The sequence below is a fragment of the Myodes glareolus genome, chromosome 1 (genome assembly GCF_982192425.1).
Source record: "Myodes glareolus chromosome 1, mMyoGla1.1, whole genome shotgun sequence".
Lineage (NCBI taxonomy): Eukaryota > Metazoa > Chordata > Mammalia > Rodentia > Cricetidae > Myodes > Myodes glareolus.
This window is the reverse complement of record NC_142026.1, coordinates 72,965,903-73,081,398: the sequence shown is the minus strand read 5'-3', so window position 1 is coordinate 73,081,398 and position 115,496 is coordinate 72,965,903. Positions and strand designations below refer to the sequence as shown.

General features: G+C 38.4%; 1 protein-coding gene across 1 annotated transcript; it reads left to right on the top strand.

Annotated features, from left to right (window-relative positions):
• The first annotated feature begins 28,777 nt into the window (after positions 1-28,777).
• On the top strand, positions 28,778-97,201 carry LOC125395530 (killer cell immunoglobulin-like receptor 3DL1). The gene is made up of 10 exons (XM_087896288.1): positions 28,778-29,057; positions 30,222-30,515; positions 32,472-32,765; positions 33,926-33,976; positions 72,243-72,278; positions 76,384-76,668; positions 76,990-77,295; positions 79,860-80,153; positions 95,132-95,292; positions 95,813-97,201. The coding sequence occupies exons 1-9, from the start codon at positions 28,877-28,879 to the stop codon at positions 95,257-95,259; spliced, it is 1,869 nt and encodes a 622-aa protein (XP_087752414.1). The 5' UTR covers positions 28,778-28,876; the 3' UTR covers positions 95,260-95,292; positions 95,813-97,201.
• Positions 97,202-115,496: the final 18,295 nt, after the last annotated feature.

The window sequence follows — 115,496 nt, the reverse complement described above, 5'->3', positions numbered from 1 at the left end:
GAACAAGAACAAGAAGAACAAGAACAAGAACAAGAACAAGAAGAAAAAGAAGAACAAGAAGAACAAGAGAACAAGAAGACAGCCTTGTCGTGTTCCTGATTTTAGTGGAAAGGCTTTGAGTTTCTCTCCATTCAATTTGATGTTAGCTGTCGGCTTGCTGTATATTGCTTTTATTATATTTAGGTATGATCCTTGTTTCTCCAGTCTCTCCAACACCTTTATCATAAATGGATGTTGAATTTTGTCAAATGCTTTTTCAGCATCCAATGAAATGATCATATGGTTTTTTTTCTTTCCGTTTATTTATATGATGAATTACATTGATAGATTTGCGTATGTTGAACCAGCCCTGCATCTCTGGGATGAAGCCTGCTTGATCATACTGGATAATTTCTCTTATGTGTTCTTGGATTCGGTTTGCCAGTATTTTATTGAGAATTTTCACATCGATGTTCATGAGTGAGATTGGCCTGTAATTCTCTTTCTTGGTTGTGTCTTTGTGTGGTTTTGGTATCAGGGTAACTGTAGCTTCATAAAAGGAGTTTGGCAATGACTCTTCTGTTTCTATATTGTGGAATACATTAAGGAGCATAGGTATTAGCTCTTCCTGGAAGTTCTGGTAGAATTCTGCATTGAAACCATCTGGTCCTGGGCATTTTTTGGTAGGGAGATTTTTGATAACAGCTTCTAATTCTTCACGACTAACAGGTCTATTTAGATTGTTCACCTGGTCTTGGTTCAACTTTGGTATATGGTACTTATCTAAAAAATGTCCATTTCTTTTACATTTTCCAATTTTGTGGCATATAAACTTTCGTAGTAAGATCTGATGATTCTCTGAATTTCCTCTGTGTCTGTGGTTATGTCTCCCTTTTCATTTCTGATCTTATTAATTTGCATGTTCTCTCTCTGCCATTTGATTAGTTTGCATAGGGGTTTGTTGATCTTGTTGATTTTCTCGAAGAACCAGCTTTTTGTTTCATTGATTCTTTGGATTGTTTTCTGTATTTCTATTTTGTTGATTTCAGCCGTCAGTTTGATTATTTCCAGTCTTCTGGAAATTATTCACCTCCTGGGTGAATCAGCTTCTTTTTTTTCTAGAGCTTTCAAGTGTGCTGTTAAGTCTCCAATGTGTGCTTTCTCTGTTTTCTTTAATTGGGCACTTAGTGCTATGAACTTTCCTCTTAGCACTGCTTTCATTGTGTCCCATAAGTTTGAGTATGTTGTGTCTTTATTTTCATTAAATTCAAGGAAGACTTTAATTTCTTTTTTTATTTCTTCCTTGACCCAGGGGTGATTTAATAGTTGACAGTTCAACTTCCTTGAGTTTGTTGGCTTCCTGGGGGTAGCATTGTTTTTGAATTCTAACTTTAATCCATGGTGATCTGACAAGACACAGGTGGTTACTAATATTTTTTTGTATCTGTGGAAGTTTGCTTTGTTACCAAGTATGTGCTCAATTTTTGAGAAGGTTCCACGAGCTGTAGAGAAGAAGGTATATTCTTTCCTATTTGGGTGGAATGTTCTATAGATATCTGTTAAGTCCATTTGATTCAATACCTCCAATAATTCTCTTATTTCTCTATTGGGTTTCTGTCTGATTCATCTGTCCATTGGTGAGAGAGGTGTGTTGAAGTCTCCTACTATTAGTGTGTGTGGTTTGATGACTTCCTTGAGTTCTAGAAGTGTTTCTTTTACATAAGTGGGTGCCTTTATATTAGGGGCATAGATATTCAGAATTGAGACTTCCTCCTGATGAATTGTTCCAGTTATGAGTATGAAATGTCCTTCTCTATCTCTTCTGATAGATTTTAGTTTGAAGTCAATTTTGTTAGATATTAGAATGGCCACACCTGCTTGTTTCTTAGGTCCGTTTGCTTGGAAAACCTTTTCCCAGCCCTGTACTCTGAGCAGATGTCTGTCTTTGTGGTTGAGGTGTGCTTCTTGTGAACAGCAGAATGTTGGATCCTGTTTTTGTTTCCAATCTCTAAGTCTGTGTCTTTTTATAGGTGAATTGAGTTCATTGGTATTAAGTGATAATTTTTTGGGTTTTTTTTGTTTTTTTCAAAGTTTATTAAATTATGAAAGTTTCCATTTCCACCCCTCCTCCCAACACCCTCACACTACCCCCTTCCCCCTCCTCCTCCCTCTCCATCCCTAAGAGCAGTCAGGGCTTCCAGCCCTGTGGGAAGTTCAAGTTCCTCCCCCTCCCTCCAGGTCCAGGAAGGTGAGTATCCAAACAGACTGGATTCCAAAAATCCAGTATATGCAGAGGAAACAAGTCCCAGTGTTATTGTCAATGACTTTTCAGAAAGGCTCTGGGCCAGCCATATTCAGAGAATCTGGCCAAATTCAGAGAATCTGGTTAGATCACGTCCTCGTTCAGTCCCAGTCCAACTGGCCTTGGTAAACTCTCATTAGATCAGTCCCCTTGTATCAGTGGGTGATCGCACCCCTCGCGGTCCTGATTTCCTTTTTCATGTTCTTCCTCCTTCTGCTCCTCATTTGGACCATGGGGGGCTCAGTCCGGTGCTCCAATGTGGGTCTCCGTCTGTATTGCCATCCATCGTCGGATGAAGGATCTATGGTGATAAGCAAAGTCTTCATCAGTATGGTATAGGCCAAGGCCGGTTCAGGCACCCTCTACTCTGTCCAGAGAACAATCTGGGGATCTCTCCTTGGACCTGGGATCCCATTTATAATCAAGTCTCTTGTAAACTCTAAAATGACTCCCTTAGTTGAGATATATTCTTCCCTGATCCCATTTGCTTGAAAAACCTTTTCCCAGCACTTTACTCTGAGTAGATGTCTCTCTTTGTGGTTGAGGTGTGTTTCTTTCAAACAGCAGAATGTTGGATCCTGTTTTCGTATCTAATCTCTAAGTCTGTGCCTTTTTATAGGTGAATTGAGTCCATTGTTAGTAAGTGATATTAATGACCAGTGGTTGTTGACTCCGGTTATTTTTTTTTTGGGGGGGGGGGGTAGTGGAGTGTATGTTTTTCCCTTCTTTGAGTTCTGCTTGTGAAGGGTCGCTAGAAGCCTGAGTTATTGTAGGCAGTGTTAGGAATGTTGGATTCCTTGGGTTGTGATTTTCCTTCTAATACTTTCTGTAAGGCTGGATTTGTAGCTACATATTGTTTAAATTTGTTTTTATCCTGGAATATTTTGTTTTCTCCGTTGATAGTGAATGATAGCTTGGCTGGGTAAAGTAGTCTGGGCTTGCATCCATGGTCTCTTAGTTTCTGCAGTACTTCTATCCAGGACCTTCTGGCTTTCATGGTTTCCATAGAAAAGTCTGGTGTAAGTCTGATAGGTTTACCTTTTTAAGTTACTTGATCTTTTTCCTTTGCAGCTCTTAATATTCTCTCTTTCATCTGAATGTTTTGTGTTTTGATTATTATATGGTGAGGGGATTTTTTTTTTGATCCAGCCTATTCGGTGTTCTGTATGCTTTTTGAATCTTCATAGGAATATCGTTCTTTAGGTTGGGGAAGTTTTCTTCTATAATTTTGTTGAATATATTTTCTGGACCTTTGATCTGCAATTCTTCTCCTTCTTCTACCCCTATTATTCTTAGATTTGGGTTTTTTTTTATTTTGTCCCAGATTTCCTGAATGTTTTGTGATGAGAATTTGTTGGATTTGCTGTTTTCTTTGGCCAGAGCATTTAATTTCTCTATGGTGTCCTCAGAGTCTGAGATTCTTTCTTCTATCTCTTGTATTCTATTGGTTATGCTTGTCTCTGAAGTCTCTGTTAGTTTACCTAGATTTTCCATAGCCAGCCGGCCCTCGGCTTGTGATTTCTTCATTGACTCCATTTCAGTTTTCAAATCTTGAACTGTTTCCATTACCTGTTTGATTGTTTTTTCTTGGTTTCCCAGAATTTCATTTACGGATTTACTCATTTCTTCAACCCTTTTGGTATATTTCTCTTCCATTGCTTTACTCATTTCCTCAATCTTTTTGCTATACTTATCTTCCATTTCTTTGTGGCAGATTTTTACCTCCTGTTTAAGATCCTCTTTATTTTCATAAAGATCTGCTTAGAGTCAATTTCTTCTATTTCTTCTGGAGTAGGGTGTTCAATTCTTCTAGTTTCGTGATCCCTGGATTCTGGAGATGTCATGTTGCCTTTCAGGTTGTTGGAGGAATTCTTGCATTGGTGCCAGCCCATTTCCTCCTCTCTGGATGAAACTCCTCAGCACTCTCTGGATAGAACTTCTCAGCTCTCTCTGGATAGAACCCCTCAGCACTGCAGCAGGGATAGCTGGTGTTTCCAGGACCCAGGAGACAAAAGGGCAGCAGCAGTGGGGGAATGGAGGGTTCCCGTGGAACACCGAAGACCCTGCCACAGAAGCTGAGGGGGGAGGGGCTATGCTCTCTTCTGGGACAGAGCGCCCAGGCGAGCACCCACTCACCTCTCTGGATAGAACTTCTCAGTACTGCAGCAGGGCTAGCTGGTGTTTCCAGGACCCAGGAGACAAAAGGGCAGCAGCAGTGGGGGCAGGGAGGGGTCCCGTGGAATACCAAAGACCCTGCCACAGAAGCTGAGGGGGGTAGGGGCTGTGCTCTCTTCTGGGACAGAGTGCCCAGGCGAGCACCCACTTACCTCTCTGGATAGAACTTCTCAGCACTGCAGCAGGGCTCTCCCACATTAATCTTTATAATAATAGCAAGGACAGTATAAGTAGTATTTCCATCAAAAAGGTCTATCCCAAAGACAGTAGTTTATGAGACAAAAGGGTGTGACTAGAGGTGGAATTCAATTAGGACAGATATAGATACATCTAAATCACAAAAGCTAAGATACAAAAATTCTACTGAGAAGAATAGCAGGGAAAGCTCTATGCCTAGAATTGTGGGTAGATTCTATTTTGTGCCCTGCTACTCGTATATAATGCACATGTGTGATTCCTATGACATATTAAATTCTTTTTAAGAGCCCAGGAATAGACAGGTCTCCTCTGATACAAAAAAAATTACTCTTGTTGACTGATATTCACCAAATGAAGGCAGGGGTTATTTTCTAAACCATTGACAAAACATAACCTCAATCTAGGTACAGTATCAACTTTAGTAATCAATACAGCAGATGTTCCACTTTCATCTTTATACAACTATAATTTTCACTATCAGAACCCTCTAAAGAAAATGTAATTATGCTAAAGTCTGCATTGTAGCATTTGGATTGATCTGTTAGATTAGTTCAACAAAAATATCCCTCATTCATATAACTACATGTATTCATACCTTTTTTTTCAAGACAAGGTTTCTCAGTCTTCAACGTCCCTCAGTGTAACATCCCTAACTGTCTTGGAACTGGCTCTTGTAGACCAAGCTGGACTCAGACTCAGACCAGGCTGGACTGAGCCATGCCTGCCTCTGCCTCCCAAGTGCTGTGATTAAAGATGTGCACCACCACCACCCAGGTCATACCATCTTTTACCCGGTCAACTTGTACTAAAGGATGGAAACAACCCTTAGCATGGCAAAACAATATCATAAGTCTCATTTTATAGCTGTGACTTTTATCCTCCCTAACAAATTATATTTGAATTCTCATTGACAGGCTGAAAATTGACATATAATATAGTCCATATCATGACAGCATCATTTTTGTGTCAGTAGTGTTATATCCTTGCTGTTTGACCATACTTTCAGATTGATGAATTAAAACCTTTTTGTCTTACCAAGTCCTCAACATGTTCTCTTGGGATGTTTCCTTTTGGTGAATTTGTCCTCCACGTTCAGATGTTTGATTGGTCTGATTGTCTCCAAGATGCTCTCCTTGTCAAATGCATCAGGTCAGGACCCATCTGGTACTACATTTCAATTCTAGAAATATATAAACATCCTCACCCTAATTTTAATATCCAACTATTTTCCTAGATTAATTTTTACATCTTTTTATTTAAGATATACATTAAGTTGTGTCTCTTTAAAAGAAAAATGTTTTGGGGAAGCGGGAAAAAAACCTTAGTTGTTAAAAAATATAAAAATTAAACTTAGGAAAACTAAATGTTTCCTAGTATGTGAATATTTAGGTGGAAGAATATATTCTATTTTATTTTATTTTATTGACAATTAAGTATTTAGTGGGGTCATAACATAATAACTTGACCCTATATATAGTAAGGAATTTCTGTAACATAATTAATATTAAAATTACATGAAACATTTACAAGAAAAAGCAGAATCATCCTTACCAACAGTTGTAATGGGAGTTCTCAAAAGGAAATTTTAAAAAGCTATTTCACAAACTGACGTTCCAGGTACGGATAATGGTATCTCCCTGGAGTCAGCAGAGGCCCCATTTCTTGCCTGTTGCTGTGCTCTGTAGCTGAGTAGTTAGGGATAGGCACTGTACAAGTCTGTAGTGCACCTAAGCATAGTTATCTGCAAACATTACAGCTCAGAACGGTCCCAGACAAAGATAGCTATAGGTTTGGATATAAAACTGAAATTCCACTACAAATGATGCATTAGAAATTTGAAGTAATGAATAAAATTATTCCATTAGTAAAACAGAAATTGTTCATCTTGCCTCGGAGTAACAAATATAGAAATATGTAGACAGGAACTCAGACTTTACACATCCTGTGGGTCAATCTACTTTATCACAAATATCTGTTGTTGTGCAAAAACATGTACAGGAAGCTAACGTGGGCTGAGTCTTAACAGCATCATAACCACATAGGACATTACCTTCCTGTTCTAAGGATTATTAAAATGAAACTGAGCTACCAAGAAAGAAGGGTACCCACAAAAGTTCAACCAACTCTTTATACAAGACTACCTGATTTTAAGGGCAGGCAATGACAATTTAATCTCCTTAGCATTCTGCAGAGATGGCTATAACAAAGTCTCAAAGTGTGGGGCTTGGTTGCTTCTATTCCACCTACTACAAGCTGTCTGGGTTTCATGGTGATTATTGGTCTCTTGAAAAGGAGAGACTGAGGTACTGAAAATTTAACAGGGATCCCTAAAGACTGTGCTTAATTTGAATAAAATGCCTTATGAATTTATAGACATTCATATGATAGCTAGAGCTAAATGAAATTGTCTCAAATGAAATAAACAGAGTTTGAACAAAATATCTCTTGTCACGAAAAGAAACTTCCAGCACCAGGAATGATGAAGCAGAAAAATGCCAAATGGAGACACATAAATCAAATAATCCCACACTAGCTCCAAATAGGGTATACTAAAGTTTTTCTTTATTAAAAGGGAAACTAACGAATCACAAGAAAGAAATTAGAAAGAGAACGTGAGCACGGAAGGCAAGATCAGAGGGAACCTTCATCCGACGATGGATGGCGATACAGACGGAGACCCACATTGGAGCACCGGACTGAGCCCCCCAAGGTCCAAATGAGGAGCAGAAGGAGGAAGAACATGAAAAAGGAAATCAGGACTGCGAGGAATGCTCTCACCCACTGATACAAGGGGACTGATCTAATGAGAGTTTACCAAGGCCAGTTGGACTGGGACTGAACGAAGACGTGATCTAACCAGATTCTCGGAATTTGGCCGGATTCTCTGAATGTGGCTGGCCCGGAGTCTTTCTGAAAAGCCATTGACTATGACACTGGGACTTGTTTCCTCTGCATATACTGGATTTTGGGGATCCAGTCTGTTTGGATACTCACCTTCCTGGACCTGGAGGGAGGGGGGAGGAACTTGAACTTCCCACAGGGCAGGAAACCCTGACTGCCCTAAGGGATGAAGAGGGAGGAGGAGAGGGAGTGGGGGGAGTGGGAGGGTGTTGGGAAGAGGGGCGGAAATGGAAACTTTTATAACTTAAATAAAATTACTTTCAAAAAAAAACAAAGCACAGATGGAACATTATATAAGCTCGCTGTTAACTCTGGTTACTAGGGAGATACAAATATCCAGTGTGATTTCTCACATTTAAATAATAGTTATGCTGCAAAATAAAGTCTTGTATTATCTTTAAAAAAAAGAAAGAAAGAAATTAGAATGGGGTCTGACATCTAGATGTGGTACATGGGAAGAAGAGCAGAGAGTAGGCAGGATTACAACTTTTTGGTACCCAAACCCATGCCCCAACCTGATCCAACCTCTCAAAGATCAGTGGCTGAAGGAGATTCTCCATAATGTTCCCTTTAGTCTAAATAAAAGATTTCCAAGCCCACTGCAAAAGTATATACAATAAGAACAGATATCAACTATAAAAGTTAGAATTACAACTACCATAAACAATACTAAACAAGGAACATATGCTAAATTTTTCAAATATTATTTTATCCTAATGAGTCTAAGTCTTTTATGAGAAATGAGTTGGCTAAATCATAAGAAGAAAGTAACTATGATGATCTAATCTTCTATCCCATCGAAGGCCTGAGACAGGTGATAATAATACTTCAGTAGTCAAGAAATGCAATCAAGTAGCTTCCAAATTGTGCAGTAGATGACAGAGACAACTGTCTACCTGAGAAGTCACCCAAAGACTCTTGCATTGTTGAAGCAACCAACTTTGGCTAAGGCCTAGAATAACTGGCAGACTATTTTCAGAGGCAAGAAAATTCTTCAAAACTGTCTTACTCTATCTTGGCAAGGTTTGACTGTCTTTTTTCTTGTATCCTGCTTGTCCAGTATTGACACCATGTATTTTGTCAGTGATCGAGGCATGGGCAGTTCCTTACCCAAAGCCCAGTTTTCCCAAGAAGAAAACAAGCTCCAAGTAGAGTGTCTTCAGTGCTCAACATTCTCTCAGGAATAGATTAGTGCTGCCAGGAGCAGTGGTGTCTGATGTCAACAGATCCCTAAATTAATTAAATACTACGGTCTACAGTTCCTTGAAGCAATTGAAGACTACCTGTCTATGCAGAATACAGTCCCTATATATCTAAAGAACCTGATTAGTCTAACTATAATTATGACAAACAAGGATGACTATTTACTTGGTCAATACTTATGATATTTAGTACCTGTATAACTTAAAGACTAAAACTTCATATTAGAATATTAAACATCTTTAAACAACTGTGTAGCAAATGAAGACAATGACCTCAAAATGTGAACAATGTATAAGTATCGTGATCAGAGGTAAAATGTACAATGCAATATGATAAATATATCCTAAAATTATATCAATATGCAAAATGTATTAAACAGAGGTAGAAACATGAATGCATACAATCTGACAAAATACTTTTGCATAAGTGTATGAATATTGTGAACAGAAATAGAAGCATATTCAATATAACAAACATAATTTGAATTTGCATGAATATGCAAGAATCTGTAAATCTATACTAATGTAAACTGCCTATAAATAATAGCTTACAAGTATTCACTCTATTGCTCACTATTATTATTTATTAATGTGAGCAAGCTCACACAAACCTACCTATTATCACATTCAATTTTCTCTTTTTTTCAAAGATATCTCTGAATCTACATAGTTTCCACCCCAACCCCAAACTTATACCAGCAATAATTTATCCCTAAATGATGTCCCTAACCCTGAGGACAAACTTTGTTGGGAGAAGGGCTGTCGTCCTTTAAAATTACTTCCAGCTGTCATGGGGACAATGTTCTTTCTATGGGATCCTATAAAATTAAAATGATGCTTATGTTTCAAGATTACTGTCAGGTATAATTGAAAATTGTCTCTGTGTATTCAGCAAGGCTTTCCTTTCCTAAAGTTCTTATTTGGAGTTCTGGCCAGAATATTCTAAGAAGGTGCACCATTTCACCTAACCAAGTTGGAGTCATCTTGAGCAGCAGGTATCTAGTAGTAGGTCTTATTGTAGCACTATCAGCATCATGACTTCAAATCAGACAGGTGGAGTCCTAGTTGTGGTGCACCATCTTCTTCCTGGAAATTCGAAGATTACTGCAGAAAAGTGTACTGATCAATGTGGAAAACTTAAACATTATTCATACAGACATATATTCAATGAAAGATAAGATATAAACAAAAAATATGGAGAAAGGTAAATTTTTCCTAAAAAGCTTTTTTTCTTTCTGTCCCATACCAGATGGCTCCTGACATGAGAAAGAAACTCTGAATTTTTCTTTTAACAACATACTTGGACCTAGACAATGATAGAAATTGTCCAACTCCAAAAATAAAACTATTTTACCCTTAGATAACCTGTCCTCCTAACTCATATTCCTCTTTGTTTGGTGATCTTTCTGGATAGTTGTTTTTTCCTCTTTAGGTATCCAAATGTCAAGGGTCTCATGACTTTTTTAAGATACATATTTTCCAGCAAAGACAAGAACAGAACCTTGCCCTAACCCTTATGTGATTTTCTTACTACTTATATGATTGTCACCTCTGTGGATGAGCTGTCATCTCTCTTTCTCAAGAGGTTTCTCCTTCTCAAATCAAATATTTATTAATTTTGATGGTATCCATAGCTTTTTTCTCCTGTGGAAACAAGGGCAAGACCCTTTGCCCACTGTAACACATCTTCTGGTTTCCATTATGAGATCAGCACATCATTGAAATTCACCAACTGATACAAATCAGAAGATTTTCTATTATCTAGTGTCTCTGAGCTGCCCTTGTCTTTTCTCATTATCATTTAGGAAATTCAAGGTTAATAAAGTATAATGCAACCTATTTCTGGGAACATTTTCCACCCCTTTCTGTTAGTTTAACATATTCTTTATAGTTCAATTTGAAAATTATATAACTGCTTGTCATGTAGAATTGTTTGGTATATGCACTATGCTTTATATTAACAAAGAGTAAAGAAACTGTTCCATTTTCTTAGAGTCATATGCTAATCATTATTTGTCTTTGCTTGTACAGGCATACCCATGATAAACATAACTTCTAAAAAATGTGTGATTACTAAATCAGCTTTCTCTGTGCTCAAAGCATTTGCCCATTGAAAGTCTGAACAAGCATGAATATTCTGGTCTATATATTTTAATTTTACAAACTCTGTAAAGTAGAACACATTCACCTGCCAGATTTTCTTTCTTTGAGTACCTTCTGGGTTACTCCCTGTAGGTAACGGTATTTGGTTATAGAAAGAACAAGGAGGACATCTCTTTATAATTTCTTCAGCTTGTATCCATGTAATAAAAAACTGTTTCTTTAAATTTAGTATTGACATGATGTTTTTTATGAAATTCTGTGGCTTCAACATACTTCCAATCAACAATCAATCATTTCTGCTTTACCTTGTGCTAGAGGACCTGGTAGACCCATATAGGATGAGATGTGTGTTATGTATATGGTACAAAGCCTATTCCTGATTATATCTTGAATGTGAATTAACAATGAAGTCCATTCTGTATGATCTGGTATAAATTCCATGGTTTCAATATGTAAGACAACTCTTTCTGCATATTGTCAATCAGTAACTATATTGAAAGGTTCTTTAAAATCTCTTAGCACCGTGAAAATAGAATATATCTCCACATTTTGGACAGAATCATAAAGACTTTGTTCCCCTTACTTAAATCTTATTATTTGTAACCTGCCTTTCCTGATTTATCTGCAACAGATAAAATGTTCGGGCTACAGTTATTGGTGTGTCACATACACTTCGAGGAAGAACCAAGTAGTTTTCTTTATAAGGCTAATTCTATTGCTTTTAGGATAATTGCAATTAATTTGTCCTAAAAAAATAGCACAAGTTCTATGCCAAGCTACATTGTCTTCCCATATTTTTTTTAATTTCATCTGTAGTAAAAGGCACTAAAATCTCTGCTGGGTCAATACATGCTAGTTGATAAAGTCTCAATTTTCCTTTTATAATTAATTCAGAGACATTTTTTAATTTTTTACTTCATTTATGTGTTTAAAAGAGATTCATTCTAACATAATATCATCCCTCTGCATTAAAATTCCTATAGTGAAAATTCTGGAAAGCAGTATGCATAGAATACAATTAAGATTTTGAGGATCTCTCCTTGGACCTGGGATCCCATATATAATCAAGTCTCCTGTAAACCCTAAAATGACTCCCTTAGTTGAAATATATTCTTCCCTGATCCCATATTCATCCTTCCTCCCTCCCCCCATCCCAGTCCACTGAGCTTTCCCCATTCCTTCCCTACTCCCTTCTCTCTAACCCTCTCCCCTTCTAACAAACCTCCCACTCCCCCATGCACCCAAGGTTACCTGGGACTCTTGTCTATTTACTGTCTCCTGGTGGATAGCTAAAGAATCTTCATCAGGTCCAAGGAGAGATCCCCAGATTGTTCTCTGGACAGAGGAGAGGGTGCCTGAACCGGCCTTGGCCCAAAACCATACTGATGAATATTTTGCTTATCACCATAGATCCTTTATCTGGCGATGTATGAAGACAGAGACAGAGACCCACATTGGAACACTGGACTTAACTCCCCAGGACCAAACAAGAAGCAGAAGGAAAGAGAACGTGAGCAAAGTAGGCAAGACCAGAGGGAACCTTCATCCGACGGTGGATGGCGATACAGACGGAGACCCACATTGGAGCACCGGACTGAGCCCCCCCAAGGTCCAAATGAGTAGCAGAAGGAGGAAGAAAATGAAAAAGGAAATCAGGACTGCGAGGGATGCGATCACCCACTGATACAAGGGGACTGATCTAATGAGAGTTCACCAAGGCCAGTTGCACTGGGACTGAACGAGAACGTGATCCAACCAGATTCTCTGAATGTGGCCAGATTCTCTGAATGTGGTTGGCCCGGAGTCTTTCTGAAAAGTCATTGACAATAACACTGGGACTTGTTTCCTCTGCATATATTGGATTCTGGGGATCCAGTCTGTCTGGATACTCACCTTCCTGGACCTGGAGGGAGGGGGGAGGAACTTGAACTTCCCACAGGGCAGGAAACCCTGACTGCTCTTAGGGATGGAGAGGGAGAAGGAGCGGGAGTGGGGGGAGTGGGAGGGTGTTGGGGGGAGGGGCGGAAATGGAAACTTTTATAATTTAATAAAATTACTTTCTGAAGAAAAAGAAAAGATTTTAATTCACCCTACCCACGTGTTCCTCCTGTAATTTTTTTCAATAACAATCAATTTTATTCCTCCTTCAGCTGTTAATTCCCTGGGACTATTTAAAAGTCTTTGCCACCATTTAAGATTTTGTTCAAATGAATTATTAAATCAGGAGTTATCCCAACAGCTGGGCATAGACTGGAAATTTCTGCTTACAATCTTCGAAAGTCATTAAGAATACACAATTGGTCTCTCCTAATTTTTGCCTTTTATGTTCCTATTATATATAAAATAAATTTATTTTATAACCTACATAATTAACAGAATCTCCTATCTGTATTTTTTTCAGGAGCAATTTGTAATCTCCATTTATTCAAAACTTTCTTTACTTCTTAAAACATTCTTTCTAAAGAATCAGCATTTAAATCAGAGCAAAATGCCATCCATGTAAGGCTAAATTATACACTTACAAAATTGCTTACTTATTATTTTCAATGACTGACTTACAAAGTGCTGGCACAGAGTGTGGCTATCGAGCATTCCTTGTGAGAAGAAGGTCCACTGATATCTCCAAGTAGGCTGAGAATTATTATAAGTAGGCACTGTGAAGGCAAATTTTTCTCTGCCACTCTCTTGTAAATGTATAGTGAAGAAACAATCTTTTAAATCAATAACTCTGAGAGATCATCCTTTTGGTAATAGAGAAGGCAGAGGGATTCCTGAATGTAGAGGAACCATAGGTTAAATTACCTTGTTGACAGCTCTTAGATTTGTCACCAATCTCCATTTTCCAGATTTCTTTTTAACAACAAATACAGGATAATTCCAAAGACTAATTGATTCTTCAATATGGTGAGCATCTAGTTGCTCCTGTAACAGCTGTTCTAGAGTCTGCAGTTTTTCTTCTGTTAAAGCCAATTGTTTAAGCCAGACTGCTTTCTCAGTTAACCATTTTTAAAGAAGGGCTGTTAGTACCTCTGAAGTTTTGCAAGTGGCCTTGTGTTCTTAGACAGACTGAGAGGCTGGTGACCTTTGTTTATAATACCTTATAACATCCTTCCCAGAAACATGAGTCTTTGGGACTGCAGGAATGTTAATCTGAATATTCCATTGCTACAACAGGCCATGGCACCATAAATTCATTGAAATACTTACTACATATGACTTCTACCTTCCTCCCTCCTTCTGGCCATAGGCATTCAACTCATCCATCTCGTGCTTTGTTTCACTTGAGAAAGTGTTCCAGTTTCTAGGAATTGAATTGTCTCTTTAAGAGGTCAATTTGGATGACAAGATTCTGGAATAATAATATTCACATCTGTACCATATTTCGTAATCACTCAATTACAACATTATGTATATGTACTCTTAGTTTTGGTCTTTGATCATTTATAGATGTCTGCCAAAATATGCATTTCTTATTTCCTGCTGGAGTTTTTGATTCATTGTCCATATATATTTCATCACCAAGAATAGTATGGTTTTTGACAGTAAGCACTGGATTATTTTTTTAATTTCTTTGGTGAGACATGTTCTTCACAGTGACTGGAAATGACCAAAGAACATTTCACATTGGGGATTTTGATAGACCCCAAGGCGTTACCTAATGGTATCAGGTTTTCTTCTCTGTCTTTTGTTGGTCTACTTTCATTGGTTCAATGTCAGTCTTTGCCACATCTCCTACATATTCTATATGATTGAGACCGTCTAATCTTGTCATTCTCAGAGGAGACATTATGTCTAAGAATTATTTGCCTACAGTCCATTTTCAGATGTCCTATTCTACCAAAATTAAAACATTTGGCATTTTGGTGTCTCCCCTTACCACTGGAAATCACTTCTCCTACCCAAGCCTCAGTATTATCATCAAATGTCTTGACATTCTTTGTATGAATGATTCATTCATCTATTGGTGCTGATATGACCTTAAAAAGCCTAAGTATATTTTTGCATTCTAAGTTGGCATTTTTCAAAAGCCAGAGAATGAATAAGTACTCATCTAAGGTCTGGATCTGTTACTCTTATTTGTACAACCTTTGTTACTCTTTGTAAAAAGACACTAAAGGGTTCTCTCTGGCTCTGTTTAAGCCTGGTATACAATTCAATTCTATTTCCTTGTTCCTAAATCCTATCCCAAGCATTTAAAACTGCTGTGCTATATAGGGACACGGAGAGTTCATCATAGAAAATCTTTTACTGATTATAGGAGTAATATCCCCCACTAAGAACTTGATCTTGGGAAGTCTCAAGTCCTTTTACCTTTCTCTGTTGTTCTAAAATGTTTGCCTCTTTTCACCAATAGCATTTCCATAGCAGTTGGGATCCATCTTCTAGGTCCACTGAGATGAACTGAAGTCAATCATGTGGGGTAACCTCATTGCTTGAAGCCAATGTTTTCACCATTTCCTTAGCAAATGGTGAGTGCAAGCCTTAAGATATTATTGCTTTCTTAATTTACTCTAGATCGCTCATACATATAGCATGCCATTTACATTCTTTGACTACCTTAGGGTATTTGGTGCCAGATGGCTTCTCAGAGGACATTACTGGGTAGGCAGTAAATCTCTGGGAAAATCATCCCAGATTCTGGCACATACTGATGAGGCTGAAATCCGTCCTTGTACCTTCTCACCCTGCTGATCAGTTTTGATAATTTTCTCAATCTTTTTAAATCTCTTTACCACTGACTTTTATAAAGTCTGAATCTCCTATCCAATGTCCTGTTCTAATGCCCTCATTGATTCATTTAGCTTCTGGTACTTATTCTGCACATATGAAGTTTGTCCAGTAAAGATAGCATTTTATTCTTGGACATAATTTTGAAGGAATGCATATTGACTTCATGGAGAGATACCTTATCTGTTAACCTAGCATTTCCACAGATTTCCACAATTTCAACAGATTCCAATTGCTAAATTCAACAGCCTGAATTCTTTCAGATAATTTCTCAGCAATATTCAACATTGATTGGATTTTGTCTGTCAAATTAATATTATCCTTTTCAGCAGTATTTTTTTTCAGTTAGCTGTTCATTTTAAGTCCGCAAAGACGGTATCATTTCTAAAAGTGTCTCATTCTTGGCTCTGTTATCAAACCATGTTCTTAAAGACATAATATAAAAAACAAGACTAATTCCCAAAAATCAAATAAATAAGCAAAATTGTTACTAAATTCCAGAATGGTAATATTATCAGCCATCATATAACTCAAATCTTACCTGACTTAGGTAATTAGAGTGAACTGTAGTAGGTGTAATCATCTTTATTGGCCTGCAGGTGTCATGGTTGTAGCCACATAGTGGAGGAATGCAGAGGAGAGACACAAGCAGCATCTCTAATCTGGTCCCACTCTAGTTGATTGCACACACACTGTCACCTACTTAAATACTGACACACATGCTTTGTTTAAGAAATTAAGAGCAGTTATTAATGACAATCAGAGTGGTTCTCAGAGTTGGGGGCCAGAATAAAGGGAAGCCCAGAGCTTTCAGTCAGTCACAAACTGTGAACTGTTCACCACCAGGGAAAGTAATACAGCAGGGATTGCTGGTTGCAGAAGCAACAGCATGTGGCTTGTAAACTTTGGGCTTGGAAAGTCAGGTTCCTTAGCAGTGACAGTGGGCCACAGGTGGGTGAGAAACTTGCCTGGGATGGTCGGGAGCATGGTCCCTGTAAACATGGACTTGTTCCCACATTGGGGGTGCCAGATGAAGAAGAATGTATCAAATGGGAGGAATGTGAATCAAATAATCCCACACTAGCTCTAACTAAGGTATACTAAGTTTTTTATTAAAAGAGAAACTCGAAAATTATTACAAAGAAATAGGAACTGGGTCCAACATCCAGGTGTGGCATGAGGGAAGAAGAGTTGCCAGTTAGTGGGACCATGGCTTTTTGGTACCCAAAGGCATGAAATGACCTAGTCTAGACTTTCAAAGGTCATTGGCTGAATAAGGTTTCCCATTAGAATGGGTTACATATAATTGAGATGTTAGTCAAAGGGGTTCAGTGAAAATCACAACAATGCAGGCTGTAACCAAGACTATAGATTGTTCTCCACAAACTGACAGCAATGCTCTAGTGCTAAACATAACACAACTCATTGAACCTTGAAAAATTGATTTTGTGTCTACATAGACCATTCATTCCTACATTCTACCATCTTAGGTACATAAGGGTATTCGGCACACTACCAAGCAAAAACAAGAACCTAGCCTCAAACTCTTGAATGTACATTGGTGCCATGACCATAAGATATGTTAGGGATTTGTTCATACAAGTTTGTTAGAGTAACCAACCAATGTCCGGTTTGGCTTAAGGACCACTATACAAGATGGAACCTGTATCCAACACTGCTTGGGTAACGAGAACCAGAGACCAGTTATTCAGGGAGTTTGGTATAAGCAATAATATTGTCCTTCAAATGTAGCAATGAAATAACTGCTAATGGTATTCTCCTACACTAAGATGAGTATCTTAATACTCAGTCCTAAATAGATGCCTCCATAATCCCTGTTAGAGCTCCAGGAACCCAGAGGAAGAGGAGGAGTCAAAGAAGCTGAAAGACACCAAGTTATCAAGACGCTCTAAACTTATGACTCTCAACCTTCCTATTGCTGCAACATGTTCCTCATGTCGTGGTTGCCACAGAATATAAAATCATTTTCTTTCTTTTTTTTAGAAAGCAATTTTATTGAATTATAAAAGTTTCCATTTCCGCCCCTCCCCCCAACACCCTCCCACTCCCCCCACTCCCTCTCCTCCTCCCTCTCCATCCCTAAGAGCAGTCAGGGTTTCCTGCCCTGTGGGAAGTTCAAGTTCCTCCCCCCTCCCTCCAGGTCCAGGAAGGTGAGTGTCCAGACACACTGGATCCCCAGAATCCAATATATGCAGAGGACACAAGTCCCAGTGTCATTGTCAATGGCTTTTCAGAAAGACTCCGGGCCAGCCACATTCAGAGAATCTGGCCACATTCAGAGAATCTGGTTGGATCACGTCCTCGTTCTGTCCCAGTCCAGCTGGCCTTGGTAAACTCTCATTAGATCCGTTCCCTTGTATCAGTGGGTGATCGCATCCCTCGCAGTCCTGATTTCCTTTTTCATTTTCTTTCTCCTTCTGCTCCTCATTTGGACCTTGGGGGTCTCAGTCCGGTGCTCCAATGTGGGTCTCCATCTGTATTGCCATCCATCATCGGATGAAGGTTCCCTCTGGTCTTGCCTTCTCTGCAGCTCATGGAACCTTCTTGAAAATTGACCACATACTGGGTAACAAAGCAAACTTCCACAGATACAAAAAAATATTAGTAACCACCTGTGTCTTGTCAGACCACCATGGATTAAAGTTAGAATTCAAAAACAATGCTACCCCCAGGAAACCAACAAACTCATGGAAGTTGAACAGTCAACTACTAAATCACCCCTGGGTCAAGGAAGAAATAAAGAAAGAAATTAAAGTCTTCCTTGAATTTAATGAAAATAAAGACACAACATACTCAAACCTATGGGACACTACGAAAGCAGTGCTAAGAGGAAAGTTCATAGCACTAAGTGCCCAATTAAAGAAAACAGAGAAAGCACACATTGGAGACTTAACAGCACACTTGAAAGCTCTAGAAAAAAAAGAAGCTGATTCACCCAGGAGGTCTAGAAGACTGGAAATAATCAAACTGAGGGCTGAAATCAACAAAATAGAAACACAGAAAACAATCCAAAGAATCAATGAAACAAAAAGCTGGCTCTTAAAGAAAATCAACAAGATCAACAAACCCCTATCCAAACTAATCAAACTGCAGAGAGAGAACATGCAAATTAATAAGATCAGATATGAAAAGGGGGACATAACCACAGACACAGAGGAAATTCAGAGAATCATCAGATCTTACTACGAAAGTTTATATGCCACAAAGTTGGAAAATGTAAAAGAAATGGACATTTTTTAGATAAGTACCATATACCAAAGTTGAACCAAGACCAGGTGAACAATCTAAATAGACCTGTCAGTCGTGAAGAATTGGAAGCTGTTATCAAAAATCTCCCTACCAAAAAATGCCCAGGACCAGATGGTTTCAATGCAGAATTCTACCAGAACTTCCAGGAAGAGCTAATACCTATACTCCTTAATGTATTTCACAATATAGAAACAGAAGAATCATTGCCAAACTCTTTTTATGAAGCTACAGTTACCTGATACCAAAACCACACAAAGATACAACCAAGAAAGAGAATTACAGACCAATCTCACTCATGAACATTGACGCTAAAATACTCAATAAAATACTGGCAAACCAAATCCAAGAATACATTAGAAAAATTATCTATGATGATCAAGGGGGCTTCATCCCAGAGATGCAGGGCTGGTTCAACATACGCAAATCTATAAATGTAATCCATCATATAAATAAACTGAAAGAAAAAACCATATGATCATTTCATTGGATGCTGAAAAAACATTTGACAAAATTCAACACCCTTTTATGATAAAGGTGTTGGAGAGATTGGGTATACGAGGATCATACACAAATATAATAAAAGCAATATATAGTAAGCCGACAGCTAACATCAAATTGAATGGAGAGAAACTCAAAGCCATTCCCATAAAATCACTTTCATTACTACTATGTAACCAATTTTAGTACTGTTATGGATTGTAATATAAATATCTGATATGCAGAATATCCAATATGCAACTAAAGTGAAAGGGTCACTAGGTGTTCCCCCCACGAGGTTGAGAACCACTGCTTTAAACCTTCATGATCAAAGTTTGTTGTCTGAGGTTTCTGCCCTGCCAGGTTTCCACAATTATTAAGCCCCAAAGAAATCACACAGAGGTCTACATTAATCATTAACTGATTGACCCATTAGCTCAGGCTTCTTATTTACTCTTTTAACTTACATTAGCCCATTATTCTTATCTTTGTTATACACGTGGCTCAGTACCTTTTTCAGCAGCATAGTCACATCTTGCTTCTTTTGTGTCTAGATAGGACTTCAGAGGGAGTTTCCCTCTTCCCAGAATTCTCCTGTTCTCATTGACCCGCCTCTACTTCCTGTCTGGTTGTCCCACCTATACTTTCTGTCTAGCTAATGCTCAATCAGAGTTTATTTGAAATATAATTGACAGAATATTGACAATTGTCCCACACCAAAAGTTCATATGGACTCAGAGACTAGAGAGCAGCAAGCACAGGGCCTACAAGTATCCTCTTCGTTAATGTTATGGCTTCCAACTTGGAGTTTTCAGTGGGATTCGTGCATGTGCAAATGAGTGGCTCTCTGATTCTTATGCCTTCTTTTGGGATTTTCTTCACCTCTTTCTTTATCTTGTTAAATTCTGATGAGACATTTATTGTTTTTTCTTTCTCAATTTTATTTTGTCATATTATATTATTATCACTTAGAAGCTAGTCTCTGATCTAAGAAGAGAGTAAAAGGAATAGATCCAGGTCGGATTGGATATATGAAGGAACTTGAAGGAGTAGAACAAAGGAAAACCATAATCAAGATATACTATATAAGAAAAATTATTTTTAATAAAAATAAAATAAAACTAAAAATGCAAATATTATTGTCTTAAGGATAAGCACTCACCTCCCATTGACATCTTGAAACAACACTAGAGGTATTGGAGTATTATCATTTGTGTGATTGATAACTTATTTATTACTAATTGTGGGTACTGTGAAGGAAGAGTAGGGTAAGGATGAGGTGCTTTCTACAACAAATGCAGAAGGCAGTGGACCATTTTATGGAGTCAGTCCTTGTCCTACAGACTTAACTAGTCTCATGGAATGGATCCCATGTCACTAAAGTACATGGCAGGCATATCAATCCCTGAGCCTTCTCTCTAATACACAGCTAATTATTTTTAAAGTTAATCATTGTGAACACATTGAACCATTTATCATCAAGAAGCATTAGAAGGAAGGCTACTGCTGATGTTTCAGCATTTCTGAAAATGAAGTTTTGAAGCTTTATTTGTTCTCTTCAGGTCCAGAATGGCACTATAATCCTAACGGTCCAATATGTATGGGGAACATACATATTAGTTGTAGATAATAGCTATCTAATTGGATTTAAGGTCTTCCATACAAAAGGCATTGCCTAGTTCTAGAAATCTAACTATCCAGGGCTAGTGTCATATTTACTAAATAAACAGAATTCCTAATTGCAATTAAATATCTAAATATGTGTCCTTGTACTCACAGATGACTATAGCTCTTACAACTATTCAAAAAATTCTTATAGCCTTAGATAAACACTATTAAAAATAGAAACCAATACATATACAGATGACAGGTGATTGTTTGGTGTCCAATCATAACTGATCTGTCAATAACAGAACTCCTACAACTAAGGTTCAGGAAACATTATGTAAGACAGAGAAGAAAGATTGTAAGAACAAAGGGAACAGAGAGTTTGCTATTAGATTACAATTTTTAGAAATATAGTCAGCCCAATTATATAGAAATAAATAGTATTATACAGACTAATTATATCATATTTATATATTTAGAAGAACAAATATATGTGTGTCATTGTGTGTGTACATATATAAAGGTAATTAAAAATAAAAATTAATTTAAGAGAAGAAAAGAGGTATACAAGAGACATTTAGAACAGTAAGGGAAGGAGAAATGGTATTACACTTTATATAAAAAATATATTAATAAAATTGTAACTTTAGAAATATGGAGTATTATTTATGAAAAAAGTCTAACCATATGATAAAATATAGCAGATAATAAACACTATAAATGTATACTACACTCTCAGGTTTGTGAGACCACTAGTCAGTCAGGTTTCCAATCTATTCATTTCATTGCACTGTTTTGCAAATTCTTGAACTCTGACAGATTTTTCTAGAAATACATCATAAGAATATTGAAGTTTCTAATCTCGGTTCATTGCCATTTATTTAATAAACCTTACAGTAATAAAGAAAAAGTGCTATAGAGCCAGGAATGAGACTTGTAAATTAAAAATATCAGAAAATGTAAAACAAATTTCAAATTAAACATATTAAACATTCTCAAAGATTTTTTATGTTAACCATTAAAAAAATGAAGTGAAAAATACAGTACAGTATAATAAATATGCATCTGGGATTCTAGGTAAAGAATTGTAATGGTATAGGACTGGAGAGATCACTCAGAGGTTAAGAGTGTGTTGCGCACTTGCAGAGGACACAACTTCAGTTCCCTATGCCTACATCAGGAGGCTCACAATAGCCTGTGACTCCAACGCCAAGGCATCCCATCCATGTGCTTGCTCTTCTGGCTGTAAATGGAAACAGCACTCACATGCACATAGTCACATAAATTTAATATATTTTTTTTAAAGAATGTGAAAGCTACATCTTAAAACAAATTTCACTTAAGGCAAAAATATTATTTCTCTGATTTTTCAAAAGAAGTGGAATTTTTATTGTACAATCTATACAATCAATCAAGAAAAATATTGAATAATTATAACCCAACACTGGATTATTGTCAGCATAATCATTTTGATCAACACATTAAGATTGTTGTTATAACAAAACTAATACTCATTGGACATTTTACACAGAACACCAGAGAAGCCCATCAAGTCTTAGATTTAAAACTCAACAGCATGCAAACTTTTAGTGCAATAATCAAATTGATTATTTGAAAAAAAGTAGTTGTGTCCAGAATGCAGCTCAATTGTAGTCATGGTAAATTCTGTGTCTGAAGAGTTGATGACTGAACAATTTCCAAGAATCTGCATTACTTCCAGGCTATGGTCAATAGGGGGGTTGTGAACCCTCCTTTGTTTACATACACTTTTAATCCAAGCATTTTGTGGGAACTCTCAAGTAGATCCTCAAATTCAAACCAAGCCTTCTCTACAAAATGCATTCTAAGCTATTCAGAGATACAGATTTTTATGTCTGGAAAAAAAGTAATAAACATGGGGTGAAAGCAGATGTGATCTGTTGCTCAGTTTTCCGTGCTGTGGTCAGGTAGATACTTCAAGACTCTCACGACATCCTGTAAGTTTTATGTTGGCTCTGTTCCCTTGTCAGTTAAAGAAGCACCATGCTGTCTGTGCTCCTAAACCTTGTGTGTATTGGTGAGTCCTTCTGGGAATGAAGGGTGTGGAATAACAGCGTGGGAATATTGTTCTGGGAGGCTGGATCCATCAACAGCAGAAATGCTGGCTTCCATGGTGGATAATGATACATTAGTTCATTTTATCCAAGTGAGCTCTGGGTCCTGGTTGTGATGGTGCACAACCTTTAGTACCAGCACTAGGGAGGCAGAGGCAGGTGGATCTCTGTAAATTCGAGATCAGCCTGCTCTGCTAGAGCTATTTCTAGCACAGCTAGGGTTGTTACACAGAGAAATCAGTCTCAAAAAAAACCCAAAATTTAAAAATTAAAAGGAAAAAAGTGAAGTGACCTCTGATTCTACTGTATAGAGAGTCTATAACAGGGGATGGGGAGGTCAGATCTCAAGGATATTGGAGGGAGATAGAACATCCATCATGAGCTTTCCTTTCCAGGCTTCATCCTACTCCTGACCCCACTGGCACAAGCAGGTGAGTATATCCTTAAAACCATTGCCTTAGTTAAGTTTTATTTTAAGAGGAGAGCCTGTATTATGGGGTTTTGGAGAGTGGTTTCTGTGAGGGACTCTTTGGTAATTTTTCTGAACTTTAAAATTATAACCCTAGAAACCTGCATCTCGATTCTCTCTGAGATAGTCCCACATTCTGCCCTTGGTTGAGTTAGACAAAAACATTAATCAAAAAGCTTTTTTTGTTTCTCAACACAGGGTTTTTCTGTGTGACCCTGACTATCCTAGAAATCACTTTGTGTAGACCAGGCTGACCATGTACACAGATATTTGCCTGCTTCTCTCACCCAAGTGCAATAATTAAAGAAGTGGGTCATAACACATGGAGGATAATCAACATTTTAAATAAAAGATAATCTTCCCCTTTGCTATACTCTCGCCTGATCACCCCCACATATTTTGAGATATTTATGTTGTAATTTATGATGTTTAAATATGGTTGTCACTCGAAAAATTATTGAAGATATTATTTTTGTCTTCAAACACCTATGCTACTGATAAAATTTGTGTACCACCTGCATAACATTGCAGCCTCTTATTTTGCATTGCTTTTGTTATCTGTTTTTACATTCTCTACATGAAGATGTTTTGTGTAACTCATTAGCAGCCTTTTCTATCAATTTGAAGGACTCTACAATGTTTAGTATACTTATGGTGATTGATTCTGTATGCTACTGGGTTTTTTTTTTTGAAAAATTCGTTATCAGTATTTGTGAATGACAGTGCTGGTGACATTTGGAGGCAGACTATTTCTTTGTTACACTCATTTCATTGATTCCATCTTCCCTGTCTCTTGTGGCTTGTAGTCTTTGCTCAGAACTCGGTCATTAGCTGTATTGGAAGTCTCTTGTATGTTCTTTGCTTCTTTTATCATTCTGATTTCAGGATCTATTATGATGATAATGTGTTCTGTGATCATGATTATGTGGGCTAAATTTCTTTTGTGTCAGCTGACCTTCTGGGACCTCATCATATTCATTTTATTCCAAGTTTAAGAGTGTTCTATACTTTCTTTACAATTTTTCATTTATTTTTATTACCTGTCATTCGTGTCATTTCTTTGTATTTTACTAAGTCTTTGATAATTTTATACAATGTATTTTAGTTATATTCAATGTTCAGCCTAAACTCACCCTAGTTCGACTGTTTCCCCTACACACCCAGGAAAAGCTCTATATTCCTTTACACTTGCTTGTGTTTTTATGACTGAGAAGTTGATATTTGGATGATATCAAGAACTCCTGTCATCCTTCTTCATTTTATTTTTATTCTGCTTCTGTATTCATATTTTATGCCTCATCTAAGCTCACTCATTCTCCTATTCTATCAAGGATAATATGTAAACATTGCATAAACTTTATAAAATTTTGAATTTTTTGAGGCACACCCATGATCGTGTGCACCCATATATTTGTGTCTGTGTGTGCGTGTGTGTGTGTGTGTGTGTGTGTGTGTGTGTGTGTGTGTGTGTTATATGTCCTATGGCACAAGTGTGGAGGTAAAAAAACAACTTTCTAGATTCATTCTTCTCCTTTCACCATATAAGTCCCAGCAATCAAATCCAGAGAGTAAGGCATGGCAACAAGAATGTTGGCCTTTGTAGACATCAAGCTGGTACATGCATTTTTCGAATTCAGTAGTTGTGTTCTTTACGCAAGATGAATGCTGACAAAGTTTTTTTATGTTATTCAATTATTTTATTTTCAAAATTTATAAAAAATTTTAGACAGAGGTTCTTTTTTAGTTAAGACATGTGTTTTTTATATTTAATTTTTATATTTAATTTTTGATAATTTCATGTTGGAAAACTATATTTCCATTATTTCTGCCCTTTGACCCAAAGGACCTGAAACACTGTGTCATGGATGTTTTCTCAGTCATGGTCTTTGCTTTTCTAGTCTCAATGGTGAGGACAAGGAAACAGACTGAAAGTTCTTCTTCTAATGAATAAATAACAAAAATGTGTCATATGTACACTCTGTAATACTATTCAGTGGAGAGCAACAATGAAATCAGAAAATTTTCAGAAACATACATGGAACTAGTAAGGTAACCCAGTAAGGTAACCCAGGCCTAGAAAAAAAAAATGTCACATTTTCTCTCTAATTTGTGGTTCCTAGCTCCAAATCTTTATTCATATTTACTTTTTTATTTTTAATTGTTATATTGACCTATATATTTTCTCTATTCCCTCCCTTCCTCCCCCTCCCGTCTGCCTTTCCACACTCCCATTTACTCAGAAGATCTTGTCTTTTTCTACTTCTAATGTAGATTAGATCCATTTATGTCTCTCTGAGAGATCTCATTATTGTCTAGGTTCTCTGGGATTGTGAATTGTAGACTGGTTTTTCTTTGCTTTATGTCTAAAAGCCACTTATGAGTAAGTACATATTTTATTTATCTTTTTAGGTCTGGGTTACCTCACTCATGATGCTTTCTAGATCCATCTATTTGCCTGCAAATTTCAAGATGTAATTATTTTTCTCCTCTGTGTATTACTCCATTGTGTAAATATACCACATCTTTATCCATTCTTCAGTCGAGGGGCATTTTGGTTGTTTAAAAGTTCTGGTTATGACAAATAATGCTGCTATGAACATAGTTGAGCACTTGACCTTGTAGTATGATTGAGTATCCTTTAGGTAGTTACCCAAAAATGATATTGCTGGGTCTTGAGGTAAGCTGTTTTCTTATTTTCTGAGAAATCACCACACTCATACCCAAAGGGACTGTACCAGTTTGCACTCCCACCAGCAATGGAGGAGCGTTCCCTTTACCCCACATCGTCTCCATCATAAGCTGTCATCAGTCTTTTTGATTTTGACCATTCTTATAGGTATAAGATAGAATCTCAGAGTTGTTTTAATATCCAGAAAATATGGGACACCATGGAAAGGCCAAATCTAGGAGTAATAAGGATAGAAGGAGAAGTCCAACTCAAAGCACAGAAAATATATTTGACAAAATCATTGAAGAAATCTTTCCCAACTAAAGAAAGATATGCATGTCAGGATACAAGACACTTACAAACACCAAATAGACTAGAACAGAAAAGTCCCCTTGCTACATAAAATTCAAAACACTAAACATACAGAATAAAAAAAAAATATTAAGAGCTGCAAAAGAATATTCACAGTTTCTTATAAATCTGTCAATTCATTAAAATATTACCATGAATTTTCATGGATTTCACAGGTCTTCCTTTCCTCCATGTTTGCTACCAGAGCCCCACTATTGTTCTCTGTCATGATTTACTTCTATGATTTTCATACTTAAATTCTTACACAAAGACACCTACATATGAAAGAGAACCACGTTCTCTGTCACTTGTTGAAGTTCTTTGGTTGTAAATAGACTTTTACTATTTCGTCTAATCTGAGAATGGAGTTGGACAAATTAGTTGCAAACCTGGACCAGATGACCATGGTGTCAATTTCGTTTGTTTGACTAGCCTACCTCCTCTGTTTTGAGATCAGATGCTGTTGGTAGCTGGGCTTTCTGTTTCAGTAATTTTATTAGCTGCACTCCACAATCAGGGACAGTTTTTCACTGGGTTCCATCATTGCTTCTGAATGAGAAGTACTGTAAGATGCCCACACTGACTAGATTCTATATGGTCTTCACTGCAATGTTTTGCTATTGCCCCTTTCCTCAGAAACATCCATCATGTGAATACAAAACAATGATAAGATTCATGAACTGACAATTGTGAGTCAAAATCAAGCAAACCTAGTGGTAGAGCAATGCTTTAATCTCAATATTTCATATGCAAAGAGCCTTTAAATGGTGGGGAAATTCTTTCTCTCTCTCTCTCTCTCTCTCTCTCTCTCTCTCTCTCTCTCTCTTTGGGGGGGGGGATGGGGGGTGCGTGTGTGTTTGTATTTGCCTATCAGTTTTAGTGTAAAAACATGATCCTATATGACCTCTGTGAATGAAGAAGTTCTGTACAAGAGTCATTCCTTCTATATTGTTGTTTATTTTCTCAGTTTTGTGGTCCTATGTGCTGGCTCACTTTTACCCCTGAGGTCTGGAATATTTACAATGTAATTATAACCTGAGTATGTGTAGAGTTCTAGAGCCAGTGAAGGTGAGTCAAGAGCATTTCTCTTCTGCTATCTTTGTGTCCACAATTCCCATCTTTCATCTCACAAATGAACCTTTTCCTCTAGTCATCTGATAAAATTTCCTTTTATACTACAATTTTCACGACCAAATCTATTTTGTTATTTAAGACTTACACAAATTTCTCAGTTAACAAATCTTAGCATAGAAAGATATATCATATTATGTAACATGAGGGCCGGCTTGTTGGGGTTTCTGTGCCGCCCGGTACCCCACAACCGCAAACCCCCAAAAAAATCACAGACGGGACTCCATAAGATTATAAATTGATTGGCTCATTAGGTCAGGCTACTTATTAGTTCTTATGACTTATCTTAACCCATTATTCTGATCTATGTTAGCCATATGGCTTGGTACCTTTTTCAGCTGTCAGCTTACATGTTTCCTCTCCGGTGGTCCGGGCAGGAATGGCAGAGGAACCTCCCTGCTTTCCAGAATTCTCCTGTTCTAATTGCATCACCTCTACTTCCTGTCTGGTTTTCCTGCCTATACTGCCTGTCTGGCCAATCAGCGTTTTATTAAAATATGATTGACAGAATACAGACAATTCTCCATTACAGAACATCCATTAATGAAAATGACACTATTGTATTTGGTATTTTTCTTGGGAAGATACAACATATGCAAATGTCCTCACCACGTGAAAGAAACCTATGACTGATCACACAATGCTTGCATCAAAGTCCAAAGAGTTGAATTTGTCAGTTTCCTGAGTTTACTAAAAGCAGCATGAATGAGGAGTTACATGGAGAAGCAAGGAATGACTCAAAAGTATTACTGAAATCACACCTCAATATGCGTGGCTATCATAAAAGCCAAAATCCTGGAGCTCTCTACACAACTTGCAAGCAGTAAATAGTCCTTAGTAATCTCCTCTAAAATTCAGCAGGCCCAGGTAGCTTACTGTTTCTTTAGAGCAAGGAAGGGCCACTGATGAATCTGGCAATTTTCAGCTTTCCAGTACATAGGGTGTTTGTTTAATTCCTGAGTTTCCTGAGCTTTTCAGCCTCACACATTTAAACAAGGATGTTTCAATTCAGAGAAATTTTTGTACAAAAGATTCCGATGAAGTGAAAATTGGATGCTCAGTTCTCGCAGATGAAGGGGGAATCATTAAATTATTTATTTTGTGCATCTTTATACAGGAAGTCATAATAAGCCTTCACTGTCTGCCTGGCCAAGCCATGTTGTCCCTCAAGGACAGAGTGTGGAACTTCGCTGTGACTTTTATAGTGAGTCTTACATATTCATGCTACACAAAGAACATGGGGATCCTAACCATCAGGTCCATGAAAGAATGTTCCAGAGAAGGCTTGTCTTGGGTCCTGTGACAACAGCATATGGAGGAACTTACAGATGCTACGGTTTTAAAAGTCAATACCCAAATGAACTTACAGCACACAGTAATCCTCTGAAGATCATAATTTCAGGTCAGAGATGATGTTTGGAGTGTCTTTTCATAATCCCCAAATCTTCCAACCCTGGAATTTTCAGAAATAGTGTTATATATAAGTTTGTATTTATAAAGGAATACTTAACACAGAGAAACAGATAATGCTTTGGGTATAATATGATACATAGGAAAATGCCTTTTCTATGCCCCAAGTCTTCCTGAGTGCTAAAAGATTCGAGGAGAAATTGGGTTTGAAGATGGAACTCAGACCTCAACAAGTACAGTCAGGTTGGGAGACTATCCTGAATTATTTTAGGTTCATAGAACTATAAGGGTGGATAGTAAAAAAGTAAGTACAAATTCATTGCTGGACAAACCAAAAATTATTGTGGCTACACAATATCACTAACTTTGACATGGAGGAAGAGCCTAAGTGCCAAGGGATGCATGAGGTCTCTAGATGCTGGAAGGCAAAAAGAAATCGATACTCTGTGCTACTTTGACCACTAACATATCCCTGAAAATACCTGGTTTATGTCATTTGGGCTTTTCAGAATTCTGATCTACAGAACTTTTGTAATATTTTTAAGATTCACTTTTGTGGTGATTTGTTATGGTAGTAATTGGAAACTAATACAGGATCCTGTGTAAGGATGAATTAAGAACCAAAGAGGAAATGTATTGAGAGAAGAGTCAGGATGCTAATATATGCTAAAATAATAATATGTTGGGAGGAAGCAATGCTTGTGTTCTGGATCAGGAATGAATTACAGATGTATGAACCATAGAGAGCCCCAGAATACATTCCAGATTAAATATCCTGGATATTAATTCCTTTATCCTGTCAAGGATTATGCTTTATCACACAAGCATCAAATGGACACATAAAGCAGCCTGGTGTGAAGTTTGCCATATTTCCAGCACTCCCCAATCATGGGAAAATACAATAGGATCTATGGAAGAGGGGTTCAAAAGACACATTCTCACCACAAGCCAGTGGAAAAATACTGTGTTGTTTCCAGAACCAAATAAGTGGAAAATGGACACAGAAAGACAGAGAAGTCTGTGTACAAAGGTGACATAAACACAGACAAGGGCACTGGGACACGGACAGGAAGGATAGGTTAAGGGGGATAACCATAAATTTTCTTGGATGCATAGATCTGGGTCAGGTTCAGACTCACAATCTCTTTATTTTTAGGAATCTACAGGAAGCCTTTCCTCTTGGTCCTACAAGCTCCTCGGGTAAAATTAGGAGAGAAGATGACACTACAGTGCCACTCAGAGATTATGTTTGACACTTTCGCTTTGATGTCACATAGCATGGACTCTTACGAGCTGTCTACAGAATCTCATTTTGGGGGATCCCGTGCCAACTTCTCAATAGGTCCTGTGACACCTGAACATGCTGGGAATTACACATGTTATGGTTCTTCCCACCACACACCATATGAGTGGTCTGAATCCAGTGACCCTGTTGACATAAAGATCACAGGTAAGAGATTGTTACCTGCTCATTATCTGTGAGACAGAACATATATTGTCTAGAATGGAAGTCTTGAGATGTCATGAGGAAGATGAGTGTGGGAAACTTAGAGAAAAGAAGCCTTGGTGAGTATATTACTGACATAGACAATGAAGACAGAGACATGAGAACAAACCACTGGTTATAACATAAAGCACAGATAAAGGGAAGTCAAGGAAATCATAAATAGAGATAAAGAGAAAGTAGGAAGTAAGCAAGCTTGATATGAATTAGATTCAATGACGTACTTCTACTTATGTTCAAAGTCCTATAAAGTTCAGTATTTTGTCTGTCCTCTACCTTATAAATACAAGAAATCTTCCAGAAGAGACAGATGAATCATGTGCCTGACCTAACTTTAAATACTTAATGGGTCTAAGGGTTTGTGAGTCATGAGGCCTAAGAACAGATGGCACCCATAGATTTTTCTTTTCAGTTTATACTTTTACACGTTTTTGTTTTTGACCCAGTATACATCCCAGATTACACTTTTTGTATTTGACCCATTATACAACCCAGAATAGCTTTGTAGTGACATTTCATTTGTATTTCAATAAATAAATCTTGCCTGAAGATCAGAGAGTAATAGAGTGGCATTACTCAGCTTTACAGACAAGGCAGTGGTGACACACATCTTTAATCCCAGTAGCTACATGACTTTGCCATAGAAACAGGGCAGTAATGGTGCATGCCTTTAATCTCAGAACTAGAGAGGAAAATAAGACGAGAGGAGATAGCTCTCTCACTCACAGTCTCATTCTGAGGATTCTTGGAGGCAGAATCATCATTTTTGTACGGAGGTAGAGGTAACAGCCAGTGACTGGCTGTTCTTCTTTTCTGGTATTCATTCAGGTTAAACCCCAATATCTGTCTCTGGGTTTTTATTAACCGTGCTACAAGATTAAGTCTGAGTAATTGAGTAAACCACCAATCTCTGTCTGTTTGTAGTACCTCTAAATGTTCATTTCTAAACATGAGCATTTTTAGTTCATGTTCTAAAGTTATTCAAACATTCTAGGATGTCCAAAAAATACTACAGGGTACCCACAGTGATAATCAGATTCACACAAAGCAGAAAATATATATTTATATTTTCACAGATTGAGTCAGAAAAGGGGAAGTGAGAGAAAGATTTGGAGATACAAATAGTGCTGAGGAAATAGTAAATATAACATGTGTAGGAGGTGCAAACCTGCAAAAAACTTAAGCCTGCATAGACATTTGAAAGTAGAGATGGAGAAATAAAAACAGATATTAGATATTTCAAAACAGAAATAAGAAGGCAGATGAAAGATCACATGTGAGCTGTACACGTACTGCAGGCACAAGGGAGAGAAGATCATCATGGCCCCTATTCAAAAGAAGCAAATGCATCCAGGCAATATCCTGTGGGTTGTAAAGAAATTAATTAACAAAAATATGTAGAAAATGGATAACTTATAATGAAGTCAGATCCTAGGTTTTTAAAATATATAATATATATATATATAATTTATATATAAAATTTCAGAAATCAAAATATATTTTTAAACATATTATTATATATGATTAAATATTTAATAATTAATTCAATTGACAGATATTATTAATATGTGTTAATTAAAACATACTTTACAAAACAAAAGGAATGAACCAATGTGGTCAGACACATAAACTGTCAAAAAACAAAAATTGGTGTTAAATATTTATGGACTATGATGAGATCAGAGACTCATTATGATAATTTAGAAGAAAAGAGAAATAGAGAGCAAAAGAAAAAAAGAGAGGCAGGCATAAATGGAGATATAGAGGGAAAGAGAGAGAGAGAGAGAGAGAGAGAGAGAGAGAGAGAGAGATCACAGACATGGAAGGAGAGGGAACACTGAAGAATGAATAAGCCCTAAATGCTGCTAAGAAATTGCCCCCTAACTGTCCCTTTTCTTCCAGGTTTATACAAGAAACCTTCCCTGTCAGCCTTGATGGGTTCTGTGGTGATGTCAGGAGAGAGCACGACCTTGTCCTGCAACTCTGACCAGCAGTTCGAAATGTTCCATTTGTTCAGGGAAGGAGTACCTCAGGGACATGGGCTTCCTGCAGTGCAGAGCCAGAAGGGGTCATTCAAGGCAGACTTCCTTCTTGATCCTGTCATCAAGAAAGGAACCTATAGATGCTATGGCTCTTTCAGGAATTCCTCCCATGTGTGGTCATCCCCAAGTGACCCCTTGTACATTCCTGTCACAGGTAAGAGAAAGTCATGTCTTGTTACTAATGAAATCCTAAAGCCATGTATGACAACCATCCTAATAATCGATAAAAGGTATCTTAGGCAGCTCAAAGAAATGGTTGCTGAGAGTCATTTTGTAATGTATTTATTTTGAAACAATAGACTCGGTAACATAAACACACACACACATACACATAACACACATGTGTATAATACATGTGGTGTATGTTATACAAAGAAAAAGAGACTGTCATTTAAGGGAGTGTGTGGAAAAGTTGTAGTAAGGTTACCTGGAATGGGCTGGAGAGAGGGAAAAGAAAAGGAAAGACAGATAATTATATCTCTGGTGCAGGACAACTGTCTATATTCTGTCAAATATGTTTTAAATAAACACTGATTGTCAAGGAGCCAGGCAGGAAGTATAGGCAGGACAACCAGACAGGAAATAGAGGCAGGTCGGTGAGAACAGGAGAATTCTGTAAAGAGGGAAGCTCCCTCTGCAGTCCTGTGCAGACACAGAAGAAGCAAGATGTGATTAGGCCACCAAAAAAGGTACTGAGTCATGTGGCTAACACAGATAAGAATAATGAGCTAATGTAACTTATAAGAGTTAATAAGAAACCTGAGTTAATGGGCCAATCAGTTAATGATTAATGTAGACCTCTGTGTGATTTCTTTGGGACTTAACAACTGCAGGAACCAGGCAGGACAGAAAACTCAGACAACATATCTCATTTAATAATTTTTCTAAAAAGACATAGCTTTTGAAAATGGATATCAGATTACAAATTAATAGACAAAACCACCCAAACAATCTTTTCCTGCTGGGCAGTCATGCTGGGATATGTCTGTCCCAGGAAGAATTTTAAAAAATATCAGGACAGACTCATCAGAGATAAGGTTGAAATCAGTTTGGGTAGGTCAGAGATAGAGCAGCTCTGCTGTTCTCTTCTTCACATAGGTCTCTTCACAGTATTCCTACTGATTCATCACAACTTAAACCCAACAAGAGAGTCAACACCTCAAACCAAATTCATAATGGCATCCTATAATTCTGATGGCTCAGCCCTAAAAGATGGAGTGGGTGCTGGTTACTGTTCAAATTTAAATGACTGTCCATAAGGAAAAGACAGACAGCTTCTTGATTATTTTCTTATTCTCCTGTCCCCTTCCCTAGGAAACTCATCAAGAAATTGCACTTTGTCCAGAGAAGCAGACTCTAAAACTAGTGAGTAAATGATTCTGCTTCTCTATTGTAGGAACTTAAGGACCAAAAACTCTTGGGTCCATGTTTTTGCTCACTTTCCTCAAGACTTAGTAGTCTTAACATCATCATCTCCTCTGTCTAATTCTTAAACTCTGCAACATCAGAAATTTTTAGGAGCAGCATGAGAAAAGTAGCTGAGATCTGCTACAAGTGAAAAGAAGAGCACATTTTAGTCCCTGCTATGGACAATGAACTGCTCCTTCTAGTTCAGGTCCGCCTGAAAAGAAGCCTATGGAGTCTGAAAAAAGAAATAGGGAAGCAGATTTATCTAATTTTAAAGAACAGTATGATTTTATAAAATCTTTACCTGTGATGGAATAGAGTGATGGAATAGACTTGGCTTGACTTTTGCCCTTGGGGGAATTTGTTGTTTGGTTCAAGAGTGTTGTAGATGTAGAAACTGGTAACCAGATTAAGAGAGCACTGGTATCAATCTCAGATTAAGATGGTGAGCACATGACCTTTACCCAGTGTCCTACAGTTTTCTTCCACTGACAGAATGACAGAATATTCTGGGATGTGTGGACTTCTGCTGGTGCATTCACAACTTACTAACAACAGCACTGCTATAATGGACACTCCTTCTGCCAACAGTTATCAATTACCGATAGCCTCTTGACTAGGGTTGGGACTTCATTCCCACCTCCCCTCTCCATGCTGGGATTTTGTCTAGATTGACCTTCCATTGCTCTTGGGCATGTTATCTTGCCCTTTTGTGAAGTTCCATATTAAGCTGCCCTCAATGTACAGAATACAGTTTCCTTATAGTTATCCAAAGCTTCATTTTTGCATTTTCTTCTTCTATCTCTTTCATAATGATGCTGAACATTTGGAGAAGGATATGAGATGTATACATCTCATTTAGGGCCAAGTATTCTACAGTCTCTTATTCTCCACAATTTTCCCAGTTGTGGGTGTCTAAATTAATCACCATCTATCACAAATATAGACTCCACTGTTGAGAGTTGAAAAATGCATTATGTATAACAGTAAGTCTTTAGGAGTCAGTTTAATACTATTTCCAATGAGCAGAATATTGCTAGTAGGTTCTCCATCAAGACTCTTGTCACAAAGAAATATAATAATTATCTTCAACCCATAAGTATTATGCAATCTATAAAAATGGGAATCCTAAGATTTACCTTTCATGGTGTTGATGTCTCCCTCCAGATAACCACAGAATTATGCATTTGTTGATTGGGATATTAGTGACCGTGATCCTTGTCTTCTCTGTCATCCTCCCTTATTCTTGTTGTTCTGCAAAAAGGAGTAAGTCTCAGAAGCAAGCCAACAAGGGTCATCTGAGTAGTGTGAGAAAACAAGACCAGAGAAATACAGGTGTGTGTTCTACACTTACAAAAGGATACTTTGAACAATACAGGGAAACTGAGGAAGGACGTTGGGTTTTTTTCACATTTTATTGATTTTATTGAGCTATACATTTTTCTCTGATCCCCTCCCTGCCTCTCCCCTCCCCTTTATCCCTCTCTCATAGTTCCCATACTCACACAATACTCAGGACATTTTGTCTTTTTCTACTTCCAATGTAGATTAGATCCATGTATGTCTCTTTTAGGGTCCTCATAGTGTTCTTGGTTCTCTGGGATTGTGAATTGCAGGCTGTTCTTTTGTGGGTTTTTTGTTTTCTTTTGTTTTGTTTTTGCTTTATGTCTATAAGCCACTTATAAGTGAGTACATATGACATTTGTCTTTCTGGTCTGGATTACCTTACTCAGTATGATGTTTTCTAGATCCATCCATTTGCCTGCAAATTTCAAGATGTCACTATTTTTCTCCTCTCTGTAATACTCCACTGTGTAAATGTACTTCATTTTTTTTATCCATTCTTCAGTCTAGGAGCATTTAGGTTGTTTCCAGATTTTGCCTATGAAAAACAATTCTGCTATGAACATAGTTGAGTGCAGGTCCTTGTGGGAAGGACTTTGAAGAGAGGAACTTCACCTTCCTCTCTGTTCTCAGACTACCGACTAATTCCTCACAGCATCTTCTGCATCTTCACATTCAAACCAAACACTACTATCTAGGAGAAGGTTTTATGAGAGAAAGGGGGATAAAGAGTATTCTAAAAAAGAATACTAGGATGTAGCATGAGTAGGACAGAACTGTGGAGATAAAAAATCAGAACATGTGATTCCAAACTGCTATAGGTGAGCAGCCTTTGATTTTACCATATCTCTCACTAGTACTTTGTGCCACTGTCTTTGCTAGAAGAGCTGCAAGTTACAATTAAAATTCCAGGTGCCAGCCCATCAGAAGGGAATCCTCTTATGAATCAATCTCATTTAGGCAAGGCCATCAGAATATGGACCCCAGAATGTCTTTTGTTTTTGCTGGCTTTTACATGTTTGCTGTTGTTCTTTCTCTGGTATCTCACATAGTGAGTGGACATGGGGAAATCTCCACTGCCTGAATTATAGTGTCTTTATCTCTTGGAAACATCCCATTCTACTGCGCATTTTAACCTGTGAATTGTCAATATTGCCCCTCCCTAGGCTGTACTGTCTAATTTGATAATAATAATAACTTATACAGAGTTTTGATGAGAAATAAATGCAAGGACATGTTTTATAGTCAGATTCTGTGAGTCTCACCTAAGAAGCTGCATGGATTGTAGCTCAAGTTAATGACTAACAATTGAGTCCCAGTAGTCCAGCAAGTTTAAATTCTTTTAATCTTAATGTTGGGAGATGTGTTCACAGATCTCAGAGTGCTTCACAGTAGAAATAAAACTTACTTAGACTCAGAAGTGTTTGTTAAATAATGTTGAGGTGAAAAACCCCAGATGACCATCTAAAGTTTTAGGAAGGCATATAGTTGAATGAAGAACTCTTTAAGTTCAGAGAACAAGAAAGAGGCAGCCCAATTATTACTGGCTGAAGTGCTCTTTGCTAGGTTTGGCTGCTGAGCAAAGGATATATTCATTTCTTATGAATATATCCATTTCAGTACTCCGTCTCCTGATATAAAAAACTATTAATAAAATAGTTTTGTGTCCTAAAGATTTAAAGTAGAAATGACTGATTCTTTTAGTTTTGTGATTTCTTTGAGATTCCTTATATGACTTTTTTAAGAAAAGTAGTAGTGTAATTGTTCCTTTCTTTGTAACTGAAAAATGCAGCCTGCCAGTATAATACACCTTGCTTGCCAATATCATTGATCTATAACAAGTTGCTTGGGCATGAGTGTATGTGGGTTCTTGGTATAATTTTTTTCACCCTTAATACATAAAATGTTTAATCATATGAGGCACATGTTCTTACCTATAACAATTTGCTTGAGAAATGGAATGCAACTGTTTTAATTCTTGTACTGCCTGGAAGAGTCTGTTGGGATATAAAACTGTAAAATAGCAGGAGAGGAGACAGAAAGAGAATGATGAGAGAGAGAGAGAGACAGAGAGAGACAGAGACAGAGAGAGAGAGAATAAAAAGAGGGAGAATAAAGAGAGAAAGAATAAAGAGGGAAATCATCAAGAGAGTTTGTGAGTGCCTTCATCCCTAACCCACCTCAGAATGAAAAGTCCCAGCCTCATCAAATCTGTGGATTCCCATCAAAGCCCTGTGCTGCTGGAGGCTGAACCCCCAGACAGCAGTAACTATAAACTTGAAATTATAGTGCAGAAGTATTTTATTATGTGTGTTTGATTATTTCTGTCCTCTAAAAATGCAGCAAACTTGGATCAAGAGTCTGAAGAGAGAACAATACTGAATAGACAGGTAGGTCCTCCTGAGTCTTCTCTTCAATGCAGTCTACCACTCCTTCCTTCTCTGTGTGAATACAGCATCACTTAACATTTACCTCTTTCTAGGAGTCTGAAAGACAAGAAGTGCAGGAGGTGGAATACTTAGAATTTGAACAAATGGTCTTCAAACAACAATTGACCACTCCCATTTCCCAGATTCCCAAGGAATTTTCCACAGATCCCAATGTGTACATGGAAGTCAGAAAATGTTAAGATGAGATGAAAGATCTTCTTCAGCCCATTAGTTCTCAGAGAAAGATCCTAGGTTGTCTTCTGTGGAGACCACACCCATTTCTCCAGCATAGTTTGATAAATACAAGTAAAATAACAGCTGCATTCTGAGGACAAAAGTCTCCTACTCTGGAACCATCCTTCACTATTCCAATATGACTCTCAAAGTGACTTTCCTTTAGTTAAAAATGTTATAGCCTCACTACCCACTCAACAGAAATCAGATCTATTGCTTAGTCCAGGGGTCTCTATTTCATTTCACTCTGGCCTTCCTTTATTACCTGACTACCTGTAAATTCTAGACCTAATTGAAGCTGTAAGCATAATGAGTATTTCACAATTCCATATTAACAAGAAGCTCACTATTTTTATCAGTATATATTTCCAGGAAGTAAGTATGATATACTGATATACAACATACTATGTCTCATGAAAACTTTGTGTGTGTGTGTGTGTGTGTATTTAAATCGTATTCACACCACTTATCCTATTTTGACTTTCTACCACTCCAGCTGTTCTCATTTAAGAAGGCCACTCTTAACTTTGGTCTTTATCATATACTATTCTGTGGACCCCAAATGTTGTTTCTAAAAGTCTTCTCTCACCAGAAGCCTCTATATATCTCTTTAATATTTCAATGTGGACTTCTCCTCTATAAAGAAACATTTTCTGGAGGTAAATGAGGCATAGAATCTCCTCTTTCTGACACATTTCCATTAATATTCTGTTGAAATTTTAGCTCCTCTGAGTTGAAATATTGCATGTTGGATGAGAACTCATTAAGACTCAGGAAGTAAACAAAATCGCACAAGACTCAGAAAGACCCTGAGACATACGTAATTGACAAGAGCCCTCCCCCAAAGATCTATAAGCAATAGAAATATCTGAGAAGAGGCCCTCCAATGAACCAAGCCTCCAGTAATAGCTCCAGGGATGCAGCTTTAATAAGTCATCCCCCAAGCTGGTGATCACTTTTTGAGACCTATGTTCTAATAATATTCCAATCACCCTTGTCCTGCAGTTAATCCTACTAAACTCATCAGTTCAGTAAAATAGACATGAGTGGATTATTTATTTGATCTGTCATTAGTGACCAATCTAAGAAGAATAGATGTTTGCACATCTCTTTCCAGAAAGAAAATGTACACATTCACATCAATGATCACAGACAAGTTTTCTGTTATTATGATAATATCCCTTATTCAAAAACTAAATGTGGTAAAGAGTCTATATGAATTATATATCTTTTTCCCATGTTTTTGCTTTTTTGAGACAGGGGTCTCTGTGTAACAGCAATAGCTGTCCTGAAACTAGCTCTTATAGACCAGGCTAGCCTCCAACTCAGAGATCTGCCTGCTTCTGCCTCCCAAGTGCTGGGGTTAAAGGTCTGTGCAACCACTTCCCAGCTGGATTACATATTTTATACAATCCATCAAGACAGCCCAAGGCGGGATCCTGGAGGCAGAAACTTAAGCAGATGCAATGAAGTTTTAACACACATTGAATTATTCCCCATGCCTTGCTCAGCCTGCTTTCTTACACAATTTAAGATGACCACAAGAGGAAAGGTACCACTCACAGTGGTCTAGGCCTTCCCACATCAGTCATGAATCAAGAAAATGCCCAACAGACTTGCCTATAGGATAATCATATTGATGCATTTTCTCAACTGATACTCCCACTTTGTAACATGAAGGGGTCTGCTTTTTGGGGTTTCTGTCCTGCCCAGTACCCCACAGCCAGCAACCTCCAAAGAAAATCACATAGAGATCTTCATGTTATAAAACTGATTGGCCCATTAGCTCAGGCAACTTATTAGCTCTTGTAGTTTATATTGACCCATTGTTCTTATCTATGTTAGCCACATGGCTCAGTACCTTTCTCAGCATGGCAGATTACATGTTGCTTCTTCAGTGGTCTGAGTTGGACTGTCAAGGGAGCTTCCTGCTTCCCAGAATTCTCCTGTTCTTATTGCATCACCTCTACTTCCTGTCTGGTTTTCCCGCCTATACTTCCTGCCTGGCCAATCACCATTTATTTAAAACATGATTGACAGAATACAGACAATTCTCCTGCACCACCACTTGTCAAGTGATTATAGCTTACGTCACGCTTATCAAAATCTCAACTCTTAAACTATCCCATATGTTATCTTTTGCATTTTCCAGCATTTACTATGAGATGCATCTTTGTTTCTATGTCTGTCTTTCTGTTTCTTTGCTGTTTTGAATAAGGACTTGATAGCTATGCTCCAAATTGTGATCTTCCTATCTCTGCTCCCCAAGGTTAAGATTACAGGGACTGTGAGCAACATGAAAATGGAATTTAATTTGAAGCCTCTTTAATACAAGTTCCCTTCCAAGAACACACAAGACAGATGCTCTTAGGTCCAAGTGACGAAAAAGCATCTTTAGCAATAAAAAAATCAAGTAGAACATTTTAGGAAAAATAGATACAACTTGAAATAATCATTATATGGCACAAAATAAACCAGATTCAGGATTATAAATGCATGCATATGCATATATGTGGAAAATAAATTTTAAATTGTGTTTTTATTTTTTAATTTTGTATTAACTTTTTATGTTACCACACAAAGTGCTTGGTTTCTTTAAGAATCTTCATATATATTTGTCATAGTGTGTGTGTGCATGTTTATGGGTGGTATGTGTGTGTGAGAGAAACATAGAGAGAGAGAGACAGAGACAGAGATAGAGACAGACAGAGACAGAGAGAGAGAGAGAGAGAGAGAGAGAGAGAGAGAGAGACCACCATAAGAAACAGGAAGCTTTCTTCTTAGTATAAGATTTTTAAGTTTGAGGAAATTTCATACAAGAATGCAATGTATTTAGATTATATTCAGTGCTCACTCCTCTCCCACAAATGGCTTTCTTGTAAAGTCTACATCAACATATTCAAGGGTTCAGGGAACATCATTAAATGAGGTAGGGCAACAAATGTAAAAGCCACAGTTGGTGGAGAAGTGCTACAAAATGATGGTCTCTGAATGTGGTATAAACATTGCAAATATGAACCCATAGTAGCTGTGATTGTCTAGTGAATCAATAATCATGAACTGTGTCCATGGTGTGCTGATGACTAAATGTCCTTCAGGTATATTTACAGGAATTGTGTGTCTAGATAAAATGGTGAGACTTGTTTCTAAATATTTTAAGCAATGGTATATGATTGATATTTCTGATAGTTTAAACTTTAGTATTAAATGTCATCCTGACAGAATCTAGAATCACTTCAAAACAGAGTCTGAGGGAGAGTTTGTTTAAATCAGAGAGAGTTGGCCTTTGGACATGTTTGGGGAAATTTTCCCTTTAGATTAATTAATAATTAATTAATTACCCACTACTTAAGAGATGACACCATTTCCTAAGCAGGATATCCTGAACTGGATAAAGTAAGCTGAAAATATGCATGTATTTCTAGATCTCTCCTATCTAACTATGGATTGAAGTGACCAATTATCTGACTCAAGAGACTGTTTCTGTAACTTACCCCAAATGATGGAACTGTTAGTCAAATAAACATTTTCTTTATTTAAAGAGAAATTAAAAATTTAAAAGCAAGTGTGGTTGTGCAATCTGTATTCCTAACATTTCTCAAGATGAAAAAGAAGGAACTCAGTTTGAATCCAATCTTAGGCTCATGAGTTCTGGTTATATTGGGCTACATAATAGATGCTGCCAGGAAAAGATTAAAAGAAATTTCAGGTGAAAAAAAGAAATAAGAGTTTGAGGATCACTAGACATTGCTTTGAAGAAAACCCTCCTTTCATGTCTGAAATATAAACCAAAATATTCTTGGTCTTTTCTAAAAGTCCACTCAAGAGAAACTGAGAACTTTTCAAAAATGAACTGTTCCTTTTGCCTGTAGAGAAAAAATATGTAGAAAACCTGTGGTCAGAAAATCAGACCTCAGATATGGAGTGGGTCCTTGGATCCCACAGCACAGCCTGCTTCAGAGCAGAAGAGATCTGAGAGCCAGCTCCAGTACTGACAGAAGCTAAGAGAGTGCAGACCAAGAAAAACTCCCAAGTACATAGTCAGTCACAACAAAGATTGACCAAGACGCCGAGACTCTGCTGGCCTCATTTGAAGGAAGAGATGGGCAGGTGCCAATGCAAGACTTTCTTCAACATCCTGAAAAACAACATAATAACATCAGAATCCAGTGAACATGCAACAGAAAGACTTGAACAACCTTTTCCAGAAGAAGTAGAAGAAATTGATTTTAAACATAACATTATGAAAATAATGGAGACCTATAAACAGGAAGTGAAAAACTGCCTTAAAGAAATGGAAGAGAAGACAAACAAAAATGTAGAAGAAATGAATAAATTTCTCAAAGATATCCAAGAAAACAAAGATAAAGCAATGAAACAGGTAAAGGAAACAGTTCAAGACTTGAAAATTGAAATGGAGGTAATGAAGAAAACATAAACCGAGGGAAGGCTGGACATGGAAAATCTGGGTAATTGATCAAGAACTACAGAGACAAGCATAACCAACAGAATACAAGAGGTAGAAGAAAGAATCTGAGACACCGAAGATACTAAACAATAAATAGACTCATTGATCAAAGAAAACATCAAATCCAACAAAATGGTACCACAAAACATCCAGAAAATTTGGGACACCATGAAAAGAACAACCCTAAGAATAATAGGGGTAGAAGAAGGAGAAGAATTACAGCTCAAAGGCTCAGAAAATATATTCAATAAAATTGTAGAAGGAAACATTCCCAACATAAAGGATATTCCTATGAAGGCACAAGAAGTTTACGGAACACCAAATGGACAAGATCAAAAAAAAAATTCCTTCGCCATATAATAATCAAAAGACAAAACATACAGAATAAAGAAAGACTATTAAGAGCTGCAAAGGAAAAATGCCAAGTAACATATAAAAGGAAACCTATCAGAATAACACCTGACTTCTCTATGGAAACCATGAAAGCCAGAAGGTCTTGGATAGATGTGCTGCAGACACTAAGAGATCATGGATGCAAGCACAGACTACTACACCCAGCAAAGCTTTCTTTCACCATCGATGAAGAAAACAAGATATTCCTTGAAAAAAATAGATTTAAACAATATACATCCACAAAGCCAGACTTACAGAAAGTATTAGAAGGAAAACCTCAACCCAAGGAAGCCAACAACACCTGCAATAGCAAAGACATCTGACAACCCTCCATCAACACAACTCAAAGAAGGTAAACATACAAACTATACCACCAAAAAAATAACTGTAGTTAACAATCACTGATCATTAATATTTCTTAATATCAATGGATTCATTTTACCTATAAAAAGAAAGAGGTTAAAGGAATGGATATGAAAACAGGATCCAGCCCAGCTGCCATCCAGAGGGCCATCTGAGTGGTGAGTGTGCTTCGGGCCTGCGGCAGGGGCCCGGTGAGGAGGAGCTAGGACTTTCCCCGACCCCATAGACTCCCAGGTCAGCCTGCTCTGCTGGCTCCACCCTGCTAGCACCTCCGCCAGCCATCCCAGCCTCCATCCAGAGGGCCATAGAAGGGGTGAGTGTGATTCGGGCCCGCAGCAGGGGCCCGGCGAGGAGGAGCTTGGACTTTCCCCGACCACATAGACTCCCAGGTCAGCCTGCAGTGCTGGTTCCACCCTGCTAAGCTCTCCCACCTGCCATCCCAGCTTCCATCCAAGTACAAATTCCTATATTTCTCCCCTACCACTGGGGCCGTAAAATTTCCCCCAGCTCAGCTGCCTTGCACACTGGGCCTGCTCTGCAAGCGCATCCCGGAAAGAGGGAGTGCCTGTACTTCAATAACCTGCCTGAGGAAAGGTAGGCATTCTATCAGTGAACTCCCTGCCCAACAAGTGAACCTGACCCGCTACCAAAAGTTCCAATAGAGAGCATTTGAACGAAGAGATGGGGAGACGCCAAGGCAACACCTCCTCCAACAATCTGAAAAACAACATGAAAACACCAGATCCCAATGACCCTACAACAGAAGGATTTGAACACTCTAACCCAGATGAAGTGGAAAAAAGTGCCATTATGAAAGCAATAGAGTCCCTTAAAGAGGATATGAATAACTCCCTTAAGGAACTAGTCGAGAAGTATAACAAAAAGTTTGAAGAAATGAGTATAGAAATGGATGAGAAATATAACAAAAAGTTTGAAGAAATAAGTAATTCTGTGAATGAGACCCTGAGAAACCAAGAAAAAACAATCAAACAAGTAAAGGAAACAGTCCAAGAATTGAAAACTGAAATGGAGGCAATGAAGAAAACACAAAACGAGAACCAGCTGGATATGGAAAACCTAGGTAAACGAGCAGAGACTACAGAATCAAGCATAACCAATAGAATACAAGAGATAGAAGAACGAATCTCAGATTCTGAAGATACCATAGAGAAAATAAATGCTCTGGTCAAAGAAAAAGCAAATTCAACAAATTCTCTTCACAAAACATTCAGGAAATCTGGGACACAATAAAAAAACCAAATCTAAGAATAATAGGGATTGAAGAAGGAGAAGAACTGCAGATCAAAGGCCCAGAAAATATTTTTAACAAAATTATAGAAGAAAAATTTCCCAATCTAAAGAACGATATTCCTATGAAGGTTCAAGAAGCATACAGAAAACTGAATAGACTGGATCAAAAAAAAAAAGTCCCCTCGCCATATAATAATCAAAACACAAAACATCCAGATTAAAGAAAGAATATTAAGAGCTGCAAAGGAAAAAGGTCAAGTGACTTATAAAGGTAAACCTATCAGGCTTACACCAGACTTCTCTATGGAAACCATGAAAGCCAGAAGATCCTGGATAGAGGTACTGCAGAAACTAAGAGACCATGGATGCAAATCCAGACTATTATACCCAGCCAAGCTATTGTTCACTATCAATGGAGAAAACAAAATATTCCAGGATAAAAATAAATTTGAACAATTCGTAGCCACAAATCCATCCCTACAGAAAGTAATAGAAGGAAAATCGCAACCCAAGGAATCCAACATTACCATCACTGCCTACAGTAACCCAGACATCTAGTGACCCTTCACAACCACAACTCAAAGAAGAGAAACACACAAACTCTACTACACACACACACACACACACACACACACACATACACACACACACACACACAAATAATAAACGGAATCAACAACCACTGGTCATTAATATCACTTAATATTAATGGACTCAACTCACCTATAAAAAGGCACAGACTTAGAGACTGGATAAGAAAACAGGATCCAACATTCTGCTGTTTACAAGAAACACACCTCAACCACAGAGATAGACATCTGATCAGAATAAAGGGTTGGGAAAAGGTTTTCCAAGCAAACGGACCTAAGAAACAAGCTGGTGTGGCCATTCTAATATCTGACAAAATTTACTTCAAACTAAAATCAATCAGAAGAGATGGAGATGGACATTTCATACTCTTAACAGGAACAATTAATCAGGAGAAAGTCTCAATCCTGAATATCTACGCCCCTAATATAAAAGCACCCACTTATGTAAAAGAAAAACTTTTAGAACTCAAGGCAGTCATCAAACCACACACACTAATAGTAGGAGACTTCAACACATCTCTCTCACCAATGGACAGGTCAATCAAACAGAAACTCAACAGAGAAATAAGAGAATTGCTAGAGGTAATGAATCAAATGGACTTAACAGATATCTATAGAACATTCTACCCAAAAAGGAAAGAATATACCTTCTTCTCTGCAGCTCATGGAACCTTCTCGAAAATTGACCACATACTCGGTAACAAAGCAAACTTACACAGATACAAAAAAATATTAGTAATCACCTGTGTCTTGTCAGATCACCACGGAATAAAGTTAGAACTCAATAACAATTCGAATTCCAGAGAGCCTACAAATGTATGGAAGTTGAACAGTCAACTACTGAATCATCCTTGGGTCAAGGAAGAAATAAAGGAAGAAATTAAAGTCTTCCTTGAATTTAATGAAAATAAAGACACAACATACTCAAACCTATGGGACACAATGAAAGCAGTTCTAAGAGGAAAGTTCATAGCGCTAAGTGCCCAATTAAAGAAAACGGAGAAAGCATATATTGGAGACTTAACAGCACACCTAAAAGCTCTGGACAAAAAAGAAGCAGACTCTCCCAGGAGGAGTAGAAGATTGGAAATAATCAAACTGAGGGCTGAAATCAACAAAATAGAAACACAGAAAACAATCCAAAAAATCAACGAAACAAAAAGTTGGTTCTTGGAGAAAATCAACAAGATTGACAAACCCCTAGCCAAACTAATCAAACGGCAGAGAGAGAACACTCAAATTAATAAGATCAGAAATGAAAAGGGGGACATAACAACAGACACAGTGGAAATTCAGAGAATCATTAGATCCTACTACGAGAGTTTATATGCCACAAAGTTGGACAATGTAAAAGAAATGGATTGGTTTTTAGATAAATATCATTTACCAAAGTTAAATCAAGAGCAAGTGAACAATCTAAATAGACCTGTTAGTCGTGAAGAATTAGAAGCTGTTATCAAAAACCTCGCCACCAAAAAAAGCCCAGGTCCAGATGGTTTCAATGCAGAATTCTACCAGAACTTCCAGGAAGAGCTAATACCTATACTCCTTAATGTATTTCACAATATAGAAACAGAAGAATCATTGCCAAACTCTTTTTATGAAGCTACAATTACCTTGATACCAAAACCACACAAAGACACAACCAAGAAAGAGAATTACAGACCAATCTCACTCATGAACATTGACGCCAAAATACTCAATAAAATACTGGCAAACCGAATCCAAGAATACATTAGAAAAATTATCCATTATGATCAAGTGGACTTCATCTCAGAGATGCAGGGCTGGTTCAACATATGCAAATCTATCAATGTAATCCATCATATAAATAAATTGAAAGAAAAAAAACATATGATCATTTCTTTGGATGCTGAAAAAGCATTTGACAAAATTCAAAACCCCTTTATGATAAAGGTGTTGGAGAGATTGGGTATACGAGGATCATACCTAAATATAATAAAAGCAATATATAGTAAGCCGACAGCTAACATCAAATTGAATGGAGAGAAACTCAAAGCCATTCCACTAAAATCAGGAACACGACAAGGCTGTCCACTCTCTCCATACCTGTTCAATATAGTGCTTGAAGTCCTAGCAATAGCAATAAGACAGCATAAGGAGATCAAGGGGATTCGAATTGGAAAGGATGAAGTTAAACTTTCGTTATTTGCTGACGATATGATAGTGTACATAAGCGACCCCAAAAACTCTACCAAAGAATTCCTACAGCTGATAAACACCTTTAGTAATGTGGCAGGATACAAGATCAACTCCAAAAAATCGGTTGCCCTCCTATACACAAAGGATAAAGAATCAGAGAGGGAAATCAGAGAAACATCACCTTTCATGATAGCCACAAATAGCATAAAATATCTTGGGGTAACTCTAACCAAGGAAGTGAAAAACCTATTTGACAAGAACTTTAAGTCCTTGAAGAAAGAAATTGAGGAGGATACCAGAAAATGAAAAGATCTCCCCTGTTCTTGGATTGGGAGAATCAACATAGTAAAAATGGCAATTCTACCAAAAGCAATCTATAGATTCAACGCAATTCCCATCAAAATTCCATCAAACTTCTTCACAGACCTTGAGAGAACAATAATCAAGTTTATATAGAAAAACAAAAAACCCAGGATAGCAAAAACTATCTTATACAATAAAGAAACTTCTGGAGGCATTACCATCCCTGACTTCAAACTCTATTACAGAGAAACAGTATTGAAAACAGCTTGGGCTTTGTCTCCCGGGTCCTGGGAAGACCATCTAACCCTGTTGCACTGCTGAGGAGTTCTTCCCAGAGAGGTGAGTGGGTGCTCGCCTGGGCAGTCTGCCTGTCCGGGAACAGAGCACAGCCCCCCCCCCAGCTTCTGCAGCAGGGTCTGCAGTGTTCCAAGGGACCCCTCCCTCCCCCTACTGCTGTGGGCCCTTTGCCAACCGGGTCCTGGGAAGACCAGCTAGCCCTGTTGCACTGCTGAGGAGCTCTTCCCAGAGAGCTGAGTGGGTGCTCGCCTGGGCAGCTTGCCTGTCCGGGAACAGAGCACAGCCCTTCCCCACTCAGCTTCTGCGGCAGGGTCTTCGGTGTTCCAAGGGACCCCTCCCCTCCCCCCACTGCTGCGGGCCCTTTGTCTCCCGGGTCCAGGGAAGACCAGCTAGCCCTGTTGCACTGCTGAGGAGTTCTTCCCAGAGAGCTTCTGAGGCAGGGTCTTCGGTGTTCCATGGGACCCCACCCACCCCCACTGCTGCGGGCCCTTTGTCTCCCGGGTCCTGGGAAGACCAGCTAGCCCTGTTGCACTGCTGAGGAGTTCTTCCCAGAGAGGTGAGTGGGTGCTCGCCTGGGCAGCCTGCCTGTCCGGGAACAGAGCACAGCACCCCCCAGCTTCTGCAGCAGAGTCTGAGGTGTTCCAAGGGACCCCCCCTCCCCCCACTGCTGCGGGCCCTTTGCCTCCCGGGTCCTGGGAAGATCAGCTAGCCCTATTGCACTGCTGAGGAGCTCTTCCCAGAGAGGGCTGAGGAGCTCTATCCAGAGAGTGCTGTGAAGTCCTACCCAGAGAGTGTTGAGGAGTTCTATCCAGAAAGTGCTAAGGAGGTTCATCCAGAGTGGAGGAGATGGGCAGGCGCCAATGCAAGAATTCCTGCAACAACCTGAAAGGCAACATGACTTCTCCAGAATCCAGGGAGCTCGAAACTAGAAGAATTGAACACCCTACTCCAGAAGAAATAGAAGAAATCGACTCTAAGCGGATCTTTATGAAAATAATAGAGGAACTTAAACAGGGGGTGAAAATCTGCCGTAAAGAAATGGAAGATAAGTATAACAAAAAGATTGAGGAAATGAGTAAAGAAATGGAAGAGAAATATACCAAAAAGTTTGAAGAAATGAGTAAATCCGTAAATGAAATTCTGGGAAACCAAGAAAAAACAATCAAACAGGTAATAGAAACAGTTCAAGATTTGAAAACTGAAATGGAGTCAATGAAGAAATCACAAACCGAGGGCCGGCTGGCTATGGAAAATCTGGGTAAACGAACAGAGACTTCAGAAACAAGCATAACCAATAGAATACAAGAGATAGAAGAAAGAATCTCAGACTCTGAGGACACCATAGAGAAATTAAACACTCTGACCAAAGAAAACAGCAAATCCAACAAATTCTCATCACAAAACATTCAGGAACTGTGGAACACAATAAAAAAAAACCAAATCTAAGAATAATAGGAGTAGAAGAAGGAGAAGAAATGCATTTCAAAGGTCCAGAAAATATACTCAACAAAATTATAGAAGAAAACTTTCCCATCCTAAAGAACGATATTCCTATGAAGGTTCAAGAAGCATACAAAACGCCGAATAGACTGGATCAGAAAAAAACATCCCCTCGTCATATAATAATCAAAACACAAAGCATTCAGACTAAAGAAAGGATATTGAGAGCTGCAAAGGAAAAAGGTCAAGTAACTTATAAAGGTAAACCTATCAGACTTACACCAGATTTCTCTATGGAAACCATGAAAGCCAGAAGGTCCAGGACAGAGGTACTGCAGAAACTAAGAGACCATGGATGCAAGCCCAGACTACTTTACCCAGCCAAGCTATTGTTCACTATCAACAGAGAAAACAAAATATTCCAGGATAAAAACAAATTTAAACAATACGTAGCTACTAATCCAGCCTTACAGAGAATATTAGAAGGAAAATCACAACCCAAGGAATCCAACATTCCCAACACGGCCTACATTAACTCAGACATCTAGCGACCCTTCACAAGCACAACTCAAAGAAGGAAAACACATACACTCTACTACCCAAAAATATGACCGGAGTCATCAATCACTGGTCATTAATATCACTTAATATCAATGGACTCAACTCACCTATAAAGACGCACAGACTTAGAGATTGGATACGAAAACAGGATCCAACATTCTGCTGTTTACAAGAAACACAGCTCAACCACAAAGACAGACACCTACTCAGAGTAAAGGGTTGGGAAAAGGTTTTCCAAGCAAATGGACCTAAGAAACAAGTGGGTGTGGCCATTCTAATATCTAACAAAATCGACTTCAAACTAAAATCAATCAGAAGAGATATAGATGGTCATTTCATACTCATAACAGGAACAATACATCAGGAAGAAGTCTCAATCTTGAATATCTATGCCCCTAATAAAAAGGCACCCACATATGTAAAAGAAACTCTTCTAGAACTCAAGGAAGTCATCAAACCACACACACTAATAGTAGGAGACTTCAACACTCCTCTCTCACCAATGGACAGGTCAATCAGACAGAAACCTAACAGAGAAATAAGAGATTTATTGGAGGTACTGAATCAAATGGACTTAACAGACATCTATAGAACACTTCACCCAAATAGGAAAGAATATACCTTTTTCTCTGCAGCTCATGGAACCTTCTCGAAAATTGACCACATACTTGGTAACAAAGCAAACTTACACAGATACAAAAAAATATTAGTAACCACCTGTGTCTTGTCAGATCACCATGGATTAAAATTAGAATTCAACAACAATGGTACCCCCAGGAAGCCAACAAACTCATGGAAGTTGAACAGTCAACTACTAAATCACCCCTGGGTCAAGGAAGAAATAAAGAAAGAAATTAAAGTCTTCCTTGAATACAATGAAAACAAAGACACAACGTATTCAAACCTATGGGACACAATGAAAGCAGTGCTAAGAGGAAAGTTCATAGCACTAAGTGCCTACCTAAAGAAAACGGAGAAAGCACACATTGGAGACATAGCAACACACTTGAAAGCTCCAGAAAAAAAAAGAAGCTGATTTACCCAGGAGGAGTAGAAGACTGGAAATAATCAAACTGAGGGCTGAAATCAACAAAATAGAAACACAGAAAACAATCCAAAGAATCAATGAAGCAAAAAGCTGGTTCCTGGAGAAAATTAACAAGATTGACAAACCCCTATGCAAACTAATCAAACGGCAGAGAGAGAACTTGCAAATTAATAGGATCAGAAATGAAAAGGGGGACATAACCACAGACACAGAGGAAATTCAGAGAATCATTAGATATTACTACGAAAGTTTATATGCCACAAAGTTGGAAAATGTAAAAGAAATGGACATTTTTATAGATAAGTACCATATACCAAAGTTGAACCAAGACCAGGTGAACAATCTAAATAGACCTGTTAGTCGTGAAGAATTAGAAGCTGTTATCAAAAATCTCCCTACCAAAAAAAAGCCCAGGACCAGATGGTTTCAATGCAGAATTCTACCAGAACTTCCAAGAAGAGCTAATACCTATACTCCTTAATGTATTCCACAATATAGAAAAAGAAGAGTCACTGCCAAACTCCTTTTATGAAGCTACAGTCACCCTAATAACAAAACCACACAAAGACACAACAAAGAAAGAGAATTACAGGCCAATCTCACTCATGAACATCGATGCGAAAATTCTCAATAAAATACTGGCAAACCGAACCCAAAAAAAAATTAGAAAAATTATCCATTATGATCAAGTAGGCTTCATCCCAGGGATGCAGGTATGGTTCAACATACGCAAATCTATCAATGTAATCCATCATATAAATAAGCTGAAAGAAAAAAACCAAATGATAATTTGATTGGATGCTGAAAAAGCATTTGACAAAATTCAACACCCCTTTATGATAAAGGTGTTGAAGACACTGGGGATACAAGAATCATACCTAAATATAATAAAAACAATATACAGCAAGCCGACAGCTAACATCAAATTTAATGGAGAGAAACTCAAAGCCTTTCCACTAAAATCAGGAACACGACAAGGCTGTCCACTCTCTCCATACCTCTTCAATATAGTGCTTGAAGTTCTAGCAATAGCAATAAGACAACATAAGGAGATCAAGGGGATTCGAATTGGAAAGGATGAAGTTAAACTTTCGTTATTTGCTGACGATATGATAGTGTACATAAGCGACCCCAAAAACTCTACCAAAGAACTCCTACAGCTGATAAACACCTTTAGTAACGTGGCAGGATACAAGGTCAACTCCAAAAAATCAGTGGCACTCCTATACACAAAGGATAAAGAAGCAGAGAGGGAAATCAGAGAAACATCACCTTTCACGATAGCCACAAATAGCATAAAATATCTTGGGGTTACTCTAACCAAGGAAGTGAAAGACATATTTGACAAGAACTTTAAGCCTTTGAAAAGAGAAATTGAGGAGGATACCAGAAAATGGAAAGACCTCCCCTGTACTTGGATTGGGAGAATCAACATAGTAAAAATGGCAATTCTACCAAAAGCAATCTATAGATTCAATGCAATCCCCATCAAAATCCCATCAAACTTCTTCACAGACCTTGAGAGAACAATAATCAATTTAATATGGAAAAACAAAAAACCCAGGATAGCCAAAACAATCTTATACAATAAAGGAACTTCTGGAGGCATTACTATCCCTGACTTCAAACTCTATTAGAGAGCTACAGTATTGAAAACAGCTTGGTATTGGCATAAGAAGAGAGAAGTCGACCTATGGAATCGAATAGAAGACCCAGATACTAACCCTCAAACCTATGAACACCTAATTTTTGACAAGGGAGCTAAAGGTATACAATGGAAGAAGGAAAGCGTCTTTAACAAATGGTGCTGGCATAACTGGATGTCAACCTGTAGAAGAATGAAAATAGATCCATATCTATTGCCATGCACAAAACTCAAGTCCAAATGGATTAAAGACATCAACATCAATCTGTCCACTTTGAACCTGATAGAAGAGAAAGTGGGAAGTAGTCTACAAGATATAGGCACAGGAGGCCACTTCCTAAGTAGGACCCCAGTAGCACAGACAGTAAGAGAAACAATGAATAAATGGGATCTACTGAAACTGGGAAGCTTCTGTAAAATCTAAGAATAATAGGGGTAGAAGAAGGAGAAGAATTGCAGATCAAAGGTCCAGAAAATATATTCAACAAAATTATAGAAGAAAACTTCCCCAACCTAAAGAACGATATTCCTATGAAGATTCAAAAAGCATACAGAACACCGAATAGGCTGGATCAAAAAAAATCCCCTCACCATATAATAATCAAAACACAAAACATTCAGATGAAAGAGAGAATATTAAGAGCTGCAAAGGAAAAAGATCAAGTAACTTAAAAAGGTAAACCTATCAGACTTACACCAGACTTTTCTATGGAAACCATGAAAGCCAGAAGGTCCTGGATAGAAGTACTGCAGAAACTAAGAGACCATGGATGCAAGCCCAGACTACTTTACCCAGCCAAGCTATCATTCACTATCAACGGAGAAAACAAAATATTCCAGGATAAAAACAAATTTAAACAATATGTAGCTACAAATCCAGCCTTACAGAAAGTATTAGAAGGAAAATCACAACCCAAGGAATCCAACATTCCTAACACTGCCTACAATAACTCAGGCTTCTAGCGACCCTTCACAAGCAGAACTCAAAGAAGGGAAAAACATACACTCCACTACCCCCCCCCCCAAAAAAAAAATAACCGGAGTCAACAACCACTGGTCATTAATATCACTTACTAACAATGGACTCAATTCACCTATAAAAAGGCACAGACTTAGAGATTAGATACGAAAACAGGATCCAACATTCTGCTGTTTGAAAGAAACACACCTCAACCACAAAGAGAGACATCTACTCAGAGTAAAGTGCTGGGAAAAGGTTTTTCAAGCAAATGGGATCAGGGAAGAATATATCTCAACTAAGGGAGTCATTTTAGAGTTTACAAGAGACTTGATTATAAATGGGATCCCAGGTCCAAGGAGAGATCCCCAGATTGTTCTCTGGACAGAGTAGAGGGTGCCTGAACCGGCCTTGGCCTATACCATACTGATGAAGACTTTGCTTATCACCATAGATCCTTCATCCGACGATGGATGGCAATACAGACGGAGACCCACATTGGAGCACCGGACTGAGCCCCCCATGGTCCAAATGAGGAGCAGAAGGAGGAAGAACATGAAAAAGGAAATCAGGACCGCGAGGGGTGCGATCACCCACTGATACAAGGGGACTGATCTAATGAGAGTTTACCAAGGCCAGTTGGACTGGGACTGAACGAGGACGTGATCTAACCAGATTCTCGGAATTTGGCCGGATTCTCTGAGTGTGGCTTGCCCGAAATCTTTCTGAAAAGCCATTGACTATGACACTGGGACTTGTTTCCTCTGCATATACTGGATTTTGGGGATCCAGTCTGTTTGGATACTCACCTTCCTGGACCTGGAGGGAGGGAGGAGGAACTTGAACTTCCCGCAGGGCAGGAAACCCTGACTGCCTTAAGGGACGAAGAGGGAGGAGGAGAGGGAGTGGGGGGAGTGGGAGGGTGTTGGGAAGAGGGGCGGAAATGGAAACTTTTATAATTTAATAAAAACGGATGGAAATAGAAAAAAAGAAAGAAAACAGGATCCAACATTCTGCTGTTTACAAGAAACACACCCCAACCTCAAAAACAGACACTACCTCAGAGTAAAGGGTTGGGAAAAGGCTTTCCAATCAAACAGACCTAAAAAGCAGGTGCGGCTATCCTAATATCTAACAAAATAGACTTCAAACTAAAATCAATCAGAAGAGATGGAGAAGGACACTTTATGCTCATAACAGGAACAATTCATCAATATAAAGTCTCAATCCTGAATATCTATGCCCTTAATATAAAAGTCATATGGTACAAAGAAAAAGATACTGACATTTAAAGGAGTGTGTGAAAAAGTTGTAGTAAGGTTACCTGGGATGGGCTGGAGAGAGGGAAAAGAAAAGGAAAAACAGATAATTATATCTCTGGTGCAGGACAATTGCCTATATTCTGTCAAATATGTTTTAAATAAACACTGATTGTCAAGGAGCCAGGCAGGAAGTATAGGCAGGACAACCAGACAGGAAATAGAGGCAGTTCATGAGAACAGGAGAATTCTGTAAAGAGGGAAGCTCCTTCTGCAGTTCTGTCCAGACACAGAAGAAGCAAGATATGACTACGCTGCCGAAAAAGGTACTGAACCATGTGGCTAACACAGATAAGAATAATGAGCTAATGTAATTTGTAAGAGTTAATAAGAAGCCTGAGCTAATGGGTCAATCAGTTTATGATTAATGTAGACCTCTGTGTGATTTCTTTGGGACTTAACAACTGCAGGAACCAGGCAGGACAGAAAACTCAGACAACATATCTCATTTAATAATTTTTCTAAAAAGACATGGCTTTTGAAAATGGATATCAGATTAAAATTAATAGACAAGAAACCACCCAAACAATCTTTTCCTGCTGGGCAGTCATGCTGGGATATGTCTGTCCCAGGAAGAATTTAAAAAAATATCAGGACAGACTCATCAGAGATAAGGTTGAAATCAGTTTGGGTAGGTCAGAGATGGAACAGCTCTGCTGATCTCTCCCTCACATAGGTCCCTCCACAGTATTCCTACTGATTGATCACAACTTAAATCCAAAAATAGAGTCAACACCTCAAAGCAAATTCATAATGACATCCTATAATTATAATGGCTCAGCCCTAGGATGAAGTGGGTGCTGGTTACTGTTCAAATATAAAGGACTGTACATAGGGAAAAGACAGACAGCCTCTTGATGATTTTCTTATTCTCCTGTCCCCTTCCCTAGGAAACTCATGAAGAAATTGCACTTTGTCCAGTGAAGCAGACTCTAAAACTAATGAGTAAATGATTCTGCTTCTCTATTGAGGGAACTTAAGGACCAATACCTCTTGGGTCCGTATTTTTGCTCACTTTCCTCAAGACTCAGTAGTCTTAACATCATCATCTCCTCTCTCTAAATCTTTTTGTTAATTAATTAATTTGTTTATTTAAAATTTCCACCTCCTCACATTCTCCCATTTCACTCCCACTCCCCCCATCCCCCCTCCCTCTCACTTTCCAGTCCTAAGTGAAGTCAGGGTGTCCTGCCCTATGGGAAGTCCAAGCCCCACCATTCATACTAGGAAGGTGTGCATCCAAACAGACTAGGCTCCCAAAAAGCCAGTATATGCAGTAGAATCAAAATCCAGTGTCATTATCATTGGCTTCTCAGTCAGCCCTCATTGTCATCCACATTAAGAGAGTCCGGTTTGATCACATGCTCATTCAGACCCAGTCCAGCTGACCATGGTGAGCTCCCACTAAATCAGTTCCACAGTCTCCATGGGTGGACACACCCCTCGTGGTCCTGCTTTCCTTTCTTATATTCTCCCTCTTTCTGCTCTTCATCTGGGCTTTGGGAGCTCAGTCCAGTGCCCCAGTGTGGGTCTCTCTCTCTCTGTCTCCATCACTCACCAGGTGATGGTTCTATGGTGATATGCAAGATATTCATCAGTGTGGCTATGGGAGGCCAGTTCATGCACCCTCTCCTCTGCTGTCCATGGACCTAGTTGGGGAAATTCCCTTGGACACCTGGGAACCTCTATAGAGCCAAGACTTTAACCAACCCAAAATGGCTCCCTTAGTTAAGATATCTTCTTCCCTGCTCCCATATCCACCCTTCCTCCACTTCAACTATCCCATTCCCCCAAGCTCTCCACAATCGCACCCTTCTCCTTTCTCTCTCCCCATCTCCCCTTACCCCCAACCCAACAAAACCCCCTGCTCCCAACTTTTGCCAGACAATCTTGTCTACTTCTAATATCCAGGAGGATAAATATATGTATTTCTTTGGGTTCACCTTCTCATTTAGCTTCTCTAGGATCATGAACTATAGGCTCAATGTCTTTTGCTTATGGCTAGAATCCACTTATGAGTGAGTACATACCATAATCCTCTTTTGGGGGCTAGGTTATCTCGCTCAGGAAAGCGTTTTCTATTTCCATCCATTTGCATGCAAAATTAACAATGTCATTGTTTTTTACCACTGAGTAGAACTCTAAAGTGTATTTGTGCCACATCTTCTTTATCCATTATTCTCTTCTGGGGCACCTAGGTTGTTTCCCGATTCTGGCTATTGCAAATAGTGCTGCTATGAACATAGTTGAACAAATGCTTTTGTAGTATGATTGGGTATCTATTGGGTATATTCCCAAGAGTGTTATTGCTGGATCCTGAGGTAGGTCGACTCCCAGCTTCCTGAGAAACTTCCACACTGATTTCCAAAGTGGTTGCACAAGTTTGCATTCCGACCAACAATAGATGAGTGTTCCCCTTACTCCACAACCTCTCCAGCATAGGCTATCTTTGACGTTTTTTATTTTAGCCATCCTGACAGTTGTAAGACGGTATCTCAAAGTTGTTTGATTTGCATTTCCGTGATCTCTAAGGAGGTTGAGCATGACCTTAAGTGTCTTTAGGCCATTTGAACCTCTTCTGTTGAGAATTCTCTGTTCAGTACAGTATCCCATTTTTAATTGGGTTAATTAGAGTTTTAATGTCTAGTTTCTTGAGTTCTTTATATATTTTGGAGGTCAGACCTTTGTCTGATGAAGGGTTAGTGAAGATGTCCCATTCAGTAGCTTGGCTTTTTGTCTTAATGACAGTGTCCTTTACATTGCAGAAGGACAATGTAAATCCAGTTTCAGGAGGTCCCATTTATTCATTGTTGCTCCTATTGTCTGTGCTACTAGGGTTCTACCTAAGAAGTGGTCTCCTGTGCCCATGTGTTGCAGACTACTTTCCACTTTCTCTTCTATCAGGTTCAGTGGGGTCAGATTTATATTGAGGTTTTCAATTCATTTAGACTTGAGTTTTGTGCATGGTGATAGATTTGGATCTATTTTCATTCTTCTACAGGTTGACATCCAGTTACACTAGCACCATTTGTTAAAGATGCTCTCTTTCTTCAGTTGTATAATTTTAGCTCCTTTGTTGAAAATCAGGTGTTCATAGTTTTGTGGGTTAATATCCAGGTCTTCGATTCGATTCCATTGGTCAACTTCTCTGCTCTTATGCCAGTACCAAGCTGTTTTCATTATTGGAGCTATGTAATAGAGTATGAAGTCAGGGATGGTAATGCCTCCAGAAGTACTTTTATTGTAAAGTATTGTTTTGACTATGCTGGGGTTTTTTTTGTTTTTCCATATAAAGTTGATTATTGTTCTTTTGAGATCTGTGAAAAATTTTTTTAAGTAATTTTATTAAATTATAAAAGTTTCCATTTACACCCCTCTTCCCAACACCCTCCCACTTCCCCCACTCCCTCTCCTCCTCCCTCTTTGTCCCTAAGGGCAGTCAGGGTTTCCTGATCTGTGGGAAGTTCAAGTTCCTCCCCCCTCCCTCCAGGTCCAGGAAGGTGAGTATCCAAACAGACTGGATCCCAAAAATCCAGTATATGCAGAGGAAACAAGTCCCAGTGTCATTGTCAATGGCTTTTCAGAAAGACTCCGGGCCAGCCACATTCAGAGAATCCGGCCACATTCAGAGAATCTGGTTGAATCACGTCCTCGTTCAGTCGCAGTCCAGCTGGCCTTGGTAAACTCTCATTAGATCCGTCCCTTTGTATCAGTGGGTGATAGCATCCCTAGCAGTCCTTATTTCCTTCTTCATTTTCTTCGTCCTTCTGCTCCTCATTTGAACCGTGGAGGGCTCAGTCTGGTGCTCCAAAGTGGGTCTCCGTCTGTATCGCCATCCATTACCAGATGAAGGATCTATGGTGATAAGCAAAATATTCATCAGTATGGTTATGGGCCAAGGCCGGTTCAGGCACCCTCTCCTCTGTCCAGAGAACAATCTGGGGATCTCTCCTTGGACCTGGGATCCCATATATAATCAAGTCTCCTGTAAACACTAAAATGACTCCCTTAGTTGAAATATATTCTTCCCTGATCCCATATTCATCCTACCCCCCCCCATCCCGGTCAACCGAGCTTTCTCCATTCCTCCCCTACTCCCTTCTCTCTAACCCTCTCCCCTTCCAACAACCCTCCCACCCCCCCATGCACCCGAGGTTACCTGGGACTCTTGATTATTTCCTACCTCCTGGCGGATAGCTAAATAATCTTCATCAGGTTCGTCTTCTTATTTAGCTTCTCTAGGATCACGTATAATAGGCTCAATTAAAAAATGGGGTATTGAACTGAACAGAGAATTCACAACAGATGAACTTCGAATGGCCAGAAGACATTTAAGGTCATGCTCAACCTCCTTAGCCATCAGGGAAATACAAATCAAAACCACTTTGAGATACCATCTTACACCTGTCAGAATAGCTAAAGTGAAAAACACCAACGATAGCCTATGCTGGAGAGGATGTGGGGTGAGGGGAACACTCATCCATTGTTGGTGGGAATGCAAACTTGTGCAGCCACTGTGGAAATCATTGTGGAGGTTTCTCAGGAAACTGGGAGTCAACCTCCCTCAGGACCCAGCAATTCCACTCTTGGGAATATACCCTAGAGATTCCCTAACATACTACAAAAGCATTTGTTCAACTATGTTCATAGCAACACTATTTGTAATAGCCACAACCTGGAAACAGCCTAGGTGCCCCTCAATAGAAGAATGGTTAAAAAAATGTGGAACATATACACATTAGAGTTTTACTAAACGGTAAAATACAATGACATCTTGAATTTTGCATGCAAATGGATGGACATAGAAAACGCTGGTAAGCCAGACCCAAAAAGAGGAACACGGTATGTATTCACTCATAAGTGGATTCTAACTATAATTAAAGGTCTTTGAGCCTATTATTCGTGATCTGTGAAAATTTTATTGGGATTTTGATGGGAATTGCTTTGAATCTATAGATTGCTTTTGGTAGATTGGCTATTTTTACCAGGTTGATCCTCCAAATCCAAGAGCAAGGGATATCCTTCCATTTTCTGGTGTCCGCTTCAATTTCTTTCTTCAAAGACTTAAAGGTTCTTGTCAAATAGATCTTTCATTTCCTTGGTTAGAGTTACCCCAAGATATTTTATGTTATTTGTAGCTATCGTGAAAGGCGATGTTTCTCTGATTTCCCTCTCTGCTTCTTTGTTCTTTCTGTATAGGAGGGCAACTGATTTTTTGGAATTGATCTTGTTCCCTGTCACATTACTGAAGGTGCTTATCAGCTGTAGGAGTTCTTTGGTAGAGTTTTTGGGGTTGCTTATGTACACTATCATATCATCTGCAAATAACAAAAGTTTGACTTCCTCTTTCCAATTTGAATCCACTTGATCTCCTTATGTTGTCTTATTGCTATTGCAAGTACTTAAGCACTATATTGAAGAGGTATGAAGAGAGTGGACAGCCTTATCTTGTTCCTGATTTTAGTGGAATGGCTTTGAGTTTCTCTCCATTTAATTTGATGTTAACTGTCAGCTTGCTGTATATAGCTTTTAAAATATTTAGGTATGAACTTGTATCCCTATTCTCTCCAAGACCTTATCATAAATGGGTGTTGAATTTTGTCAAATGCTTTTTCAGTATCTAATGAAATGATCATATGTTTTTTTTCTTTCAGTTTATTTATATGATGGATTACATTGATAGATTTGCATATGTTGAACCAGCCCTGCATCTCTGGGATGAATACGTTACTTGATCATAATGTATAATTTCTTTGATGTGTTCTTGGTTTCAGTTTGTCAGTATTTTATTGAGAATTTTTGGATCGATGTTCATGAGTGAGATTTGCCTGTAATTCTCTTTCTTGGTTGAGTCTTTGTGTGGTTTTGGAATCAGGGTAACTGTAGCTTCATAAAAGGAGTTTGGCAATGACTCTTCTGTTTCTATTTTGTGAAATACATTAAGTAGTCTAGGTATTAGCTATTCTTGGAAGGTCTGGAAGAATTCTGCATTGAAACCAACTGGTCCTGGGCTTTTTTCTGGTAGGGAGGTTTTTGGTAACAGCTTCAAATTCTTCACAACTTACAGGTCTATTTCAATTATTCACCTGGTCTAGATTTAACTTTGGCTTGTGGTACTTATCTAAAAAAAATGTCCATTTCTTTTACATTTTCCAATTTTGTGGCCTACAGGATTTTGTGGTAAGATCTAATGATTCTCTAGATTTCCTCTGTGTCTGTGGTTATGTTCCCTTTTCATTTCTGATCTTATTAATTTGTGTGTTCTCTCTCTGCCGTTTGATTAGTTTGCATAGGGGTTTGTCAATCTTGTTGATTTTCTCAAAGAACCAGCTTCTTGTTTCATTGATTCTTTGGATTGTTTTTTGTGTTTCTATTTTGTTGATTTCAGCCCTCAGTTTGATTATTTCCAGTCTTCTACTCCTCCTGGATGAGTCTGCTTCTTCTTTTTTTCTAGAGCTTTCAGCTGTGCTGTTAAGTCTCTAATGTGTGCTTTCTCCATTTTCTTTATGTGAGCACTTAGTGCTATGAACTTTCCTTTTATCACTGCTTTCATAGTGTCCCATAGGTGTGAGTATGTTGCGTCTTTATTTTCATTAAATTCAAGGAAGACTTTAATTTCTTTCTTTATTTCTTATTTGACCCAGGGGTGGTTAAGTAGTTGACTGTTCAGTTTCCATGACTTTGTAGGCTTTCTGGGGTTGGAATTTTTGTTGAATTCTAACTTTATTCCATGGTGATCTGATAGTACACAGGTGATTACTACCATTTCTTTATATCTATGGATGTTTATTTTGTTACCAATTATGTGATCAATTTTTGAGAGAGTTCCATGAGATGCTGAGAAGAATGTATATTCTTTTCTGTTTGGGTGGAATGTTCTATAGATGTTTGTTCATTTGGTTCATTACATCTGTTAGATCTCTTATTTCTCTGTTAAGCTTCTGTGTGGTTGATCTGTCCATTGGTGAGAGCAGAGTGTTGAAATCTCCTACTCTTAGAGTGTGGGGTTTGATGTATGCTTTAAGTTCTAGTAACGTTTCTTTTACATAAGTGGATGCTTTTATATTAGGGGCGTAGATATTCAAGATTGAGACTTCCTCCTGATGAATTGCTCCTATTATAAGTACAAAATGTCCATCTCCATCTCTTCTGATTGATTTTAGTTTGAAGTCCATTTTCTTAGATATTAGTATAGCCACACCTGCTTGTTTCTTTGGACCATTTGATTGGAAAGACTTTTCCCAACCCTTTACTCTGAGGTTGTGTCTGTCTTTCAATTTGAGGTATGTTTCTTGTAAACAGCAGAATGTTGGATCCTGTTTTCATATCCATCTCTTAATCTGTGCCTTTTTATAGGTGAATTGAGTCAATTGATATTAAGTGATATTAATGACCAGTGGTTGTTGACTCCGGTTATTTTTCCTGGTGGTAGTGTTTGTGTGTTTCCCTTCTTTAAGTTGTGCTGGTGTAGGCTTGTTAGATGCTTGTGTTATTATGGGTGATATTGGTTTCCATGGTTTGTGACTTTCCTTCTAGTATTTTCTGTAAGGCTGGGTTTGTGGCTAAGTATTGTTTTTAGATCTTTTTTGGCTTGGAATATCTTGTTTTCTTCATCGATGGTGAATGTGAGCTTTGCTGGATATAGTAGTCTGGGCTTGCATCCATGGTCTCTTTGTGTCTGCAGCACATCTATCTAAGACCTTCTGGCTTTCATTGTTTCCATTGAGAAGTCAGGTATAATTCTGATAGGTTTCCCTTTATATGTTACTTGGCGTTTTTCCTTTGCAGCTCTTAATAGTCTTTCTTTATTTTGTATGTTTTGTGTTTTGATTATTATATGGCGAGGGAATTTTTTTTTGATCTAGTCCATTTGGTGTTCTCTAAACTTCTTGTACCTTCATAGGAATATCCTTTATTTTGGGAAAGTTTTCTTCTACAATTTTATTGAATATATTTTCTGAGTCTTTGAGCTGTAATTCTTCTCCTTCTTCTACCCCTATTATTCTTAGGGTTGGTCTTTTCTCTTGCAGCTCCTAATACTTGCTCTTCATTATGTATGTTTTGTGTTTTGATTATTATATGGAGAGGGGATGCTTTTTTGATCCAGTCTATTTGGTGTTCTTTATGCTTCTTGTACCTTCATAGGAATATCCTTCTTTAGGTTGGGAACGTTTTTTTATATAATTTTGTTGAATATATTTTATGGGCCTTTGAGCTGTAATACTTCTCCTTCTTCTATCCCTATTATTCTTAGGTTTGGTCTTTTCATGGTGTCCCAGATTTCCTGGATGTTTTTGTGTTAACAATTTGTTGGATTTGTTATTTTCTTTAGTCAATGAGTTTATTTCCTCTATAGTTTTCTTCAGTGTCTGAGATTCTTTCTTCTATCTCCTGTATTCTGTTGGTAATACTTGTCTCTGTAATTGCTGTTTGTTTACCCAGATTTTCCATATTCAACCTTCCCTCAGTTTGTGTTTTCTTCATTACCTCCATTCCATTTTTCAAGTCTTGAACTGTTTTCATTACCTGTTTGATTGCTTTATTGTGGTTTTCTTGGGTACCTTTGAGAGACTTATTCATTTCTTCTACCTTTTTGTTTGTCTTCTCTACTTCTTTACAGCAGTTTTTTACATCCTGTTTAAGGTCCTCTGTCATTTTCATAATGTTACGTTTAAATCGATTTCTTCTACTTCTTATGGAATATGGTGTTCAAGTCTTCTTTTTGCATGATCCCTGGAATCTGGTGTTGTCATGTTGCCTTTCAGGTTGTTGGAGGAATTCTTGCATTGGCGCCTGCCCATCTCTTCCTTCAAATTCAGTCAGGAGAGTCTTGGTGTCTTGGTCCAATCTATGTTGTGACTGACTCTGGGTGGATCTCCTCAGTGCAGGAGCAAGAACTGTTCCCCTTTGGGTGGATAGCCTGCAGCAGGAGCTGGAGGTGCCATGCTGGGTGGGTAGCCTCAGTTCAGGGACAGGAACTGTTCCTGGGCCAAGGACCTGGCAGACAATAGAGCAGGCTTGGAGGGTTGGACAGGGATGTGTGGAACAAAGAAGCCCCTGCAGCAGGAGCTGAAGTGACCCAGTGCTCCTTTCCAGGATGTTCCACATAGCCCAGGGATGGCACCCACTCACCATGACAATTTTTTTAACATAAAGTATTTAAAGACACAGTAAAAGTTATATAAAAGAGTACAGTCAGTCATAGACTAAAAGAGTAAAGAAAAATAATCCCAATAAAGATGGAAAGCACACAGACAGTCTAGATTGTGCATATTATTGTGTTTTCTTTGGACTTTTTAACCTCCGAGAAACATTTGATTGTGGGGACTGCTAAGTTAAACCTAAAGCCTCACATTAGGCACTATTTGTTGTATGAGACTGTTTATTCATTTCCCAGCTGCCCAGACAGACCTGAAAAATCAACAAAAAGTATATTAATTATAACACCGTTTGGTCAATAGCTTATGCATATTTTTAGCTAACTCTTACATCTTAAATTAACTCATTTTTATTAACTCTGTGACTCATCATGAGGCTGTGGCCTACTGGTAAGGTTCCAGTTTGTGGCTGGCAATTTCTCTTTTGGCAGCTACCTGACAGCTCTCTGACTTCACCTACTTTCTCTCTATATCTCTGTTCAGATTTCCTACCTGGCTTTACTCTGTTAAGCCATTGGATGAAAGCAGCTTCTTTATTAATTGATGGTAATAAAACATACTCAAAGCATACAGAAGGGAATCCCACATCATCCATTTTTGGGGATCAATATGATAAAATAAAAAAAGGGAAATGGGCATTCTACCTACTGTCATCAATAAACTCAATGCAATCCCCAACAAAATTCCAACACAATTCTACACAAATCTTAAGAGGACAATTTTCAACTTCAAATGTCAACACACACATACACACACAATAAAAAATAGCTAAAACAATGCTGAACAATTTGAAGAATTGCTGGAGGTCTAAACTTTCAGGCTTTCAAGTTGCACAACAGAGCTACAGTGATAAGCACAGCATGGTACAAAGACAGACACATTCATCAATGGACAAACATGCAGGCCCAAACAGAAGTGCAGACAGCTATGTATATTTGATCTTTTCTAAAGAAGCAAAAAACAGACACTGGAAAAAATAGCATTAACAGTTTTTGTCAAAAAATATAGATGTAGAAAGATGCAAATACATCCATACTTATCTCCTTCTATAAAACTCAACTTCAAAAGGGTCAAAGACCTCAGTAAAGAACAGATTCACTGAACCAGACAGAAGAGGAATTGGGAAATACATTTTGACACACTGATATAGGAGATAACTTAATGAACAGAACACCAATAATACACATTCTAAGAACAATAGCTAACGGACTGGATCCCATAAAACTGAGAATATTCAGCAAGATAAAGGATGCCATCATTCAGATAAGGCAGCATCCTAGAGAATGGGAAATGACATTTACCAACTCCACATCCAATAGAAGACTAATGTCCAAAATATATTAAAGAACTCAATAAACTTGATAGGAAAAAAACAAGTGACCCTATTTTAAGGTGAGGCATAGATATAAATGAAGAATTCTCAAAAGAAATATCTCATATATTTGAAATCATTTAAATAACTATTCAGAATACTTAACAATTAGAAATTGGAAATCAAAATTACTATTAAATTTCATCTTACAACTGTCAGAATGACTAAGATCAAAAAAACAAATATCAGCTCATGCTGTTGTGGAAGTAAATCGAAGAACACACTCATCTATTGTTGTTGGAGTGCAAATTTGAACAGCCACTGTGGAATTCAGAGTGTTAGCTCTTCAGGAAGATGTGAATAAATATACATCAAGACACAGCTATATTACATGTATAAGGACATTATATCCTACCAAAGAGATCTTGGCTCAGATATGTTCATTGCTGCTTTATTCATCATAGTTTGCATTAGAAAACAACATAGATGCTCTTCAAAAGACAAACTGACAAAGAAAATGTGATACATTTATACTTGGCCATTAAAATTTGGAGTGTCACAAAATTTACAAGTAAATGGATAGAACTGCAAAATAAATATTCTGAATGAGCTCTCGTTAAATCAGTCCCCATGTATCAGTGAGTGCTGGACTGGGACTGAATGAGCATGTGATCAAACCGGGTTCTCTGAATGTGGCTGACATGGGGGCTGACTGAGAAGCCATTGACAATGGCACTGGGTCTTGTTTCATCCGCATGTACTGGCTTTTTGGGATCCTAGTCTGTTTGGATGCTCACGTTCCTAGACCTGGAGGGAGGGGGGAGGATGTTGAACTTCCCACAGGGCAGGAAACCCTTGACTACTCTTAGGACTGGAGAGGAAGGAGGAGAGGGAGTAGGGGGAGGAGGAGAGAAAGTGGAAATTTTTATAAATAAATAAGTAAAAAAAGAAAAGAAAATATTCTGAATGAAATAACCTAGACACAGAAAGAAAATATGGCACATCTTTGCTTATTATTGATATAGGCTGTAAAAATACAATCCATAGATTGAGAGGTTAATTATAGTCTAAGTGACTAGGGATACAGACACATCTTGTTGGTGGTAAAGGAGAGAGAATAGATAGTTATGGATAAATGAGGGGCTAGAACAGGACTATCAAGTGGAGTGGGGATGGAATGCAGAATAAGGGATGAAATTTGGGGAGGGACAGCTAAAATTAAGTGCCATATGAAGGGTAGTAAAACCTGATACAGTAAAAACTTGCTAAAATATGTATAAATATAAAAATGATCTACATTAGATTGTCTAAACATGGAGGAGACAGAGTTCTAATAATTCTTGCTATCAAAAGAAGGTTCCAGCACTGAGAATGGGCTACATCTAATTAAGATGTTGGTCAAAGGGTTCCAATGGAAGTTCAAACAACCCCAAACATTGCCAATAATATAGATGCTCTTCACAAAATAATGACAAAGCCCTGTGCTAAAGAAAAAAACACATTGAACATGGAGAAGTCGATCTGGAGCCTACATAGAGCCTTCAGTCCTCTGTGTTAGCATCTTAGGTACACAAAGGTACTCTTCACACTACCAAAATAAACACCAGCCCAGCCTAAACACTACTAATATGTTGGTGTCATGACTACAAGCTATGCTAGGGCTTTTGCAAAACAAGTTTGTGAAAGTAAACAACCAATTTGTGATTTGACTTAAGACCCATTACATAGGATGGGACACATGCCCAACACTGCTTGGGTGATGAAGAAGCAGAGACAAGATATCTCAGGAACCTAGGGATAAAAGGTACTACTGCTCTTTAAAAATGAAATTAGCAATACAATGACATCGAATGACATTCTCCTATGCTCAGAGGAGTATCTAAACACCAAACCCTAAATAGATGCCTACACGTCCCATAGGGCTCAGTGAACACAGAGGAAGAGGAAGCAGAAAGAATGTAAGAGCCAGAGAGGATGGAGAACACCAAGTTAGCAAGACCATCTTAGTCAGTGGTTTTCAACCTTCCTAATGCTGCAACATGTTTCTCGTGTTGTGAGCACAAGCCATGAAATTATTTTTTGTTGCTACTTCATAACTGTAACTTGATTCTGTTATAAATTGTTATTTAAATATATTATATACAGGATATCTGATAATGCAATACAAGAAAAGAAAGTCATTTGATCACAAAGGGGTCCTGAGCCACAGGTTGAGAACCTCTCTACTCTTATTCAACATGATCAAATCTCATATGAACTCAGAGACTGGAGAGAAGCCTGCACATGGCCTGCAAGTGTTCCTGTGCATGTATGGTATGGCTTCCAACTTAGTATTTTCAGTGGGATTCCTGAGTGTGCAAACAAGTGGGCCTCTGATTCTTGTGTCTTTTCTTTTTTTTATTTTTTTTTATTTTTTTTGAAAGTAATTTTATTAAATTATAAAAAGTTTCCATTTACGCCCCTCCTCCCAACACCCTCCCACTCCCCCCCTCCCTCTCCTCCTCCCTCTTTGTCCCCAAGGGCAGTCAGGGTCTCCTGCCCTGTGGGAAGTCCAAGTTCCTCCCCCCTCCCTCCAGGTCCAGGAAGGTGAGCATCCAAACAGACTGGATCCCAAAAATCCAGTATATGCAGAAGAAACCAGTCCCAGTGTCATTGTCAATGGCTTCTCAGAAAGACTGCAGGCCAGCCACATTCAGAAAATCCGGCCACATTCAGAGAATCTGGTTGGATCACATGCTCGTTCAGTCACGGTCCATCTGGCCTTGGTAAACTCTCATTAGATCCGACCCCTTGTATCAGTGGGTGATAGTATCCCTCGCAGTCCTTCGTCATTTTCTTCCTCCTTCTGCTCCTCATTTGGATCTTGGGGGGCTCAGTTCGGTGCTCCAACGCGGGCCTCCATCTGTATCGCCATCCAACGCCAGATGAAGGATCTATGGTGATAAGCAAAATATTCATCAGTATGGTCACGGGCCAACGCCGGTTCAGGCACCCCCTCCTCTGTCCAGAGAACAATCTGGGGATCTCTCCTTGGACCTGGGATCCCATATATAATCAAGTTTCCTGTAGACTCTAAAATGACTCCCTTAGTTGAAATATATTCTTCCCTGATCCCACATTCATCCTTCCTCCCTTCCCCCCATCTCGGTCAACCGAGCTTTCTCCATTCCTCCCCTACTCCCTTCTCTCTAACCCTCTCCCCTTCCAACAACCCTCCCACCCCCCCACCCCCCATGCACCCAAGGTTACCTGGGACTCTTGACTATTTCCTACCTCCTGGCGGATAGCTAAATAATCTTCATCAGGTTCGTCTTCTTATTTAGCTTCTCTAGGATCACGAATAATAGGCTCAAAGACCTTAAATTATGGTTAGAATCCACTTATGAGTGAATACATACCGTGTTCCTCTTTTTGGGTCTGGCTTACCTCACTCAGTAAAGCGTTTTCTATGTCCATCCATTTGCATGCAAAATTCAAGATGTCATTATTTTTTACCGCTGAGTAAAACTCTAATGTGTATATGTTTTCTTAAGGTGTTTTCTTCCTGTTTCGTTGTCTTGTCCAAGTCTGATATGATAGTTTTTTATTAGTATATTTTATTTTATCATATTTTATTATTATAACTTAGAATCCTATTTATTTGCTAAGAATAGACAGAAGGGAATGGATCCAGATTGGTGGGGAGGTATGGAGGAACTTGGAGGATTGGAGCAAAGAAACCCCATAATCAAGATATATTATATGAAAAAAATCTATTTTCAATAAAATGAAAATTAAAAAGAAAATGTAAATGTTATTGTCACAAGGATGTTCACTTACCTCCCCTTGGCATATTAAAGCAATAATAAAATTACTAGAGTATTATCATTTGTGTTCTATGTGATTTATTTATTTATTACTAAATGGGGTTAATTCTAAAATGCATATGGAGGTCTCTGTACCTTTATGTGGAGTCAGCACTTGTCCTACATCTGCAAGTGGATTCCTGAGATTTATCCAATACCGTCTGACTTACATGGTAGGTCTTATAATCACAGAATCATCTTTCCAATAGACATGTAATTATTTTTAAAGCTAGTATGTTGATGCATTGGACCATTTATCTTCAGGAATACTTATTAGGGAGCTATTGCTGATGCTTAATCATTTTTGAAGATGAAGGTTTGAAATCTTGTTTGGTGTCTTCATGTCGAGCATGGCACAATAACTCTAGGGGTCCAATACTAGCACATATGCTCTTATACCTCAGACAAACACAACTACATAAGAATAAACCAATAAAAATACAGCTAACAGGTTATTGTATGGTTCCCAGCCTTAAGTGATATATATCTATACCAGAATTCCCGCACCTAAGGCTCAGAAAACATCATGAAAGAGTACAAAAATGATTGCAAGAAATTGAGGAACAGAAGTTTGCTATGAGATTGATTCTCCTAGGAATGTAGTAAAGTCAACCCTAATATATATTATATATCATACATATTAATCAGGTTACATTTATATATTTATGTGTATATGTCCATATGTGTACATATTTTTTAAAAATAAATTGTATGGGCAGCCTGTCTATGGTTGTTCTGTTGAACTTGTCCATTCCCATATTGGGTTTCATGGTATAAGTAGATGAGGACAATTGACCAGATCTCGTCCTCAAGAGGGAACCAGATCTCATTAGAGATGGTTGTGAGTCACCATGTGGTTGTTGGGAATTGAACTCAGGACCTTTAGAAAAGAAGACAGTGCTCTTAACTGGTGAGTCACATATAGTTAATTTAAGATAAAGATGTATTTGAGAAAACAAAATAGCTATTCATTAGTGATTGAGAAGAGAAAAAGAAAGATAAATGATTTAATTATCATTTATTTGAAAAGTGTATTAATAAAATTTTAACCTTAATAATATAGGAAAGTATATGACATTTTTTTTAATTTTTCCATTCAAAAATTTACACTTCCTCCCCTCCTCCCATTCCCTTCCCGCTCCCCCCACTCTCCCCTTCCCTCTCCCTCCCTCCTTAAGAGAGGGCAGGGAATCCTGCCCTGTGGGAAGTCCAAGGCCCTCTCCTCTACATCCAGGCCTAGGAAGCTGTGCATCCAAATAGACTATGGTTCCAAAAAGCCAGTATATGCAGTAGAAACAAGTCCCAGTGCCTTTATCAATGGCTTCTCAGTCAGCCCCCATTTTCAACCACATTGAGAGAGTCCGGTTTGATTGCATGCTCATTCAGTACCGGTCCAGCTGGGTTTGGTGAGATCCCATTAGAACAGGCACACTGTCTCAGTGGGTGGACCAACCCCTCACGGTCCAGACTTCCTTGTTCATCTTCTACCTCCTACTGCTCTTTAACTGGACCTTGGGGGCTCAGTCCATTGCTCTGATGAGGGTCTCTGTCTCAAAAAAAAATAAAGATGTATCACATTTGTTTATGTTGTGGAATGTTACTTTAACTGTGTAAAGGTGTGTTACATTTGAAAAAAAAAGAAAAGTATAGGAGAAAAATTCCAACAATGTAATAAAACATAGCAGATAATAAATGCATTAAATGCATACCACACTCATGGGTTTTGTGTGGCCAATAGTCAGTCCCTTTTCAAAAGTTCCCATTTCTTTGCACTGTCTTGTAGCTTCTTGGCCTCAGCACAGATAGTTCTATAAAGACATTATAAGAATATTGATGTTTCTTATCTAGGTCCATTATCATTTATTTAATGTGTCTGATTGAAATAAAGAACTAGTACTATGTAGTCAGAAAAGAGTCTTGCAAATTAGACATGTCAAAAAATGTAAAACAACTTGTCCAATTATGCATCTTAAACATTTTCAGATATGTCTACGTCAACCATTCAACAATGAAGAGAAACAACACATCATAATAAGTATATTTCTGGAATATTTGGTTTAAAAAAAGGTAAGTACAAACTGCTGCAGAGATCTCTCAGAAGTTGGGTGTATTCTGCACTTACAGAGTACACTACCACAACAGGTAGTTCACAACTGCCAGTGACTTCAGCTCCAGGGGATCTGATCAGTGCCCTCTTCTGGCCAAATAAGGCACCAGCAAATACATGCACCTATTTACACATAATTTAAAATATATCTTTTTAAAAAACATGAATGCTAATTCTTAAAACAAGTTTCAGTTGAAAGAAAACTATATTTTCTTTCTTCCATTGATTTTATAAAATAAGTGGAATATTTTTATTGTAAATAAATATACAACTAATAGGCAAAGAAATTGAATAATTAAAACCTGACATGGAATTTTAGCAGAATAATCATTTTGATTGACACATTAAGATTTCTGTTACACCATGAATACTGATTGGACATGTTGCACAGAACACCAAAGGAAGCACTGAGTCTCAGATTTAAAAAGCAAAACATGCAAACCTTTAGAAGGATAATCATAAAACATCATAAAAGGGGAAACATTATGAACCCTCAAATGGTGACACACACTTTTAATCAAAGCACTTGAAGGTAGACCTTTGAAATGAAAGTCAACCAGGCTCCCAAAGTGCATCTCTGGACAGCCATGGCTACAGAGAAACAGTCTTGGGCAGATGTGCTCACTTAATCAGCTTTTGGTGTTGTGGTCAGGTAGCTACATAGAGCCTCCTACAACATCCTGTAAGTTTTATTCTGGCTTTGCCTCTTGTCAACTGAAGCAACACCATGCTGTCTCTGCACCTAAATCTTGAGTGTATTGGTAAGTTCTGCTGGGAATGAAGGGTTTTTGGAATAAAAGGGTGAAAATATCAACATGGGAAGCTGGATCTTACCGTAGAAGAAACATTGGCTTTCATGGTTGATATTGGTGCATGAGTTCATCATAATGAAGTGAGCTCTGACATTACTGTACAGAGATCCAACAGGGACCGGGATATCAGATCACTAGGCTGTTGAAAGGAGATAGATCATCCATCATGACCCTTTCTTTCCAGGCTTCATCCTACTCCTGAGGACTTTGGCACAAACAGGTGAGTCCAGCCTTAGCCTTGAGATACTACTACCCATGCCAATAGAGAAGTTTCATTCTAACAGGACAGTAGGCATCACAGTGTGTTCTCTGGTGGAATCTGTGAGTTACTCTTTGGCTAGTCTTCTGAACTGTGAACTTAGGACCTTGAAAACACACCTCTCAGTCCTGTCCCAGATTGTACCAGACACTGTCCCTGGCTCAGTTAGGCATCAATTTTGATCAAACAAACATTTTTGGGTTTTTTTAAGACAGGGTTTCTCTATGTAGCTCTTACTATCTTAGAACTCACTTTGAAGACCAGGCTGCCCATAAACACAGATATTCACCTGTCTCTGCCTCCCAAGTGCTTGGATTAAAAGAGTGGACATAGCTGGGCAGTGGTTGGCACACACCTTCCTTTAATTCCAGCACTCAGGAGGCAAAGGCAGGCAGATCTTTATGAGTTAGAGGCCAGCCTGATCTACAAGAGCTAGTGCCAGGATAGGCTTGAAAGCTACAGACAAACCCTGGCTTGAAAAATCAAAAAAAAATATTAAAAGAGTGGGCCATAACACCTGAAGAATAATCAATATTTTTAAATAAAAAATAGTCTTCCCCTTTCTACATTCTCACCTGACCATCCCCATTTATTTTTGATATTATGATGCTATAATTTATTACTTTTTAAATATGTGTGTCACTTGACAAACCATTGAAGTTATTTTTGTGTTCAAACAACTTTGTTACAGATAAAATTTGTGTATCACCAGGACACTGTTGCAACATCTCATTTTTGCTTGCTTTAGTGAGTTACTTTTACTTTCTCCACATGAGGATGTCAGGTCACTCGTTACCAGCCTTTTTTTTCTGTTTGAAGATCTTCACAGCATTTCCTGTGCTTGTAATGATGAAGTCTTGTCTGCTGCTATTTTTCTGAGAAATTCATTGTCTTGATTTCTGAAAGACAGTGTTACTACATTTTTAGGCAGGGTTTCTCTTTTTCCACTCACTTCATTGAATACATCATCCTGGCCTCTTGCGGCCTGTAGATCTTCCATTAGCTGTAATTGAAAGTCCCTCATATGTTCTTTGCTTCTCTTATTGTTTTGATTTCAGGATCTCTTATGATAATAATATGTTCTGTGATCATAATTATTTGGGTTCAATTTCTTTTGTGTCATTTGACCTTCTTGGACCTGATCATGTTCATTTTATTCCAAGTTGAAGAGTTTTCTATTCTTTCTTCTCTACATTTTTTGTTTATTTTTATTAGCATTTTTATTCCTGTATTTTTGTTAATACTTTACTGATTCTTTAATAATTTAATATAATGTATTTTAATTATATGCATCATGCTGTGTAAGATCATCCTAGTTCCAATCCACTAGGAACCAAAGAAAAGCTCTGTGTTCTTTTACTCTTTCTTGAACTTTCATGGCTGATAATTTGGTATTGGGGTGCACTCAAAAAAAATCCTGACATTTTTCTTCATTGAATTTTCATTCATTTCTGCATTTGCCCATCATTATATAAAGCCTGATCTAAGCACATTCATTCTTCTACTTTATCATATGCACTATTGAGACAGTCTATTTACTTTGTAAATTTTTGCATGTCTTTGTGGTGTATCCATGTGCACACACATACACTCATGTTTTTGTGTGTGCTTGTGTGTTTGTTTTCTTGTGTGTGGATGTATGGGTGTGGGTGTGTGTGTGTGTGTGTGTGTGTGTGTGTGTGTGTGTGTGTTAACTGTACATTTGCTGTGACACAAGTGTAAAAGTCAAGGAAAACTTCTGGAATCAGTTCTCTCTTTTCACCACGTGGGTCCCAGTGGAAGAATCCAGGAAGTCAGACATGGCAGCAACAGCTTTACCTCCTTAGACATCAAACTGAGCAACAAATTTGTTCAATTTAGTAGTTGCATATTTTGCTTAGGACAGATGTTGCCAAACTTTTTATGATGTTCAATGATTTGCTTCCAAATTTTATAAAACACTTTTATCAGAGTTCAATTTTTTATAGTTAGATACCATCTCTTTCTTTTATGAAAGATTGTTCTTTTATATAATTTCTTGAAACTTTCAAACATGAGTAGTTTATTTGCATCATTTCTACCCGTTTGAATACATCCAAAGAACTTGATACCCTATGTCATGGATACTTTGCCAGTCATGTTTCTTGTTGTTCTATTCTCAAGAACTAAGACAAGGAAACTATCTAATGTATTTCAAACAACGAACAGCTAATAAAAATGTGTCACATGCACACTCCAAAATACTATTTGTTGGTAAGTAACAATGAAACCAAGAAATTTTCAGACAAATAAATAAATTAAAAAATATTTTACTGAGTGAGGTTACACAGACCATAAAAATGATGCATTTTCTCTCTTATGTCTTGTACCTCGCTCTGAAACTTTATTCATGGTATCTTATAATTCTGTCACTGTTTTAAAATACTGCAGTGAATTATCGGTTGTGGGCTTCAAAGATCTACATTTCTTCTGTATTTACTACCAGAGCATCACTATATTCTGGCATGTTGGACTTCTCTGATTTTCATGCACAAGTTCTTACACAAAGACACCTTCATATTGAAGACAATCCTCAACTCTGTCACATGCAGATGTTCTGTGGATGTTAATAGACCTTTACTATTAATTCTAACCTGAGAATGGATTTGGGTAAATTGGTTGCAACCCTGGACAGGATGACATTGGTGTCAGCTTCCCATGTTTCACTAACTTGCCTCCTCTGTTTGGAGATCAGATGTTTTTGGGAGCTGGGCTTCCTGGTACAGTAAACTACTGGCCACTTATCACAATCAGATACAGTTCTCACTGGGGTACTAGAAAGCTTCTGCCTGAGCAGTGTTTCAAGATGTCCACACAGGCTGGAGTTTATATGGTCTACTTCCTCTTTCCTCAGAAACATCTCCCATGATGATACAGAAGAATGACCAAGATTCATGGGCTGGCAATCATGAGTCCAAATACTTTTTATCACCAAATGTCCCAAGAGGCAGAGCAATGATATTTTCTCAATGTTACACATGCAAGGATCCTTGAAATGGTGGAAAACCTAAATGTCTGCCTCTAACTTGTCACTCAGTGTAGAAACATGAGCTGATGTGACCTCTGTGAATGAAGCTCTGTACAGTAGAACATAAGAGACAGAGTAGTCCAAAGGACTCATTCCTCCTATTTTGTTGTCAGTTTTCTCAGTTCTGTGGTCTTAGGGGCTGACTACCCTCACTCCTGAGAACTGGAACATTCACAATATATTTCTAATCCAGTATTATTAAATTTCTAGAGTCAGTGAAGGTGAGTCAAAAGCATTCCTTTTCTTTTAACTTGTTGGCCATAATTCCAATCTGTCTTCTCACAAATGAATCTTTTCCTCAAATCCTCTGATATAATTTCCTCATAGATTACATTTTTCATGACCAAATCTACTTCATTATTTAATATTTATTCAAAATTCTCAATTAACATATCTTAACATAGAAAGATATTCCATATGTACATGGTAGTTGGGTGACACGCATGACATGAAATGACACTGTTTTATTTAAGACTGTCCTTGGGAAGAGAAAACACATACAATTCTGGTCACCCCATAAAGGAAGCCCAGAACAGACCAAACAATGATTGCATCAATGTCCAAACCTTTGAACCTGTGCATCTGCTAAGATTACTAATAGCAGTATGGATACGGGTTTATTTGCAGAAACAAGGGATGACTCCAAAGAATTACTGAAAGCACACCTCACTATGGGTGATTATCATGAAAGCCAAAACCATAGAGCTCCCCACACAACTTACTGGCAGATGAATGGGTCTTGGATATCTCCTTTTAGAATTCAGCAGAAAGAGTAACTTACAGTTTCTATAGAGTAGGAAGGGTCACTGGTGAATCTTGCAAGTTTCAGCTCTTCAGTACATTAATGTTTGTTTACCTCTTGAGTTCCTTGAGCCTTTAAAGCTCTAACATTGAAACAGAGATGTTTCCATTCAGAGAAAAGGGTCAAACAATGGACCCTGAAGAAGTAAAATTCAGAAACTCAGATCTCAAGAATGAAGGCGAATCACTAAATATTTTACCCTGTGTATCTTTCTACAGGAATTAATGCCAAACCTTCACTGTCTGCCTGGCCAAGCCATATTGTTCCTCAGGGACAGAATGTGACCCTCACTTGTGACACTCACAATAAGTTTAACATAGTCATGCTGTACAAAGAGCATGGGGATCCTAAACTTCAGGTCTATAAAAGAATGCTCCAGAGGAGTCTTCTTTTGGGACCTGTGACCCGAGCATTTGGAGGAACCTACAGATGCTATAGTTATACAGGTCAACACCATAATGAGCTCTCATCACCCAGTGAGCCTCTGAAGATCATAATTTCAGGTCAGAGATCATATTTGCTGTGTCTTTTCATTCTGACAAACCTCCCCACACTAGAATTTTTCAAACAAGTTCTAGTCAGACTCTCAGCATTATAAAGGGATATGCTAAACATACAATTGGAAAATGTTGTGCTGTAACCAGGGTCAAATAAGTGGGAAATGGTCATGGAAAAATGGAGGAGTCTGTGTACAAGCTGACATAAAAAATGAAAAGGACACTGGGATACTGATAAAAAAGAACAGATTAGGGGGGAAATAGCAGAGGATTTCTGGGATACATAGATTGATAGCAGGTTCATGCTCACAATCTCTTTCTTCCTAGGAATCTACAGGAAGCCTTTCCTCTTGGCCCTACCAACTCCCTTGGTAAAATTGGGAGAGAAGGTAATATTGAAGTGCCTATCAGAGATTACATTTGACACTTTCACTTTGACTTCACATAGAATGGGAATAAACAAGAACTCTCACCAGCTTTCTGCAGAAATTCATATGACGGGGTCCCATGCCAACTTCCCAATAGGTCCTGTGACACCTGACCATGCTGGGACGTACACATGCTATGGTTCTTACAAACAAACACCATATGAATTGTCTGAATCCAGTGACCCTGTTGACATAAAGATCACAGGTAAGAGGGTGCTACCTGGTCACCAGCCTCTCTGTGATGCAGAACAGTTATTCTATAGACAGTATGCCCTAGAAGGTGAATGTGAGAAACTTAGAAAAGGGCAGACTTGGAAATTATATTGCTGACATAGATGATGAAAACAGAGATACAAGAATAAACCATTGGTTATAGCATAAAGCACAGATACAGGGATGTCAAAGGAATCATACCTAGAAATAAAGAGAAAAGGGCAGCTTTGTGAGACTAATATGTCTTAGAAACAAGGACATCCTTCTACTAATGTTCAAAGGCCTAGAAGTTCAGAATTTTGTTTGGCTTCTTTCTCTAAAAGACACCTGTAAGAAGACCTAGACATATAAGTCTGACTTGTGTTCATGTGCTGACTGGGATTGCTTCTTCATCAGTCCTGAGGTCTTGGTACAGATGGCACCCATAGAATTTCTGTCTGGTTTGACAGTTCTTCCATTTTTGTATTTGACTAACTATTCAACAAAGAATAGCATAACCCTAGGTAATTGAGTAGGCCATCAGTCTTTGTCTGTTCTCTACATTTCCAAAATGCTGTCAACCCATGTTCAAGACTCATTCACACATTCTAGAATGGGTGGAAAAAGGTATAGTGTTTCCCCCTGGGATACAAATATGCAAAAAATTTAGAGACATGGAAATATATACAAACAGAGAGACTGAGAGAAAGATTCAAATACTGAGGAAATAGTAAACTAGGAGTGTGGGGGAAGAAAAAATCTACAAAAAGTCTTAAGCTTGAATGGAAGATTTCAGAAATAGAGAAATAATAGCAAATATTGGATATTTCAAAGCATAAATTGGGGGCAGATGGTAGATTACACTTGAACAGTAAACACACTAGGAGAAACACAGGAAGGAAGATCATCATGTCCCCTGTTCAAGGAAACAAACACATTCGTGGAATATTCTATCCTTTGAAAAGAGAGATCCATTAACACAGATATGAGGAGAAGGACAAGATATAAAAATAATTATTTAGAATGAAGTCAGAGTCTACATTTTTAATATACATGGGATTAAGAAGTTATAAGTCCCAGTCCAGCTGGCCTTGGTGAGTTCCCATTAGATCAGCCCCACCATCACAGAGGGTGCACCTCTCGAGGTCCTGACTTCCTTGCTCATGTTCTCTCTCCTTATGCTCCTCATAAGGACCTTGGAAGTTCAGTCCAGTGCTCCAATGTGGGTCTCTGTCTCTATCTCCATCCATCACCAGATGAGGGTTCTATGGTGATATGCAAGATATTGATCAGTGTGGTTATAGGATAGGGCCAGTTCAGGTGCCCTCTCCTCAGCTGCTCAAGGAACAAGCTAGGGACACCTCCTTGGACACCTGGGAACCCCTCTAGAGTCCAGTCTCTTGCCAACCCTAAAACGGTCCCCTTAATTAAGATCTATACTTCCCTGCTCCCATATGTGATCAAACCGGACTCTCTGAACGTGGCTGATAAGGAGGGTTGACTGAGAAGCCAAAGAAAATGGCACTGGGTTTTGATTCTACTGCATGTACTGGCTTTATGAGAACCTAGTCTGTTTGGATGCTCACCTTTCTAGAACTGGATAGAGGGAGGAGGACCTTGGACTTTCCACAGGGCAGGGAACACTGACTGCTCTTTGAATTGGTGAGGGAGGGGGAGAGGGGATGGAGGAAGGGAGAGGGAAATGGGAGAAGGGGAGGAGGTGAAAACATTTTTAATAAAAATAATAATAAAAAACCTGGAAAAAGAAAAATAAGAAGTTATAAGTCATGAAATTGGGAACATGAGAAGGGGAAGGATATTAACAAAGTGGAATGGAAAAGAGAAGAAATACATATGACACAGAAGGGGATGTGAGGGGGAAGGACCAGCAAAGGTGGTATAAGGGAAATGATTGTGAAGAAAATGTACAAAATGAACTGTTTGAGAATGCCTTAATGGAGTTTGTTGCTTTATATCTTAATTAAAACAAAATAATAAGTACCTCTAATTAACCCATTGATTGACAAAACATTTGGAAAAAACTGAAAGTGTAAAGAACAATTGGTGAAAGGAAAGGAATAAAAATTGGTGGAGAAGAAAAAAATAATAGCATAAATATGTTCAAGATTACATATATAAACATATGTAACAACACTTAAAGAAAAAGAAGTCACAAAATGATGTAATTATAGTTTAACTTCGAATTTTTAAAGAAAACAATTATAAAATGCATTATATATTTGAATGTTTCTTGATGAATCCGATTGTTGCATAAATTAGATATCTGTTTATAAAAACAAACTTAAAAGGAAATGGTATGAACGAATGCATATAGAGTCAGAAACTGTCTAAAAGTGAGAAATGAAATAAAATATATGGGTATAGGATTGAAGTCAGAGACTCGGTAAGGTAATTTAAAAGAAAAGGAGATGGGAAGAAAAAGGGAGGTAGAAAAGACAAAGATAAATGTGGGTAGAGAGAGATCATAGAAATGGAAGCAGGGAGAGAGAACACTGAGGAGTGACTGAACACTGGTAAGGAACGGCACCCCCACTGTCTCTACCTCCTTTCTTCCAGGTTTATACAAGAAACCTTCTCTGTCTGCCCTGATGGGAACTGTTGTGACATCAGGAGAGAACATGATCTTGTCCTGCATCTCAGACCATCAGTTTGACATGTTCCATCTGTCCATGAAAGGGGTGCCTCAGGGACATGGTTTGCCTGCAGAGAAGAGCCACAGTGGGACATTCCAGGCAAACTTCCTTCCTGTTCCTCTGATCCAGGCAGAGACCTATAGATGCTATGGCTCTTTCAGGAACTCTTCCCATGTGTGGTCATTCCCAAGTGAACCATTGTACCTTTCTGTCTCAGGTAAGAAAGTCGTCTTATATGTGTCTCATATCTTGTGACTAAGGAGATCCTAAAGAAGCCATGTCTGAGAACCATCTTTCTGATGATAGACTCAGTAACATATACATATACATAATATGTATATATGTGTGTGTTACAAAATAAAACATTATTAATCAAAGACAAAGAGGCTATCGATGTAAGGGGGTGTATGGAAAAGCCTGGAGGAAGGATACCTGAGATGCCCTGAAAAGATGAAAAGAATAAGGAAAGAGATACAATTATATTTTATTTGAGAACTTTTATAAAAAGACATAGAGTTTAATAATGAATATCAAATTACAAAGTAATAAATAAGGAGCCTCTCAAAGAATCCTTATCTTGATTGGTCAGTCACATTGGGATGTGTATGTATCCATAGAGAATAAGAAAAAAGGTCAGGACAGACACATTAAGGATAAGATTGCAATCAGTTTGGACAGATAACAGATGGAGCAGCCTCCTGATCTCTCCCTCACATAGCTCTCTCCACAATATTCTTTTTTTAATTTTTTTATTTGTTTGTTTATAAAAATTTTCACTTCCTCCCCTCCTCCCCATACCCTCCCATTCCCCTCACTCCCTCTCCTCCCTTCCACCACTCCCTCTCCTCATCCCTCTCCAGTCCAAAGAGTAGTCAGGGTTTCCTGCCCTGTGGGAAGTTCAAGTTTCTCCCCCCTCCCTCCAGGCCTAGGAAGGTGAGCATCCAAACAGACTAGGATCCCAAACAGCCAGTACATGCAGACGAAACAAGAACCAGTGCCATTGTCAATGGCTTCTCAGTCAGCCCCCATGTCAGCCACATTCAGAGAATCTGGTTTGATCACATGCTCGTTCAGTCCCAGTCCAGCTGGCCTTGGTGAGCTCTCATTCGATCAGTCCCCTTGTATCAGTGGGTGAACGCACCACTCGCGGTCCTGATTTCCTTTTTCATATTCTCCCAACTTCTGCTCATCATTTGGACCTTGGGGGGCTCAGTCCGGTGCTCCAATGCGGTTCTCCGTCTCTATCTCCATCTATCGTCAGATAAAGGTTCTGTCTGGTCCTGCCTATCTTGCTCATGTTCTCCCTTCTTCTGCTTCTCATTTGGACCTAGGGAGTTAAGTCCAGTGTTCCAATATGTGTCTCAGGCTCTATCTCCATCCATCGCCAAGTGAAGGTTCTTTGGTGATATGCAAAATATTCCTCAGTATGGTAATGGGCCAAGGCCAGTTCAGGCACCCTCTCCTCTGCTGCCCAGGGAAGAATCTGGGAACCTCTCCTTGGGCCTGAGAACCCCTCCAGAAAGAAGTCTCTTGCCGACCCTAAAATGGCTCCCTTAGTTGAGATATATACTTGCCTGCTCCCATATCCATCCTTCCTCCCCCATCTCATTCCCCCATGCCATCCCCAATCCTCCCCTTCTCCCTTCTCTCTAACCATCTCCCCTTACTTACACTCCCCCATATACCTCCCCCCCCCCGTGCAACCAAGTTTGCCTTGCAATCTTGACTACTTCCTATATCCAGGAGATAACTATATGATTTTCTTCAAGTTCACCTTCTTATTTAGCTTCTCTAGGATCACGAATAATAGGCTCAAAGACAATTAACTATGGCTAGAATCCACTAATGAGTGAGTACATACCATATTCCTCTTTTGGGGTCTGGGTTACCTCACTCAGTAGAGCGTTTTCTATTTCCATCCATTTACATGCAATTTTCAAGATGTCATTGTTTTTTACCACTGAGTAAAACGCTAATGTGTATATGTTCCACATCTTCTTTAACCATTCGTCTATTGAGGGGCACCTAGGTTGTTTCCATGTTCTGGCTATTATAAATAGTGCTGCTATGAACATAGGTGAACAAATGCTTCTGTAGTATGATAGGGCATCTCTTGGGTATATACCCAAGAGTGGAATTGCTGGGTCCTTAGGGAGGTTGACTCCAAGTTTCCTAAGAAAACCACCACACTGATTTCCACAGTGGCTGCAAAAGTTTGCATTCCCACCAACAATGGATGAGTGTTCCCCTCACTCCACATCCTCTCCAACATAGGCTATCATTGGTGTTTTTGACTTTAGCTATTCTGACAGGTGTAAGATGGTATCTCAAAGTTGATTTGATGTACATTTCCCTGATTGCTAAGGAGGTTGAGCATGACCTTAAGTGTCTTTTGGCCATTTGAAGTTCATCTGTTGTGAATTCTCTGTTCAGTTCAGTACCCCATTTTTTAATTGGGTTAATTAGAGTTTTAGTATGTAGCTTCTTGAGTTCATTGTATTTTTGGAGATCAGACCTTTGTCTGTTGAGGGGTTGGTTAAGATCTTCTCACAGTCAGAAGGTAGTCTTTTTGTCTTACTGACAGTGTCCTTTTCTTTACAGAAGCTTCTCAGTTTCAGTAGGTCCCATTTATTCATTGATTCTCTTATTGTCTGTGCTACTGGGGTTCTACATAGGAAATGGCCTCCTGTGCCTATATCTTGTAGACTACTTCCCACTTTCTCTTCTATCAGGTTCAAAGTGGTCAGATTAATGTTGAGGTCTTTAATCCATTTGGACTTGAGTTTTGTGCATGGTGATAGATATGGATCTATTTTCATTCTTCTACAGGTTGACATCCAGTTATGCCAGCACCATTTGTTAAAGACGCTTTCCTTCTTCCATTGTATACCTTTAGCTCCCTTGTCAAAAATTAGGTGTTCATAGGTTTGTCACTTAATATCCAGGTCTTCTATTCGATTCCATAGGTCGACTTCTCTGTTCTTATGCCAATACCAAGCTGTTTTCAATACTGTCGCTCTGTAATAGAGTTTGAAGTCAGGGATGGTAATGCCTCCAGAGGTTCCTTTATTGTATAAGATTGTTTTGGCTATCCTGGGTTTTTTGTTTTGCCATATAAACTCATTTATTGTTCTCTCAAGGTCTGTGAAGAAGTTTGATGGGATTTTTATGGGGATTGCATTGAATCTATAGATTGCTTTTGGTAGAACTGCCATTTTTACTATGTTGATTCTCCCAATCCAAGAGCAGGGGAGGTCTTTCCATTTTCTGGTGTCTTCCTCAATTTCTTTCTTCAAAGACTTAAAGTTCTTGTCAAATAGGTCTTTCACTTTCTTGGTTAGAGTTACCCCAAGATATTTTATGCTATTTGTGGCTATCGTGAAAGGTGAGGTTTCTCTGATTTCCCTCTCTGCTTCTTTATCCTTTGTGTATATGAGGAGGGCAACCGATTTTTTGGAGTTGATCTTGTATCCTGCCACATTACTAAAGGTGTTTATCAGCTGTAGGAGTTCTTTGGTAGAGTTTTTGGGGTCACTTATGTATACTATCATATCATCTGCAAATAAGGAAAGTTTAACTTCATCCTTTCCAATACGAATCCCCTTGATCCCCTTAAGTTGTCTTATTGCTATTGCTAGAACTTCAATTACTATATTGAAGAGGTATGGAGAGAGAGGACAGCCTAGTCGTGTTCCTAATTTTAGTGGAATTGCTTTGAGTTTCTCTCCATTCAGTTTGATGCTAGCTGTCGGCTTGCTGTATATTGTTTTTATTATATTTAGGTATGATCCTCGTATCCCCAATCTCTCCAACACCTTTATCATAAAGGGGTGTTGAATTTTGTCAAATGCTTTTTCAGCATCCAATAAAATGATCATATGGTTTTTTTTCTTTCAGTTTATTTATATGATGGATTACATTATAGATTTGCATATGTTGAACCAGCCCTGCATCTCTGGAATGAAGCCCACCTGATCATAATGGATGATTTTTCTAATGTGTTCTTGGGTTCAGTTTCCCAGGATTTTGTTGAGAATTTTTGCGTCGATTTTCATGAGTGAGATTGGCCAGTAATTCTCTTTCTTGGTCGTGTCTTTTTGGGGTTTTGGTATTAGGGTAACTGTAGCTTCATAGAAACAGTTTGGCAATGACTTTTCTGTTTCTATATTGTGAAATACATTAAGGAGTATAGGTATTAGCTCTTCCTGGAAGTTCTGATAGAATTCTGCATTGAAACCATCTGGTCCTGGGCTTTTTTGGTAGGGAGTTTTTTGATAACAGCTTCTAATTCTTCACGACTGACAGGTCTATTTAGATTGTTCACCTGGTCTTGGTTCAACTTTGGTATATGGTACTTATCTTTAAAAAAGTCAATTTCTTTTACATTTTCCAATTTTGTGGCATACAGGCTTTTGTAGTAAGATCTAATGATTCTGTGAATTTCCTCTGTGTCTATAGTTATGTCTACCTTTTCATTTCTGATCTTATTAATTTGCATGTTCTCTCTCTGCCATTTGATTAGTTTGGCTAGGGGTTTGTCAATCTTGTTGATTTTATCCAAGAACCAACTTTTTGTTTCATTGATTCTTTGAATTGTTTTCTGTGTTTCTATTTTGTTGATTTCAGCCCTCAGTTTGATTATTTCCAGTCTTCTAGACCTCCTGGGTGAATCAGCGTCTTTTTTTTCTAGAGCTTTCAAGTGTGCTGTTAAATCTCCAATGTGTGCTTTCTCCGTTTTCTTTAATTGGGCACTTAGTGCTATGAACTTTCCTCTTAGCACTGCTTTCATAGTGTCCCATAGGTTTGAGTATGTTGTGTCTTTATTTTCATTAAATTCAAGGAAGACTTTAATTTCTTTCTTTATTTCTTCCTTGACCCAGGGGTGATTCAGTAGTTGACTGCTCAACTTCCATGAGTTTGTTGGTTTCCTGGGGGTAGCATTGTTGTTGAATTCTAACTTTAATCCAAGGTGGTCTGACAAGACACAGGTGGTTACTAATGTTCTTTTGTATCTGTGGAAGTTTGCTTTGTTACCCAGTATGTGGTCAATTTTCGAGAAGGTTCCATGAGCTGCAGAGAAGAAGGTATATTCTTTCCTATTTGGGTGGAATGTTCTATAGCTATCTGTTAAGTCCATTTGATTCAATACCTCCAATAATTCTCTTATTTCTCTGTTAGGTTTCTATCTGATTGACCTGTCCATTGGTGAGAGAGGAGTGTTGAAGTCTCCTACTATTAGTGTGTGTGGTTTGATGACTGTCTTGAGTTCTAGAAGTGTTTCTTTTACATAAGTAGGAGGCTTTATATTAGGGGTATAGATATTCAGGATTGAGACTTCCTCCTGATGAATTGTCCCTGTTATGAGTATGAAATGTCCATCTCTATCTCTTCTGATTGATTTTAGTTTGAAGTCAATTTTGTTGGAAGTTAGAATGGCCACACCTGCTTGTTTCTTAGGTCCGTTTGCTTGAAAAACCTTTTCCCAACCCTTTACTCTGAGTAGATGTCTGTTTTTGTGGTTGAGGTGTGTTTCTTGTAAACAGCAGAATGTTGGATCCTGTTTTCGTATCTAATCTCTTAGTCTGTGCCTTTTTATAGGTGAATTGAGTCCATTAATATTAAGTGATATTAATGACCAGTGGTTGTTGACTCCGGTTATTATTATTTTTTGTTTGTTTAATAGGGTTTGTATGTGTCCCTTCTTTGAGTTAAGCTCGTGAAGGGTCGCTAGAAGTCTGAGTTATTGTAGGCAGTGTTAGCAATGTTGGATTCCTTGGGTTGCGATTTTCCTTCTATTACTTTCTGTAAGGCTGGGTTTGTGGCTACGAATTGTTTAAATTTGTTCTTATCCTGGAATATTTTGTTTTCTCCATTGATAGTGAATGATAGCTTGGCTGGGTGTTGTAGTCTGGGTTTGCATCCATGGTCTCTTAGTTTCTGCAGTACCTCTATCCAGGACCTTCTGGCTTTCATGGTTTCTATAGAGAAGTCTGGTGTAAGTCTGGTACGTTTACCTTTATAAGTTACTTGACCTTTTTCCTTTGCAGCTCTTAATATTCTTTCTTTAATCTGTATGTTTTGTGTTTTGATTATTATATGACGAGGGGATTTTTTTTTGATCAAGTCTATTTGGTGTTCTGTATGCTTCTTGAACCTTCATAGGGATATCATTCTTTAGGTTGGGAAAGTTTTCTTCTATAATTTTGTTGAATATATTTTCTGGGCCTTTGATCTGCATTCTTCTACTTCTTCAATCCCTATTATTCTTAGATTTGGTTTTTTTATTGTGTCCCAGATTTCTTGAATGTTTTGTGATGAGAATTTGTTGGATTTGCTTTTTTCTTTGATCAGAGCATTTACTTTCTCTATGGTATCTTCAGACTCTGAGATTCATTCTTCCATCTCTTGTATCCTATTGGTTATGCTTGATTCTGTAGTCTCTGTTGGTTTACCTAGATTTTCCATATCCAGCCGGTCCTCGTTTTGTGTTTTCTTCATTGCCTTCATTTCAGTTTTCAATTCTTGAACTGTTTCCATTACCTGTTTGATTGTTTTTTCTTGGTTTCTCAGTGTATCATTCGCGGATTTACTCATTTCTTTGAACTTTTTGTTATACTTCTCATCCATTTCTTTACTCATTTCTTCAATCTTTTTGTTGTATTTCTCATCCAGTTCTTTAAGGGAGTTATTCATATCCTGTTTAAGGGACTCTATTGCTTTCACAATGGCACTTTTTTCCACTTCTTCTGAATTTAGAGGTTCAGGTCCTTCTATTGTAGGGTCGTTGGGATCTGGTGATTTCATGTTGTTTTTTAGATTGTTGGAGGAGTTCTTGCCTTGGCGTCTGCCCATCTCTTCCTTCAAATGCTCTCTATTGCATCTTCTGGTACCAGGTCAGGTTCCCTTGTTGGGCAGGGACTTCACTGACAGAAGGCCTACCTTTCCTCGGGCAGTCTATTGAAACACAGGCACTCCCTCCTGCCGGGTTGCACTCACAGCCCAGGCCCAGCCTGCAAGGGAGCATCTCTGAGGAGATCTTGTGGCCCCAGGGAGAAGGAGGGAAGAGAGGAAGGTGTACCTGGATGAATGCTGGGATGTGATTCGGGAGAACTCAGCAGGGTGGAGCCACCACTGCAGGGTGACCAGAAAGTCGAGCTTGGTTTTTTTATTGTGTCCCACATTTCCTGAATGTTTTGTGATGAGAATTTGTTGAATTTGCTGTTTTCTTTGGTCAGAGTGTTTATTTTCTCTATGGTGTCTTCAGAGTCTGAGACTCTTTCTTCTATCTCTTGTATTCTGTTGGTTATGCTTGTTTCTGAAGTCTCTGTTCATTTACTTAAATTTTCCATAGCCATCTGGCCCTTGGTTTGTGTTTTCTTCATTGCCTCCATTTCAGTTATCTAATCTTAAACTGTTTCCATTACCTGTTTGATTGTTTTTATTGGTTTCCCAGAATTTCATTTATGGATTTACTCTTTTCTTCAAACTTTTTGGTATAATTCTCTTCCATTTCTTTACTCATTTCCTCAATCTTTTTGTTATACTTATCTTCCACTTCTTTATGAGATTTTCACCTCCTTTTTAAGTTCCTCTATTATTTTTATAAAGATGCTCCTAGAGTCGACTTCTTCTATTTCTTCTGGAGTAGGGTGTTCAATTCTTCTAGTTTCGTGATCCCTGGATTCTGGAGATGTCATGTTGCCTTTCAGGTTGTTGGAGGAATTCTTTCATTGGTGCCTGCCCATCTCCTCCTCTCTGGATGAAACTCCTCAGCACTCTCTGGATAGGACTCCTCAGCACTGAAACAGGGATAGTTGGTATCCAAGGACCCAGGAGACAAAACGGCGGCAGCAGTGGGGGCAGGGAAGGGTCCCATGGAACACCGAAGACCCTGCTGCAGAAGCTCAGATCTCTCCACAATATTCTTATTGACTCATCACAACTTGAAATCAACACCTAAAAGCAAATCACATAATGACATACTATGATTCTAAAGGCTCAGCACTAAGAAGTGGAGTGGGTGCTGCTTACCCTCCTAATTTAAAAGACTTTGCATATGGGGAAGGCACATAGTCTTTTGATAAACTTTTACCCTCTCTTCTCCCCTTCCCTAGTAAACTCATCAAGAAATTTCACTTCATGCATCGAACCAGACTCCAAAACTAGTGAGTAATTTTTCCCCTTCTCTATTGTGGAAACTTAGGAACCAAATGCTCTTGGGCTCCTATTTTGACTCAACTTCCTCACATCTCAGAAGTCTTAACATCATCATCTCCTCTTCTCCTCCAGAAGGTTTTACGAGTAGCATGGGAACTGTACCTGAGATCTCTTACACGTAAAGGGAGAGCAGATTTAGCCCCCTTCCAGGAACAATGAAGTGCTCTTTCTAGCTCAGTTTTTCCTGGAGAGAAGAACATAGAGCCTGAAAAGGGAAGCAAGCAAGCAGAAATGACAATTTTATAAAAATATTACCTGTGACAGACTACACTAGACTTTACTTTAGCCCTTTGGAAGAATTAGTAGTTTGGTTCAAGGGTATTAAAGATGTAGAAGTTGTTAGCCAGATTAAGTGAGCACTGGTATCAATCTCAGATTTAGATATTGAGCACATGACCTTTACCCAGTGTCCTGAAGTTTTCTGCCACAGGCATAATGTCCATATATTCTTGGATGTGTGGACTTCTGCTTGTTCATGGTCAACTTACTAGCAACAGCACTGCTATAACTGACACTCCTTCTGCCAACAGTTATCAATTGCCCCTAGCCCCTTGACTAGGGGTGGGACTTCATGTCCATCTCCCTTCTCCATGCTGGTATTTTGTCTACCATGACCTTGCACTGCTCTTGGACATGTTATCTTGCCCTCTTGTGAAGTTCCCATATTATGCTAACCTCACTGTTCAGAAGACAGTTTCCTTATAATCATTCAGAGCTTCTTCTTGCAATCACTTCGTCTATCTCTTTCATAATAAAGATGAACATTTGAAGAAGTATATGAGATGTAAACATCTCTTTTAGGGCCAAGTATTCTATAGTCTCTTATTCTCCACAGTTTTCCCAGTTGTGGGTATCTGAATTAATCACCATCTATCACAAATATAGAATCTACTGTTGAGAGTTAAGAAATGCATTATGTATAAAAGTAAGTCTTTAGGAGTCAGTTAAATTTTAAGCAGAATATTACTACTAGGTTCTCCATCAAGACTCATGTCACAAAGAAATAGTATAATAATTATCTTCAATCAATATTATGCAATCTATAAAAATGGGGATACTATAATTTACCTTTTATGGGGTTATGTCTCTTTTCAGATAACCACATGATCATGCATATGTTGATTGGGCTATCAGTGACCATGATCCTTTTCTTCTTTGTTATCCTCCTTCATGCTTGTTGTTCTGCCAAAAAGAGTAAGCCCTGAAAACAAGCCAGTGAGTGTCATCTGAGTAGTGTGAGAAAACAATACCAGAGAAATAGAGGTGTGTGCACTACATTTACAGAAGGATACTTGGGCCAATACAGGGTAACTAAGGAAGGACTTTCAGGAATTTCATTACATTTTTTATTGATTTTATTGAGCTATACATGTTTCTCTGCTCCCCTCCCTGCTTCTCTCCTGCCCTTCAACCCTCTCTCATGGTCCCCATGCTCCCAATTTACTCAGGAGGTCTTGTCTTTTAATACTTCCCATGTAGATTAGATTCATGTATGTCTCTCTTAGGGTCCTAATTGTTTTATAGGTTCTCTGGAATTGTGAATTGTAGGCTGGTTTACTTTGTTTTATGTCTAAAAGCCAGTTATGAGTGATACCATATGATATTTATCTTTCTGAGTCTGGGTTACATCACTCAATATGATGTTTTCTAGAGCCATCCATTTGCCTGCAAATTTCAAGATGTCACTATTTTTCTCCTATCTGTAGTACTCCACTGTGTAAATTTACGACCTTCTTTTTATCCATTCTTCAGTCTAGGGCATTTAGGTTGTTTCCAGGTTTTGCCTATTAAACAAACAGTTTAATGTAAACAGTTCTGCTATGAGCATAGTTGAGTGCATGTCCTTATGGGAAGGACTTTGGAGAGAGGAACTAGAGTCCTTCATCTTCCTCTCTATTCTCAGACTACTGACTAATTCCTCACTGCATCTTCTGCATCTTCACATCTAAAGCAAACACTAATATCTAGGAGATTTTTAGAGAGAGAGAGAGAGAGAGAGAGAGAGAGAGAGAGAGACACTATTTTTAAAAAGAATTACTAGGTTCAGCATAAGTAGGATAGATCTGTAGAGATAGAAAATCAGAACATCTGATTCCAAACTGCCATAGGTGAGCAGCCTTTGATTTTACCATATCTCTCACTAGTACATTGTGCCATTGTCATTGCTAGAAGAGTTGCAAGTTACAATTAAAGTTCCAGGTGTCAGCCCACCAGATGGGAATCCTCTTCTGAGCCAATCTCGTTTAGGCAAGGCCATCAGACTATGGACACCAGAATATCTTTTGTTTCTGCTGGGCCTTTACATGTTTCTGTGGTTGTTTCTCTGGTATCTAGCATGGTGTGAGTGGATGTGGGGAGATCTCCACTGCCTGTACTATAGTGTCTTTATCTCTTGGAAACATCCCATTTTACTGGGCATTTCTGCCTACAAATTGTCAAGATTATCCCTCCCTAAGCTGTACTATATAATTTGGTAATAATAATGATAACTTATACAGAGTTTTGATGAATAAAAATAAATACAAGAATATGCTTCACAGCCAGGGTCTGTGAGTTTCACCTAAAGGAGCTGTATGGATTGTAGCTCAAGTTAATGAATAACAATTGAGTTCCAGTAGCCCAGCTAGTTTAAATTCTTTGAACCTTAATGTTGGGAGATGTGTTCAAAGATCTCAGAGCGCTTCACAGTAGAAATAAAACTTAGTTAGACTCTGAAGTGTTTGTTAAATAATGTTGAGGTGAAAAACCCCAAAAGATCATCTAAAGTTTTAGAAAGGTACATAGCTGAATGAAAAACTCTTTAAGTTCAGAGAACAAAAACAAAACATCCCAATTATTACTGGCTGAAGTGCTCCTTTTGCTAGGTTTGGTTGAGGAGCAAAGGTAATGGTTAATTCCTTATATTCAATTCTGCCCTCAATCTCCTGATATAAAAAACTATTAATAAATGGTTGTGTTCCCTAAAAATTTTAAGTAGAACTGACTGATTCTTTTCATAAATAAAAGTTTAGGTTTGTGATTCTTTTAAGATCCCTTATATGACTTTTTCAAGAAAAGTAATAGAGTAATTGTTCCTTTCTTTGTAACTGAAAAATGCATCCTGCCAGTATACCTGACAAAAACACTTTGCTTGCTCATATCATTAATCTATAACCAGTTACTTGGATATGAGTGTATGTGGGTTCTCGGGATAACTTTTTTCACCTGCAATACATAAAATGTTTAATCATATGAGGGACATGTTTTTACCTATATCCATTTAGTTGATAAATGGAATGAAACTCTTTTGACTCTTGTACTTCCTGGAAGAATCTGTTGGAATATAAAAACTATAAAACAACATGAGAGTAGAGAGAGAGAGAATGATGAGAGAGAGAATAAAAATAAGAGAGAGAATAAAGAGAGAGAGAATAAAGAAGGAGAATAAATCAAGAGAGTTTGTGAGTGCCTTCATCCCTAACCCACCACAGAATGAAAAGTCTAGCCTCAAAAGCTCCATGGATTCCTAACAAATCCCTGTGCTGCTGGAGGCTGAACCCCAGACAGCAGTAACTGTGAATTTGAAATTATAGTGCAGAAGTATTTTATTATGTGTGTTTGATTACTTCTGCCCTCTGAAAATGAAGCAAACTTGGATCAAGAGTCTGAAGTGAGAACAATACTGAATAGTCAGGTAGGTCCTCCTGAGTCTTCTCTTCAGTGCAGTCTACCACTCCTTCATTCTCTGTGTGCATACAGCATCACTTAACATTTACCTCTTTCTAGGACCCTGAAACACAAGAAGTGCATGAGGTGGAATACTTAGAATTTGAGTAAATGGTCTTAAACAACAATTGACCACTCCTATTTCCCAGATTCCCAAGGAATTTTACACAGATCCCTGTGTGTACATAGAAGTCAGGAAACGTTAAGATGAGATGAAAGATCTTCTTCACCCCATTAGTTCTCAGAGAAAGATCCTAGGTTGTCTTCTGTGGAGACCACACCCATTTCTCCAGCACAGTCTGATAAATACACGTGAAATAACAGCTGGAATCTGAGGGCAAATATCTCCTACTCTGGAACCATCCTTCATTATTCCAATATGATTCTCAAAGTGACTTTCCTTTAGTTAAAAATGATACAGCCCTCACTATCCACTCAACAGAAATCAGTTCTATTGCTTGTCCAGGGGTCTCTTTTTCATTTCACTCTGGCCTTTCTTTACCACCTGAGTATCTGCAAATTCTAAACCTAATTGAAGCTGTAAACATGATGAGTATTTCACAATTTCATATCAACAAGAAGTTCACTATTTTTATTAGTATATATTTCCAGGATGTCAGAATGGTATACAACATATTATGTCTCATGACAGCTTCTTATATGTCTGTATATTTAAATCATATTCACACCAATTATCTTATCTTGACTTTCTATCACTCCAGCTGTTCTCATTCAAGAAGCCCACTATTTTTAATGATTTTTATTTAGCTCTACATTTTTCTCTGGCCTTTATCATATACTGTTCTGTGTACATCAAATGCTGTTTGTCTTCTCTCACCAGAAGCCTTTATATATTTCTTTAATATTTCAATGTGGACTTCTCCTCTATTAAGAAACATTTTCTAAGATGTAATTGAGGCATGGCATCTCCTCTTTGTCACAAATTTCTATTACTATTCTGTTGAAATTTTAGCTCCTCTAAATTTACATATTGCATGCTGGATGAGAACTTATTAAGACTCAGAAAGTAAACAAAATCTCACACGACTCAGAAAGACCCTGAGACATATGTAATTGACAAGGGCCCTCCCCCAAAATTCTATGAGAAACAGAAATAGCTTAGAAGAGACCCTCCAATGAACCAAGCCTCCAGTAATAGTTCCAGGGATGCAGCTTTAATGAGTCATCCCCCAAGCTGGCAGTCACTTTTGTTCTATGTTCATATGTTCACCTATGTTCTAATAATTATCCAGTCATCCTTGTCCTGGCTTCACAGCTCTGTAATCTTAGCCTCATCGTATATACTTGATTCTCAAACTCTGTAAAATCAGAAGGTATTTAGAGGCAGAATGAAATCTTTAGGGACTCTCCATCCATAATTTCTTTACGTGAGACCCCTGCAAGTGATCAGAAAAGGTAATTTTACTTCCTTCCAAACAACAGTGAAGTGCTAATTCTAACTCTATTCATCCTGGAGGGGTGATGGGGTCTAAAGTGTTAAGGAAGCAAGCAGAAGGGAATATAGTTAACAAACACAATGTGTGATGGGATGGCCTTGACTTCATGTTTTCTTTTTGGAGAATTATTGTTGGGTTCAGGGGTGCAAAAGATTTATAAATTCCAAAGCATATTAGCTGAGCACTGGTGTGAATATCATGTTAACAAACAGAACACAGGACCTGTACATAGTGTCTTGCCTATTTTCTGCCAGTGGCATAAAGATACAGACTTGGAACACTGTCACACAATCACATGAAATAGAAGGCAAATTCAAATTATGAGGCAAAAATTGAGGTTTCATTTCATTGCAGTCTGCCAAGGTTAAGAAATTATGCAGATTGGCAATGGAATTGCATCAGCGCTTCCCCCCCCCAACCCCCGCACAGCTCTTCATGGAAATGAAGGACTGACTATCTTGGATTTTATACACTGAAGCCATAGGAACATATAGCTAAACCATAAGGCATGTTGTAGTACAGATAGTAACAGAGCCCAAGGTGTTCTGGAAGGTTCCTTCTTGCCTCAATGTATACCATTTATAGCATATTCTATATTTATTCTTAGAATTTCATATGAGAAAATACAAAACATGCAGTCATACTATATATTGTATTTAGAGGCTGTTTGTTTGCTTCCAGGCTGCCCAGACCTTAAATAATTATACAGAAATTATATTAAATGCAACTGTTTGGTCAATAGCTTAGCATATTTCTAACTAGGTCTTACATCTTAAATTTACCCATTTCTATTATTTTACATTTTTATCATGAGACTCATGGTTTACTGACAAGGTTCCAGCTAGCATCAGGTGTCTGTCTCCTGCTGTGGCTACATGGCTTCTATCTGACTCTGAATTCTTTCCTCCTCTATCAGCTTGGAATTCCCACCTTGCTCTATTCTGTTAGGCTACTGGGTGAAACACCTTTATTCATTAACCAACAAGAGCAACACATATGCAAAAGAACTTTCCACACCAACATATGCCCTCTAATTCTTATATTTTATTTTATTTGTATTAGTTATTTGAGAATATCAATCCTTTGTCATATTAACCCTCTTTCTCAACTCTTCCTATTATCTCATTTTGTCCATTAAGTTCAATTTATGATGACCAAAAATTAGGGGATGTGTGGTCTAACACTAAAGCAAGGTCAGCTTACATACATGAACATTCTTGAAACTGATCCTCACAGCAGCTATCATTAACCTACAGCTCCTTGACTAGGGTTGAGGCTTCACGTCCAAATTCCCAGGGCATGATGGAATTTGGTTTACTTGAGTATGTAATGATTTTGCACATGTAGACACAACTACTTTTGAGTTCATATATGCAACTGCCCTCCTGTGTCCAGGAGACACTCTCCTTGGTTGTTATCATCAACCTCATTCAGTCTTTTTGGCCAGCTTTTTCATGATGAACACTGAACATTATAGAAGTGGAAGTGGTATAAATGTCCCATTTAGAGCAAGAATTCTACAGTCTTTTATTCTCTGTAGTTTGGCTAATTGTGGGTATCTGTATTGATCACCACCTATTACAAGTATGAAGTTCCCTGCTGAGGGCTGAGAGATGCATTAATATGGGAGTCTAAAGAAATGTCATTAGATGTCATTTTAATACTGTGTGCATTTAGCAGAAAAAGAATGCTAAGTACTTCAACAAAAAATTCTAAAGATTAATAGTCCATTACTTATCCATCTATCATTAAATATTAAGCAATCTATTACAGATATCCTAAAATTGACAGCTTATTGATTCATATCTTCCATCAGATAATCACGGACTCCTGCATATCCTGATTAGACTGTCACTTTTCATGATTGCTGTCTTCCTCATCTTCATCATTTATTCTTGGAGCTCTGCCAAAGGGAATATCAAGAAGCCAGAAGGAGACATCTAAGGAGCCTGAGAAACTGAAGTTGGAGGAAAGTGGGTATGTGGTCTTCATTCACTTAGACCAGGACAGGGCCACTGAGGTAGGGCTTTACAATAGAAAAGGTAAGTCCTTATTCTTTCCCTAAGCTTCAGACTAGAGACTAATTCTTCACTGTATATTCACAATCAAAGCAGACAGTTATATAGGAGAAGGTAATATGGAAGAAAGAAAGCTAAAGTGAAATGAGTATCATAGAAAATGATAAGATGGGGCTTAGAACATAGAGATGCAGAACAGCTGACTGCTCTAGGGAAGAAGAATCACCTTGGATTTTACCATATCTCTCATTAAAACATCAGTTTTTGAAATGAGCTTGCAGAAGTGCTTTTTAGGTGTCTTTAATTACTTCTGCCCCCCAAAACTACAGTCATCAATGACCAAGGGTATGAAGTTAAAAGAACATGAAAGAAATAGATCCTCATGAACCTACCCTGTTCCATATACGATGGGTCCTACATTCCCTCATACTTCCTAGAATATGTGCATACAACATCACTTAACATTTACCTCTTTCTAGGAACATGAAAGAAAAGAAATGCTGGAGGTGACCATACACAGAATTTGAACAGTGGACACTCAAGCAATGATTGACCACACCCAATACCGAGCTGCCCCAGGAATTTTCCAAAGAGATCAGTGTGTACATAGTAGTTATGAAACAATAATCTAAGAACAAAGACTATCTTAGCCCATGAGTTCTCAAAGAAAGTACTGAAAAATTCTTCTGTGGAGACCACAGCACCTTTGGCAGCATAAACAAACAGATGCAATGAAACAATTACTGAAATCATATGGCAGAGGTCTCTAACCTCAGGATCATCCATCATTAATCCAGTCTGCATCTGAATGTGGTTTTCTTTCATTTAAAAATATGGCTCTCACTTTTCCTTTAGATAGAAATCAAAAACTTTTCCTCAATCTATTGGTATTTATTTCTTTTAACTCTTGTCAATCTGTAAAACCTAAATAGCTGTACATTCTAGACCTACGTGAAGCTGTAATCATTTTAGTATCTCACACTTTCATATCAGCAACAGACTCACTCCATGTGTTTCTTTAATCTTTCAACGTAGACTTCTCTATTGAGAAAAGCTTTCTAAAATATGATTGAAGTAAGGCACCATCTAGTTCTGCCAAGTATCTGTTACTATGCACCTGAGAAGCTAGTTCCTCTGAATTGAAGTCTTTTGGAAGAAAAATCATTAAGTCCCAGGAGGTAAACAAAACCTTACAAGTATCATCAAACCCTGAAACATACAAGACTCAAATGTGCCTTCCCTAAGATTTTATGAGTAATAGCAATATCAGAGCATAGAAGACTGTCCAGTTAACCAAACTACCTGCAGGGCAGTGAGGGAGCACCAGGTGAACAGCTTTCCTATGGCATTATCCATTTCTTCACAAGTGGGTGGAGGTACAGACACTTTTGAATCACCCGTGCTCCCATTATTATCTCCTCATACAGCAGCATGGCTAATGTCACATGGACGGCTAACTTTACTTTTAAAAGTTTAAAATTTCTGTGCTCAAGAGAACTGTAAATCAAAATTGGACCTGAGATGTTAAAGCCTGCTAACGGTTCTTTTTGTAGTTGACTGGTCTTGTACAACTTTAACAAAACTGCTCTTTCAGTTTCTACAAATGAAACCTTGCTTTGTACCAGATGACCTTCTGCTTTCTTCTAGACAGAATACTTTAGATCCTTGCCTTTAAAATCACCTGACTGGGGTGTCTCGAAGCTGCTGTTTGGAATTCTAGATATATGTCTGGTGTTGGGATATGAATAAAAGCCCCTGCATTATTAGAATGTAGTAATTGTCAGAGTGTTGAATCTCTAAACAAACATGCTTGACCGTAGAACCATGATCCTGTAACCAATCCTAATAAACTCATAAGTTCAGTAAAATAGTCCTGGTGTATCATTAATTGGATCTGTCATCAGTGCCCTATCTGGGACCAGCAAATGTTTGCTAACATCTCACAATAAAGAGTCACACAATCTATGTACACAGTAGCAATTTTAGATATGGTTTCTCTGCTGGGATAAACCCATGACCAAAAGCTAATTGGTGCAAAGTATCTATTTGGATTACATATCTTACACACCCCAGATCACAATCCATTCAGTGAAGCCAAGGTAAGGAACCTGGAGGCAGCAACTGAAGCAGATGGAACAAAGTTCACCACATACTGGATCATTCCTCATGCCTTGCTCAGCCTACTTTCTTATGCAATTTCAGGTGACCTGCCAAGCAGTGGCACCACCGCAGTGGTCTAAGCCGTCTCACTTCAACCATGAATCAAGGAAACGCACAGCAGACTTGCCTGTAGACTAATCATGTGAATGCATTTTCTCAAATGAGAGTTCCACTTCCCAAATAACTTGTGTGAAGTGAAAAATAATCAGCTAGAACATGATCCCCTCTATTCTCTTTTGCATTTTCATGCTGGTATTGTAAAATACATCTTTGTTTGTGTGTCCCTCTGTCTTACTGTTGATTTGAAACTGGAACTTGCTAAGTACCCTCAACTTGGGGAAGTCTTGCTTTATCCTCCCAAGAGTTAAAGGTACAGGGGCGGTGAGAATTCAGAATATGGAATTTTATTTTAAGTATCTTTCATCCAAATTCCTTTCAAGATTGCAGCAGAGAGGTTTTTGAGTGCCATGTGACTTGAAAGTTTTAGGCAGTAAAAAAAGTCAAAAGCATGAAAGTGAATACACATGGAAATCATGTTTAGCAAAATAAGTCAGATTCTGAAAGGTAAATACTATACATTTTATATGTGTAAACTAGATATAAAATTACATTTTTACTTTTTTGGTGTGGGAGAATTATCTGTATTCTGTCAATCATGTATTTTAATAAAACGCTGATTGGCCAGGCAGGAAGTATAGGGGGGGTCAACCAGACAGGAAGTATAGGCGGGGTGATGAGAACAGGAGAAGGCTAAGAAGGAGGAAGTCCATTCCTCCATTCCTGCCCAGATCACTGAAGAAGCAACATGTGAGCTGACAGCTGGAAAAGGTTCCAAGCCATATGGCTAACATAGATGAGAATAATGGGTTAATATAAACTACAAGAGTTAACAAGAAGCCTGAGCTAATGGGCTAATCAGTTTATAACCTAATGTAGACTTTGTGTGATTTTCTTTGGGACTTACCGTGGGGTACTGGGCGGGATAGAAACCCCAACAAGCCAGCCCCTCATGTTACATTTTTTTATTTTAATTATCTTTTTAAGTTAGTATGCACAGTATTGGGTTTCATTTTGACATTTGTATACATATGTATAATATTGTGTGTATATGTGTGTGTGTGAGAGAGAGAGAGGGGGGGAGAATTTAGAAAGAAAGACAAGAAAATGAAAAAAGAGACATTCTTAAGGTAAGATTTTTTTTATTTGGGGAAATTTTTTTCTCTTTATTTTTTTTAGATTTATTTATTTATTATGTATACAGCATTCCTTCCCTGTATGCTTGCATGCCAGAAGAGGGCACCAGAGCTCATTATAGATGGCTGTGAACCACCATGTGGTTGCTTGGAATTGAACTCAGGACCTCTGGAAGAGCAATCAGTGCTCTTAACCTCTGAGCCATCTCTCCAGCCCCTTCTCTTTATTTTCAAAATTAATTAGTTAATATTTTGTAGTCCAATTACAGTTTACTCTCCATTCCTCCTCTCCTCCTCTTCCCTCCTTTTAGTTCCCATCCCCTTTCCACTCATCCTCCTTTCTCATCAGGAAAGGGCAGGTCTCCCATGAACATAACCAGCCATAGTATATCAAGTTGAATAAGAACTAGCACCTACTCTCCTATTGAGACTGGACAAGGCAACTCAGTATGAGGGAAGGGTCCCCAAAATGGGTTAACACAGTCAGAGAGAGCCTTATGAGACCTACAAGACCAAGCTATACAACTGTAGCACATGGAGAGGGCCTAAGCGTCAAATGCAAGTTCACTGATTGTCAGTTCAGTCTCTGAGCCCTTATGAGCCCAGGTTAGTTGATTCTGTGATTTTCTAGTGGTGTCCTTGACTCCTCTGGTTCTCACAATCCTTTCTCTCTCTCTTCCACAGGCTTCCCTGAGGTTCACCTAAGGTTTAGATGTAGGTCTCTGCATCTGTTTCCACCTGTTGTTGAGTGAAGCCTCTCTGATGATAATTAAGCTAAGCGACAATTTGTGAATATAGCAGAATATCAGCAATCATTTAATTGACAATTTGTGCCAGTCATGTTTGGTTCTATCCTAAATCTCTGGACTGTCCAGCCTCTGGGTCTGACCCTCCAGGCAGTATTAGGGATGGACTCCCTTTCATGGTATGGGTCTCTAGCTGGATCAGTTGTTGGTTGGCCACTCCCACATTTCATGCCAACATTCCTCCACCATAACTTGCAAGTAGAACAAATTTTAGGTGAAAGGTTATGTGCTGGTTTGGCCCGTAATCCCTCCACTGCTCTTGTCTGGTTGGAGGACATGAATGGTTCAGGCTCTGACCTCTATCACTGGGATTCTTAACTAAGATCACACTCATAGTTACTTAGGGTTTTCAGTTGCACTAGATTTCAAGCTCACCCCAGAGATGACCCTGATTCCATTTGTCTTCCCCAGTTCTCTCTCCATCCAGCCTCCACCTGATCTCTCCTCTTCCCATGCTCATTTCCCCATCTAGACCCCTCCCCATATCTACCTGTAATTTATTCTATTCTCCCTTCCCAGAAAGATTCATGTGTGTCCATCCCCCCCCACAACCCCGCCAAACCCTCCTCATTGCTTAGCTTCTGGTTAATTCTGTAAATTGCAGCATGGTTATCCTTTACTTTATGGCTAATATCCACTTATAAGTGAGTATATACCATGTTTTTCTTCCTGGGTCTGGGTTATCTCAATAAGGATGGATTATCTTTTCAAGTTCCATCCATTTGACAGCAAGTTGCATGTTTCATACTTTCATACAATATATTTTGATCATATTCTTTACTGACTTATTTACAAAACCCTCCCACAAACTGGAATCTTAGCGATCTATAGCAGCCCCTTGAAGGTCTCAAGAAACAATACTAAAGAAGAGTGAAAAGAAGCTAGGAAGTGGAGAAGTGTTGCTTTGAGAGGCTAGCCACTGTACATGTCATGGCTTTTGAACACATAAACTCACGGAAACAGTGATTACCTCCTGGTGAATCAATAAAAATGAATACAGTATTTGTCAACTTACAGTCCTTCAGGCACATAATCAAGAGTGCTTTAGCTGGATAATGTAGTTCCACTCTTATTGCTTGGGAAGGTGATCCCTGAATGGATATGGCAGTCCTGGAGTCTCAGCAACTGTAGAGTCCATTTCATTCACACTACTGAGACCTGACAAGATCTGTCCAGCAGAAAATTTACCTCTGTCTCTCTGTCTATCTCTCTCTCTCTTTTTCTCTCTTTTTTCTCTCTCTCTCTTTCTCTCTCTGTCTATCTCTATCCTTCTCTCCTCAATTTATTTTGCATTTATTCTACCTGAGAGGTTCCAAACAAATCTTAAATAACTAACAGAAATTTTGTTTCCCCTTTACAAGCTCTCAACACACTGGTTCTATGTGAATAAAGGTGCAGAGCTGTTGTTCTGAGTATTTTGTTACTTTTACTTTGGATCTTCGCCAACATCTGATAATTGTGCAAAATTATTTGACCCATACTACTGATTAAGCCTATGTTAATTCAGTTCTCACTTATGGCGATGAACCCTTCTATGAGAGACCAGGATTTCATGAACCCTTAATTCCTATTTAAAGAAAGATTTTCTACCCTTCTCTGAGAATTTAGCTCTTCATACTGGTTGCCAGCTGTGGGAATCCATGCAAATGCTATGAAAGGAAGAGAAACAAACCTCAAGGGACAATGAGGAAACATAGCTCAATATGACTTAGTTAGCCTGGATGTGACAAACTTCTTCCATCTAATCACAAGCAGTTCATCTTAAGCACAATAAAAACAGTAAACTTTGAAGGAAGTTTTCTAGTGTAATACAGTCCCTGGTGCAAAAAAGTATAATGACATCAGAATTTAATGTAAAGTACATGTCATTTCTTTCAAGAATATAGGCTCTAGAAATACACTACCTGTATTAGTTTAAAGCTGATTAAACTTTTAGGTTAACTAACAAAGTATAGAGTTTGATGATATATTTATATATGTGTGTGATACTATGTATATGAAAATGACAAAGAAAATCAATGCCTTATCTATTATGATGGTCCCTGAAACTTATAGATGGGTGTGATATAGAGAGGAAGGGAGCATAAGTAGGGAAGAGAATTAAGAATGGTGGCTAACAAAATCCATGTAATAGGAAAGCACAACAGATATACAACTAGGAGAAGAAAGAAAACCAGGAGGATCAGGGGAGGCTGTGATCTGAGATCTTCCAAGAACAAAATCAACCCCTTCCAAGAATTAGGTAACATCACGAAAGAGGACCAGTGAAAAGAACATAAGAGCTAAAAGATGGGAAGGAGTGCTGTGAGAGGTTGGTCTCTAATGACGTGGCTATAACAAAAATAAATTCACAGCAGTTGTGATTACATAGTGAATCAATAACCATGAGTATGCAACTGTATCCATGGTGTGCTATGACTAAAAGTCCTTCAGGCATATTCTCTAGAGTGGTTAGTATAGATACATAAAGTGGTGGCACTCATTTCTAAAAATTTTAGGCAATTGGAAATGTCAGTGTTATCTTGGTATTTCTGCTAGTGTGCTCTTTAGTTTAAAATGTCCACTTTCCAAATGAGGAGCAGAAGGAGGAAGAACATGAAAAAGGAAATCAGGAATGCTCTCACCCACTGATACAAGGGGACGGATCTAATGAGAGTTTACCAAGGGCAGTTGGACTGGGACTGAACGAGGATGTGATCTAACCAGATTCTCGGAATTTGGCCGGATTCTCTGAATGTGGCTGGCCCGAAGTCTTTCTGAAAAGCCATTGACTATGACACTGGGACTTGTTTCCTCTGCATATACTGGATTTTGGGGATCCAGTCTGTTTGGATACTCACCTTCCTGGACCTGGAGGGAGGGGGGAGGAACTTGAACTTCCCACAGGGCAGGAAACCCTGACTGCCCTAAGGAATGAAGAGGGAGGAGGAGAGGGAGTGGGGGGAGTGGGAGGGTGTTGGGAAGAGGGACGGAAATGGAAACTTTTATAATTTAATAAAATTACTTTCAAAAAAAATGTCCACTTTCCACAATCTATACTCACCTCAAAATAGGAAGGATAAGATAAATGTGGGTACTTTCTACAACACATGTGGAGGTCAGTGGACCATTTTGTGAAGTCAGAACTTGTCCTACAGCTTTAAATAGCTTCTTCAGCTGGATCCTGTGTCGGTAGACTTACATGTCAGGCCTTTCAGTCACTGACCCATCTCTCCAATATACAAGCAATGATTTTTCAAACTAGTCATGTGGACACATTGACCATTTTTCTTCTAGTAGCAATACCAGGAAGCTTTTGCTGATGCTTCAGCATTTCTGCAGATTAAGGGTTGAAGTCTTGTTTGGTTTCTCCATGACCAGTATGGCACAATAACCCTAAGGGTTCAGTAGGGGCATACATATATATTAGTGGTAGATAATAGCTATCTAATTGGACTGAAGTTCATCTCAAATACAAAGAAATATTGCCTAGTTCTGAAAACCTAATCAACTATCCAAGGCTAGTGTTGCTAGTCATCTTGAAGAAATATATAACTACAATTTTACTAAATATGCGTATCCCCTAATTTTAATATAATATATATTTATTCTTGCACTCAGAGATAAATATAGTTCTTATACATCATCAAAAATAAAATTTCTATTAGCTTCAGATAATCACCACTACAAGAACAGAAACCATTAAAAATATGCATAACAGGTGATTGTGTCCTCCCCAGCTTTAGTTGATCTCTCTAAAACTTCCTGCACCCAAGGCCCAGGGAACATCATGCAAACATGGTAAGAAATATTGTCAATCCAGAGGAGCAGAAAGTTTGCTGTGAGATTGCATCTCATAGAAATGTATTCAGCCCTAAAATTGCATACATATAAATAGCATCAAACAGGTTATCAGGTTGTATTTATATATTTAAGGAATATAAATGTATGTGTGTATGTGTCTGTCTATGTGTGGAGGTGGAGAAATATATAAAGATAATTAAAGATAAAGGTGAATTGAGAGAACAAAAAGCTATATAAGAGAGATTGGTAGCAGTAAGGGATAAGAAATGATACAATTATAATTCATTTGAAAAAATATTAGAATTTTAATTTTAGAAATGTAGAGTAAAAGCCAGGCAGTGGTGGCACAGGCCTTTAATCCCAGCACTCAGGAGGCAGAGACAGACAGATCTCTGTGATTTCAAGGCCAGGCTGTCTACAAGAGCTAGTTCCAGGACAGTGAGAACTGTTACACAAAGAAATCTCGTCTCGGAAAAACAAAAAGAAATGGAAAGTAATAAATAAGAAGAAAAGTCTAGCAATGTAATAAAATATGGCAGATAATAAATACTATAAATGCATGGTACATTGCCAGGTTTTGTGTGGCCAGTAGTCAGTTCCATTTCAAATGTTCCCATTACTTTGCAATGTCTTGTCCTCTGAGAGATTTGTTCTAGAAATACACTATAAGAATATTGATGTTTCTTATCTTGGTTCATGGTCTTTTATTTAATATGCCATACTGAAATAAAGAACAAATGCTCTTGAGTCAGGAATGAGCCTTGCAACATAAAAATCTCAGGGAAAATGCAAAACAACTTGTCAAATTGTACATATTAAACATTATCAGAAACTTCTTTGCCAACAACTCAACAATAAAGAGAAACAACACATCACAATAAGTACATATGTGAGATTTTTGGTTTAAAAAAATGGTAAGCATATAGGGTTGGGGAATCTGTCAGAAGTTGAGAGGCTCTGCACTTTTAGAGAACCCAGTTTCAGTGCCCAATGCCCACACCAGGAAGTTTACAACTGCCTGTGACTCCAGCTCCAGAGGATTTGATAGTGCCGTCTTCTGGCCAGATGAGGCACCAGCACTACCATGTACATATTCTCACATCATTTGAAATGAAATTTTTCACAGAATTTTAGTCTGCCAAGGTTAAGGAAGAATGCATAGTGGCAATAAAATTTCATCAATACCTTTCCCTTGCACAGTTCTTCATGAAAGATGAAGGACTGCTCATCTTGAATTTTATGTGCTAAATCCTTAGGAACATATAGCTAAGCCATAAAACATTTTGGAGTGTCAAAGTGAACAGAGCCCAGGGTGTTCTGGAAGGTTTCTACTTACCTCCATTCATAACACACATACATACATATATTTATTTATTTATTTAAAATTTCCACCTCTTCCCCACCCCCTTTTCTACTCCTCCTCCCCACCTCCCCCTCCCCACCTCCCCCTTCCTCTATGGCCTTAAGAGCAGTCAAGGTTCCTTGCCCTGTGGGAAGTCCAAGGTGCTCCCCCATCCATACAGATCTTTAAAGGTGAACATCCAAACAAACCAGGCTCCTACAAAGTTAGTCCATGCAGTAGAATTAAATTCCAATGCCATTGTCCTTGGCTTCTCAGTCAGCCTTCATTACCAGTCACGTTCAGAGTGACCATTTTGATCACATGCTCTATCGCTCCCAGTCCAGCTGGCCTTGGTGAGCTCCCATTAGATCAGTCCCACCATCTCAGTGGGTGGACACACCCCTTGTGATCCTGACTTTCTTGCTCATGTTCTCCCTCCTTCTGCTCCTCATTTGGACCTAGGGAGCTAAGTCCAGTGATCCAAAGTGGGACTTTGTCTCTATCTCCATCCATCGCCAGATGAAGGTTCTATGGTGATATGCAAAATATTCATCAGTATGGTTATGTGACGAGGCCAGTTCATGCACCCTTATAGCACATATTTTTCTTTAGAATTTCATGAGAAAATGCAGAGCATAAAGTCCTTACTTCTTATTATTTATTTGCATTAGTTCCTTGATAATATCAAACCAATATGCTTGATCATATTCACCCCCTTTCTTGACTTCTTCTGGACCTGACTACCAAACTTTGTTATCATTTTTTAGCCATGAAGTTCACTTTGTGATGCCAACATATTCATGAATGTGCAGCTTATATCAAAGCATAAACTTATTTATAGCAACACCCTTGAACCTGACTCACCAAGCAGCTATCATTTGCCTATAACTCCTTGACTAGAAGTGGGATTTGATGTCCACATCCCTACTGCATGCAGGAATTTGGTCTACCTGAGCATGTACTAATATTGTGCATGCTGTCACAATGACTTTTGAGTCCTTACATGCAACTGCTCTCCTGTGGCCAGGAGATACACTTCTTGGTAGTTATCATCAACATCATTTAGCCATTTTTGGTCCATCTTTTTTACAATGAACACTGAACGTTGTAGGATAAGTGATGCTAACGTCCCATGTAGAGGCAAACATTCCACAGTCTTATTCTCTACTTTGTTTAGTTATGTATATTTGTATTGCTCACTATCTATTGTAAATATAAGATTCTCTGCTGAGGATTAAGAGACTCATTAATATAGGGGTCTAAAGAAAAGTCATTAGGAGTCAATTTAATACTGTGTGCAATTAATAGAAAAAGAATAGTAGATTCTTCATCAAGAATTGTTGTAAGAGGAGCTGCGGCAGGCCAGCTTATCCCCAAAATAATTACATAGAAAACTCTATTTATTTAAACACTGCTTGGCCCATTAATTCTAGCCTCTTATTGGCTGACTCTCGCGTATTGATTAACCCATTTCTTTTAATTTGTATGTCACCACATGACTGTGGCTTACTGACAAGATTCTAATCTATATCTGCCTTGGGCCAGAGCTTCATGGCATCTGCCACATTTCCCTTCTTCCCAGCATTCTGTTCTGTCTACTCTGCCCACCTAAAGGCTGTCCTATCAAAAGGCCAAGGCAGTTCTCTTTATTCAGCCAATGAGAGTAACATATAGAAATAAGATCCTCCTACACCGTTTCCCCTTTTTCTGTTTAAACAAAAAGGAAGGCTTTCACTATAACATAGTAAAATTACATATAGCAAAAGTTATCAAGCAAGAATTATAGTTACAGGCTGCTGATGGGGTCACCTTGAGTTTCTCAAAACATACTGAGTGACCTGGATGGATCCTAACATTCATATAACATTCACAACCTCTACACTTGTCTGTTCTTCTACATTTATCATGAATCCTCTGTGTGTGACTCTCTCCTGCTGGGTCGTCTTTGGTTAGACCCACTCAATGAATGTTCCCATAACAATATGGATTTGTGAGTCCCAAAGTACCCATCTCTTTTCACACCCCACTGGGACTAGGTCTCTTCTTTCTTTCCTTGCCTCATTTCTCATCCTCACTATCCTCTTCTTTAAGACTAAAACCCTCTTTCAGTGAAGAAACTTTGGAGAACGTTGTTATGGGTTTTTAAAGGAACCCATGTGATACTGTGGGCTGAATCAAAAGCATGTGCCTCTCTCGTCAAGTTCATACTTTTAGAGACCTTGAAGTCCAAGGATAAGATACCAACTGGTGTGCTGTATTTTGTTGACTAGCTCTCTGACCCAAAGACAACACCTTGTGTGTGATGGGATGATTAGCAGTTCTTATGACCCAGGCCTCCAATAGGCCTAACTCTTCACATCATCATATTGGAGCCTAAGTTTGAATATAGAAATATGGCTCATAGACCCTTTCAAAACACAGCACATAAAGGTTTCCAATTCAGTCTTTGAATCTGAAAACATCTAAAAGTGACTCTACAAATTGTGTTTATAAATAAAATATCACCTACAAATTAAAAAAAGAAAAATAGTTACAATATTTATATCTATTTTATCTTTATCATAACAAAGGAAAAGTATAACTATAACTAACCATTCTTCAACTCCATCAAAGATTCCAGAAGGATATAATATTACCTAAGTAAACAGGAAGTACATTGCAAGCAACTTTCAAAACTCTAGAAATAACAGAGACATCTTGCTGCTTATATACAGTCACCCAAAGTTCTTCTGTACCACTGGGGCATCCATCTTCAGCCTTCAGGCCCATAGTATCCATAAGACTTTTCCATGAAGCAAGAAATTTCAAAGACAGTTCAGTCACTTTCTTTCATGTCCTGCAGAATGTCTCACAGACTCTCTCATAAATCAGGAACCCCAAAGGATCATCTCACCATTAGGCAAGTTCTGAAGTTCTCTCTCTGTGGGTTCTTTGTGTCCAGTTTATGCAACAGTCCAGGCAAGAGCAGTTTCTTGCCCAAATGGCAATCAAACTCCATAAGGAGCCTTTTCAATGCCATCTTCCTTTTGAAGTAGACTGGTACTGCCAGGAGCAGATGTGTCTCATTGTCATGAAAAGCCCTAAGTTATTAAAACATTTAAATGCCATATTCTGTAGTCTTTGAAAGATATGAAGAATGCCTATCTAACTGAAATATATCTCTACAAATCTAGAAAATCTAACATAACTACAAGCTTGACTATTATGGGTGATTATCCATTAACCTATATTTCAAATTATACATTACATTTTTAAATGAGCTATACAATCACAATATCTTAATCAAGATCAGAAATACATATACATATAACAAAATTGACCTTAAATTTATATCAACAAAGCAAAATTTATACCAATGTAAATTATTCATATCTGTATCATATCCCCATTTAAGTGTAAAAGAACATTTATAAACAATATTTGGGAATATGGGCACAGTTTTTTTCTCCAAACTGCTTCTTGCTGTGTGGGAGCACTGTTAATTATGTCTTTCATGGTATATCCTGTTTGCTAGGTTCCTCTCAGTCAACAGTTGAGCAAAGTAATTCTTTGAGGGTGTTCAACAGCAACCTTTCAGGAGGGTGTGGTCTATTATACCATACTGGTCTAGAAGAAATCCACAGGGTCTCATCCTCTGTGAAAACAAAAGAAGAACCTCTTTTCAAAGCATCATATCCTTAGACCCAAATTTTGAAGTCAAGATACCTTTAGAACATATATGCTGGTTTAGCTTAGCAGCCCATTCAATGAAATGGTTATTTTTGTACTTAGCTTCTTTACAGTCAAAAAATTTAAAGAAAACACAATACTATATAGAATCCAGGCTCTCTGCGAATTTTCCATCTTTATGTGGATTATTTTTCTTTACTTCTTTTAATCAATAACTATCTGTAGTTTGTCTCTTTAAAGACTTAACCCTTTTTTAAAACATTAACTTTGCTTTATGACTTTTTAATACTCTTTTTCTTCTCTCTCCCAAGCCTACATATGTCTATCTAACACTATGACCCATTTAAAGATCTTTTATGTCTGGATCTGTCCTATTCTGAATCTGTAATTCTTTACTATCCAGGAGCACTTCTTAAAATGCTAAGCACTTCTTAAAAACTTAAGTTGCGCCAAGTAGCGGTAATACAGTACTGCCTGCTTCCTGTCCAATATAAACCTTAACTGCACTGTTATTATAATAATTACAATAGTTTCTGCCTGAGATCAGCACAATTCAGCATGACAGAGCCGGAGCCACTCATGCCTCTGAGCCATGCACACAGTACTGCTAGCATTACAGAGCTACTTGTGCCTCTGAGTCACTTGTGCCTCTGAGCCATGTATAGTGCCACCCTTTCAGGCACACAGCAAGTCCACTTGCCATCAAACAAACCATAGCATTTTAGTCACAAACCCCATCCAAATGCTCTGTCTCCGGCAAGAGACAGAGGTCATGCTAATGGCAGAGCCCAGAAAGCCAGCATTTTAAAGCCTCCACTTTTTTTTCTGCTGCTAAGTCAGGAAAATGTTTTTGCTGCACACCCCAGCAAACAGCAAAAAGCTGTGTTAAACTCTGTTTTTGTGTGTGTGTATGAGTGTCTAGAGTTCCTTTTAAAACCTTCTCAGGTTTTACGTGGTGTTAGCTAACCACGTTAGGCGCCAATCTGTTGTAAGAGGAGCTGTGGTGGGACAGCCTCGTTCTGCTGCCTGGCTATCTCAGCCCCGAAATAATTACACAGAAAACTCTATTCATTTAAACATCGCCTGGCCCATTATCTCTAGCCTCTTATTGGCTGACTCTCACGTATTGATTAACCCATTTATAGTAATTTGCATGCCACCATATGACTGTGGCTTACCAGCAAGATTCTAACCTATGTTCGTCTCCCACCTGAGCTTCGTGGTGTCTGCCACATTTCTCTTCTTCCCAGAATTCTGTTCTGTCTACTCTGCCCACCTAAGGGATACCCTATCAAAAGGCCAAGGCAGTTTTCTTTATTCAGCCAATGAAAGCAATACATAGAAAGAAGACCCTCCAGCACTAAAGAATTTTGTTCTAAAAATTAATAGTCCATTAATTATACATAAATCAATAAATGTTAGGCAATATTTTACAAGGATCCTAAGATTTGCATTTTATTAGATTCATGTCTTCCATCAGATGAGCACAGGTTCCTGCATATTTGGATTAGACTGTCAGTTTTCATAATGTTTTCCTTCTTCATCTTCCTCATTTGTTCTTGGTTCTCCACAGAAATGAATAAGTGTCAGGCAGAAGATACTTAGTGGCTTTAGCATATTCTGTTCTGTGAATCCAAAATGTTCTTTGTCAAAGTTGCCTCTCATCAGAAGCATCCATGTATTTTCTTAAACTTTCAATGTAGACTTCTCTATTGAGAAAAGATTTCTAAATTGTGATTGAGGTAAATCATCATCTCCTTCTGCCAAGTTTCCAGTACTATGCTCCTGAGAAGAAAGTTCCTCTTAATTGAAGCATTGCCTTTTGGAAGAGGAATCATTAAGACTCAGGAAGTCAACTTTGCAAGTATCAGGAAGACCCCAAAACATACAAGACTCACAGTTTCACAAGAGCCCTCCCTAAGATTTTGTAAGTAATAGCAATAACAAAGCAGAGGAGAACCTTCAGTTAACAAAGTTGCCAGCAAGGCATACAGGAAGCTCAAGAGATACAGTGTTCTTGCAGCATCACACAGGCTGGCATGGGTTTGAGGAAGTACAGCCACCTTTGAGTTACCATGCTCCCAAAATTATCTCCTCATACATTGGAATGACTAATTATATATTTGTGCCCTAATTATATGTTTAAAAGTTTACATTTTTTTGCTTAAAGCAGAATTGGACTTGAAATTGTAAAGCCTCCTAAGGATTCATTTTTGTAGTTGCCTGAACAACTTTAATAAAACTGCTGTGTCTGCTTTTGTAAATAAAAGCTGGCTTTGTACCAGATTACCTTATGTTTGCATGTGGATAAAATATAACACTAGATACTTTGCCTTTATAATCCCTGTCTGAGGTGTCTGGGGGCTTCCTTTGGGAATCCCATGTCCCAGGTATATAGCTAAATCAGTATATGAATTAAAAACCTCTACTTTGTTAATTTATAAAAATGTCAGACTAGTGAATCTCTGAATGACATCACACACATAGCACCGTGATCCTGTGAGCAATCCTAATAATTTCATTAGTTCAGGTTAATAGACCTGTCTGGATCATATATTGGATCTGTCATTGGTGTCCTATCTGAGATCAACATATTCTTGCTCATATATTATCAGAAAGATTCATACTACCTTTGTACACACTACCAAACTAAAATATGGTTTCTATTGCTGTGATAAAACCTCATGACCAAAAGCTAATTGGGGATAAAGAGTTTCTTTTAGCTTACATATCTGAAATATCCCAGGTCACAATTCATTGAGGGAAGACAAGGGAAGAACCTGGAGGAAGAAACTGAAGCAGATGCCATGAAGATTCATCACATACTGGAATATTCCACATGAGTTTCTCAGTCTTCTTCCTTGTACAATTAAGGATGGCATGCCAAAGAGCAGCACTGTCCATAGTGAGCTAGGACTTACCACACCAATCATGAATCAAAAAAATGCCCAGCAGGCTTACCTATAGGCTAATTATGTGGATGAGTTTTCTCAGTTGAGGAGTCTCACTTCCCCAATGACAATAATATATTTCTAATTAATGGAAAATGCAACTAGGGCACTACCCTATATGTGCTCTTTTACAATTTCCTGGCAGGACCATGAGATGTATCTTTGTTAGTTTGTGTGACTGTATGCCCATCTGTTAATATGAAACAGGGATGGCTTAAGCACCCTCTAACTCGGTGGATTTCTGCTTAGACATCTTAAGAGATAAGATTACTTAAATCCAGAAGATGTAATTTTATTTGAAGTCTATCTGATCCATGTTTCTTACCAAGAATGCAGCAGAGAGGTGCTTTTAAGGGTCATGCGACTTAAATGTTTATGCAGAATACAAAATCAAATTCAATAAAATTAATGCAAATGGAAATTATTATTTTTGATGGAAAATATAGTTTATTTAGAGTTAGACAATATGAGAAAATTTTTCAGGTGCCATACTCTGATGCTGTGACATCACTGTCATTTAGTAGTAGAGGTAGAGAAAGGTAGTTCATGGTAACAGAGCTTTGGAGATGAAGGACACCAGTGCCTCCTTCTGTGTGAGTTGGAAAGATAAAACCTCAAAGACAGGAGAATTTGTGAACTGTTAAGATGTCAAGAGTTCAGGTGATTTTTAAGAATTCATACATAATAATTGTATATGTTCATAAAATATGTTTATATTTATGAGATATGATATTTTGACTCATATATACAGTATATAATAATCAAATTAGAGTAGCTGTCATATACAACACATCAGATAATTATCATTTTTCCCATCTATTAGGATGACTATCTTTTCTTTTCATTCAAAAATATCCACTTCCCCCTTCCTCCTATTCCCCTCTCACTCATCCACTCACGCTCCAGCCTTAAAAGAGGGCAGGGTTCCCTGCCCTGTGGGAAGTCCAAGCCCCCACTCCATCCAGGCCTAGGAAGTTGTGCATCCAAATAGACTAGGGTACCAAAAAGCTAGTACAAGCAGTAGAAATAAGTCCCAGTGCCTTTATCAATAGCTTCTCAGTCAGCCCCCATTGTCAGCCACATTCAGTGAGTCTGGATTGATCACATGCTCATTCAATCCCAGTCCAACTGGCTTTCGTGAGCTCCCATTGGATCAGGCACACTGTCTCAGTGAGTGGACAAACCCCTAGTGGTCCTAACTTCCTGTTCATCTTCTCCCTCCTTCTGTTCTTCAACTGGACCTTGGGAGCTCAGTTTAGTGTTCTGATGTGGGTCTCTGATTCTATCTCCATCCATCAGCAGACAAAGATTCTATGGTGATATTCGTGATATACATCAGTGTGACTATGGGACAAGGCCAGTTCAGGCACCCTCTCCTCTGCTGCCCAAGGACCTAGCTGGTAACATCCCCGTGGACACATGAGTTCTGCTCTAGAGCCAAGACTCTTGCCAACCCTAAAATGGCTCCCTTAATATAGAAATCTTCTTCCCTGCTCCTATATCTGCCCTTACTCCATCTCAGCCCTTCCACTTCCCCAAGCTGTCCCTAATCCTTCCCTTCTTCCTTATCTCTTCCCCTCTTCCCTTCCCCCAATTCCTCTCCCACCCCTACTCTCACACACATGCCCTCAAATGGAAGAAAGAAAGCATCTTCAACAAATGGTGCTGGCATAACTGGATGTCAACCTGTAGAAGAATGAAAATAGATCCATATCTATTACCATGCACAAAACTCAAGTCCAAATGGATTAAAGACCTCAATATAAATCTGACCACACTGAACTTGATAGAAGAAAAAGTGGGAAGTACACTGCAACATATGGGCACAGGAGACCACTTCCTATATATAACCACAGTAACACAGACAATGGGAGCAACAATGAATAAATGGGACCTCCTGAAACTGAGAAGCTTCTGTAAAGCAAAGAACATGGTCATTAAGACAAAAAGGCATCCTACTGAATGGGCAAAGATTTTCAACAACCCCACATCAGACAAAGGTCTGATCTCCAAAATATATAAAGAACTCAAGAAACTAGACATTAAAATTTTTAATAACTCAATTCAAAAATACAGTACTGAACTGAAAAGTGAATTCTCAACAGAAGAAGTTCAAATGGCCAAAAGATACTTAAGGTCATGTTCAACTTCTTTAGCGATAAGGGTAATGCAAATCAAAACAACTTTGAGACACCATCTTACATCTGTCAGAATGGCTAAAATCAAAAACATCATTTATAGTCTATGCTGGAGAGGATGTGGAGTAAGGGGAACACTCATCCATTGCTGGTGAGAATGCAAGCTTATTTTTATAAAAATAATCCAAATTTAGAAAGGTAAACACTGTACATTTTATGTGTGTAAACTAGATTTAAAGAATGTTTTTACTTTTTCATTATTTATTAACTTTGCATGTTAGTATACAAAGTATTTTGTTTCATTATGAATTCTATATACATATTTGTCAAAATCTGTGTTGGGAGAGAGAGAGAGAAACAGAGAAATCTAGAAGGAAGAACATGAGAATGAAAAAGGACATCTTAACATAAGACTTTTAAATTTGTAAAAATTTTCTTTTCATGTTGTTTTTGCTAGTTAATTAATTAATTTCTGCAACCTAATCACAGTTTCTCACCTCTTTCTTACACCTCTCCTCCCAATACTCCCTCCAAAATCCTCTCCATTCTTCCATTCCTCCTCCTTTCTCTTCTGAATAGGGCAGGCCTTTCATAGATATCAGTCTGCCATGGTATATAAATTTGCAGTGAGACTAGGCATCTCCTTTCCCTTTGAAGCTGGAAGAGGCAAACCAGTAGAAGAAGAGAATCCTAAAAGCACATAACAGAGTCAGATACAGCTCCTGCTCCCACTGTTAGATTTTGCACAAGAAGACCAAGCTACACAATTGAAATATATGCACAGATGTCCTAGGTCAGTACCGTGAAAGCTATCTGGTTTGAGGTTCATTTTCTGTAAGCCCCTATGACCTCAGGTTAGTTGATTCTGTGGTTTTCCTGTGGTTCTGTTGACCCCTCTGGCTTTCATAAATCTTCCTACCCATTTTTAACAGGATTTCCCAAGGTCTTTCTAACATTTGGCTATGGATTTCTACATACATTTCCATCTGTTACTGGGTGAACCCTCTCTGATAGCAATTTGGCTAGGCAACGATCTATGAGTATAGCAGAATATCACTAGGAATCCTTTCATTGAATTGTTTTGGCATGTCATGTTTGGCTCTACCCTAGGTCCCTAGGATATCCAGCCTCTGGATCCTGTCACCCCAGGCAGTGTCAGGAGTGGGCTTCCTCTCTTGTATGGTTCTAAAGTTAAGTCATTCATTTGTTGGCCATTCCCATAATTTCAGAGTCCCTCATTACCACATCATATATTGTAGACAGGGCAAATTGTAGGTCAGAAGTTATGTATCTGGGTTGGCATACATTTTCTTCATTATAAGTCTTCCCTGAGTATAAGGTATGGCCAGCTCAGGTTGTGAATTTCCCATTGCCAGGATTTTTAGCTACTGTCTGTCACCCTCATAGATTCCTGGGAGTTTCCATTGCACTAGGTTTAGAGATCATATCCAAGATGCCCCTGATTCCATTTGTCTTTCCCAGTACTCTCCCCATCCAACCTCCCTCCACCTGATCTCCCCTGTTCCCATGCTCATTGTCCCAACTAGAACCCTGCTCTGCACCTATGTATGATAATCTAATCTGTCCCCACAGAAACATCCATGTGTCCTTTCTTGAGTTTGGTTTACTTACATTCTTTACTTAGTGGCTAATACCCACTTATAAGAGAGTAAATATCAGGCTTTTCTTCCTGGGTCTGGGTTACCTTACTCAGGAGAGATGAACTTTTCAAGCTCCATTATCCATTTGCCAGCAAATATTATGTTTAATACATGCCTATAATATATTCTAATCATATTCAATGATGACTTATCTCCCTAACTCCTCCCACAAGCTGGCATATTAGCAAATCTACATCACAACCTTGAAGGTCTCGTTAAGCCTCATAAGAAAGAGAGTACAAAGAATATAAGAGCCAGAGAATTGAGAAGTGTGCTGTGAGAGACTGGCCAATATAAATGGCATGACTATTGCACACATGAACTCACAGCAACTATGATTACTGGGTAGATCAGTACAAATGAATATGCTACTGTTCTCAGGGTTTGTTGACTTACAGTCCTGCAGACACATAATCAAGACTGGTATAGCTTGTAAAGTGTTTTCAATCAGATTGCTTAG

What these genes read in the sequence shown, in the direction of transcription:
- LOC125395530 (XM_087896288.1), top strand. Translation starts at nt 28,877, where the DNA reads ATGCTACACAAAGAACATGGGGATCCTAACCATCAGGTCCATGAAAGA. An exon ending in TCTGAAGATCATAATTTCAG is followed by an intron (nt 76,669 to 76,989) that starts GTCAGAGATCAT and finishes CTTTCTTCCTAG; the next exon opens with GAATCTACAGGAAGCCTTTC. An exon ending in ATTGTACCTTTCTGTCTCAG is followed by an intron (nt 80,154 to 95,131) that starts GTAAGAAAGTCG and finishes ATCTTCCATCAG; the next exon opens with ATAATCACGGACTCCTGCAT.